The following is a 144,179-nucleotide window of genomic DNA, read 5'->3' on the forward strand; positions in this document are numbered from 1 at the left end:
TTTATAGGGTGTCGAACCCTGTCTTAGATTCTTTTTGTATTTTTTTTCATTTAAAACTCATGGCTTTATATTAATTTTCTTATAAGTATGACTTTAATAATAGAGTTCTTTATTCATCACAAAAAATATTGTAGATCCACAATTTTCTTTTTATCATACTTTAAAAATGTAAACTTTTGTACTTAAAATTCAAAAATACAAATATGAATTTAATAGTGTATGAAAAAAAATAACAAAACCTTCATAAGCACAAAATGATGCAGAGAATCTGAGCCTGGAATCCCAGGACCTTCTTCTTTTATGTAATTTCATAAAAAAATTTTCTTTTTTAAAAAGGAAAACACATTATGATGTACCCCGGAAAAATATTCCGAATTAAAAGAATTGGGAGTATAGAGAAAGAAATACATAGAGATGACAAAGGGATTTCGATTGGTAGCTCTGCATTGTAAACTTGTATAGGTTTAAAACCTTTAGTCTGCAGCAATGGACATATGTCATGATAAAGGGTCGAAACAAATTTACAGTAAAACTTTGATATACGGATGTCAAAACATATGAATTTTTATTATGACTAAAGATGTTTTTTTTTTTTTTTTTGAAAGAGTGCGAGGAGAAGGCGGGAGCGAGACATATGGTATTACTGAATTAAATGTCATTGTTAAAAGCAGCTCCCTGTTTTATGATTTTGGAGGCATAAAATGGATAACTGATATAAAAAGGAGAACCTTCTATATTTAACATAACATTTGTCCAGAGAAAATATTGTAGTTATATTTTAATTCATATATATTTATTTTATTAAACATTTTTAGATCAATTTACACCAAAGATAGGCAAGAATTCTTCTTTTAGAGGAAGGTGTTAACACAACCACGACCTATTTGATACTGAACATAGAGAAGAAAGAGCTCTCACATCAACCGTATTTAATTTTCTAACCGCTATACATACTTAGTTTTTATTTACACAGATCCCTTCTTGAATTATGACACGAGCTAGCCGAGAGTTGGCGATGGAACACGAGAACCACTTCAATTTTCGTAAAAATTATTTCTTTTGGGATAAATTGCTTTGACTTACGTGCTCCATCAAGGGAAGAATTAAACTAGGTTGTTAAGTTATTATATAATATTTCTAAAGATTCTATTTTTTTTAAATATAATTAGACTTTCTTTTTAATTTATATATTTAACATGCAGAATTATTAGTTTAATTTTCATTGAATTTCATATAATTACAGATAAACAAAGATGACAATACCAAGACAGTTTCCGAGGAATAATTCGTACACAAAGACAGATAAAAGCTTATTTTAAATTCAAGGAGAGATGATGAATTGCAAAGGTTTTCTATAAATACCTCCATTCAAAATAGGAGATACTTAAGAACACTTCTTATAAAGCATTGAAATAAAGCCAACAATAGGAAATTACTTTTTCCCAATCTAATATTTCTTTCTAGCCAGCAAGGTTCTTTCAAACAACCAAGTACACACGGCTCATATCCTATTGAAGTTGCGTATTTACAGAATAAACTCTATAACAAGGTTTTTATTCAATGACCTTACACAAAAAAAAAAAAAGTTAGACTATTTAATTTGTACTTCTGACGCTTTTCATTTGCATTTGATTAAAGTTAAATAAATAAACTTTCAAAGTGTGTTTGAAGCCATTGAAAGAAACTATTTCTTACGTAAGATGTATACTGATATAATTTTATTATATAAATGAAACAAGATCAAATATCATTAGATGAGATCGAACAAAGTTAATTTAGGAGGAGGTTTGTTCGATTGGATTATCTACAAAGCCAAAAAGCGCGTCTGTCTGTCTTTTTGTTTACCAAGGACACACTTTTGAATCTGCATTTAATATCTTAGAAATAAGTGAATACTTGATCCAAGAAATAACAATTTAGCAATGAACGCGTATCTAACGCTCAGTGTGTCAGAAAAGATCCTATATGTATAAAAGGTAATCATGAGTGTATGTCTTCCTGATTGATGTAGAGTATCGCCGATGTTTTGTTGATGAGTTAGAAGTGTAAGTCCCTGTTGGACTCAGAATATAATTGAGGAGTATTCTACTCTATGTCCTTGTTATATACGGAATGGGATTTGTGTTTATTTTCTTCCTCTTATAGCTGTAGCAGCTAATCTAATGAAACGTCATGACAGCCAAAGTACTCTCCTCTTAAACATTCTTCAAATTGTCATGGTTGCCATGTTGATTTTTTTTTTTTTTTACTAATGAAATTAATTACGACTAACAACCCTACAGGGTGTGGATAATGTCTATTACAATTTATTTCCTAAAATAATACAATTACACAAATCAAGTAAGGATCCATAATTAAGTCAATTACTCAAAACCTTGCCCTGAAAATGGAATCCCGTTAGGATTCAACAGTGTTATATGGACGTTTATTAGACTTTCTCTAAGACACATAAATCATAGTAGTCCAAGGGGTTCAGATCAAGTGAGCTAGGAGGCCACATTATATTTGCCCAAAACATAAACATCTTTAAAATATTGGGTTTTCCGGAATAAATTCACTTACAATTACCTAATTTTGACAAATTGTAGCAACTCAAAATTCTAGCGTGACACCAGATCTGTTAAAATCAATTTAAGCTATCGATAATAATTATCTATACAATTATTTGTATCCTTCGGAGTTTACCGCCACAGAACCACACAGTGTTCGTATTCGGAGGACATTTATAGGATTTGATGTTTTTCTAATACACACAAACATAAGGGCTGGTACGGTATGGGGCTGTACGGCGGTTCAGTTCAGTAAGAAACTTACGGATTGGCACGTTTTTATCTTCGGTTTGGAACGTATATATATGTAATCACATATTTAATATTTTGATGCTATACAATTTTGGTTATTTTTTTTTAATTAATAGATTTAGATAGTGAGATATAAATTTTATTCAAAAGCATCATATTATATAAGAAATAATTTATGTCTTTTTTATAAAAAGAGATAATGACTTAATTAATGATAAAATGCATCCATCCCAGTTGAAGAAAACCCAGTGGCATGGGGGAGGGATAATTTAAATAAATTTTCCAATTTTTCCAAGTTAGCTTGCCAATACTTTACAATAACAGGCACAACAGTATCAAATACAATAATATTTTCGCCAGCTGGCAATATTGTGACTGCTAATTGGTCTTGTTTATTACCGGAAAATGTTGACAAGCTCATCTGTTTGCAAAAAATAAAATAAAAAAAATAATTAATTCATGATTAATAGTATTGTATAAGCTATGTATATTTTATGTGAAGCTTTGTTTTTAGAGAAGTTAAGTATATCTGTATAGAAAAAAAATGATTAAATAATAAAATATGGAAAAAAAAAAGCTTGAAAAATATTTTTAAAATTCTATTTTAAAAACGGTATTTTCAAAATACCGTACCGAACCGTGTACCTTGAAGGGTTAGTTCCAAAGCGTGATTTAGCTTACAGTTTCAGCCTTAATAAATTTAGATCTCAGGATTGCCAAGTGATTGAGGTCTAAACTTGTTCTGGATTTAAAATCTCTATCCTGTATACATCTATAACATTAAGGCAAAGTTTGTTCGTATTTTTGTTTGTTCGTCGACCCCTAATAACTATCAGCAAACCCTGCGCTCCCGCTAGTATACTAATATGCAATGATGTAAATCCGGTGTGTTTTTAATTTGTAATTGGTAAAATAGATTAAATTATATTTTCCTTAGGAGTTGTCATTATTATTTAATTCCTGTTTAGTGAACATCCTTTTCCACATAAATTCAATTATATTCAAAACCTGTTTGAACGTTCGTGTGGACTCATAAAAGATGGAAAATTTGTTGCGGAGTTGTAGTTGTAAGTTCTTGTTGGACTTTGAGTATAATTGGGGATCAACATCAAAGTAATTGTAGCAAATGAACTTGATAATTTCCTTCTTTACTTCCTCCCTTGTCAAGACAGATTGTAGCTGATCTAATGAAATGTCATGAGCATGATTATTTTCTATCCTCTAAAACATTCTTCAAATTGTTAGGGTTACCATGTTGATATTCGATTTTTTTTTTAACATCCCCATTCCACACTGCATTTACACCTTTTGCTGATATGTAGTAATAGGATAACCTGAATGGGATATAGAAGTTCTCGAAAGCAGAGTATTATTTCAGATCAAAAATTACATAAGGAAAACTTGGAAGAAGAAATGGACAGAAAACACAACGTGTCGGAAGTACAAAATTCTTTCCAGGGGGAAAAAGTATATGAAGTGAGTATATTTTAATTAGTTATCTAACTAAACAAAATATTGATAGCATGCTAAAATCCCGAATAAATAGACTAGCCTAGTGGTATTTATTTAGTCGATTAGTGTATTATTTTAACATGCAATTAATATATTTTTTTAAAGAACTTATATAATCTATATGTGGCCTGTCAACACAAACGCCAGTTGGAAATTTTTTCTCAAATTGAGTCTGTATTACATTTGTATTTGTATTTTTCAACGAATAAGCGTCAATTTCTATCATTAAATTATTCTTATTAACCCTTTGGAGGAAGGAGAAGCAAATTTCATTTAAAGTAGCCAAAACGAAACATCCCCCCGCCCGCCTTAATCTCCCCAAATGAAAAATTTATATACTTTATTTGAAAGGGGCCATATTGTCACTAATGTTATATAACATTTTAAGTTTATAAAGTACAGTTTTAAGGTGATAAAAAGGTAAAATGCAACAAAAAGTTTTCCATTTTTTAGGGTGACTTGTTCATTTGATCTTCTGTTGTATTATAGCTAAAAATTATGTTTCTAAAATTTTAGTCTTCAAATGGGTGTTTTTTGACCTCTATAGCTACTTGTAAAGGAATTCAAAGTTTCAACTTTCAAGTTATCGTGCAGAATTTTAGAAGTTGGAATTTTAAATTTATATTGTTGAATTTCAAAAAATTTTATTAAAGCTCATTTTCTCAAGTATATAATCCTTATTTTTCATTTTGAAGAAAAACAAATTGTACCCTAACAAAGTACATAAAATTCTATATAACTATTGCTTTAAGCATAAAAAGGCCTTAATAATCACGACATTTGCGATTTTCTTGTTATTACTTTGAAAATACGCATTCATGGGTAAAAAAGTAATTTGGGTGTAGGGGAGGGGGGGCAGATTTTTTTTCAGAGTGTTTGAAAAATCATGTTGTATCCAAAAAGTTGGGCAAAAATTGAATTTGATTTTAACACCCCCCACTATAATTGACTTAAATATATCTTTAAAATATTGGGCTGTATGTGTACCCATGTTTCATATTTAAGTTTACACTTTACGAAATGCTCACAGCTGATGTTTTGATAGGAATTTTTACAAAAATGACGTTGCATTATATTCTAATAATAATTTGAAATTACGGACGGCCGTGTATGTCATTAAAAAACAATTTGAAACCGGGAAAACATTCGCAAGAAAGTCTAAGTAAGGTTGGAAACGAATAGCAAGAACAAAGGCAATGATTATGTGTGCCAAAAACTGCCTTGCTAGAAATCTAGGGAGGACGATTCACGGTATGCCCAAGAAAATGAATGTAGGTGAGATTACAGGATCATTGAAATGATTTGGGAGCAAAATCAAGATCAAGTAGGAAGAAACATCTCATTAGCTTATTTTAAATGTGTCCAAGAACATGTGGTCTCCCAGTTCCCCCAATCTCAATCCTTTGAGTTATTTTTTATGTAGGCAAAGGTCGAGAGAGCTGCAATTAACAAGCCTCACGGGTCTGTGAGATTGTGAAGACAGTTGTTCAGGACAAAGGAAGGCATATTAAATAAACAAAGATCAGTTTCGATTTCAGTTAATATAATGCACTGGAAATAAACTTAATTTTGTTCTTAGTGTCTTCACAATCTAGTTTTTAATTATGTTTGAAAAAATCCAAAAAATCTTCCGTTTAAACTTAAATACGGGGTATATACAATAAAAAACAAATTGGTATTTTCTCCTTTTCTTGATTTTTGTTCAAGATTGTTTTTACGTTCTCATACCGCATATAAGATTGATGTTGGGCGATTATATTTTGATTTTCTTTTAATGAATTACATTACAAGTTTTCTTAAAAATAGCAATATTTTTAAAGAAATATTATAAACTTCCATCAAATGAATTAAAAAAATATATTTTAGTTAATTTAATTTTTGCATTAGAATATATATGCAAATTGCATTCAAAAATATATAGAAAGGTATTTCTTTTGAGTAGGTGTCTAACATAGAAGAATAACATCTTCCTTTCTATTTTTTGTGTTTTTAAATTAATTGAAACCATCAATAATCGATTCCTAACGTTGAGGGAATGGGGAGAGACTGCTTTCTTGACAATTTGGACAAATAACTTTTCTTTTAGAAGAGAGAGAGAATACTATTTTTTAAAATTTTTGGAGTTCAAATTTTTCGAAGGGAATAAGTTTGAACTAATAACTTTTTCTAGAAAATATAATTTTATAGAAATTTCGACACGCCCCTGCTTTTATATTTATATATATTATAAGTATTATCTAATATGTAATTAATAGTAAAAAACAGGCAATTTGCCAGACAGGTGCGCCAGAATATATTTGCTGTGGTAGCCAAAAAAAAATAATTTTGACGTCATAGTAACCCAACCTTATAATTTATTATATAAATATTACGCTTAGTCTAAAATAAGTGGAGACGTTATATCTGCTTCTTTCCTGAGTAAGGACTGACTAGTCTATTTTAAAGAGCAAGGTACACAGAATATAAAAAAAAAAAAAAAAAAAAAAAAAAATAAAAACATAATTCAAGGACGCCAAGACAAGGGGTTTCTCGAAGGCGTAGAGCCTTATAGGATAGGCTTCAGGAATTTCCTGTTTCAAATGGCCTTCCTCCCACCAAGATCAATGTTGTAAGATCTTTTATGATTTCTTTGGAATTTGATCCCATCTTTTAGAATTGGGATCCTGAACGATGACTTTCGTTTCTGGGAAGAGTGCTGGTAGTTCTAGATGTAGTAATGTTTATGTTTTTCTCTTCACATGTTCCATCCCTTTTTTCCTTAGGGCCTCGGCTTCCTTAAACTTAGGATTATTTATGCTGAGTAAACGTTGGGGAGAGGGTCCTTTTACAGGACGGAAGAGCCATTCAGCAGGAGATAAACTGTCATTTCGAGGCATATTGTGCTACTCTAGTAAAGCTTCCAGGACCTCTGCCCAACTGTTTGTTTTCAGAAGGAGATGCTTTATCGCCTAAACTGCGGACTTGGCATATCCATTTGATCTTGAGTGGTATAGCGACAACATTTTGCAGGAAATCATGTTATTTTCACAAATGACTTAAATTTTTATCTGAATTGAGGGCCACCATCTTTTCTTAGGCTGATAGGTATTCCATAATAGTGGATACAATTACCAAGAATATTGACCACGGTTCGGCTATTCATTTTTCTATGGCAAGCCGTCAGTACTGAAACACCAAAACGAGCTATTTTTGGCCTGAGGCTTCAAATAGATCAATGGATACAGACCCTGACGATATAAATTGTTAGAAAGATCATTGCAGGTGAGAGGAGGACAAGTCGATGCTCTTTGAACAAAAAGATATAAGTTGAACTATTACGTCATTGGAAATACCTGGCCAGAAACATAGAGATCGTGCACGAGCTTTTGTATTCCAAATACCCTGATGGGAAACCTGGAGCTCAACCAAAACTTGTCGTCTGGCCCAATTTGTCACAGCAATGCGGTGTTCATGAAATAATATAATACATGAACGCTGAGGTTCATGTACTGTTTAGAAAAGATACGCGCTGGATGAGAGCCGGGTAACTTTTATATCACGTTCTAAAGCTAATGTAATTGATTGATAATCTTCATGACTTTCAGCTACATCGACAAAGGATTTCAATGTAGGGTCAGCTTCTACATGCATTTCTCGAATTTAGATATCTTTACTGTTCATGGATTCTTCTTCTCTTTCCGGATCTGAAACAGGTAACCTTGATAATGCATCTGATATTAGATTTTTCTTTCCATGTGCCCTACGATATTAAAGGAATTGCCTGCAATTTGTGGAGGAATACCTAGGATACGAATGTTCTCTATGGCGTCAAAATTTGTGCCCTTAAAAATTCCAATCGGAAATCTGTAATTATATGGAAATTGAATCCCATGCAAATATAATTTACAAATTTTAATGACCCATTTTATAGTAACGGAATGAAATTGCATGTAGCGTATCTAGACTCCGTCCCAGTAAGGAAAAAGCTGTCCTACTGGGTAAGATAAGGATTACCTGGGCTCAACATTTGTAAAAAGCAAATCTCAATCCCGTGACACTTAAGTGAGGAGAGTAGTGCTATCATGGGATTTAAGTGGGCTAATATTAGACCCTCAGGGTTAGTAAGTATTGATTTCAAATTGATGAAAACATTACCAACTGCGCCATATGAAGTTCAATATGTGGAGATGTGATGTCTGCTCCTCTCCTGAGTAAAGACTGAATAGTTAATTATACAAGAGTATGGTAGACAGAATGCATATATACAAACAAGTCAATCATATGTTGTGATTCAGTGAATATAAATCTCGGGATGAATCCTTTAGAGTATGCCGAACCCCCTTATCCCATCCCATAAGAAAAATCCAAGTAACGGCTCTGGGGGACCTTCACAAACTATGTGGCCACTTAGGGAAAGAGGTTAAAGTCTAAAACCCCGTCTATCCTCGTTGGAGAGTGATAGTCAAATTAAAAGAACATAGACCTAAATAATATTCTAAGATGGCATAAATGACATCACAGAGAAAATGGGACGCAAATTTTCAAGAAAGGGATTTTTTTTTCTTTTTTGAAAAAAAGAGTGTCTCTCAAAGGGACTACAAGATTTTTTTTAATTTTTTTTTGGGGTGGGGGGGGTTGGAGGGGTAAAGAATAGAAGTAATAATAATTATAAAAATTATTAACAATATTTTTTATGAAAGTTCCACCAATAACCATCCACAAGCTCAATTTAATTAGTTTTTATTTTATAAGCTATTCTTTCAAACAAATTTTTGTCAATATTTCTATTCGACGGTAAACGCACGTTTCTCACTGCAACTGACTGTATCTCTAATAAAACTTTAGAATCTTATCTCTAGAATGAAACTACATTCAACCCGTTACTTCTTTTAAATCCTTTTTGCCATGAATTATAAGAAGGGAAGCTCTGTTGCTGTACCCTGTTAATAGGTAGAAAACAGTTAAATATACTCGTACAGGGTTTTGTAGATAAATTGGAAATTATTCAAATTGCCACATCGCGGCTCCCACTTTGAATTTTGTGTTAAAAATGTTCCACTGTGATCGGCTGAATTATCTATTTCAGCCGAGTTTTGCTTCAATAATGTGGTACTTATGCAAGACCCTGTGCCATTCCTGAGGCAACTCAGCTGATAGGTCCCTATTTTGCTGAAAGCTGAAATCTGGTCTAACAATATTCCAGATTTGAATATTCTCGATTACTATCTGTGGTGCATCCTTCAACAACAGATCAACAAACGCTCATACAACAGTTTTAGGTCCCTAAAGACTTGCATCACCAAGAACTATAGATGGTCCCAGCTGATTTTTTAATAAGGGCTGCAGAACGATTCAAGGCAAGGATCACAAAGGTTATTGAAGCTGGAGTAGATCACATCGAATGAAAAATATTTAAGATCAAATTTTCATTAGATTTGATCAATAAATTACCATGCTATAAATATTATGATTTACCCATGTTTAATTCCCAATTATCTGCACATTTTTTGCACATGTACAAAACTAATGCTATAACCTTTCGAATTAGAAGAAACTTTTTACTTTTAAATAAATATGATTAAAACACCCCACTTTTCATAAGCCTAGCAGCTGTTTTTGTTTAATATGAGAAATACGTAAAACAAAAGCGCCCTCGGTCAGCCCAAGTAGATTTTGGGCGAGGAACCCTTTATAATCATCATTACTTTTAATTTTTCTGAAAGAGTTGGGATATTCATAGACTCATGAGAGAACTATACCTTTCTTCAAAATAATTATTATTTTCTATGAGTTCTACTTATCTACGTAGGTACCATACTTTTACAATATATATATATATTATTGATACTTAAAAGCCTGTTCTTTTCCATGTAAAGTTTGAAAAGAATGAGAAAGGAGGATAAACGTTTCTAACTACAGTCTTATCGGTAACATTAAGATGGAGGCAAATCTTCTTTAATCTATTTGCAAAGGTTCGTATTACCTCTCTAATAAAAGGAAACAAGTTTTTTTTTTTTCATAATTGGGAAGGATATAATTGATTAATTAATTGAATATAGTACCTATAATCAGAAGAGTGTTGATTGAATAAAATAATTAAACTACATACAATATATACTCGTACATGAAGCCTATTTAAGTTTTAAGTAAGTACGCAAGTCGTTGAATTAAAATCCCTCTAGAGAACTATAGGCATTAGGCAATGCTTTCAGAATAAGGGTTTTATGTATTTGTACATTGTACATATACCTATGTAGATAAATGGTTGTTATGGATATTTCCTTAATTCAATGAAGCCGTGGGGACTTTGAGCATAACATAAAATCCTTTTAATACCAAAGTATATACAACAATGTATAATTCTCTTAAAAATATTGTTTTTCAATATCCTACGTGTGACATAGATACTAATTACTAGTGTTGAGACACGGACCAAGACCGATTTTTTCCCTGTTTGGTATTGAGCTATTTTTAAACCAATTTGTACTGACATTTTAGTCCAGAATCAGGCAGTAGGCCGAAATTTAATCGTTTTCAAATCCTGAACAATTTTTTCCAATCTCCATTTATGGACCGATTTTTCCCCCATCCTGTCTCATTTATGATTTGTGCAAGGTTGATTTATATAATACATTTAACTTCATATGACGTTATTGTAGGTCGATATCTACAATTTTGGAACACAACTGACGTGCTCAACAATTCATCAACATAATCCTTCTAGAGCTGGGATAGGCAACCTTTTACAATCAAAGAGGGATTTGGACACATTTATTAGGGAAATTAATCTAAAATGAAGTTCATGCTGTACATGAATTCAAAAACTGCACTTGAATTCTAATTATAAATGTAGCAAACAAAATAATCGATTGGTTGTCATCCCAGTCATCCTTTGGGCATTTTGAGACATGCATCAGAGCCTTGACTTGAATATAAAAACAATAATACACTTAACTGAAATGATACTGTTTACTGATCCCCATTCAAGAGCCACAGCATCAGGATGAATAACTGCGTGTTGCAGCAATCTCTGGTCTAGACCGAATTATATATGAAACCGATCCGTATTTTTTTTTTCTTCGATATAGACTAATTTTTTTATTTGAGATCGGTCCTGACCGAACTTCTCTCAAGGACCGAATTAGTTCGATCTACCAAAAATAGTAACACTCTCAGACCGGTCTATGATTTTGAGACCGAGCCCAACACTAATAAGCTATGTATTCATTCGGATTATATATCTACTAACAATAATGAAGAGAATCAATTCAATTTGAAATGAAAGGAGTTGCATCTCCACATGCATAGACTGCAATGATCCTTCTATCATTAACAGTTATCCATGCTTCTTCTTTTCTATTTTTGTTCATTGGAGTGGCAGACTCTTGATTAATGAATTTCAAGAACAATTAGAAGCTCTGCTGCAACTTACAAGAATCAATCACATCTCGAAATCAATTATATGTATTGAAGTACCTATGCATGCACAAGTCTTGTTCAGTAACCCGGTACTATAGTGGTGCTGGGTTACTGACTCATTTAAATTAATATACTAAATTAGTATTACTACAGGTACATGCAGCTCCATTGTGTCGTAAAATCATTGGCAGAGTGATGAAGTAACACATTTTTGACAATTTTTCTTTATAAAAAAAGTAATTTAATTTCTGAGGTAGCCCATCTTACACCCTTAACGTACATACAACCATTCTGGCACCCCTGTCAGTGCATGTAAATTGACTTGATTGACGTTTGTGTTTTTTAAGCTTAGTCGAAATAGTATTGAAATGCCAGTACAAAAGTGGGGCCGTGCATACATTTCATAGAGGTTATTTTCAACTACTGTAATAAGAGCGATGATTTATTTGGGGAAGCTTCTTTTCAGTGAGTTGACTTTTAGCGACATTTTATTTACAAGATGAATAATATCGTCATTAGAAAAAAAAATCCCCTGAATCAAAGGTTTACGTTTAACTTTGAACACGAGAATGATCGGAGAATGTGCATCCTTTTTTGTAGATCGTACAATGAGTTTTTTTAAAGCTATCATACTTTAGACAAACTTAAAGAGTTTAGACGAAATCTGTCAAGAGCTTCAGTTGCTCCTGCTAGACTTATACCATTTGATTTTAAATGCAACTCTGGTGAGTAATGACGTCATTAGTCTGGTAATGTTTATTATATGAAAAGGTTGCTGAAATTAACCTCGCTGAAAATAATATCGCCCTAATAATAAATTCTCGCTCAAATGAATGTCGCTAAGATGAAACTCGCTGAAAATAGTCTTACTCAAATGCAAAAAAGTAACAAAACGAGTTTACACTTATAAATTCTTTTCTATCCTACGTAATACGTAGTTTTAAATTCCAAACAAAGTATGTTGAAGATTATTGTTTCCAACATCTTTGGCTTTCACATTTCGTTCCTATATTGTATCAAGACTTACATATATTTACAGGCTAATGCTATTTTGACTTTTAAATGAGTTTTTACATATAGTTTATACAATAGTAACATATAAAGTATGTCTTTTTTCCCCAAAATTGTTTTGCCTTTAATAGTAAATAACTTCCTCTGAATAAAGACGACTTTTAGATGGAAATTGTGTCATTTAATGCCTGTATATTGATTATAATTTAAACAAAATATAGGTAGATACACATGTTTATTTGTAAATTTAGATGTAAACAAATGGCGGTGTTTATAAGTAAGAATAATCAACATATGTGCCACAAATGGTCAACTTCATCCAAATTTTTATTTCAGCATGTGTAGTAGGGTAGAGGGTTTCAACAGTTTTTAGATGTTAGGCAAAATGAGATGAGGATATCCCTTTGCAGGCCACACTAATAAAATATTGGCTATAATTTTAAATTGTTCAGCGATTTCTGAATATTCCGCTATCCCCCAAAATAAAAGTATAAAAATAAAAGTGCTGCGAATATCTGCATTCTGTCAGAGGAGCGCCTGTGTGAGACATTCAAAGAAGAAAGCTTGAAAGAGGAAGACGCTGAGTTCTATTCAAGGAGCCGCCATTCATTCTTATTCTGCTCTATAGAACTTCATAATCATAGATGCAAATAGTATGATAATGGAAGAGGGAGTGGAATTTTGTAGTTGCTACCTGAAGAGATGTTTTTTTATTTTCCAAAGCTGTTATCAGTATTCTTTTATTTTTGAAGAGAGAATATATAATTATAATGTAACCACTAGTGCGTGAAAGACGAAGAGTAATTCTGATGATTTGTTGCGGAATGATACCTAAGTGAAATTCCTAGTTGAACTCGTAAATGAATTTGAGGATCGTTATTGGTGTAATTCCTGCCCATATATCATTGCTAGATATAGAGTGGGATTCAATGAAACGACATGCCAGCTAATCTAATCTTTTATCAAACATTCTTCAAATTGTCAGAGTGATCACGTTAATTCATGCTTTATTTTTTTTTAGCATACCGGTACTTTATATTTTTTTTAGGTATGTCCATAATTAAGTCAATGGATTGGAGCTTAGGGCGCCAGCATCCTTAATAAATATAAATATTTATCAAACCAGGTAACACGGAAATCGGTCATTGGATTAATTTTACTATTGAATAATTTAATGTGGAAGAAATATTGTTGGATTTAAAGACGTATGATGAAAAAATGAGGATATTATAAAACACCTGTAGAAATAATTGGTAGCCATTGATTCACCCTTTCTCAGGATTATTGGGTAGTGCATTTTAGTTTTGCTATATAAACACAATTTAGGCTAATTTTGTGAATCTTTTTATTTTTTAAATTTTATAATTGTCATTTTTTATTTGGCCACACGGTGTAACTTTATTCAGAAGCAAAATAAACTAAAGGCTTATCACATTGCTTTTAAGCTTAAAAAAAACAATGGTAAAAACAAGAAAAATTATCAAACTAAAGATAAAGATTTACCTGAAGAACTAGTCCATATCTTTAATTACTTATATATATATGTTGCTCCATAATTCTCCAGCAGTCCATATGGAATCCGCTCATAAGTTACTCTTAAAATCCTGCAGGTCTTGAAGAGATGGTCAGTAGTATCTTTTGCTTCATTAAAAAACGGGCAAATACTCCTCTGGTCATTAAAAAATTTGGCCCCAACCTCCAACCTTCCTGAGAGTATTCGATATTTGAACCATTTCTCAGAAGATGTTTATTATTACTTTGATGTTGTTATGTGCTCCTTTTTGATGTTTCTCCTTTCCAAATACTCACAAAAAGGAGCCCTAGTTGGTTTTTTGAAACATCTTCTGATCTCCGACGTAGAAACTATCAAGCCTTTCATCCTGAACAGCACCAGAGGCCTTTCGGGACCCTTAAAATGACCTAACCTTGATTTAAAGGACTGTTCAGCCATTTTATCAATTAGAGAGGTTGACCATCGAACGTCCGTAGCAATATCGGCGGAGAAAGTTCGCACTTCTGGTAAATTACAGAGTCCTCCTATGGGCAATTCCCAACCGAGAGACAACTCAAACTTCGTGGTAACATCTATCCACATTTTACACAGATACTGCATTCTTTTGGAGTATAATGCAAGATTTTCCAGAATCTTTTTAAAGCTAGCATAGGGGTTACCCATAAGAAAGACTTTTCTCTTTTTGAGGGAGAAAATAGAGCAGGGTCCTAATTTTCTAACCCAATAAAAGTTCAAAACCTTCCATATTTCCGAGACGCTCATCACAGACGCTCCTCCATTACTCCGTGGACCATGAAGCCTATCATAGGAGATGTTCCATCTTTTTTTCTTGTGGAGAAATGAGCTCTCTATGGCAGATATATTTTCAAGAGTGTCCTCATTGTATGGCGTTACTCTTAGAAGATGAATCACTTTTGGGACAACATAAGAGTTGTATAATTTTTGCGAGCGTCGATATAAACTCGGAGGTCGTTTTTTGTAAAACCAATTTAGCCTTTTGAAAAGGAATTTTTTGAGTGAAATTTTCTATTTGTATTGGGATCCAGAGGTTTTAACTTTAAAATTATGATGCTGAAGTTCAAAAGTTTCATTTTATGTCAAAACTTAGCTATACATTTGTAATTTCGTTCTACCCTGGCTATTTTAGAAACAGACCACAAACCCTTTCGATAAGTATCTGACTACCCCGAATATACCAACTTCTACAACATGTGTTATTTCTGTTTACTCATCCTCTTTCTGTTTCTACTTTTGAAGAGAATACATCTACATTTATTATAAGGAAAATTAAAGAAATATTAATAATGAGTGAGAAATCTATCGAAGTGATGTAGCAACACAATTTTTTTGCTTGTTGCATTTGCGACTTGCTTTTGTCTTCGGTGGAAGAGTTTGCCAGGCATGTGGCTTAGGATGCATCAGCTTTGGTGGTATAACAAAAATGTTCTATCTATAATAATGACAAGCCGTATAAAATATTTTTAAATTCGAATAATTTACTAGTATTAAGTATTTTAAAATGACAATAGTATAGTATATGGTTAGATTACTATGGATAGCAACGCTAAACATTACTTTTTTCCCAAGTATTATGTGTTTAATATTATTATTGTTAACTTGTACTCCCTCAAAAATGTATTGTTTTAATTTTAGTTTGTATGAAATACATGGCGGCTAATCTAAAATATTACTTTAATGGCTAAAGAGATCCCAGTGAAAGAAATTGCAGTTGGATTCAAAACTTATGTGTACTATGATATATCAAACCCCCTATGATTTAAAAAATGTGTTTATTTCGTTTTGGCGGTATAGTAAAAGTGTTTTACCGCATAAAAAATAATTTTTTTCATCAATTTTGGTTAACATTTAACGGCCCACATCTATTAGATATGCGCCTATGAAATGAGACATTCGGGTATTGGTTCTTAGTTAGACATTATAAACCGGTCCAAATATCTAAATAGTTATTTCTACATGTGTCAACAATACTTACTTCATTGTTTGTATAGTTTCATTCAACAATAAACTTTTTACACTCGGGAAAATGTCTAATTTTGTGCCTACAAACTACGATGTGCGGATATCATTGACTATCTGTTAACTATTGAAGAAAAATGCTTCTCACGCCCATCAAAGGCTTGTGAAAGCTTACGATGGACATACTCTAAGCAGAACACAGTGCTTCAGGTGGTTTGAAGAATTCCAAAGTGGTGATTTTAACGTGAGAAATGAAGAGCGCAGCCGGCTACCGCAAAAGTTTGTCATATGGTATGACCTTCTACAACCCGGTCAAACCGTTACCAACAACAATTGACCGATTTGAACCATGTTATATTCCAAAAAACGGCATGCCCATAGAGAAATAAATACATAGAGGCGACAAGATGTGCAAATGATTATGGACAGGTATAAGCTGACAAAGGGGTTATAATGTGACGCCGGATTTGTTTGTTTTCTTTCATGAATAATCAGCAATTCCAACTAGAGAAATGATATTCAACTATGATAGTAATGGTGTTATAAAAAGTTAACCCATGGGGTGGAAAAAAAGTCAAAATTATTTTAAATATCCCCATTATATGTAATACATATAAAGATAAAATACAAATGGAAGAAGTTCTAATCATATAGATATCCGTTATCAATTATAGTATCATTTGACATGATGGGCTGTTCAAGTTGGACAACTAAAAAATATACAGACAAATTGTATTCCTGTCTTTTTGGAAGTGGAGTAGAAGAAACTTATTATTTCCTTTCTTTATCCAAAAGAGTAAATAATAGATTAATCATGACGTACCAAGTGGGACGAGAGAATCGACAGCTGACAACAAAATATACAGAATATTTTTGTGTTAGTGTGGTAACACTGGTGGGAATGGTAACTGAGCAGTACGAAGACATTTATTCAATCTTGAATTAGTTATTAGGATTACCAATTTGCTTTTTTTCCATTATGTACCTAAGCTAAAAATTGAAAATATAATTTTTATTTTCTTTTCTGTTTCACCACAAAAAAATGAAAATGACCTAAAAAATGGTGTAGACAAAACTATAAAAAACAACTAATTTTTTATAATTATATCACTGCACTATTTCATTTTAAAGCCATAAAACTTATATTTTTGAGAATAGTTGAATATTAATTCAGCAAGTTATTCATATTTACTGAGAACTTAGTTTACTTAAGTCTACTTTTTCTGAAGAATATAAATAATTTACTAATTATAAACCCCTTTATCATTGGAATTATTCAAAAATTTATTCTAAATTCTCTGAATTATCACACATAATTTTTTTTTTACCCCCTGTAAAATAGCTATTTCTGAGATCTTTGGTTAATCCAGTGGACGTTATGGCGTGGAATAATTCAATAATGTTAACAATATATACTATAAACTTAGGATAAAGTTTAGAATGACTGTTGTTCGTTTTTTGCTAATTTAAGTGCAAATATCAACTCATCCAAAGGGTGATTAAGAATAATTCATTGATAGAAATTGATGATATTTCGTCGAATAGTACTAATGTTATCCACACGCAATTTTGAGAAAAATAATTCTAGCTTCAGGGGCGTCCCTAGGGTTATATAAATATATATATATATATTTTTTTTTTGGGGGGGGTGAATTGGTTTAGGATTTTTTTTGAAAAAATGCTAAAATTAAAATTTTTTGGAAAACATTTCCAATATTAAATTTCTTCGAAAAATAATTTCAAAAATCCACAGTTATTCACAAGAAATTGAAAAAATTAAATTATTTGGAGAAAAATTTTAAAAATCGATAGCCATTCTCAAAAAATTTTAATAATCTACAGCTGTTTAGAAAAAATATATTTTTTTTAAGAACTGAAATCACAAAAAAATTTTTTTTTTGGAAATAAATTTCAAAAATTTATTTTAAAATATTACACTTTTTGCAGAAATATTTCAAAATCCATAACTATTCAGAGAAAATTAAATGTTTTGGAAAAAAACTTCAAAAACCCAAAGGTATTCCCAAAAAAATATTTTATTTTATTTTATTTCAAATATAAAATTATTTGGATATGAAAATCAAAAATTGATATCTATTCTAAATACAGAAAATTAATGGTTACATGATTTATAAAGAATTCAAATCTAAAATTTTAAGAGTTGATATGGGACTATTCATCGTAGAAAGTCGAATTAAAACTAGGAAATATGAATTTAAATCCTTGGAAGTCAAGAGGGGGCAAGGTTGGAGGAGTTAGAGTTAACGGAAAAATCAAGATGTACTGGTTAAGATACTACAAATGACGTTATTTATAATTTTTTCCCATAACATATGCATTTTTCTTCTCTTTGTAGAATATACCTTGTTAGTTCAATTAATAGTGGGAATTCGTGTAGATTGCGTTGCTAAATATAGAGTAATTCATGGCACCCTCAGTGCCCTTAGTGAGAAAAAAGTATTCTCTTAGTTAAGCAAATTTGGAGACACAATTGACCTCGTGGTCATTCTTTGTCAACACATGGTAAAAGTCTTTGTTTATAGCTTTATATCCAATTCTAAATCAGTTTTGATGCCAGTTTTGCAGGGTCTCGTCCCTCACAAAAATTCAACGATATTTTTTTTAATAAGTCATTGGTCCTACTTCGATATAAATCTATAGTGTTATTATCTTTGATTGGCTGTTAGATTTTTGCTCTTCAAGACAGAAACTGCGCGGCCTGTTTTTTTTTTAAATGTCTAAACAATGAAAAGGGCATACACAAATCAGTATTAGTTCCCTTAGTAGTGGCTGAAATGTATTCGTCAACAAATTTTTTTGCATGACGATTCCGAACCAAAACTAAACCATTTTTACTAGTGTTTAATCTAACCATAAAAAATCTTTTATTTTCTTGACAAAATAAAGACAAGAATAAACGTGACGAATAAGTATCGAAATGTGACGAAATTAAAACTGAAGCAAACTAACATAACATTAATAGTCTCAAGATGGTGCAGGTGTTCTATGTAGAATTAGTAGATAAATACCCAATGTATGCCCCAAGTAACTCTACCTAAAGTGATAACACGGATTGTTAATTTGAGAAGGGAGAAACTTCTTTAAAATTTGAAATAAAAGTAGGACTCATCCTTTCGACAGTGATGCCATTTACATGTTTAATTGACTATAATTATAATAGCTTCATTGGAAAGTATTCCATAAGTTAAACATATGTACATTGACATGTAAGCATGCATGAATAAGAAATGCGCTCTAATGAAAAATTGATGGATTACACATTTGTTGAGACAGCTTATAAATTCATCATTCGTTCATAAACATTGAAATATTTCCACAACATTAATTTTTCATCTTAGTCTATCACAGAGGTTCTTAACCTTTATACCTCAGTTACCCGGTTTCAGAATCTCAAATGAGACAACCATTCCCTCTCCATATTTTATATGATAATTGCGATGGTTTATTTGTTAGTCTAAACGACTCTACGAGTAGGGTGTTATAAGTCATACACCATATATGCAAGAAACTATTCATTAAAAGGTGAGGGGACAATTTTATAAAAATGAGAAAAAAAAGAGAAAGAAAAAATAGTCCAAAATCAGTTGGTCGTTACTGGTTAGACAATTTTTACCACATCTAACATTATTTTTTTATTAAATGGCTGAGATTTTTATACAGCTTGGCAATAGCTGTAATGTATCTTCATCCTTTCCTCGAAAAAGGCAGATGGAAAAACATCCGCCAATGATTCACAGCTTCACGAGAGTTAATTCAAATTTAGCCAATCAACGTTCAGAACGCTAGTAAGGGAAGATTAATACAAAAATCGACAGCTGACAATGAAATAAATAATACATTTTTATGTTAATGAGATAATGTTGTGTTAGGTGAAGAATAATTGGGAATAGCTATGGCTCACTTCTTTCTTTCTTTTTGGAGAAAATAAGAAAGGTTGCGAGATTCATTGAAGATAACGTCGTGATGGAAAGAAGAGAGATCCTTTTTTAAACGAATAATTCTAGAGGGTAGAGAGTAAAAAAAAGAAGAAAAAAGAGAAGAAAGGCTCTCTTAATGAAATAGAGATTTTGAAATACAGAATATTTAGTCAATTCAAGGGCTCTCAGTGGAGAGGATAATGTTAGATTTACCTCTGAGTGTCATATACAGTACATAGCTTTAATCGGGGGAAGCATGACGTCCATGTAAGGTAAACAAATAAATCTGAATATGTAGGAAATTGAAGTCATTTATATAGAAAATGTGTCAAAAGGGAGGGATCCATGATTGAGACTCCTTGTTTGTAAATATGTTCAAATACATAGAAACTCAATTATTTTTAAATTAAATTTCGACCCATACGTATAAACCAAAAAAATAATTTAATGGCACATAAAACCTAACAAGGGAAAAAGATACACAAAATCGGATTTTGCAAAGTATATGTATGTGTAAAGAGTTTTTGTTTATATTTTTTTCCCCGCTAGTCTTGTATTATTTCTTTTGCACAAAATTATCCTATAAAAGAACCAAAATTGCAATTTCATTCATCCTTCCGCAAAAAATATATTTGAAAACTTACAGCTACATTTTAGTGATGTAAGTATATTTAGAAATTCTGAAATCTAAGCCTTTAGACTCGGCGTAAATTTATTTCCGGTTTGGTCTAACAGGATTTTTATGTCTATTTATACCTCATCCCTGTAACACTATTTGACCAATAAGAGAGACGGAAAATAATTTTTTATAGACCAATCTAAACTTATGCACTGCGCTCTAAAATTGCCAGGTGAGTCCGGGAGGAGGGGTGCTAGAGAGGCTGCCCTCGAAAAAAATGGCATTTACAAAGACAAAATTGACTATTTGGTATAACAAACTTTAATGGAAAAACAAAAATTGAAAATTGATAACGGGGAAGGATTTCTATTTAAAAACGAAGAGGACATTAAAATTTTTGAAGTTTAAAAATGGTCATTTCAACCAATCCTGTGATAGAGCAAAAATTTAAATTTTTGAAATTGAAAACACAAAAATTGAATTTTTTACCCCTCTCCCCCACCCCTCAAAAAAAAAAAAAAAATATATATATATAAATATACCCTTGCTGATGACCCTGATTGCAGTCTCAAACTTCCTTTTCAAAAGTTAATACATAATTATATTTTTTTCTTTCTGTCAAAAAAAAGTTTTTTTTTTTTGACCAATCAGCACCAAAATTTATTACAAAACCCCTCTGTACCTAACTAGTACCGAATTAATATTAGGATAAATGATGTAGACGTTTTTGGTCGATGAGGGGTCAAAGAGGGACTCACCCTATCTGAGCAATTGCTCAATTGTATTCATATTTTCGTTTGGTCTCACTCAGACCGATCTAGGACTGAAACCCAACACTATTTTTTTTAAATCTGAGTAACAAATTTCAAATAAAGAAAGAAACAAATTAACTCAAAAATGTTACAACATATAACTTTTAATATTAAAAATACTTTAAATAAAACTTGACATGCTACTTTCATCAAGCGATTGTAAAGCACCTTATGGGCCTTTCTATAATGTATACATATATATTGAGTTGCTCATTCTATTTTGACATTTTTGCGACGTACATGAAAATCCATAACTCTTGGGAAACGAATACAGTTTTAAAGAAGGCCTTAAACTAATTATTACTAATCGATTAACATAATTTTTAATAGGATATGCATCGAAGGCAATATTTTATTAAAGGTATTGTCACATGTAATTAATGGTACACCATTAGAGATACTTTATTTATTGCGGTAGTTTATCATATCTATCATCACAGCGTTATTTCACCAACACAAAAAAAAAAATCCCAGCGTATTTTGCTGTCAACTGTCAAGAATGACGCTGTCTTACGGTAAAATAATACAATTCCCTGAATGATTGTATTATTATATGCATTTATTATTTGCAAATTCAAATTTAAAATTGTATTTGGGACGAAAGAAAAATAAATTAAAGGGAAAACTCTTTTTAATTTAATTATGTTGAACTCCCAAACTACAAAAACGTCACACATCCTTTCAAATAAAATACATTGTTTAGCTTCCTCATGTTTTATTATTAAATAATAATTCCAAACTTTAGAAGAATTGGCTAAAAACAGATTTTGGTCACTCTTCAGTATATTTTTTTTTGTCCTGAGGAAATGTTGTAAGATAAATACAAGTATCGACGCGTTTATGCGTGTACATAATGTATAATTTTGGAACAAACCAATAGAAAATTTAATTTTCAAAAACTTTTCATATTATAATCTTCAAACTTCAATGAACGTCTCCCCAACAAAATGAAGAGGTTTCTGATATAAAAGATAAGTTTTTGGTGAAAATGCCATGATTTATTTAATTTTATAAGCATGCAAAAATATTAGCATGTTTACAAATACGGATCTTTTTAATTGTTGAAGGAAGAATTGTTGAGGTTTGAAGATTATAATATCCATAGCTTGTAGAAATAGATTGCTTATACACGGATGATGGATGACTAGTAACCCAAATTAACTGAACGAGGTTAATAATTTATAATATTTTTTGAGTATATATAAATATATATAATGCTAACTCAGGGAATTAAATATGAGTTTCGAAGCTATTAGAATGTCAAGATTTATGAGTATAAAAAGTATAAATATATACATATATAGGCCCCAATATCATATGAGAGTTAAAATATGTCTTTTTAAACCAATAAAGACATTAACTTTTAAACAAGTATCCAACCGATTTATTTAAGACTTATTTTAAAAGACATCATAATACCTCTTTATTTTAATGTATCATGCAACTTTTTTTCATCCAAAACAGAAAGAAAAAGGCCCTTAGTCAGTAGGTTGCAAGCCAATGATTCCTTACTGTTGGGATCTGTTTTACCATGAGTGGATTAGGACAAATATAAATGCGTGGGTCTCTTTTCTTTTTTAAATTTGAATATGATTTCATTGATAAACACGCTCAATTATGTCATCTAATGAGTATAATTTATACAAACATAGAAAAAGAGCACATGAACAACTGACCGTATCCTGCATTTTTCCATATTACGTTATCATTTTTTCATACTTTAACTATCTTCTTTTCGTCAGATTTGCGCGTTACGGTTGAATAAATAATGACTTATTTGGATTGTATAGTATAAGGTCACTTTTTATTTTTTCAAATGACCTTTCTTCTAGAAAAGAATTATCAATTTATGAAAATCTAGAATATGCAGGGCCCTATTTTTTATAATCAAGTGCGTGAATGACCCGCTTCCCTCCAACTGTAGAACTATTCTCCATTAAATAATAAATAATTGGACAAACAACCATTTCAAGCTCAGCCTATTGACGTTATAATAAAGATAATTTGAAAAATCTACAGCTGACAAAAAAACAGTGTAAACATATATTTATTTGTGTTGAAACTTGGTCCAACATCGATTTATTTTTTTCTGATTTGGCCTAAAATTATTTTTGTAGACCGATTTGTACCGATATTTCACTCGACACCGGAGTGTTACTTTGTGTCTTTATTTTTTTGGTCTCCTCTCTCTATAGATTGAACTTCTCCCCATCCCAATTATATGAGTTGTTTCGATGTTAACAATCTAAAAACATGTATGACGTCATTAGCAAATCATCTATAAAATTCTTCTAGACTGAATTTTAAATGAGGCCATCAATGATTTTGGTGCAACAAAAACTATAACGGCATCAACCAGTTTATAGCTTCCAAGCCTACCTATATACGTAGGGTAATGCTGTGATCATATCTAATTCTTAACTAACAAATCATCCCCCCCCCCTCGCCCCTAAAAATGGTTAATTAATTATATTGGTAATAAATCGTTAATAAAACGAAATAAATGTATATAGATTAATCCTTTTACACTTTTTCTATTGAATCAATATACATAAAATATTGGCATGAATGAAAAAATTCATTCTATATGCTACATAATAGGTACAATGCTGTACAAATGTGGCGCGTCAGCGTAAAAAACATTCTTAACAGAAATTGAGAGAAGGAGAACATCTTAATCTATTTTTTACATTATATTTTTATACTTGGGAATGAAGATCAAGGGAATCGTCATCCGCAGAGGAGGTGACAGGCGCTCAAATTATTGAAACGTGCGCTCAAAAATGTAGGATTTTCAGAAGCACCTTCGTCTGGGTCAGCCTCTTGGCAATTGTGGCCTCACTGAGAAGCTACCACTTCCTCAGGTCCTCACTGACCAACCCTACCTATAGTTTTTCAAACCACACCACGCTATTGATCCATCTTTCTCATAGAACGCTTCTTTTAATAGTTGATCTTGGACCTCGTTGTCACGATCAACCTGGGTGTCTTCATGGACTTCGAGCAACACCTCTTGGGGCTGTAATAGACACTCCCGATCTCCTTGTACTACTTGATTGTGTTGTAGACAGATGATTTCAACACATTGAGGACTTTCAGAGCCTTATCATTTATAAGGGAAGAACTGTAAGGCACTCTTTGGGTTCATGATGTCGCCATTAGAGGCTTAAGAACACATTTTACAAAAAGTTTGTTTTACAACAAACAAAGATGGAGGTTGTATAAATCATAAGCAAAAAACATAAATAAAAAATATATATCAAACTAGGATAAATATTAAGTTGAAGTTGCTGTCGATAAGACTTATAGGTCAACAACCTATATAAGCATACATACAACGTGATATTTCCAAAACATATTTTGGTCAATTATAGGCTTAGTATAAAAATTTCTGGGATGAGTTAAGATACTAAAGAGTTTTAGCCGCAGCTTAAAGCCTTTTTTTTGGAATTGAAGAGACAAATATTGGCCCCCATATGTCCCAATTAATAGCATATAATGAATTAATTTCTCCTGCTGGCTATTTTAAGAGGCATTTGCGGCACACACAAAGAGTTAATAACAATAATTTGTTCATCGAAATTGAGGATAATTTGTCTTTTAAGAATACAAAAGTAATCCACACATAATTTTGACATAATCTTTCCAGCTTACATTTGTGTTGACGTATTATATATATACCAAATATATTATATAATAATTTTTAAATTTATTTTAAAACATTTTAAATTACTTTTTTTATTTTGTGTATTGCATATGAGTACAGTACATACACCCCAATATTTCGTTGACATATTGCAGTCCATTATAGGCTTTGTATTTAAATTTGTGGGCTTACTTATGGTGCTACAGATTTATAAATATAGTTTAGATCCTCATTTTCCTTCAAGTGACCTATATTAGCCCCGATGTGGCCTTTAAAACAAAACCTATCAGAGGATCCTTATTTTATTGTGAACATGAATTTGAGCAACTTTAAGTGACAAAGGGCTAACAAGAATAATTTGATAATATAGATTGACGACGATAATTCGTCGTGGAAGAATACAAATGTAATACAGACTCCATTTGGAGAAATATCATTCTAACTTCAGGGGGTTCAGCAGAGAGAGGGCTGGAAATTAAGGAATTTTTATTCTTATTAGAAATTTTAATACTTGATTTTTTTTTTTTTCAAATTTAATTTTCAAATTTTTTTTTCCCAAAAAATTTAATATATGAAATATTTTTTCCAAAAAATTTAATATTTGCATTTTTTCTTAAATTTAATATTTGAAATTTAATTTAATTTTTTTTTTTCATTTACTTTTTTTTCCTAAGAATTTAATAAATTTGGATTAGTTAAATTTTCTTGAAAAAAATTTAATATTTGAATTTTTTTTTCCAGAAAAATTTAATTTTCAAATTTTTTTCCAAAAATCTGTTTTTTTTATTTAAAAAAAAATAAATTCAAAAACAAAGCCTCCCCCAAATATAATCTTTTGGTCGCCCTGAGCTTGTTTTAGTGTTTTGGGCCACATTTGTATATATTCCGAAGATGTTCCCCCCGCTCCCCACAAAAAAACATTAACTACAAACTTCTCATGTTTGAACTTTTTTGCAAATGGGATCTTTCGGATCTTTTTCCGGTTGTTTACAAATCTTTTTTGATGAATAAACAAATATTTGTTGTTCTTCGTATTTGTATATCTGTTACAGGAATAAAAAAGGTTCAAATATTTATTGAGAAAAATAATATATAAACATTATAATAACATAATTTATGGATTCGTTAATATAAAGAATCCCTCATTGAAACTTCACTCTTTACTCTGATAACATTGACTATTCACAAGACGAAGTAATGAACTAGCATGACTAGTGGCTTTGCTCTTCCCAACATAATAATTTAGACTTTAGAAATATTCGGGAATTGGGATTGTATAGACTACAAACCAAGTTTGAAATGTGTGAAGTAAACTTATAAATGATTTAACTTTCAAGTTTCAAAAATTAATAGTAATTAATACCAATAATTTATAACCATTTAGAAGAAAAACTTTACGAACACTCATTGTAATCCTTAGATAATAAATAAGTTTATTTGCATAAACTATAATATTTTTTTGTAGACAGAGTCGGTTCAAATTTTCCGACTCCGACTCCAACAAAAAAGGCATCGACACTGACTCCGCAGCCCTGGTAGAAAGGTACCTAGTTCACAGCGTTTCAAAAATATAAACTGTATTTTGTTTTCGCCTGTCGATGTTTCTTGTACTTCTCCATCCCCCTTATCAATCTTCTGAACGTGGCTTTGTTGAATTCTTCTTCAGCAGCTGGCCAAGTACCAACTGGTTGTGGGCCTCCTTTTTCAGTTTAAGTGATATTTTGGTCCAGACCAAAATTAAGTCTTGTGTCCCAAATTTCGTTTTTGGAATAAAAAGTTTGGACATAATTTTTTCATTGGTCAGAATGAATTACTCCAATTAAGTATTTAAGTAAACGTCATAGTATTACAATTACTCCATCTTACCGAGAAATTGTCATTGAAGTCCATATACATACGGGGTGTAGACAAAGTAATGAGACCTACAGTTTTGAATAGTTGTTGTTGATTAAATCTTAAAGTTCTGATTATTTTGGAATAACTTAGATCCTAACCCTTTCATTTATGTACTTGTTGTAAACAAAAATTATGTATATGTCGCGATGGAGGCAAGAAGAAGGCCTATTATAGGCAATTTAATCGGCGCCTGGAGGACCACTTCGGACATCATAAAGTACTTAAATGTCAGTAAGGCCACAGTCTGTCGAGTCAGAAATCATTTGTCTCATGTGGACAACCTTAAGAATAAATCCAAGAGTGGAAGACCCCCCAAAGTGAAATCTGAAGACATCATAGAGGCCTTTAAGGTCAACCCAACGGTGAAGATGTCAGAATACGCCAAGAAGAAGAAGGTGCGTCGGTCTACTGTGGGTAAAACCATCCGAAAGTCTGGATGAAGGTCACTTATAAGAATTTAGAGGCCACTCTTGTCCCAACGTCAAAAAGAACTCCGTCTTCAGTGATGTTAACAACTCTTCAATTATCTGAAGCACAATAGCAACCGGGTAATTTTTTTCTCTGATGAAAATTACTTTACTGTTGACCCCGTCTACAACAAGCCAAATGATCAGGTGATATGCATTGGTAAGAGTGACAACAGCATCAGGACAGTCACCAAGACCAAATATCTGGCCTCAGTGATGATGCTAGGGGCTGTGGCTTCAACTGGAGAAAAAATGGCTCCAATTTCGTTTCCTGTTGTATATTGGTTACGTGCAGCCGAATTCTTGATGGTGTTGATGCAAAGTCTGCCACCCAAATATTGATGTACCAAAGACCTGCGTTAACTAGCAGTGGAGGATCACGAAAAAGAACTACGTTGCCAATGTGTGCAAGGTGTTCCGGAGGTGATTGAAGGCTGTCATTGAGGCTGATTGTGGCCAGATTCATAATTAATGTGCATTGTTACAGTAAAAATATTATAAAATAAAACTTACTATGTACAACTTCCTGATCAATTATGAGTATTTTAATGACTAATTAGAGCAAGTTCTCAGTACTTTTTCTACACCCAGTAAATTATACTTGCTTCTCTAGGACACAATCTTACTTTCATAATACAAAATAACTCTAAGCATTTTGTTGTCAGCTGCCGATTCCCTTGTCTGACTTGATACTTCATGGCTATTTCATTATTTACTCTTTTTGATAAATAAACGAAGTAATAAGTTATATTATAATTATGCTCCATTTCCAAAAGAACAGGAATACAATTGCTGGCTGGTCCCTCCTCGTATATACAATATTGGCCATCTTATAATTTTGGCTATCACATACAAATACGTATGTATAGCTATGCTTTTAATAAAATATTATAAAATAGTATTGAATAAAATAGTATGTAGGATTTTAATATTATTAAATCCCTATATACATGTAATTCATTTTAAAAATTATGGAAAAATAATATAACAATGATAGTCTGGGAGTACTTGAGAAATAAATAGCAGTGAATATGATTGAATTATTTGGCTAATTACCAAATTATTTCTGGTCTTTTTTCTGTTTCTTTTTGACAAATAGTTGCGTGATACAATAAAGTTAACGACTTGAGGAGCGACTAAGTATTAAACCTATGCACATTGAGATCAAGAGAATAATATCTCCCAAGCCTTTTGTCTAATAAAACACGTCTTTTTCTCTCCTCAAATTTAAAATAGAAAAAAAGACTTGGGACCGGATCCAGACCAAATTTTCCTTCAAGAACGGTCCAAACAGAAGAAAAGGGAAATTGGTTAACATTTTAACGATCTTAGACAGGTATAATTTCCCGCGCGAAACATAACCCTAGTACTTATGTACATTAAGTAAATGAACAAAAGTTCTTTAAAAACTTTCTTTTTTTGTAAATTTTGATGGGAGGATTCTACATACATAATATTAACATCTATGTAAAGATATAGAGAGACCCTTTACATAGCTACAAAAGACATTAAAAGGCTTCCTCTGTCAATGTGCTTATTCAAAAGCAAGGGATAATGGAAGTACATATGGCATAATATTATTTGGTCTGATACAAATCATATCTGCAACATTTATTTTAGTATCTTTTTGTGCATTTCTAAATCTAATTTATGGTGGCATTTTTACTCCTAGAAACAAGAGAAATTTTAAGTCACCGAAGATCTTTATTTTGAAAGTAGAATGGTTGAGGTTTGAAGATTATAAAAAGCAAACTCCTTTAAAAGTCCATTCTAAATTATACAAATATTTACGGGTATACGCATTATACATGTAGAATCTAACCTTTAATGGATTTTTTTTCTAAACTAACCTCAACCATTTTACTTTCAAAATAAAGAAATGCCAGGTAGTACAATTAGTATGTTAATAAGAGAAAACTATCAATGCCCTTATTAATGAGTCTTCTCTATTTGAAAATTCTAACACATCAGCAAGCAAGGAGTACTTTTGTTTATAGTTTTCCTTAACGCCGTTCTGTCTGCCGTGGTTTTTACGCTAACTGTAGCCAATATGCAGATAGCCTAGTCATAAATAAGACATTTTACAACAAGAGCGGTCCAGGCCAAACTTGAACCGAATTATTTCGATCTTACAAAAAATTAAAACGGTCTCAGACATATTTTATATTCATAAAAAATCCTTTTTGTCATATTGCTAGAACTAATCAGATGAAAAAATGTGCATTTTTGTGGCAAAATGAGTTCTTTTCAGATGCCTTGTACCAAGACACAATTTTAAAGCTTGTAGACTTATTTTTTACTTTTATTGTTACATATATAGAGTTGCATAAATTATGACATAGAACGTGTGCAAAACTTTTTTGAGCAGAGTTTTAATTATTCTCAAAACTTCTTCTAATTAGTGTTCTGAATGGTCATTAGTTGATTTGGGCATTGTTCAAAACTATTATTGGATGAGGGTCTAACTTTTTGTAGTTGCTAACTAACTAACTAAAAAAATATTCTAAACCTGTTCTCATTATTCTTTCATTCTGTAGGAGAGAACATATTAAACGTATAAACAATAAAGTGTACCGGTGGATAGTATTATTTTATATATATAAGTCCATGTTGAACTCAAAGTAGAATTAATATCCAATAATTTCTGTATATGCCCTTGATATCATACATGGTGTAGAACTTGTGTTGATTTTCTTTCTCTCAAGCATCATGACAGCTAAGTTGTGCTTCTCACAAACATTCTTCAAAATGTCAGAATGTTAGTTCTCAGTTTTTTTTATTTTTACTTAGGGGCAGTTCATATTTAATACAACTAGATACACATACATATACATATTAATCTACCATAACAAAAGCTACATTGCAACTTTTTTAAATATATAATGTGTGTATGATGGATTCAACAAAAATATTTTCTCTCCTTTATTTAAAATTTTAAAGCTATCTATTTGATGAATATATATACAAGTTGCGATTTTGAACAAATTGTAACTTGTATAAGTCCATTGTACAAGTTGTAACCAAAAAAATGCGAGGAATAATTTGAAATGAAGGATTTACAGTAGATTGGATGAGGATAATCCAATTATTAAATATGTCATGGATGATCAATATATTAATGGTGTAATTTTTGGCTATTTAATGATTATTATTAAAATACAAGTACTTTGGCACATTATAAAGTTCCACTGCCTACAGTTATATTATTCATAAATACATCATGACTATGATTTATATATAATGATAGTATTAACTAATAGTTGGTTATTAGAATGATTAATGTATTAATTAAAAATCACATTTTAAAGCGAAGAAATTGCAACTTTTAGAGTGTGCTGATAGAAGTTGCAATTTGTACAGACATCGCAATTTGTAAACAACATATATTAAAAAGGTATAAAACATATGAAAATCTTAAATTAAAAGTCCTTTGAGTAACATATACATTGAACTTTTTTCAAGCACATTGGATTTTTGAAATAAAGGCACAAGTTATTTATTATTTTTGGTAGATTTAAACCTATGCAACAATAACATCTCAATATTTAATCTATTTTTATAAAATTGGAATGCTATAAGACGTTTGAAACACCCAATTTTGCCGCCAAAAATGTACAGTAAACATATTTAAGACTAAACTCAAAATTGCATGATGGACTTAAAATTTTTGTGTATTGCTCTTGCTCGATACCTTCAGCAGAAAATACCATTCAGAAGTGAAAAAAAAAAGTTACGAGGAACAACAAACTCTTAATCAATCAAAAACCTTTCTTGGCTCTCAATATATGAAAAGGATAAACCAGATTCTCTTTCGATTATTAGAAAAGTTGTAATTAATTATATAAGTTTAAATAGTATGAAAGTATTGGGAAAATATAATATATAATACACTAATGATAAAATAAGCTATACTTTGAATGCATTATAGTGCAAACTTTTCAAAAGTAGTTAGGGTATTCTCCATTATCTTAAGCCAAAAGGAATATACTTTAAAGCATCCAATCAAATTATGCAATAAAAGAATAATAATATATTGAGAGAAGATCATTGTTTTGATGAGTCTAAAATTATGAATGACACCTAATAATTTAGCCTTTTGTAACTTTTATTTGCCCAGGTGATATGCCAGGCATTATCGTTTTCCGTCGACGCTGGGCTGTTGGATCCGATGATCTCATAATCCCTGCTGGTTTCCTTATTATATTTCATTCAGTATGGCTCGTAGTCCTCTCCATCACTCTCTTCCAATTTCATGGCCCAAAGGATCCAATCACTAATCAGAACATCAACCCCATTAGTGACAATATTCCAATCGATGGAATCTTATCCAGTTTCATTCTGGATTGGAGCTGTGACCTCCTTATTGAAATATGCTTATCCGTAATATCGCTCCGAGGATCAGTTTTGAATGATAAGCCCAGATGGTCATCCGAAATACTTCTTTATCTTAAGATAAGTATGTTGTAATATGTCTGTCTCTAGACAAGGAATGTTCTATACATGGAGCAAGCACTCTTTTGTTCCATCCTTTTTGACCCTTTGTTGGTCCATGGAATTCTAGGTAAAAAATGCCGATTTTTTAGTGTAAAATAGTTATACAATGAAAAAGAAAATTGAATTTAAAAAAAATCATCTAATGAATTCATTATTTGGTTGATCTATTTATTTGATGTTATCAGATTAATAATTAATATGAAAAGTTATTTTAATTCTCCTAACTATACATTTCGTCATTTTTTAAATGGGCATTATACTTTTTACTTATATTAGTTTGGAAACTAAACGTCGTATTGTGGCAAAATAAAATGACTCCATGAATGATAATATTATTTACTGTAAAATATAGGCTTTTATAAAGTTCTTCACGCATGCACCATTTTTTTAAAACAACTAGTTTAAACAACAAGCGACAGACTGTCATACCACATTGCGGATAATGTAATTTTTTACTTCTATCATGTTCTATTCAATTTTCTCTTTTATTTAATAATATTAATCAAGAAAATATCGTTCTAAGTTGGTCAAAAAATAGCACAAAAAAAAAGAAGAGTACTTATTCTATGTATAGGTATTCAATTCCTCGCTCTAGATAATGTGTTGTAATGATGTAACTTTTTTTACGTCAGTTTTATGGATCTTTGAAATCATTTTAACCATCCTTTCTGGAAGATGGTTAATCACACAAAGAAAAATGGATGATGGACATTCCTCTAAGCTCCATGACTCTGTTTTTGCCATTCATAAAGTGGTTTTAGGTAAGTGATTTTAGAAATCTTTGTAAAAGTGTTTATTAAGATACCATATATTTAATCTATATTTGAAAGTCATAACGGTACAAAGAAGTAGGGTAGACCAGGGTCTATTTTATTTGAACATCAAAAAAGCAACAACAATAAAATTTACGGCCCTAGGTAATTTTGCCTAAAACTATTTTGGCTTAAAGAAATTTTGCCTCAATATAATATAAATAAATGAGATTTATGATTCGTTTTTGTTATTTTTGACTAAAATCGATGTTCCCTTGGAATTTTTAAATCGAAATATGTAATGTGTATTACTATAAAACGCATAAAATGTTTGTTTTCTATTGCAAAAATGATAGAATCATGCTCGAAAATTTCTAAGCATACAGTAACAAAATATCACTATTAGTGAATTCGTACCAGAGACAAAATAGGTAATAAAATTAGTATAATAAAAAAACACGGTAAAGATTCGAATAGAAGAATTGCTAATCACTTCTCCGTTAGTAATTATAATTAGACTTCACAAATTTTTCATACTAGAAAAGACTCAAGGATTGACGAACAAGCATAAAATGATAAAAGAGCATGCCTCCATAATTATTTCAACAGAAAACAAATATTTAATGCATTTTAGAGTAATAAATATTGCATATTTTCATTAAAAAAAGTAAAAGGGAACATCAATTAAAACCAAAAATAAAAAAAGAACGAAGTATAAACTTCATTTATTTGTATATCAAGAAGAAATATCCGTGAGACAAATTGCATTAAAGGCCAAATGTCCTGAAGGGAAATTATCAAACACTAAAGTTTACATCACAATTGTAAATTATACTACAGGTCATTGTGGAAATAATCAATATTTTTGACAGTAATTCTTTAAGATATTTGATAAAAGTGTAATTCCACACCAAATCGATCAAAAAAGGGACATTTTTTACGGTACCATCTCCAATTTTTTTTGAAATTTTGGATATAGTTTAATATTGAATAGATACTCAAAAATCAAAATTTTTAGTCTTTTTTAACCTCCATATCAGGAGTTAGAGGCTCCTAAAGTTCCTGTCTCGAGGCCAGTAGCCATGTTTTTAAACAGCTATATCTCTTGTGTTTTTAATGATATTGATCTACTTTAAACGTGATTAGATAGATATTTACATATCAATTATTCTATATGTTATACTTTTACCCGTTAAAATGTATTTTTGACCTTGTGGCCGCGAGGTCAAATCTTTAACCTTAATAATTTCACACATAGTATACTACTATTTTTCTCAAATTTTCATGAAATGGCTGTCAACTATATTAATTAATTTCAAAAAAGTTTTGGGACTGCTTTAAATTTGGATCAACGCTTTAAGCAAATACTATGAATGGGATGTACAAAACTTGTGTATAATATTAGAAAATATGATTAATTTAGAATTGTGGCGAGACAATTTACACTCATTTATATATTTTATTATATGTTATATACATTTAGTGTACTACAATTGCTTTAAGTGTTTGTAAATATATATAGTAGTTTATAAACCTAAACTACTACACATTTAACTAACTAGTTCAAAAAATAAAACTTCTTAACTTATATCTACCCAACCAAATTTACAATTTCAATCAAATACAGACCAATCAAAAGATCACGAGATAAATTTCTAACTTTATTTATGTTATCAAGAATTTACAAATAATTTATAATGGCACACAATAATATTTGTTTTTCTTACAGCTGCTTTGTTTTATATATCATTTCTAAATCAGTACTTAACTTTTTTTGGAGTAGTGATAATTCTTTTAACTATCGATACCTCAGAAGCAGTAAAATGTTTCACCTGTAAGGAAAATTTCGAGGCAGGGATAAATGAGTGAAACTTCTGAGTTACAGGTATAGTGGTGACCTTTTTTTGCCTATTACCTAAGAGTACCAATTTTTGATTATATTCACTACATTTGGAATATGCAAAATTTATATTCTATATATTTTCTTCACAAAATGTATAAAATTCCATAGGAGTTAAAATTGGTTCCGAGTTTTTTCCTTCTGAACAACGCTGTAGACTTGCTTTACTTACTAACTGTTTAATTGTATCTCCTAAACCATCACATGGTCCTTTTCTATGCCTTGTTGCAAAAAAAGTGCATTTTGCTGAGATTCCAAAATCTTCTTTGTGGTAACAAAGGTTTAAGAAGTTCTTGCAATTCTTATATTGTCCTGCACATCCGTCCAAAAAGTATTTGATAGAATTAATGTATGGCAAGGTTTCTTTAACAAATTGGATAAATTTTTTAAATATATAAATAGACGCTCACAGTATCGTGAGTGTTAAAATCAGATATCACTACAAAGTTAACATATTTTAAGCCCGTGTTGTGCTTGAAATATCCAACGAAAGGGTGTAGTGCTACCATAGAATTGCTCAAATGAAAACTTTGCGCCTTGTCCTGAATAACGAAATAAAAATTCTCAGAAAAATCACAAACCACTACCATTTCTCCATCTTCTAACTCTTTCTTCGCTCTTTTAAACCTGGAGGATTGCATTTTGGTTATAAAAGACTGCGGCTGATATTTTTGAAGACCTTTCGTAAAATCTTTGACGAAATTTTGACTAGATTTCACCAATGTTTCCAGTTGTGACCTATCTTCTATAAGTTATTTCATCAATCATATTTTCCTCCCAAATACGACACAATATATTTTTAATTTTAATTTCGAAACCCCACATTCCACACTGATGGAGACAGTACTATATGGAGGGAGGATTACATATGAAAATAATGAGGCAATCATCGAGTGATTGAAGTCTAAGATTACTATATTCTGAATTTTCCATCCAACAAAATTTATTAAAATTAGCTCCATATTTTCGTGAATTACGCAAACGCATACAGAATGTGTCCCAGAACTTCAGACTAACACACATTCCTTAGGTCTCTGCAAACTTCGAAAAACCAATTTTGTATTGTGGATATGTTTGTTTGAAGAGGTGATGATGAGCTTCTCGTAAGTTACATAATATGAGGTGATTTTGCTCTTTGATCTTGGCTCCATTCTTATAAATACTCACGGTATCTTTTTTGTCGTGGCATTATCCTGCTCACTTTTTCGGATTTGTAAATAATAAAAATTTCTTAACATACCTATTTCAATTAAATCAAGTAATTGTATTATTATAAGCTATTGCAAATAATGTATGGTTGTCAGAAATCGTGTGGTACACTTGAACTTGACACAATACACACTGTTTGTGAACTACTACCCATTAACACTTAATATTATCTTATTTTCATGTGGTAATGTGAATTTTATCAATTTAATAATTGTTATTCAAAGATATTTGAATATTTGGCAGAATTGCCGTTACATCTAATCAAGCCCAAATGTTACCTTCTGATTTATAGACTTATTACTTATACAATTAAGAGCATTGTAGTATACTAAATCTATATAACATATACATAATAAAATATATAAATGAGTGTAAATTTGCATTGCCACAATTCTAAGTTAATTATCTTTTCTAATATTGTACCCAAGTTTTGTATTAGTATTTCGCTTATAGCAGCATTGATCCAAATTTGAAAGCAGCCCCAAAAGTTTTTTGAAATAAATTAATGTATGTTGACAACCATTTCTTGAAAATTTGAGAAAAATTGATGGAGAACATGTTTGAAATTTTTAAGGTCAAAGATTTGACCTCTTTACCTCAAGATCAAAGATTCATTTTATTGGGTAAAATTATAAAATATAGAATAATCTATATGTAAATATCTATCCAATCACGTAGAAATTAGGTCGATATAATTAAAAACACAAGAGAAATAGCTGTTTAAAGACATGGGTGCTGGCCTCGAGGCTTGAACTTTAGGAGCCTCTAACTCCTGATATGGAGGTCAAAAAAGACTAAAATTTTTGATTTTTGAGTATCTATTCAATATTAAGCTATATGCAAAATTTCAAAAAAAATGGAGATGGTGCTTCTGACGAATGATCAATCTGACATGCAATGACCCAAAACTATTTATGAGGGGTAAAGCTAAAAGTAGTTTTTTGATTCGTCATTTTGTTCCTGTACTTAATATTCTTTGAATGATTGATTCTTTTGCTATCAGTGATATATTATTTTTATCAAAATTATAATCTCTCTCAGTGGGGAAAAATGTGAGATATTGTAATGGTCAGCAGATAAATGACATTTGGAGCTCGCATTGTCATTATTTTTTATTATTTTATATATAATTACACTTCACAGTAAGCATGTTTTTTAGCCAGAAAAGGGTGCTGAAAAGAATTTTGAGAGTTAATTTCTTCAATTGATAAAACTGATCGGATATTTGACACAGGGCCTTAAAATTCAAAGACTTCACATATTGATGGCACTACTTTTTTTTTTAATTCATCTCATTTTCAGTTAATACCAACCTTCAAAAGACAGTTGTCAAAATTTCATGACAATCTGTTCTTTAGTTTGTGAGTTACTGTGCTTTGTGTGATGCAACTTTAGTTATTTCCAAAACAATGGATCAAAATATTTTCGTATTTTAAGTTTACAATTGTTGTGTCTTTAAACTTGTTCAGACCCTTCTACTTTAAAGTTCTTTATACCTTATACGTATATATCTTCTGTTCCCGTAAATAATTAATGTTTTGGTCGACCTTTCTGCATCAAAACGGGCCATAAACTTCTGCACTCATTCTATACCTCTAGAAATAACTTCCTACTGTTGTCACTGCGTACCTCTCCCAATATGTTCTTCGCCTTGCCTTCGATTTCAAAATATCGCATGTCAAGGGATACCAGAACCTCCACACCGATGTTTTTTTCTTGCGATCCTTAGGGGAAATTACGTTGACAACAAGGATCCTGTGGATGAACTGATGTGTTTGTCAATCTCCTCCTCTGATGCTCCCGAAACCAATCATGGCTGATGAACCTCTCCGTCTCACTTTGGAGACTGCTATATCCAATGACTGGTACTGTTCATCATACAAAGCTTATCTCTCAAAACGTTTTGCATTTTCTCTTAAAAAAAAGATTGCTATTTTAGGGTATTCCTCTATTGGTACCCTTCTCACTTCGTGCAAAGTTCCTGGATAAGCTTTATTTGTCTCATCGGGGTGAAGTAAAAATGAAGGCTGTTCCACGTACCAGGATATGGGGCCTGGAATTGATGACGACATAAGCAAGTTCTTTCCCACATGTAGCACGTGCCAAACCACTGCTTCGTCTCCTCCTTCCAAATTCTTTTGTTTCCTCTTTGTGATGCATGGTAACGTGTACATATTGACTACCTTCAAATGGGATAACAAAATATTCTCATTTTTATGGGTTACGCATCCAAGTGGATCGAGACTGCATAAATGCCTATCACTTCAGCTGCCCAAACGCTTCAACAACTCTTGCAATGGTTTTTCAGGTTCGGATTTTCGGAGAAGCTTCATTCAGACAATGGTTCTCAGTTTTCCGGATAAGATTTCTCTTTGATTTTGCCCGAATGGGAGTAGACGTATCTTTCTCTCCTCCCCACCACCTGCAATCAAATGACCAGGAAGAAAAGGGAGTTAGAATAACCAAAGAGTTAATGAAGAAGAACTCCGGAATCTCTGTGGACGAATTGCTCTTCAACTACCACTCAACACTTTTGTTTTGCAGCAAAACTCCGGTTGAAATCTTTTTATCTCGTTCAATTCGTACCTGCTTGGACGGATTTATCAAGTCTAAACCTCGCTCTTCTAAAGACTCGATTTATAAGAGGTCTGACATAAATCTGAGATAAAATCTGCAGAGTCGGAACTTGTATTTGGTCAGTCCTGATTAATGGACTAAAGAGATCAAGCCATATTAATCAATTCCGGTCTCGCCTAGGAGATGATGGGGTGATGTTGTGTTTTTAAACCTGTTCCAACCCTTCCACATGATCTTCATGTTTATAAATCTTATGTTCCTGTTAATAATTGAGTACAATATGTTTCATTCTGTTATTATGCATGATCTTCATTTTAGTGTTATTCTTAATTATTACTAATCGTGAGCATCAATTAAATTGCTTAAATTATCAAGGTTAAGTGAAAGAATTTGAAATTTGGATTTTTTTTTTAAATCCATAAATAAAAATTTTTGTAAAAAAAATTTCAAAAACCTAAAACTATTCACAAAAAATTACATTTTTTGGAATAAAAATACTAAAACTAAATTTAAAATAAAGTAAATAAAGCGATCGGAGGAGTTCATGAGTACATTAGGAGACAGTATCAAGCCTAATTCTCAAACCTAAATGTGCAATCTTGCAAAAAAGTACGATGTTAGTCAAGAGACAATCAGGAATGAAAGACATGGGCCTCAAGTTATATGTACGTCTGCCAATAACACCAGCTCATAACAGTAACAGTAAAGGCCACCAGATTTAATAATGCAAAAAAACTTTTAAATAGGATGATGGGCGATTTCTAGACCTGGACATTGTGGCCTCCTTCCTCACCAGATATGAACCTACTTGACGATAAGATTTTGAACATAACTGAGGCCAAGGCTGTCCCCACAGAAATAATGTTGTGCTCAGTATGTCAATAGACTGTGCAAGTTCTTCCAACCTCGTGTAGGGCTGAAATTGAGACTAAAGATCGACATTTTGAATTTTAAGGAACAAAGATTAATTTTTTTACCATAACTTTTCCATTGAAATAATCTTTATATATTAAGTGTAACGGCCATTCATGATTATTAATGAATTTGACACAAATAATTCACAAACAGAACATAAAAATATATGCATTTTATCACAAAACAATCTCATCAGCTATGTTTTTCACAATATCAAAATGAAATGTACATCATTCAATGATGATATACAAAACCCATAGAGAAAAAAATACATAGATACACAAAAGATACTTCAATTGTCAGTAAGGCAGTAGTAGATTAAAATCTTAAGTCTACAGCAATCCACGTTGGCTCTGGTACAGGGTAGAAACAAAGATGGTAATTATACCTTGGGATACAAGTGTCACCACGTGCAAATTTTTATTACGATATGACAGAACACGAGAACCACTGAAAGCTTTATTTATTTATATTGATTTATTTGGGATAAATTGCTTTGACTTACAAACTCCGGTCCAGGAACGAACATAACTCGTATATTATCTCTGAGGTATAATAATTTCAACGTCAGCTAAAAGAATGAAGTTGATTCCTCACTTTTTATTAGACCGTCAGAGTCAATCAGAGTTGAATATCATTTTCTATTTGAAATTGTCGACTACTAATGTTTGGAAAAACAACAACAAATGTGACGTCATACTTTACCGTCAATTAATCAATCATTCACTCATTTTGTAGCCTCTCTCTATTTTTTTTTATGTTGTCATCAAACAAATAGCGTTTGATTTTGTTTTATTTCATAGTAAATATTTTTATAATTTAGTGAGATCGATTCGAGTCCAACTGTTCGATGATGAATATCTAGGATGATCATTAGAGGGAGAAGTATCGTCTAAACTGCGCCTGAGAGAATGTCATAAAAATATGGTAAATTCGAGAAACGACGAATCTGCTGACAGAGATACTAAAATCTACATATTTTTTTAAAAACTTACCTTCACTATAATTCAAACAATAATCATATCCCTATTAATGATATTTGGATTTCCCAAAAAGGGGGTATGAGGGCCAAAGTTTTTACTAAACTTTTTAACTTATTTCACAAGCTTCATAAACCAATTCAATTTCAAGCATGGAATTATTTACTACTGCAGTATATTAACAATTATAGACCTAGGAGATGATAATTTTGTATGGAGAAAACTTCAATCTGCCCCAAATATTTCTAACTAATTCAATACAGATTTGAGACAAGAAGTTTTTTAATGATCTTTTTTATAAAAACCTTGGTAGGTAAAAAAAAAAAAAAAAATTAACATTCCATATATTGTACAGATTATTTTCACTGACGTCCAAAATTGCATCTTAATTGAAGGGAACACCTTGTTGGGAGCTCATAGTTGGTATTTTTGCTACATATAATGGACAAACTTCCCATACATCTTGATGCAACTTTACTAAAAGGCTTTAAAAATAAAAACAGAATTAAAATTGAATATTATTAGGTACAAATGATTAACTATGATGTTGGAACTCAATCAAAGTGATATGTATAGAAAATCTCAAAAATGGCTAGATTTTAACAATTATTATTATTTGTTGGATTGATTAAGCACGTGAAAAGTAGGATAATTAGAGAAAAATATATTAGTATTTCCAGTGTTATAACTGATAGTTAATTTATTGTCTACACTACGGAAATAAAATTGTACAAACATGTTGTTACATATTCATAATCATACATGTAAATCCGTTGTGTGTTTAAGCTGACCTTTTAATTTGTAATTGGTAGTATAAAGAACGAATTTTATTTTCCTCAGCAGTTGTCACTTTTATTGCTTAATTCCTGAGTAGTGAACATCCTTTCCTAAATAGATTCAATTATATTCCAAAGCCTGATTGAAGGTTCGTGTGTCCTCATAAACGACTTAGCATAACCCTGTGAAATTGTTGTAAGGCTATAATTTTAAGTAATTGTTGTACTCAAAGTAGAATTGGGAATCGACATCGGAGTAATACTAGCAAATGTCATTGTTTATATCCTTTATTCCTTCCTCTCTTGTCACAGCTGATGGTAGCTGATCTAATGAAACGGCCTGAGCATTATTCTTTCTCTCTTCCAAAACATTATTCAAATTGTGAGGGTTACTTAAAGGGCTCTAGGCAAAGAGTGGACACTCAAGGCAAGGAAGGTAGGATTTAGTAGTTCTCAATTCTGATTGGCTTAAAATTATAAGCTGCTACATGTTCCTCCAGGGTTGCAGCCAGTTTGAACAGCCCCCCAAGTGAAAAGAAAAGAATAAGAGCGACTACGTCAGAACAATAACACGATATTATAGGCCAGTGTTCGGAACATAGTCTCACTTATTTTTAGATTAAATTGTTTATTTTTCCCTCAACTGCTCTTTCCCTAGAGTACTTTAGGGTTACTATATTGATTTTCGTTTTTTTTTAACATGCCCATTTCACAAAGGATTTTCCCCTTTGTCCATAAATCATAATACATATTAGGGCTGGGATATAATGAAGAGGGATGATGCACGGAGATTGAGATCACACAACCTCATTGTTCCTGAGGGGAAACCTTCAATAAATAAATCTTTGATATTTGGCATTATTTGGAGACAAGCAAAGGAACAAAGTGAAGTACCTTATAATTTTGATAATGATAAAAAGTAAGACTTTTGCTCTTAACACAATCTTAATTGGATGTCTGATAAACTATTGAGGTGATTGGAGGAGTGAAACGTGTCTATTTTTTCATTTAATAATTCCAATTATTTACTGCATCTTTCTTCAGAAGATGCAAATTTGTATTTCACCTTTCGTAAGATTACGGAGTGTGTTTTGGGTACAAAGATTGATGGAACTAAATCTTTTTTAGTTTGCTTCTTTTTAATAGGCCACGACATGTAAAACAGAGGATTTGTGATCCGATATAGGTCCTTATTCAAAAATGTAATAAGTCCACATTTGAATTCTAGTAGGTGTCTAATCCTTTCTACTGATATCTTTAATCAATAGCCTCCAAAGATTTAGGAGTGTCGGTTCCACTCCTGCTGCTTACAACACAGCATTAATCTAACTAGGCAAAACGTCATTATACAGTAAGTCCACGTTGAATCTCAAGTAATTTCCAAGTCCTTGAATATTTGATCGAGTCCTCAGATTTAATTAAAGCTCATTTACTATAATAAAGGGTCCATAGTGTTAACGATTTTCCTGAGTCCGCAAAATGGAGTCCAAGTCAAGTCTCGAGTATTTGATTGTGAAATCGTCTTCAAAATATGGACTCAAGCCCAACTCGAGTCCAAGTACCCACCTCTGACAATAATTGACCATCATATCTTAAATTAAACATTTATTATTATTATAACAATTAATAAATCCTAAGTCTATAATTGAAAACTCACCTTCTCATTGAAGGGAGAACCTATTCAAATAAGGAAAAATCAAAGAACAAAGTAATTTCTTCTTTCCCCACAGCAATTTTAGAGTGTGAGGCGTGCTTCATCCCTCTTTACTATTAGATCCCACATTAGAGACAGACATAGAAAATAAAACTACACAAAAGAGGGATGCATTTTAATAGACAGTAAGGGCTAAGTTCTTTTATTTCTTGGTCCTTCTTGCCATTAAATATTTATTAAAAAAATGTGTTTAGGACCTCAAAATAACCGACATTAATAGTACTGACGTTATTTTTGTATCTAAGTCTCCTTAATCTATATATTTCTATGAATAATTGTAATTACCATACCTAATGATTGTAATATATACCTACAAATTGCAATATTGATTAATATTCTAATTTGCCTCAAAAACAATTTTATTAGATTATTAATAATATATCCTTATCCTATAAGTATAAATATATTTATTACATATCCCATTATTTTCTACTTCTTTGCGATGTTTTATGCTTACATCCTTTTTGACATGAGGTTTTTTATTATGCATACGTACATAGTATGGATGCTCAATATAACTATTAATGGTCAATCTTTGTACTATTATATAATATTTATTTGCCTTTTCTATGTTCAATATATTTCTGCAATAAAAAATGGATTACTTTAACATTACTGATATTTTAAAACTATCTTTTTCGTACTAGATTTTAGTGGCAGGAGTCCATGCTCCCTACTGCGAGGAACATTTTTTTTTAAATGGGCACCAAATTTTCAAGAAATGATAAAATAGTTTTATTTGAAGAATAGAAAAAACAATATTCTTATAAAAAACATCATTTTAAATTTATTTTATATATAAAAGTATGGAAGATTGAAGTCAGTTTTGAAGTCAATTAATTACGCTTGATTAAATTAGCAACAATCATCTATGAATGGAAGGAAATAAACACAAATCCAACTCAGTATCTAGACAGGAAATAATCCGATGTCCATCGTCAATTCTACTACGACTCTAACAAGGACTTACACCAATGACCCTTCAACAATCTTCAGTGTCGATCTTTGTCTTTCATGGAACTCAGGCATAAGGAGTTACTTCATACTTATAGATAGGATGGACTTTTCGTATAGCTTGAGGAGAAGGTGGAGCGATATGTAGGGTACTACTAAATTAAAACCCTTGTTAATATCAGCTGCCTGTTATATGATTTTAGAGGTTATATTACTGCTATAGAGGGGATAATCTTCAATATTTTAAATAGTATTATTGTAGATAAAATATTGTCAAATTAAATTTAAAAATAAGGGAAACACTCAATTATCGTTAACAATTATTATAATGCCGCCAAATAAAATTACAATGCTTAACGTGCATGGATAAAAAAAAATTATGTAGAAATGAGATACTCGAGTCTTTAGCAATGATCATGAATTCTTATTATGACAATGGATCTGTTTAAACTAAATTCATTACGATTATAAAACAGTAATTGAGTATATAATTGACCCTATTTATTATAACTTTTATTTTGGGACATTAAATAATTAAAATTTATTTAGAATTCATCTCGCTGCATATTGGTATGTATCTTCGAAAACTTTTTTTGGTTTAGAGAAGGAAAAAAGTTCAAGTTGAACTCTCGTTCTCTCAACATTCAAAAATCCTTTGTCTTATTCTCTCTTCTTTTTTCTTTTTCTATAAACCTTATAATCTCCAATAAAAAAAAGTATGCAAAGCTAAATACCAATTTACAGCAAGAATAATTCTTAGAATTTTAAGTTCTTTGTTTTTTTATTCATATAAAGTGGTAGTTTGTTAGTCAAAAATAATTTTTTAGTAAGATGATAGTTTAAGGCCGTCATGGGCTTGAAGGCCAAAAAATTCTTACTAGAACCATCTCTTAAGCCTGAAAAGTCTACACGAAAATTTTCAGCGAAATATTCATTTCTTTAGCTGTGATTCCTGACACACCCACACCCACATACACGCAGACATTCACATTTAATATATACTAGATTACACCAAAACCAAAGTTAATAGAAATACAAGATTAAACAATCATGTAATCGGACTTGCTAGAATTTTCAATCTGATGTATTGTACCAACTGCTGGGCAACACAGGCAGATTTTGACAAAACACGGTACCACTCATAGTCTATGACGTCACTATTGCTGGAATTTTCAATTTAATGTATCAAAATAGTATTTAATAGTCAAACATCAGTCGTACACACAGTAAGGTGTAACCTTGTATTTCTATTCATCTTGACCAAAACTAGTGGGAAAGTCATCATTCAAAGAGAAATGTCAATACCACGACAATCTATTAAAAAATGAACAAAAAAGAAAAAAAAATACAATAGAACCAACCGCTTTTCCTTTTCTAATTATTAAACTGTTATTTTTTTCTACATTTTGCACTTCTAAACTTATCCTTACACTTCCAGAAAATAACAAATTAAATCATAACAGCTTTGAAAAATAAAAAAAAAGACTGCTCGAATTACCAACTACAAAAATTTTGCACGCGTTTAATAATCGGTAAAACTTGCCAATTAACATAAATTCAGAGTATTCCATGTTCGACAGGGAGTAACCTTTTTTCACATCTCTAATTCTTATAAATTGATATTTTTTTCCCCGAAGTAATTGCCTCTCTTCCATTTTCTAAAGAATGGCAAACTACTCATTTATATTTCATTTAAATATATAATCTTGCTCCAATGAACAAATGTTTTTGCAATGAATATTCTTTTTTCATGGTATTATACATATTTAAAAACTTTTACATTTGTTTCGGATATTCAAATTTAAATATATACTGTTTTTTAATTACATATTAGCATAAGAACTGGTTGTTTTAGAGACTTGAATGCTAGACAAACATATGTTATTTGCCTCAGTGCAGTTTCATCATCCATTCTCTCATAATTCATCAATAATCTTTATTGCATATACTTATGGATTTAATTAGATATTATAAATAACTAATAAGTATAAATTATATAGCAATCTACTGATGGACATATATATATTTGGGAAGCAAGCAAAGGTGGGATAAAATATCTGATTCTAGTTAATTTTCTCACAAAACATATTTTCAACCTTCTATGTTTTCTTATTATATGTTCTATCAATTGTCCAGATAGCTATAAAAAACTGGGCGGAAGCCATGTTAATAGGAATACAAGGCTAACTATCATGTAATCGGGTTTGCTAGAGCTTTCAATTTGATGTATCGTACCGACTGTTGGATAAGACAGATAGATTTTTGAGAAAGCACGCAACCAATCATATTCTATGACGTCACTATTAAAATTCGTGGTGGAAGTCAAACATCAGTTTTAAACTCGTTATGGTATAAGCTTGCATTTCCATTAACCGTGGGTGCATTGTGCATGGAGCATTGTGAGGGTGGAGAGGCCACTTTTAACACTGGCGATGAAAGAAACCCATCTCCTCCGTTGCAAAACTCATTAGAATGAGTCTTTCTCGTTCTTTCAAATTCTTTTTTTGCACTTTTGATCCCCTATAGCCCTGATGTCAATTCTCACGTCTACATCTTTTGGGTGCATGTCGAGGAGAAGGCCTGCAGTGTCCTTCATTCAACACCAATTCCCTCAAAGCCACTGTCAGCTAGCACTGGAACGCCATGATAGAGGACTATATCCACAATGAGTGCCAGCCCTTCCATCGCCGTCTAGAAACCATAATTGTCTCTAAGGGCAGCTACATTAATGATTGAGAGAGCTCATACACCCATCTATTTATAGTATTAATTTTGTTGAAATTCTATAGTTAATTACCAAATTACATCTTGTTGAAGTTTAAAATTCAAAGTCTTCAGATTTTAATGGACCACTTGGTAGTGTTGTTGAGTTTTACCCAAAATTTTAGGGCTTAATTTTTGGGTGATTTGTCTATACGAATTTGTGTTAGGTGTATGTAAGTAAATTATGAGCATTTTTTTGCCTCTCCTCTTCCCCAATGTTCCCATATAGGTATCACATACCGTAAAAAATGTATAATCGACCATACTTTTTGAACAAATGGAGATAGATAACTCATTTTTAACCGGAGGTTTTGTCCAATATCCATTCTAGTTCTATATATAGTTGAATTTGAGTTTTTGAGATTTTTCCATATATGCAATGTGGTTAAGTGTTATTAATCAAAGTTTATAAATAACTTATAATCCTATATACTTATTCAATCCAATTCTCTATTTAGAAAGATAATTAATTAATTTGTAAAAGTAATATTCGTGTAAATTCGATGAATTAATTTATTAATTGAATAAATGTATATACATTATACATATTTAATGACTAAAGAAACAGCTCAAAATAAATTATTCGACATTTCATGACATAATATAATTTGGTTAATTGCGGTACATATGGTTGGGGTCAACTCTATGGGAAAGGAGCTGCTCTTGCCTCATACAATTTTTGTTCATCAATCAATAAGAATAGCTTACCATGTCAAGAGAGAACTAATTGATAATGGAGATGTTTTCTATGCTCTCATTAGAGTTGCTGTAGTATTTGTGTATTATATAATTAATTTAAAGTGCTACAACGGTAAAGATTCGAACTAAATAATACTTTGTCGCGTTTATATTATGATCATAAATGAATATAATTAGTAAAAAATGTATTTTTCTTCGAAAAAACACTCATTAATTGACCTTATATCACATATACAACATATGAACATGTAGTTTCAAATTTATTACACTTATTATAGATTACTCTCTGTTTTTGGAAGATTTAAAAAACAAAACTAATTTTACACAAAGGACTTAAAGTCACTCAAAAGTCAAATAAGGCATGGATTGAATACAAACAGTTACTGATATTAAAACGTATGCTTCTAGTTCAATTCACAGAAGGAAAAGACTGTTTTGATAATAATGATTGTAATATTTGAGGTAGATCTTCGTTTCTTTAATTTTAATTTATAATCTTCTCACGAAATAAGAACGTCATTTTGAGCAATCTATTTGAGCTTTCAAGTTTGTAGTTCCTGGAAATTATAACGCTATAGAAATACTCCGGCTCAAAAGGAACAAACAAGATAAAAAGTAAATACTTCAAAGACTATAAATTTCAAAGTAATGATTTTTGGGGCAGTCATTTAGACAAATAAAATATTTTTTTTTTTGATATAGATGAAAGACATCATATAGTTTTTACTCTAATAAGCTTATACAAGTATGCACAATACTTTTATAAAAAAACGCTGTGTAGTGTAATCGTCGAAACCCACGAACTCTCCCAATCAAAATGAAGAGGCTTGGTGATTTTAAATGTGTCTTGCTTGTAAGAGTTGAAATACCATAATAAATTATTCTTTGAAAGCACAAAAATTACCTTACATGTCATTTTCTATCCCCAAACAAGAAATAATTACGGTCATAGAACCTCTTTATTTTTTAGAGGGAGAGTTGTTTAGGTTTGAAGATTGTAATCTACAAAGTTCTTATAAATAATAGATTGTGTGTAAACCCGTCTTTAATTCTTCAGTTTTCACATTTTTTCCACTCTTTACGTTTCATCATGTTAATATTTTAGTCAGTTAGAGAGACCATGTGTTCTGTTGATACAAAGAACGAGGAAAATAAATTTGTTCTACCTTGGAATTCTATACACAGGATATTCACATACCCTACATGGGGATAATATATTTTTTACTCCATCCTTTAGGAGGAAAAGAAAAAGAAAAAAGAGTTAAGCTGTGTGCGTAATTATTGCATATTTCTAAAATTCCATTTGTAAAAAGGACTTTGGATTCAACTTCTATATTCAACATATAGAAGGAAACAGTTTTTCTTTAATATATGAAGGGGTTGACAATCTTATATGAAAGAATATTCTGTATCTAGTTAAGAACAAGTGCAGGATTATATCTACATTATTATTTTTTTTTTTTGGAAAATGAGATACTTGAGCTTTCCTCTACAACTAAAAATTTGTGTATGTATTTCTGGGAAAGGATATTGAGTACATATTTTGGATATAATGTAAAATAAATCCTTATTTATAACTAAATCTTCTCTTCATAATATGATTGTAAGAACAATTTATTTGACGTTCCTTCACATACATTGTTTAGTTTATAGGACAGTCAGCCTTATAAACAAAATAGATAAATCATAATGTGTGGGTACATGTGTTGAATATTGTTGATCGTATTTAACCATATGACCTGTAAATATATATGGACCGTCAACAGAAAAGCAAGTTTCAATGATTTTCTCAAAATTGAGCCTGAATTAAATTTGAATCCTTCGATAAATTACACTATGCAACAAATATTAAGAATTGGAAAGGCCGCCGGCTAAAAACAAAAGTTATTATTGTTATTTAAGCCATAAAATAGATCAATGCCCTTTAAAATTTTCTATTACACATTACATTTGGCCTCTAATGCCCTTTTTTAAATCAAGTTTTTTGTATAAAGTTTCGATTCAGAGTCATATTCGAAACAAAATAACTATATAGATGAAAATGTAAGGGTACCAATTGATATAACGCATTTTAACATTCGAAAATTATTAAGTTATCTTGAATAAATTTCCTACAAAATGGTTCTAATCTAATAAAAATAAAGGGTCTTATTTTACAGCTATATTACCTTATATTACAACTCAAAAAGATTTGCTGTCAAAAATAAGTTTGATTATCATTTCTAAATATGTATTTCAATTGAAATTATAGTCGAACACGTGATTTAAAAAAAAAGGCATTGAAGGCCAAACCCTAATGTGATTGAAAATTTTAATGATCATTTTTGGATTCTATGGCTTAAATAACAATAATAAATGTGGTTTTTTAAATGTAAAACTCTAGCTAAAAAAATTATAATATTGTAGCTATTATCTTATATAATGCACACAACCTCATCAAAACTGATGTGTACTATTTTATATCTAGTTCACTAACTGCGTTATAAAAAGAATGTTCCCTAACAAAGGGTTAAATCAAATTATAAGTTTTAAACTGTAATTAAAATGCATGGGTAACTTAACGCCTCCCATTAGTTTGAGTAGAGAGGCTATAGCTGACTCAAATATGTCATTGAAATATGGTTGTATATATATGAATTAAAAAAATTAATTGGAATTTTCACCTTTTCTTATTTTTATTCAAGATTGTTTCTATGTTGACACACCGCATTTATTGAGTGAAAGTAATTTTAAAAGTCAACCCCTGCATAGTGTCTTTCAAGGCTGAAGCACAAATCTTGATTTATGTCATCAATTCCAATACTATATTTAGAAGGATAACAAAATATCAAAGGTTTCAAAATTCAAAAAAAAAAATCTCATTTACGATTTATGATCGTTCATTATTATACCTATTCTGTAAAGGATAAAAAAGTCATGATGCTTTTCATCTACTGTATGAGTATACATATATCATTTTAACATCTATGAAGACATAAACGTTTTAAGGATAGATGAAAGAAGGAATACAGTGTTCCCTCACTACTTCAGTAATATTAATGTAAAAATGAGTGACAAAATGTTAACCTTCACGTTGTTACCTATATTGTATCACGCAACCTTTCCTTTCAAAAGTAACTGGGGAAAACCCCCAAAATAATCTGGTAGTAGGCAAATAATTCAATCATACCACCTGCCCAATAACTAGTTAGTGGGCATAATAACTAGGTAATGTTCATAAAAACTAGGTAATATGTAAAATAACTGAAAAAGATGGTTAATGCGGAAAATCATTGAAACCATAAAATTCACATTATCCAAAATCTTAGCCTTTTCTTACTCCGGCTCAGGATTTAGAGGCTTTTAACGAATCTAATCAAATATCAAGATGACATCTAAGCTGCTCTACTCCCAAATATTATTCCAATTATCATTTTATTTGTCGGATTCTTTGTTTCCTTTACATGCCGTCAGTCATATTTTGTACAACTCTGCAGATTGGCCTCCTTTTTTTTGGAAATCTAAATATGATTACTCTAGGATAAAATATTTTAAATAATTTCATCTGTTCTTTGAGTTTTTGCGAATCTCAATTTTAAGTATTTTTAAAATATTTCGTAGTTATAATGGACAACCATAAAATTGTTTAAATTAACTTGTTAACTATTAACTCCAACATTAAAATATTATTAAATATAAATATGTTAGTGTGGTAGTATCTCACAATAAGTGAGGGAACAGAGTCAACAAATATATTAATCTCATATTAAATTAATTGATTCTAGGTCTAGTCGTATCCAACTCTGTCATATTTTTAACAGCCATCATGACGATTTGGTGCTCATGGGATACAGCAGGACGGAAATGGTTGAAACTCAAACGCTATCAACAGAGTCTTAGAGCTCAATCAGAGGACTCTAAAATACCATTTCGACGATCCGACGGTAGTAAAACAACACGGAACTGGAGACAAAGGTTCGTTTTATAGATAATATATATATAAAGTCGTGTTTCAAAATGTTGGCTTTTCTCTAATTATTATTAATTTTTTTACATAAAAATGGCGGCTCAAGCTGAAGCAAAAAGTGCCCGACAAATATGTTATAACATAATGTTTTCTTTACTAATATATGAATATAAAAATTACAGTGCTTATTATAAAATCGGGCCCTGTATTTGGTACTTGACTCCCTCAACACAAAATCAATCATGGGCGTCCGGACAGGGTGGGCTCGAGGAGCCCTACCCAAAAAAGGAATTTTTGGTATTCACTAGGAGATTTAATATTTTAAATTTAGTTTAATTTTTCAAAAAATTTAATTTTCTGTGAATAGCTATGGATTTTTGAAATTTTTCTCGAAAAAATTTAATTTTTGTTAGCAGCTGGGGATTTTTGAAATTTTTTGAGAACAGTTATGAATTTTTGTAATTTTTTTCCAAAAATTTTAATATTTGAAATTTTTTTCCATCAAAAATTACAATTTTGTGTGAACAGCATTGGATTAAAAAAAAAGAAAAGAAAGAATACCCATAAAATTAAATTTTTTGAGAATAGCTATAGATGTTTGAAACTTTTTTCAAAAAATTTCCAATGTTTACACAAAATTATAATATTTTGAAAAGAAGCTTGAATATTATTTCAAATTTAAATTTTTTGAAAATAGTTTCAAAAATCCATAGCTATTCTCACAAAAATAATTTTTATTGGAATTTTCTTTTTCAAAATCCAAATCTGTTTGCACAAAATTGTAATTTTTTTGGAAAAAAATTCAAATGTTATTTCAAATAGCTTTGAATTTTCGAAAAAAATCCAAATCATTTAATTTGTTTGGGAATTGTTATTGCTTTTTTAATCATTTTTCAAAAAATTTTAATATTTGAAAATGTTTTTTAATAAAATTAATATTTGATCCTTAATTTTTGATATTTTTTTTGGAAAAAATCTAATAACCAAGTACCCTCTTCCCCCCCAAAAAAAAAAAAAAAATACTAATTCTGCAGACGCCCCTTTTAATTGAATTAATTTAGTAAAATCTCAGTATTATATCTTACATGAAGAATAATACCTCACCACTACTTTTAATTAATAATCAATTATTAATCTTATGAGCAATGTATGTAAATAACTTTAAAATAGTGGAAGCAAATTGATGCTGACTTCACTTACTAATATCCATCATGCCGTCATTTAAGAAAGATTGTTCTCTAGGACGTATTTTGCGTCTGATTTGTACGCATTCTCAATATTTAGGACAGGATTGAAGAAAGCATCAACATTTTGGGATCCATACATGCCTAAAAATAACTTTGTCTGAAAAGAATTAAAAACTTTATTTTAAGATGTTTGGCTCGTCTACACAAAAGCAATCTAAAAGAGTTTTCTCAAAATTGAGTTGTAATTGTAACATGTTGACTTGTAATCTTCAGGGAAATACCATCAAATTTGATCTATCATTTATAATTATTAACCCTTTGAGTGTGTTACAAATTACTCTTACAGTAGCCAAAATTCATCGTCGCAGAAAAATTGATAGATTTTATTTGTGAGGCCACATACTGGCCAATATAAGTCTCTTAAATGAAATCAAGGTTATTTACTTTAAATAAAATTTTTAATTATTTTAACTCATCCCACAAGTTTGAATACAATTCCTAAAATTGACGTAAATTTGTCTATGAAATATTGGCCTGTATGTAAATATGAAGTGAAAAGTACATTGGGATTTTCTCCTTTCTTGATTTATTTTCGAGATTGTTTTTATATTGACACGCCCCATATATGTTAGCCTAACTACTGTAAAAATCCAAGAAAGAGTTGGAGTAAGAGGACTTTTCAAAAAAAACAACAAAAAAACCCACTTTTTACTCCAAAGTCTAAATCCAACATTACTATGGTTCCAAATGGAATCGTCATTAAGTGTCCTTTGAAGCCTTTTTGGGGATACACATTAGGTTGGAGCTTATTTTTTTAAATTGGAGAAATGTTGAGCTCTTAGGGTCGTAAATTTTTCCTTTTATGCTAAAGACATCGTATATAAATTTTGAACGTTTTAGAAAAATGTTTAGAGGTAACTCAACGGCTCTAAAGTTCAGCTACCACTAAATATTCTCCCAAACCGTTCAAAATTTATTTACGACATTATTAGCATAAAAGGAAAAGTTTACGACCCTCAGAGCTCAACATTTCTCAAATTTAAAAAATAAGTTCACCTTAATAAACATACATATTTTTTCATTTCCTAGACGAATTACATATTAACTTTCAGGCTCTATAAAGCTTAAGTGCCGTATATTCATCTATCATTAAAGAAAAAAAGTTTATGTTGTGCAAATAACATTTTTGTCTAAGCCTTTTTGTTTGAATAGAGCAAATGTGCTTTTTGAGGATTGTCAACACTTTAAATACTAAATATGTGTCCATTTACGTATAATTTAGATTCAAATCTTGTCTAAATGTCACCTGATTTAAGTGTGTCACCGTACTAAGCGGCTGTATCCAATGCTTACGCAATAATGTTATAAAATAAAAACTGTATTAAGTGTGTCTCTGCCGTTATGGTCAGTCCTTATTTATTTGGTCCAGTCCAGTCTTAGAACTGGTCTCATCAGTCCTAGGTACCGATCCTTCAGACTGTCTGTACTAGAACTAATTAAAAAAAACAAAAACTGAGTAATTTAATCAAGGACATAACTATATCAGTTTTAGAACTGATATGCATGACTAAAATGAACAAGACTCCAATCTTTTTACTAAATAAGGATCGACACAACACTACTGTTGAGTACAAAACAAAGAAGGTGTTACCATCTATCAACTTAGGTATATTTCCATTTTTCCAAGTTATTAAATAATATATGTATAAATTCATTAAATTAAAGTTAGACCCACTTTTCTATTTAAAAATTGAGCTTATTACTGCTCCGATGTAAATTTTATCGTTTATTGTATTCTTAACCCCACTATATTCAAATTTTGAATTGTTCCAAAAGACCAACCCTGGCTTAAGAGGTCAACTGCAGTAGGTGGTCCCATTTTCTGTTTTCCTTCTTTGATCGCTTAGTAGAGGTTTGACTCTATATGTATTATTAATGTGTGTTTTGTGTGCTGTTTGAATTTACATATTTTGAATCCTTGGGAATAGCATAGGATTCAAAAGGAAAAAAGTATATGATCTGGATAGTGAAAAACAATTGGACAGGTGTGTACGAGTATACTACCCATAATATTCAACACTTAGTGGCTCAAGGGAAAGAGCGGATAGTCGAAAAATCAACAATAACAACATAAATAAATAAGTTTCTCATCATCAACCTATTATACCGCCATATTGGTCCGTGACTTCCAATTGTTATTTTCTAATAAATATATTTTGTTTTATTACGATGTGTTAAGAATTCACATAAAAAGTTCATATTAAAAAATACATTTAAAGTGTAAAAAAAATAATAATTTATTCTTAAAATACTAAATACATTAGTGGACTCTTTAAAATAATAATTTAACAAAATAAATTTAAACAATTAATCATGATTGAGATCAATAATCAAATTGGTTGGAGTTGAATATATGTATTTGATGGCATTGATCATTTGTATGTTTCTCTTTTGAAAAGCTAAATATTTTCATGGATGATAAGCTTGGATTATTTTTATCTTTAGCTGATCGATTTTTACAATACACAGACATGCCCATTATAAAAAGTGTATTGCAATTGTTGCTTGACTATACTAAATAATTAAATAAAGTGGCATATTTAATAAATAGAACACCTCAAATACCTTTCAAATAGGAAGATACGGTAGTTGACCATTTTAAGACAATCAGAAACGAAAAGGAAGACACTTCCGCTCCACTGAGTGTCCATTCTATCCCTTGAGTGTTTTATCCAATTTTATAATAGTTTTTTTATATATATATATATATGCAAACGTTATTTAGTTGTTAAGGCACATTTTAGCTTGAGTATATATCGGGTGCAGATTTTCAATCCTTACAAAAAGTGAGCCTTCTTTCTTGATGTGTGCAGTTATATTTATTTCAAAAAAGTTCTTTTTCCATCATGAATCAGCTGCATTTTTTATTACTTGTACTTTTCTCTCCTGTCTAAGATGAGCATGAAAAGAGACAACATAATTAAGATATAGCCACTCCTTTGTGCGGGAATGAGTGTGGCAGAGGGAGCTTGCTAAGAGGGCCAACCCACTGAAAATGGTGTCCGGAGTAGGATTTAGGAGGACAACAGCATGGAAAAGCGTCCAAAAAGTGGCAGGGAGAAAATTATTGATCCAAAATTGACCAAGAACCTTTTGAAGGCCGACCCAACCAAGTTAATGAGAGCTCATACAACAGACATAGGTTTGGATGAAAAAACAGTAAGGAATATGGTGAATAATCTTGGAGGGAAGTCCAAATGGAAATGTGGTGCAGGACTGGGATATTGCACACACGGCACAAGTGATCCAAAATTTTCTTAAGAATGGGATTCTCTTCCATAGAGATGTGGCCGCCATACAGTCTAGACTTGAGCACGTTGCACTTTGCCTTCTGGCCGCACATTAAGTCCAAACCCTAAAAAAATCCTTACCCAATATATACGCATTGAGGGTCTTTGACGATCACCCTGGAGGTAAACTTCATTAATATTCCTTCAAGGGGAGCCCAACGACCATCATACAGGCTGAGATAGGTTACATTGAGTAAATAAATTATTTCACTTTATGAATATAAAATTTAAAAAAAAGTTGCATTAAATTAGGATATGTTGTCTCAGAAATACATTTGTTTGAAGTTATTGCATTCATATGTAAAGATTGAAAATCTGCACCCAGTAGACTAATAGTTAGTTGAAGTACAAATTTGTCACAATGCACAAGGCATAATGTCTCTATGTCTGAGAAATAAACAATAGCAATAAATCACAATTTGCATCGTTTAGAATTTGTGTCATTTCATACTTTGTTATTAATTCGTAAATTGATAAAAAAGTCCATTCAATGTATATAATAAGTATTATTTATCTAAATAATAATCAACAGTTGGCAACAAAAAAAGTACAGAATACATGTGTTATTTCAAATTTATCCTTATCCCTTTTGATAGTTGAGGTTCACAGTGGAAACCATTGCTCGACGTGAGTTTAGTTAAAACAATCGTGTAATGAATTTTTTAAGGTATTTTTTTGAGTTGACTTATTTATTTTATGTCCTTATAATAGTAATAAATTAATAAAGTTATATTTTCTTCCTTATTCGGTTGTTTCAAATCAATTCCCTCTTTCATTTCCTAACAATTCTTCTACTTGTAAAATATAAAAATAACTGTTCAAAAAAAGAAAGGGGCATAAAGCATAATTAATTAATCTATCAAATATGTATCTATTATTGACTGGTATGCTGTATACGTGCCTATGATGCTGAACGCTTTAGTCACCCAAAATCGGCATTAATTTTGAAAAAGATAAAAAATGTTTACAAGATAGTTATAAAAACTGTAAAATGAACTTGCATGAGATAGTTGACACCAAAAAAATATCAGAATGTAATACTTTTACAATTTGGCCTTGAGCAAGTTGATTTTGAAGTGGTTGCTCACACAGGGCCATAAACAACAAGGTATCAGCGATTAATAGGACCGTATGGGGTTGTTTATGTGAAAAAAAGATTATTTAGTTCGTCGTTTTATGACAATGGATGAAATATGGATCTACCACTACACGCCTCAATCTATAAGATTGCCAGTTGAGTGGTAAACAGCCAATGAAAGTTAATACAAAATTTTCTTCACTAAAAATACTGCAATCTTTAAACTACCTGTCAAAATGAAATGCAATATGGGCACATCCAACTTAAAGGTTAGTACAAATCGGAAATTGGGTCTACTAACATTGTTATTATATATGCCTCAGACCTGGGAATTATTGAGTGATGTGTTATAAGATCTTCTAAAAGACATGATATGCAACCCGTCATCCGTCAACACAAAAAAAAGATATATTGATTTTTCTCCAAATTTATTTTGTGTTCTTCAACAAAGTATAGTCAATTTCTATCAATAAATTATTCTTCTCATCCTATGCGGGTGTTGCAAATTGGACTTAAAGTAGCCAAAATTCAAATTTACAATTATAAAGTAATCAATTCATAACTTTCACATAAAAACCATATTGTATCGTAAATAAAATGAAAATAAAGGTTTTAATCTATACTATTGTATCTCTACTCATCCCAGAAATGTGAATACAAAGAGTAGAATTAAGATAAATAACTTTATCAAATGTGAAAATTAAGTTGGTTTGTTAACAATTTTATCATGTATTTGTTAGACTCATCAAATATTGTCCTGTATATTTGAGTTAATTTTTTCATAAATATATGTGAGTTACTTTCGCCTTAAACTATTTTGTTGCAAGACATTTCGCCTTAAACCCATTTTGCGTCAAGAATATTTAGCCTAAATATGTTAATAAATTAGATTTATACGTTTTATTGTTTATTAATAGTTGAAATTGATGTTTTTTTTAATTTAAAAAAAATTAAAACATGTAATTAATATTAATATAGAAACATTAAATGGCTGTTTTATGTAGGGATAATGGGAAAAAACTATCAACTGATTTTAGACCTTTTTTATGTTTCTTTTTGGAGGAAAGATTGTTTGATTTTGGCATAATTTCATCATTGCTCTAACAGAAAACAACCCTTTAATGCTTTTTATTGTAATGAACATGATATATTTTGAAATAAAATTCAAAGGGAACATCACTTTCAACCAAAAATAAATAATAACGATACATAAAAGGCTACTGAGGACAATGTTTTGCCAAAGTACCGGACACATAAAAACAACATTTTAGTGTAGTCTGTCCACTTTATTTATTCCAACCAAGGGGCAATATTTTAGAGATTTGAAATTTTACATGGAGAGTTATAATAGCCAAAAGATTGCTATCACTATAAGAGTATTTCTAATTTGCATGAATAATGAGAAAAAAACAAGTTTTTTTTAAATTTTGTAACCTGCCAAAAGGACAATGAAATAATTAAGAGAGATAAAAGAAAATAAACAAAAATATAATCATTATTCCTAGCTGTAGATGTGAAAATAACTCTTCCTTAAGTATTCTTAATATTTTCAATTGTCATTAATTTTTTATAAACTCTCATTGAAATCACATCTGTCGAATAAATTTAAATGAGCTAACAAAATGTCTAACTTTTATGCTTTGCAATAGAAATGTTATAAAAGACATGTTGTAAGGATACACGCTTTTTTCCTTGTTTTTGAGTGATGTGTTCAATTGGGGTACAAAATGTTAACAGTTTTTTTATTCAAAAAATCATTAGTTATTGTTTAAGGCTCCTAAAATCATAAGAAATCCCATTCCTATATCATGCTCAACAAGTTTTCTGTCAAAACTTGATGTCTTACAGGTTGAGCTTAAAACTAACATAACTTATCATTTAAAGATCCTCTAACATAGGGGGAGATATACAGAAGACAGTTGCAACAGTTTTTATTTTTAGCTCAATTACGAGGGTGATCTGAAAAGTTTCCAAACTAACATATATTTTTACTTTTTATTTTCAACAAAATCTCCTTGTTAGTCAACACACTTCTCCCAGTGATGCTCTCATGTCTGTAACCTGTCCAAACAGTACTTAGCGTTTTTCTAAGACAAATATTTGTTCAGAATACACTTTTTGTTTTTTCCTCAATTACTCTGAGTTGGATTGACTTAGACATGTCAAATTTTAACACAACAACACAAATATGTCTGCTATTGTTTGAATCTATTTAAAAGAAGTTACACTTGCAAAATCTGTAAGTAACTGTCACGGATGCTAGATGGATGGGACTAGCTTATATTTACGTGTCCTGCTATCTTCACATTGAGGTAAGAAACTTTTCAGACCACCACCGTACAAAGTGCTAGTTAAAATTAGACTCTCAAAATTTTGATACAAGATGTCTACAGTCTATATATGCCTATAAGTGTTGAGTTTTTCTTTGAAAGTCTGAGACCGTTATGATTTTTAGTGGACCAAATTAATTCGGTCCTTTAAAGAAGTTCGCTCTAGACGGGTCTCAAAGAAAAATTCGGTCTTACCAAAAAATCAGGATCGGTCTTATTTAAAATTCAGTCTTGGCTAATTCTCTTTATGAATTGTACAGGACGTCATGTGGGTTTAAAAATTGTGAAATTCGTTAAAATGGCATCATATGAAGTTGAATGAGTTACATAAATCATATTTGTTTAACTCATAAATCAGACTAGGGGGAAATCGTTTTTGAAAACTATCAAAATTCGGTTTATTTACTGTCTAAAATCGTGGCTTGAAACGAAATATCGGTCCAGAAAAAAACTCTTAAGACCAAACCGGGGGAAAAATCAAAATTGGACAGAGTCTTTATACTATCTATTGCTTAAATCTATTTAAATGTTATATTACTCAATAGCATTCCCACAAATTGTATTGGAATGCTATTCTTCATAATAGTCAAAAAATATCGATTTTGAGTCATAAATCAAGAAAGTTAGAGTAAAGAATAACATTTTCTTTCGAAATTCTATCATTAGTTATTGTTTAAGACTTATTTCACCATACAAAATGTATTTTTATAGGTAATAGCAGTACTTTAAGTATTTATTTTCATATCTTCGGCTTAAATAAATTTCCTTTATAATTTATCCAATGGGCATTAGGGAGTATTGGATCGTTCCTAGGCCTGATTTGCTAATCAGTCTTTTTTCTCCATTTTCAGTCTTTTTTTATCGGTTCGATCTTTTTTTTTCATTCAACAGTTTAAGGACCAATACATCAGTCTTTTTGTCCTAGAGTCCTACTATATTTTTATTTTCTTCACTCCTAGATAGAATGAAAGAATATAAGAACTAATCGAATCATGAATGATAGCTAAAACTTATAATAATACGTTTTAGTCCCATTCCTCTTACTTTAAAATACAGTCCTAGCTATCTTTTTGTTTTCTTCACAGAGTTTGACCAAAAAAAAAAAAAAAAAAAAGTGATCACTTATAACGTAAGTGTCTTTAGCACCAATAACAAAAAAAGATATCCCTGTATACACGCTCGATACTACATGCAAAACCCCTACGATATTTCATTAATACGACTACATGGTTATTTCTTAGATAAAAAATATGAATATGATATATATCAGGGAACATTATATACACGATAGATGCTACATGCTAAAAGACTGCGAGATCTACATTGAACACCACATTGTTATGCCTTTGATCAAAAATCCCTTCATTTTGATTATACAGGGTGGGGGGCGGTTTGAAGAGTTTCCAACCTAACAGTCTTATTTTTCAACATAGTTTCCCTTCTCCCAGCAATGACCCCATCTCTGTAATCCGTCCAAATAGTACATGACCTTTTTTTCAGCAAAATAATTGTTCAAGATACATTTTTATTTTTGACTCATTACTCCGAGTTGGATTGACTTAGACGAGTCAAATTTTAACACAACAAGTCTTATTATGTCTGCTATTGTTTTTCCTTAAATTTTAAATTGTAACATTTAAATAAATTCAAATATTAAATGAAAGCTCGATACTCGATTTTGTTCATTTTCATAAAAAATACTCATATTAACTCACTCATACAACTGTTATATAACAGCTGAAAGTTCAAAATGGCTGAAACTTTTGTGGGACTGTCAACAGATACTAAATAAACGTGGCTAGCTTTTATTGACAAGTGCTGCTATATTGACGTTGAGGTCGGAAACTTTATATTTTAAGAATGTAATGTTTAAGCTTTATTATTATCTATGAACAATTTACAATTTATGAACATTCATTTAATTCAAATAGTAAGAGCTATTATTGAATGAATAATACAATCTACCTACATAAAAAAGATAGACGATAATTTATCTGATCTATATTTGATAATATTGATAAAACACTATGATTTTAATAGATAATTACTTAACAAAGTGAGTACCTAATCAGGGGGTGGATTTTATTTTTTTTGAAAAAAGAATCCATACATTGAAATTTTCTTGAAAAAAAGATTAAAATATTAAAACTTTTTGGAAATTTTTTGAAGAGTTAAACTTTTTCGAAAAAAATTACAAAAATCAATATCTTTTTACAAAATACTATTACTTTATTTTTATTTTCAATAGTCCATAGCTGCTCACATAAAATTTAATTTTTTGTAAAAAAAATTTCAAATATTTCATTTTCTTAGAAAAAAAAATCAAAAATCTACAACTGCTCCCAAAATATTAAATTATATATATATAATTTTTTTTTAATTTCAAATATTAAATTTTTTCGAAAAAAATTCAAAAATCTACATTTATTCACAAAATATTAATTAAAAAAAAAAGAATCAAAAATCCACCGCTGTTAACAAAATATTAATTAAAAAATATATATATCAAAAATCTATTACTGTTCACAAAATATTCAATTTTGTGATAAAAAAATTTAATTATAAAACTTTGGTATTTGTGAGGTTATGCAGTAGGTACAATTGAGTTAAAAAACAATACACATGTTAAGTTTACCTGCCTGCTAATAATTCACAACACTATAACAAGGGATGTGAAAATCATTGAAATCTTCCTGAGCATGGAATTAATTATTTTTTTCAATATTTACTTACTACCAGACAATATTTACAATCATACAAAATCACATGGATAAAAGAGTTAAGACTTTCATCTATGCATTATTATAAATAAAAATATCATATGGGAGACAATAGTCCCTTTTATTCCAAGCTAATATTTACATATATTTTGCTTTTAAAAATATACATAATATACTTGAGTGACATAATTCAAATATTATCTCATTTTCCCAGCACGTTCTTCAAAAATTACTAATTTGCTTTTGATTTATTTATGAGGTGTGTTTGTACATACATGTTGTTGCTTATACAATTTGCAATTTATTTGCCTTCCATAATACCTTGATTTAATAATAACATCTACCATTTTAATTAAGTAACAACTACACGTATATATATGGATCCTATCATTTTGTTTTGATCTACAACGCGTCCCAGCGAAAAGTGATGAAATTTTAGAAAGGTTTCATAGCTGACTTAGTAAATATTTTACAGGTTTTTATTTTCGAATATTAACTGGTAGAACAAATTTCTTCAAAAGATGAATGAAATCTGAGATGGAGGCTAAAAAAATCTTTTTGCTGGAAGGAGTTATAACGAGGTTTCCTTCATTGTTCCCTACCCCAAGGGTCTCATTACTAAGATTAAAAAGTTGACAACAAGAGCCTTCAGAGAAAGCCTGGAAACCAAAAGCCAAAAAATAAATAAAATCAAAAGATGTTTGAAGACAACTTGGCGAATTTCTGTCCCAGAGTCAATGTGGCCTCCTTCCTCACCGGATTGCAACCCTTGTTACTATGGGATCTAGGGTGCCCTTAAGAGGAAGGCTTGTTCCATCTCCCATGTGAATGTGGATACCCAAACTATGTGTCGTCTGCAGGGGAGGGCTGGAGGGGCTGTAGCCCCCCGCCAATTAAATCATTTTTAATTCTTACTTGAATATGTCATTTTTGAAATTTATTTCAATTTTTTTGTTTGAAACGAAAAATATTTGGTATGTTGTCAATTGAATCGTCAATCTTGAGACTAGTGGTCATATTTGTCCTTACATATCAGGAAATCATTTAAAAAACCACACTGTATTTATATGAATTATTTACTCATTACCCAAAAGGTATTTTTTCCTTAATACGTTTAAAAAGCAATTCACCCTATGCGGACGCCATTACTTTTCTTTTTAAAGAAGGTAGAAAATGACAAAGGATAATAAAAAAAGAAGCACTAAAAAAATGAGAAAGAGAGAAAAAAAATGTGTGCTTCAATTAATATTTTAAGTTATTCAAGCAAGTACTTTCATGCTTCGTTAGTTATTTTTTATTTATCAAATAAATCTTGATAACTATGGATATAACATTAGAGATTATCAAATGTTCCTGCATGATAAATATCCAGGGAGGAAACTACCTCCTTTCCGAGGGATATGTTGACATATTTCAGGTTTGTTTCCCCAGGGCCGATTCATAGGGGATGAATGATGTCATTTCTACCGGCTTCGCACTTGGTTATATACATAATATTAGGGCCCCGAAAACAGTGAATTTCTTTGGAATTAATAATACTTTTCTAAAAACTATAGATTCACTTGAGATAACAATTAAAATAAAATAAAAAGTCGCCCACATTTAAAAAAAAACCTGCAAAATTATTTGCTTAAAAAAATTACAATTGAATTTTAGGAAATGAAAGGGCCCTGTACATTTATCTTTTGCCATGTACCCCACTTGTAGTAAAAATAGCCCTGCCTCACCATACCCAAGATACCTAGAGTTTAAGTATGTCAGAGTATTGGTATGCATGACTAGCTTTTTTATTTACTCTCAACTTCAACTTTAAAAAGGGAAAGGAATGATTTGAAAAAAAAAAACCAACATATGATATATTCTGTATTTTTCGTGTTGCCAGTTGTTAATTATTATTCAGAGCAAGGTTCTTCATTATTATATACTTTGAATTGATCATTTTATCACAAAATGGAAGTATCGATGACTGAGTATAAAATATCACAAATTATAAACGAAACCCATTAGTTTATATAATTAATATAAAATTCCTAGTTTATACCTTTTTGAGTTAATAATACGCAGAAATCATACAAAGTTCAACTTATAAAAATTAATTAAAACTGCTAAAACAAAAATACATAGGATCTTTGTTTATTTCAAAAAGTGAGCCTTGAGGGCTACGGTAGGATTCTATACTGGTTACGTCATAGGCCTCCAACCTCATAACTTTATTATAGAAACAGAGAAACTGTTTTCATCAACATTTAGTTTGAAAAGCACGCTCAGTTTTTTGCCAAATATAAGAGAAGGAATATATACTAGCCTGCCATCGGGAATTCAATGCAGTGATGAATATAAGCTAAATGTATCTTCCTTTCGTTAAATCTGCGTCGCGTGCTAGAAAAAAGGATGATTGATATACCTAGTCTCCAAGTATCTTGTCCTCATTTGCCTTCCATAATTTTTCATATCCTATTAATCATAACTTAAGATTAATATATTTAACATCATTTACATATTCCAAACACCTGATAAAAACAGAGAATTGATTTTTAAAATATTTTCCCACATTGCATTGGCGCCTTCCCTATTGTGGTGGCCATAAACGCCGCATAAACTGCTTACCAACATGTTGCACCAATTTATCTTATACTTAAGATTTTATTTCAAGTTTCATCTTGTTAAATACAGGCTTTTTGACTTCTTTTACATCATATTGTAATGTTTATTAACTATTATGTAACTTGCCAATTGATCTCAAATTAATGTGATCTTTCATGACAAGAGGGGATTTGAAATATATGTCTAATTTGGTTAAGTGAAATGTCACAGATAATTAGAAAATTATAGTAATTTATTTTATGGGTTAGCTAGAAAGCTACTAAGGCATGTAAATTGTTATTGGTTAATAAATAGGGAAAATAATAAAAATATAAATACGAAAATAGTTTACCCATTATATTTGATTTAGATACTTTCTTCAACAAAATAACTTTTAGCAAATAATAATTACACATAACTTAATAGATTAATCTTTTATAAATTGTTATCATGCCATTAAAACAAAGATTGTATTTAAAAAGACCTTTTAAATTATATAATTGCAGGACAAAAATTAGTAGGTACTTTAGGCATTCGGACTACATTGATAGTGAGGCTAATTTGCTCATTGTTTGCACTTATAGTAATGCCATTTGTATTTACATGGTGTGGGAATATAAATTCACTTTTTTATCACGCATGGGAATTAGGCTGTAGAAGTATTAACGGAGTGGCCGTGGTTTAATTCTAGAAGGGAGATTCCAATGCTGGAAATCCAGTCAGTTGTTATTATTGCTTTTTCAATACATTAGCATAATTTGATATTTGCAAAATTCTTTCTCTGATAATGATGATGAAGACCTAAAATAGATTTTATTAGATCTAGTGTTGTATAATAATTTTAAATTACTGTGATTTGTTCAAATAGGTAATTAAAACAGGATTTATTTTAAATGTCTTTGCAAAACAACCAATAACAAATTATCCTCAGTTATGAAATAAAATATGTTGCAAATTAAATGATGCATATTTTTGTAGAAAATAACCTTTTTGTAAAAAAGTTATTTAAAGGGTTAAGAGGGAAAAAAACGAACAAAATCTCCATGTATTGAAATGTCAGAGTTCGATTTATTCAGTGTATGGGAGTGTCACCTATCTGTTATGATTTTCAAACCTGTGTAAAACAAAACTTAAGAATGTGTACTTTCTTCGTGAAGCAAAACTAAAACCTTTCTAATTTAAGAAGCTTGTTATTACCTTTTGGAAAAAGGAAGTTATATTGCTCCTTCTTGTATACATATATATAAATATAAACAAATATATATCTAAATTATTATCAATAAACACTGATATAAATTTTAATGAAGTATAAAAGTCTGTCTGCTTAAAACAGATAACTTTTTCCCATAAACGTTTGGAAATATTGCTGGAGAATTAAAGAAAGATTATGAATGCTGTAATAATAATTAATAATGTATTAAAAAATTTCATTAACATGTTTTAAATATAATTTAACCATGTAGAAAACTTATAAAATGGAAAAAATAATATCTGGCTGCACTTGGAAGATAATTGAAAAGGAAGACAATTTTTCTTGTAAACTACATTAATTTTCAAAAGGCTGTTGGGTGACTTCTAAAAAATTTATTCTAGCAGAATGCATATTTTAAGCTTATTTATTTCAAGCATTGGCGATAGTAAAAGCCTATAATTGTCGACGTACATGGTAACAAGGTGAAATATAAAAATATTATTCTGAGTAAAAGTAATACTTACATATATGGAAAGAATATTAAGATTACAAAAAAGTGTAAATAAAGCAATTATAAAACGAAATTTTTTCAAATATATGTTGTGTACAAATTTGTTACAAATAAAAATTAATATGATTAATTTTAAATAAAGGATTTACATTACTATGGAGAAGTATCATGCAATCATTAAATATTCCATAGATGATAGATTATAAATGATGTAATCTTTGGCTATTAATACGAATTACTATAATATAAGTACATATATGCAACACATTATAAACTTCAAATGCCCACAGTTATATTACTCATAAATGCATAATAACCATGTATTTTAATAGATCAAAATGAAATGATCATGGAAATGTATAGTTGGTCATTAGAACCACCAATTTCGTGATAAAAATTTATGTGATCTCAATATTTCATAATGGACCATTCTAATAGACAGCCATTAAAGAAATCAATTTCCATCCAAAAGTCGTCTTCATTCATAGGAAGTGATTGACTAGTAGTCATTCAAATTTAAAAAAATATTCTGGTTTATAAAAGACATAAGAAATTTAAAAAGAGGTCAATTACATAGCCTTGGCCTTTAAATATATGCTTTGATACAACACATGAACAAAATATGAAAATGAAAGATCGTGACAACAATAGTTATCAAAAGACTTGCGTTTGAATGTCTACCTACTTTGGATGTAAAAGAACTCATTATGTACAAACATAGGTAATAGGTAGATCAATATATATAATTGATTTCAAGATGTGATTGATTCTTTCAAGTTTCAGCAGAGCATCTAATTGTTCACTTGAAACTCATTAATCAAGAGTCTGCCACTCCATTGAACAAAAATAGAAAAGAAGAAGCATGGATAACTGTTAATGATAGAAGGATCATTGCAGTCTATGCATGTGGAGATACAACTCCTTTCATTTCAAATTGAATTGATTCTCTTCATTATTGTTAGTAGATATATAATCCGAATGAATACATAGCTTATTAGTGTTGGGCTCGGTCTCAAAATCATAGACCGGTCTGAGAGTGTTATTATTTTTGGTAGATCGAACTAATTAGGTCCTTGAAAGAAGTTCGGTTTGGACCGGTCTCAAATAAAAGAATTAGTCTAAATCGGCACTAAACATAAAATAGATCTAGATTGGTCTCATATAAAATTCAGTCTAGACCAGGGATTAGCAGCATGAAACTATTCATCCTGATGCTACTGCTCTTGGATGGGGCTCAGTAAATAGTATCATTTCAGTCAAGTGTATTTATTATTTTTACTTTTATATTCAGGTCAAGGCTCTGATCATGTCTCAAAACGCCCTAAGGATCACTGGGATGACAGCTAACAGATTTTTTTTTTTGATACATTTATAATTAGAATTTAAGTAAAACTTTTTAATTCATTTGAAAGAGATCATAAACTTGATTTTTTTAAGTTGTTTTTTAAGAGTAAATCGTAAATTTAAAATAAAAAGAATAATTGACACAATATGTACAGTGTTAGCTTAATTTTAGATGTTGTAAAAAGTATTTGCGACTCTCAGTGTTTTCTTTTCCGTGCTAAACGTGTCAAATGTATCTTTGAGTGTAAAAGTTTGCGAACCCTGGTCTAGATGAAGTCTTGATGACATCAGTTGAGTTTCAAAATTGTGGACTTTGACCAATAATAACGTCATATGAAGTTAAATGTGTTTGATAAATCATACTTGTATAACACATAAATGAGACGGGATGGGAAGAAAATCGGTAAGTAAATTGAGGGCGAAAAAATTTGTTCAGGGTTTGAAAACGATTAAATTGTGGTCTAGTGTCTGAGTATAGACCAAAATATTGGTCCAAATCGGTCTTGAAAAAAAAAACAAAAAAACATAACCTAACGGAAAACAATTCCGTCTTTGTCCATGGCTCAACACTTGTGATTAGTATCCATGTTACACGTAGATTATTGAAAAACAATATTTTTGAGAGAGTTGCACATTGTAGTATATACTTTGGTACTAAAAGGATTATCTGTTCTGCTCAAAGTCCCCTCGGCTTATTTTAACTGTGGAAATGACTATGAACAAGTTATGGATGTAGGTTTATGCACATTGTACACTGTACAAATACCTAACAACCTTATTCTGAATGCCTAAAGCCTATAGTTCTCCAGAGGAATTCTTAGTTTTGTTAGTCACATGTATTTTACATTTATGCCTATGTAACATTATGTATGAACAAGGAATTTTTAATTATATTATTTAATCTGCACACAACACATACCCATAAGTAGTGTGTATCTTCAATTAATTAATTAATTGCATAATTCCCAAATATGATATGTATCTTTATGTAAATTAACTATTTGGTTTAATTATTAGAAAGGTACGGAGAGCCTATGAGAGTAGCTGGGATCACCGATGTCATCTCCTTTTTTGTTGCATGAGCTCATCCAAAAGTCCAAATAGCAGAGTAAGATCTCTCATTAAAATATACTCAAGTAATTATATTTAATTGTATGAAATGATAGACATCCTTTGCAGACATTGCTAAATTACTCTCCGAGTTTTTCCAAGATCTAGATGTTGTTCCAAGTGATGTGATTGTGGGACTCATACTTCTTCGTAAAAGACAGCAGCTTCGCCGACTCAAAACCCTTCATCAAAAAGAATACGTCTATTTGTTTCTCTCTGGAGTTAAAGTGACACCAGACACACGATTCCTGGATAAGAAGAAACCCTCAGATCTGAGTTTGCTGGCTGACATAACTCATTTTATGCACTATGCTGTGGGCGTCTATGGCTGGCCCATGTATGTTCGCAAGAAAACCGGACTTGCCGTTTGTAGACTCTGTTCTTCCATAAGAACTGAAGGGGACACTGGTTTGAAGAGGAGTGATAGTATCATTGTGGATGATAACTGCTGCGGTTGTAACTTTGCAGCCTATGCTCAAATGTGTGGAGATCGTTTGACAGAAACGACTCAAATCGTTTATATGACATATCATGTAGATGTGGGAGAAAGTCCCTTTCTTATTGCTTTGGATTTTTATAAAAAGGTGATTGTTATTTCAATTCGTGGAACGCTCTCATTAAAGGTAAGTACGGCTCATTGTATAATCATCACCATTTTTTTTGTTTTTCAAATACTGAACAGGATGTTTTAACTGACTTAAATGCAGAAGCGGAGCCCATTTCCAATGCATCATACCCGGAGGAAGATTGGGTGGGTCACAAGGTAAATAATATGCAGAACGACTATTATTATTATCCTATTAACTATATAACGACATCATATGTACCATTAAATAGAAAAAAATCCGACTTTCTTCTTATAACCTTCAAGTCTTCAAAATTTATTGCCTTATCAAAAAAGTGCAAAAAACTACGTGTTTTTGAGACATTGCAAATATAAGTTTAGATATGTAAAACAGACAAAATCATAAATCCGTACATATAACAAATAATACAGTTTGTGTGTGTGTTACTTTTATGGGTACTCACACCGTTGGCCTAGGAGGCTGAAACTTGCATGGGTGCCTCTCTTGAAACTGGTTAGGCTAAAATGGGGCTACCAATTTTCGGTGTGTATGTGTGGGAGGGACTCATATAAGGTGGGCTAATTCTATATCCAAAGCACAAAAATTATTTTTTTGCAGCTCAATGGGACAAGAAGGGGGGTTAAGTTATAAATCAAAAAGTGACTGACATCTAAAAAAAAACCCAACTATACGAATAAAAACATTTTCTAAATTTATTCAAAATAAAAAAAGTTAATGACGAAAAAATGAAACTGGTGAAAATTTCACTTTTGTTTTTTTTAGGTACAAAAAGAAAAGAAAAGAATTTCCCATGGAATATTGGATTCATACATAAAGTAAATTTTGTAAAAATTTGTCTCAAAATTTGTTTAGATATAAATTTGACTGATAAAAATGGATATTTAATTGAAGTATCTGTCATTTTCTGAATATTTTTTGTCATTTTTATTCAACCTGTTTTATTTATTATTATTTTTTTTTTTTTTGGTTCTTTTCATCAAACGTCAATTTTGGACAAGAAATATCATAAAACTATGTATTTTGCACATATATTTTATACCTTAATATTAAATAATAGTATTTTCAATTTCTTGAATATTTTAATTAATATTTTTTTCAATATTTACAAAAAATAAACCAGCTATCGAGGTTGTTTTTTTTGACTACATTGTTTTCCATAACTTTTTGATTCTGCAAGAAAAAAAATCTTGGTAGGTTTGTAAATGTTATAAATATATTTATATTAGGATAGTTTTTGACAGAAATAAAAGATAGACTCGTAGTCTTGACAATTATTTTCATCCCTATATGTTGGTATATTATTTGAAGTTTATAAAACTTTTTTTTTTTTCAAATTCATAATAAAACTTAGGTATATATATTATACAGGAGCTATATTATACTACTCAGTGGCATCAAAGGTGTCTAAATATTAGGATGAAATAACATTGACCATTGGCAATGCTATTTCCCGCTCCCTCCTTGGCCCCAATAATGCCGGGTAAGCCTTTGCTTGTTTTTTATAGATATAATTAAAAATTGTCAGTCTATTACTTTTTTTTTTTGTTGTTGTGATTTTTATTTAAGATCTCACACATGCCGATTTAAAAAAAAATCAAGAATGTTCAATATAAATTTTTGGTTTTATAGATGTGATTGGAAATCTTAAGCATTTCGGTATGTAAAAAATAAGTAGCCGAAAATTAACATGGTAAGCCGGACAACTTGAATTGTGTGTTGAGATGATAGCAGTTAAGCTGTAATTATATTTCATTACATTAGATGAAGGAAATATGTATAGTTCTCCAACCTATCTAACAATGATATATATTATATAGTCAGGAATTACTCCGTTTTCGATCCTTATATCTAATTAGTGTCCAATAGGGACCTAAAAATATCGATGAAAATCGAATGTATTTTAAGCATATTAAAAAAAAGAAACCGGACATTAAAATGGTAACTCTGAGAGTTTGAAAAATGTTTTAGAGGAAATCAGCTCAGCTGTCATGACGTTTTATTAGATCAGCTGTGGTGAAAGGGGGTGAGAAGGGCATGTACAAGAACTATTCCGATGTCGATCATCTGAGTAACTCAAGGATTTACAATTACAACTACGCAACAAATCTTAGTGTTGCTCCCCGTCTTTTATGAGCACACACGAATGTTCTATCAGGTTTTGAATATACATGAATGTAACATAAAAGGAAGTTCATTCCTCAAGATTGATATAATTATGACAACTGTTCAGTATAATAAAATTTACTCTTTAGTTTTCCCAAGGTTAATAATACAAAATAACGCGAGTACGACTGATGTTTGACTTCCACCACACGCTTTTAATATTGACGTCATAGTAGATGCGTGGTTGTGTGTTTCTTCAAAATCTGTTTTTCTTCCCAGTAGTCGGTACTATATATCAAATTGAAAATTCTAGCAATACTGACATCATATACTATGAGTAATTGTTTTTTTTTTGTCAAAAGCTGCCTATCTTGTACAATACATCAGATTGAAAATTCTAGCAAGCCCGATGATGGTCTAACCTTGTATTTCTATTAACATTGAGTTTTCCAACTAAGAAAAAACAAAAAAACAACAACAAAAAAACGGTCGTGCTAATGAATCCACCCCCTTTTCCCCACTACTTATAATTCCCCAACCCATCCTCAGTATTAATCTCCATCATTGATGAGTACAAACACTCGTGGTCACATTTGATATTAAGATTTTCTCTTCTCAACAATGAAAGAATAATTATAATAACTTGAGAAAAAAAAAAAAAAAATATATTCTTTAGATTGCCAACATCAACTAAAATTTCGCTCTCAAAATGCTCAGGACTTGCAAACTTATTGATAGGGCACATAATTTTACATCCATCCATTAATTAATAAAAAAATCCTTCAAATATGATTAATAATTAATAGAGGATCTCATTTTAAGCGTGATCTCTCATTCCTTTTGAATCAAAGGGTTTTTTTATTCCTATTTATAAACAAAAAAATATGTACTAAAGTTTTTTCAAAATAAATAATAAATCATTCTTAAAACGGAACATTATATAAAAATCGTGCAATGATTGTCTTCGAGGATTAAAATAACTTTATTATTTATTTTTTTATCTTTATTCATATCATACATGTAGATATATATACAAAACATAAATCACACACTAAACAATTCAATACATAATAATCAATCCATCCGTCTCCCTCAATGAAACAGTTCATCCCCCCGAACAATTGTTTTTCAACTAGTCATATATCTAGTTGAATCTGTCAGTTTGTATTTGATAATGTAAATAGCATGATCCCGGTCCTTGCTATTTCTTTTTAAAGCACCATATCTAGCTGCAGAGAGCAAAACTAATGCTCTCAAATTTTCTCTATTCAAATTTATTGACAATATGAGTTTTGTTAGTGTGTAAGGAGACTATATTTAATAAAAGCATAGATTTTTCTTTAAATTTAGTATTTTCTAAAGAAATGGATAGTGATTTAGATGCAAAAAATGACATTTGAAAATAGTGAGTAGAACTGACTTCATGAAAGACTTACTGAAGAGCATCTTTTTTTGCACAAATTAATTTGGTACTTTATTTTCATTTTGCAGTAGCTTTCTTGAAAAAGTTGTGATATTTCTTACATAATTTAAAAACTCTATTCAACTTCATTTCCAACACAAAAAACGATATGTAACTTGCATTTAGGGTTATTTACTGAAGTGTACCCCGAACAAATGGGCATTAGTTAGTTTTAAAATGGTACATATAGTTGGTTGGTTCCAAGAATGGGTACATTTAAGTTTGATTTTATGTAACCACAGATTATTATGGTCTTTTTAACACCTATCGTACTTATACTTTTTGTCCCCAATGAAGTCATAGATATATATTTGAATACAGTAGATTCTAATTGGAGACTTTTTGGCTAATTTTCCGAGAGAGGTTAGTGAGAATGGATCGTAAGTGTTTGATGTTCGAATTTAAACCACTCTTGGAATATTTTCCTACTCCTGAACACCCATTTCGTTTAATTAATTGGACTGAGGTGAATCCAACTATGATCACGAAAGTTAACCAGGTTTAGGTGATAAAGTTAAATGCAAAAGTGACAACTTCTTGTAGTATGGATCTTTTTTTTGTTTTTGTAGACTTTAAGAAGAGCTCACCGCCTCTTTAAACCCTCTTAGAATATATTCATGTGACTATCTAAATCTTAAAGATGTTGTTTATTGCATTTGATGCGCATAGGAGCTTGTGGTACAGTTGGTGAGTTATCTTCGAGTGTGTTATCTCCGAATGCACTGACTTAGGAAGTAAATGTTGGCTTGTCGGTCCCTATATATAAAAGGAAATGACTTTATTCGGACCTTTTCCTTGCCAAATGGATCTCTTACTTTTGCAATCGCTCGAAAAGATGGATAGTCCTCTTTCTGATCGAACGACAAACCAGGCTGTTCCCTTACCCACTCTATAAGCTCACTAACAGTCAATGTAGAAAAGTCTTATGAGTCTCATGAATCGAGGAGAAAGTCCTGCAGCTCAGTGAGTATGAAGTTATTTAGGTAACTTATTCTAGTTGAAACTACCACTAGAAGGCATTTGAGACTATCGAAACATGTATTGAATGATTTTGTGAGCCATTTCTAGCCTTTTGTAGTAATTTCCTATCAAACTATTCGAAAAAAGACACACATATCGTAAATATAGGCTCACGTAAATAAATTACCCACTGTGGTTTTGGCGCGCAAACGAACTTTATTTAAAAACTATGATTCTAATAGCATAAAATGTAGATAAAACAAAGTAAATATTTTAATTCCGTGAGACATTAATTACACGATTGATTTAATTCAATTCCTTCTTTCATTTCATAACTACTAGAGTAGATATCCCCGTCCTTACCCGGGACATAAAGATATTAATATTAATTATGAACTCTTCTGCTTCAAATAATAAAGCATTATTCTCAGTGCTTTTTGGTATGTATCTTTGCAGACTATATTTTAAAGGAAATTATAAGATTTAGAGAAGAAAAAATATTCAAATTTCCTCAACTTTCATATTATTGTGAAACTTCCTTTGCTGTATTCTCTCTTCTCTAAACCTTATAGTTTCATTTAAAAAAAAGTTTGCAAGGATACATACCAAGATGCAGCAAGAATAAGTCTTTGTATTTTACGGTCTTTATTTTTTCTGTTATATAAAGTAGTCGTTTTAAACACTTACACGCACTTACCCACACACACAGACATTTGCATTAAATATATAGATTTTACTACTATCTTTGATATACTATTCTAATAGCCCTTAGTTGGTCGAAAAAAAGGAAAAATAGGAATTGCGGTCTACCTAATTATTCCTTGATTAATTCTATAAATGATAAAAACAACGTACATGTTTTGACACCTCTTTTAATTTAATAAATTCAGTGGAACATTTACAAGAGTCCCAAATTAGTTGACATAAAGTATAAAATTAATTCGATAAGGCGGATTTCTGTTATAATGGACACATATTGTGAGTTACTTGAGGTTCTGCTTAAATGGGGTTTATTGTACGAGAGGGGTTTGAAAAGTTTCCAACCTCAACGTGTAGACCGGAGTACTCATAAAAATAAGCTAGTCATGTCTACTTAGAATTTGTCGACAGTTACTTAGCAAAGTTTCAGCCATTTTGAACGCACAATTAAATTTATTTCCAAAAAATTAATTTTTTAAATTTTTTTCAAACAAAATTTAATTTTTGATTTTTCTTTCAAAAAATCCAAAAACCAAGCCCCGCTAGCAGTATTACCTGGGATTTTTATATAAAGTGGGTATTTTAATTGACACGGATTTATGATTTTGGAACGAATTTTATGAACTATTCCACAGCCAACCTTTAGCAACTGCGTCACACTAGGCCCAGCACTTCCAATAGGCCTCACAATAGATTGAAAAGAAGGTTTGGCCTTCTAAAAAATGAAATATTCATTTTCTAAATAAGTGAAAAGATATAAATTAGGCAGTAAAAAAAGTCTAAAAAAATTAAGGGCCCGCATTTTAGGATTATTAAAAAAAAATTAAATTTTCAATTATCCTTATCCCTATCCTGATTTTGAGATTGAGGCCTTGTATAGTCAGATTTGCATAAAGAAATGCTGCCCTTAAGCTACACTTTTCCTCTGAATGCCTCTGCATAGAGTTCAAACACATTGATTAATTGATTCATTTCTTTGAATATGTGCAGGGAATGGTGATATCTGCATCTTACATTCATCAACAGTTAATCCAAGACAAATTGTTATCCAAGGCATTTAATTGGACTTCGGAAACATCTTCATATCCACTCATTTGTGTAGGGCATAGCCTTGGTGCAGGCATAGCAGCTATACTCTCAATTCTTCTGAAACAAGATTATCCTAATACTCATTGTTTTGCATATTCACCACCAGGAGGACTTCTTAGTCGAAATGTTGTGAACTATACAAAGAGTTTTATCACAAGCGTCGTTGTAGGAAAAGATGTGATACCCCGTGTTGGATTGCATCAGTTAGAAGCACTTCGACATGATCTGATGTATGCCATTCACAAAAATGAAGAACCAAAATACAAAATTCTTTCATCCGCTCTATCTTGTTGTGGTGGTGGAAATGAAAATTGGACGGAAGCAGATCTTTCTGCCACTCTTTCTCCTCGAGCATCCCGCAAAGCTCCTTCAAACAATATCGAGAACGAAGACAGTCAAATTACTAAACATCCCTTAGATTCTTCCATACATTTAAGTGTTCATGAACCACTTTTTCCTCCGGGACAGATCATACATCTAGTTCGATATCATCCAAGAAAAATTCGTGCCAAAAAGGAATCAAAGTAGAAATCAGCCTTATAATACATTAGAACCCAAAAACTTGATCGCACCCATACTCGATTTATTCGGAGTTCAAGACGCAAAAAAACAAGAAAACTTTCCTTTTAATGCTTGAATAAAACTCCAGAATACTCAAGTGACTTTTGTACATGCTTAGGCCACAAGCCACTATTTGGTGTTGATGTTTAGTGGGCTTTAAACCATTATAAGGCTGTGATCCAAAATTTTGCTGTATTTTTGTTCGTCAATATTAGAGCTAAAACTTTGCTGGATGAGAACGGATTAATATGTTTTCAGATAATTACTATATTCGATTCAGACCTCGACAGTATCGCGTCAAGTTCAAGGGTTCTAATGTATTACTGCTTTCTGAAAATATGTTGATCAATTTGTGCTTATTAAAAACCTTCTACTTTATCCCCCTTAGAGAAACCCCTGTGATGCCAGAACAGAGTCCTGTACGTACAAAGCCATGTGGGCAGATAACGAAACCTTTAATGAAGTTCTGATATCCAAAAGAATGGTGGTGGATCATATGCCTGATAATGTTTTGGCTGCACTGGAACAGGTAATTATTATTTTTATAAAAGATATAGTACAATATCTTTTATATGTTTATAAATATGACTCCTACATACTACATAGTTTATGGCACAAACAGAAGAAGAGGAGAAGGATACAAATAATCTGTTTGCTCATATACAAAAAGTGAGTCCGAAGCATGAAGAACGGATTGAAGTCCAAAGTCAACTCAATACGGAATCCCAGGAACAAAGGAAAATGGAATCCATGAAGTCAATGTATGTAAATTATGAACATCATAATTAAAGATTAAAAAAGATATTGTAAGAATTTATGGTTCAAATCCATTAAGTATATACATAATGAAAAGCCATAATTTATTACAATTTATTTTTATGCATCTAAATAGGCTGAAAACAACGCACTAATGATTATTTTATCGAACATTAATTTATATATTTACTAACTTGAGAAGTATTTTTTCAACATACATATCTTTTTATTAACTACATGAATAACTTTTCAACAAACATTTCAACTTTTTTTTAAAAGTAGTTTATTGATAGCATAAAAAAGATATAAACCAAGCGGGAAAACGCCCTTGTTAGCTTGAGTAGATGCCTAGACTACTTAAAACCTTTTCCCACGCTAGATGTCGCTTTTTATTGTGCCGAAAATTTCTTCCCTTCGGAGAATTCATTTTGTTACACGATCAGCTTTTTGCAATAAACAAAAATGCAGCGTATTTCCCTTTCAGCTATTCTCATTAATTTTTACAAGTTTACTCTTGTATGATTTAAAAACAAATTAATATGTGTCGAAAAGATAAATACGGAAAGCTTTTTTCAAATTTTTCCTTTCTTTTTTTCTACGTCGAGGTTGAGATTGAAAAAAAAGTTCGACTTAATAATTCAATTACATGTTTGAGTTCATAGAGTTACATACTCTATGCCCCAAGCGAAAAAAAATTTATCGTATAGACAAATACTTTGAGCATATATTAATCACATGGTATTCGTTTCGTCAATTGATTTATAGCTTTGATTCATTCTAGCTATTGTTAAAACACTCAGCAAAAAACTACTAACTGTGGAAAGTACTTTTATAAAGAAACCTAGATAGCATTTTTAAATGTAAAAAATAGAAGAGACGCACGCCTATAGGCTATTTTTTAATTAATGGCTAAATAACACAGAAAATATTTGCCAGATTATCCTTTAGAGAAATATCCAAACTTTGTCGCAATTTCTCTTTTTTTTAAGACGTAGATATTAATACATTATTGAAATTGCTTAATTTTATACATTTGAAACTTTTTTATTTTAGAGACTACTCGGAAGGATCTTTTTACGTTGGAGGTACGACACGATTCATTATTATATTTTTCCAATATCAAATCATATCAATTGTTTTCATTTCAGAGGATGAAATCCAAGTGGAACAGGAAAGGAATAACACACACTGCAGTGTCATTATTCAATCGGTATCATTTGACTTGGATCATTCAGAGACAGTTTGAGGTTACGACGTTGAATACTTTTACACAATATTTAAAGATATTTATGAAGAATCTATATATAAGTTCTTAAAAAAATGAAATACAATGTTTTTACATACTCTGCCTGACTCTTATCTTCATTTATTAATTTCGGATTTGTCTATTTATCTTTCTTTTATAAGTAGGCTATACGGCTTTTGTAAAAAAAAAAAGAAGTTTGTTATTAGAAAAGAAAAATGGTTGGCATTTATGTTCTTTTAAAAAATCAAATTTTTATTTTTGAGATCGTTGTCCTTGATGGAGTCTTATGGTGGGACTGGGAGGAAACAAGGTAGGATATTCATGAGAAGTTTCCCTAAAGTAACTTGAGTTAAGGATGAAGGAGGGAAGGGAAAAGGATTCCTTATTCTTGTGATTAATGAGTAAGGTGACCTCCTGATGTGACGTAGGTGAGGAAAACAGATCATGGAATAAAGATGGATACTCTCATCATTCACGGCTATCAATTATAATTTATCATACGAGAATTAAAGACCCGAAACTATCTAAGTGTTAAGATCATACATCAAGTTGCACTTAAAATGAGGTCAAGCAAGCAATAGCTAGTCCTCAAATAAAAAGCTGCCGGTTCAAATGTATCTATTATTGTTCAATGGTAGAACCTCTAAATGGTCAAATAGGTTCAACTAGTTTTCAACAATTAGAGTAAATTCAGTGGAAAACACTCAATGATTACTCCATGTTCTAAAAAAAGTAAGATTGAAATTATCATAAGACTTTGTTCTTTTTAGATTGAAGGCAGCACATAAATTAAACTTTAAAAAAAAACATGACTGAATGGAGGACATTTCTCAGATATTTCAATAAACAAACTCATCTACTTGATTCTGTCGTAAAATCAAAGCATTAGTGTGTGCTGCTCAAACTTCTTGAGTGAGAGCAGGAGTGCCCTCATCGTTTTGAATAACGAGCTGGAGCGCACTGGCTATTTTAGAAAAGTGATAAAATCGCTCGAATTGCCGCTCATTTATATAAATTTATATTACTTTAGTAAAAAGTGTTCAATACATATATGTATATAAAAATTATTTTCAATTAATTCTCTGAGGAAAAATCTTTAGTGCCCACTTTTTCGTGTTCATTGCTTCTGATTGCTTTTAAAAATATAAAGTATAATAAAAACCCATTAACTTAATTATAAAAAAATATAATCTTATTGACTATTATATTTTTACTTATTACAATGAATACTAAAACAAAAAAAAAAAAAAAAAAAAAAAGGAAGGCTTGCGAGAGGAGATGCGATATGTGATTCTTATCATATACTTCAGAAACTAAATTATGTGCCATGCAGTTGAAAATTCGACTCGCCATCAGTGGTGCTAAGCAGATCAAAACAATAATCTACATCGCATTCAACTTTAAGAATTTCCAAGAAGTAAAGTTTTCCGTAATTAGTTTTTAAAAAAATGGTGAATATATTCTATTGGATATAATTTTCTATATTACAGTCTTGTTGTTATTAATTTCTGAAAATGTTGAATAAGAAAATCCAACACAGAGCTAGTTTTTTTATACCTTGATGCCTTGCAACCACTAAAGCATACTGGAACAGTAAAATTATTTACAATAGCGATGGATTTTAATCCAATAATATCCAGGTGTTTACCTTTGCAATTAAGTTGAACGGAGCTTATGTCTTTACCTCTGTTTTGTTCGTTGTTTTTTGGTCACCAGAATTAAGAGAAAAGTAAGAGATTGATTACGATCAAACTTTGTGCGAAGATTATACACGGATACAGTAAGAAGCCATTAAATGTTGAAAAGTCAAGGTAGTACAAAACGTAGAAAATCCATAATCGATCATAACTTTGTAACAAATTGAGATACATAGCCAGGAGATTTTGCGCTCTATCGAGTGCCCATTCTAGTTTCAACTATCGAACTGTAAAATAAGTGTAGATTTTAGTAAATTATTAAATATACTATAAGGCTAAACAATTAAGACAAAATAGTAATAGAAGTTTAAATCAGTGATACGCATAACTAATAAAATTAGTAGTAGGGTGTGTTTCTTATTTTTTATTTTATTGAAATGTCCGGGTGATTGGGGCAACATATATTTCTTTTGATAAAAAAATACAATTGGCAAAGTTTGAGCAAAATTGAATAATAGTTAGAGGTAGCTCAACGGCCTCAAATTTTTGAAAATTGCCGATTCTTTCTGGATTATCGTGAAAACGGTGAAACGTGAATTACTCCTGAATACTCTTTTTGGCTCAAAATAATAATATAGGAGAAATCAAAAAGCATTTTCAGATGAAGTAAATTTATTTTCGGTCAATTACAAATATTACTCCTGAATACTCTTTTTGGCTCAAAATGATAATATAGGAGAAATCAAAAAGAATTTCCAGATGAAGTAAATTTATTTTCGGTCAATTACAAATATGCCATTAAGATATAACTTACTTTTAGATAGTGTCGATTTTCTAAAAGTGTTTGTATTTGTACTTTGATATTTACACTACTTTTGTTGAATAAACTATGATCCTACTTACGTTTTCCTTTATTTAAAGTATTCCAGTAATATATTTTCCTTAAAATCTTTGTTCAAATTAGCATCCAGGGTAATTACTAATTAACTTTAAAGAAACTACAAAGTATTTCATAGTATTATTTGTTACAAAATATTTTTAAACTATTATGATTAATACTTGTAGTACTATTATAGTTCTAAATTAGTAAACAAAGGTACTCCAAATATTCATATATAAGGAATGATGCTTCACGAAGGGAAATTTAAAATTTGGAACACCTATGAAAGACCCATGAACTTGGACTTATTTCATATCCCAAATTAAGGACTGACACAATAATAATAAAGCGTCTTTAAAACATTGTTTAATTTTGCTCAAATTCGGCATTGTTTTTGTACGGAAAAGTAGCTTTTGGCAAAGTGTCCGTGTACTGTTTAGAAGATGGAATCTTTTTAGGGGGACAACTTCAATTTTGCCAGAATATTAATAACTAATGGAATGTACATAGTGTTATGTCGACTCGAACAATTAATGAATCGACTAAAGTCGATAACTTTTTAACTTAACTCAAATGGTGAGTTGATTTTCACATTTAAAAAAAAACAAAGTCAACTTCATTCTTTTGTAAGTCGGTTTGATTTTTATCACCAAACCTCATCAAATACTTTATGTGTTGATTTGATATCCTTAAGTTATTTCCTAAAAAAATTTCTAGTATTGTAAAGCTTTAGTATTTTTGAGCGGTTCTAAAATAAAAACCTATCCAACACTACGCTCAATGTCTCATATAAAGAAAAAAATGGTGCATGTATTTGGTTGTAAACCCTAAGCATTTTTTTACCTGAACAATATTTTTATATTTATTCAGGCTGTCATTATTATTATTGCATTTGGGGGAGAAAAAATCTTAGTATTCAGTGTGAGTGTGCCCGTGAAAAACAAATATTAACCCCAAGAATTTATTTGGGAATTATCTTCTATATTAACCCTCCGTTAGTAGGTGTTCATTTTTATTACGCAGTTAGTGAATAAAACATATTTAATTACTTGATAAAGAGTAGAACGATTATAACAATTATGTCATTTAAAGTTTATATAATTTTCTTTAAATATTCAATTTATTTTTCACTTTAACTACATATCAATTAAAATACTAAATATACTTGTATAAATATAAGACATCGAAAAATAAAATCTAATTTTTAATATGCTTAAGAGCTTGCGGATGGGATTCTAACGAAGTATAATTTGTTATTCTTAAATAAAAGCAAAAAATATTTTATTTGAGGTTTAGTAAGTAGCGCTCTGAAAATTAATGTACTCCCTGGCTCATCACGTCCTATCATTATTTTTTTCTCAAGTTCTTATTATTTTTTCATTCTTAAGGAGAGAGCATCTAAGTATTGAGTAACTACATGTCAGTGTTCTTATGAAAAAAGAAGGAAAAAACAAAGTGTGTCTGTTCGTAGACGGCTAATAACTCAGGGCAATAACGGGCCCTACCGCTAGTTAATCCGATAATCAATAAATCCGATAGATTAATAAACTTCAATAAATGGATCATTAAATATATTAGAAATACACCGATAACCAATATGGCCGATTACTAATTAATCGGTCGATTATTTATTAATTTTCTAGTAAATACTAAATACAGTAAAATCAAGTCCAATGAATAGAAGTTATACTTATAAGACTATATAATCTCACTTGCAGTAATGCCATAGCATTGCATTGTGCCTCACTTAGTTACTTTCCTTCTTTCAGAAGAGGAGGATCATTGTACAATACACATACTGCCTTTCCCCTCTTTTTAAAAATAATTAAAGTCTCGATGTAAAAAATTACCCTTAGTGGCCAATTAGATCCACTACCGATTAACTGATGTATCCTTAAATATATTATTTACAATATTAACCGCACTCATCGTATGTAATTATGACTCCAATTTTTAAGGATCAAATGTGTAATTATTTGCCAGGAATTGAAGGGATAAATTGTTCATTAATTAAAACACGTCGTTCATCTTTGTCCAATGATACTTTCTTAAGATGGGGTTTCCCATCTATCATACGTGTATAATTTTGGAATAGACAAATATACCATTTATTCTAAGAATTTTGCAGTTCAAGGACATTTTTTCTGAAAAATATAATAAATATACATTTTATGATAATTCATGCTGCAATACTATGTTATTATGATTTTCATGGATATTATTATAATTTTAAAAGATCTAATGTTAAATTAATTATTTGTCAGGAATTGCTATAATTAAATTTTTATTAATTAATTATCGTCTCTGACTCCATAATTCTCAAGATAAGTTTGTCATTGGACAAGAAACTTGCCCTACTCAAGAATGGTAAGTCCCTTTGAAAAACAATACGAAAAATATTCACACAAGAAATCCAAACATTGATAGCGGACAACAAAATTAATTATATATTTTTGTGTTAACAAGGTGACGCCGTGATTTATTGGGCGATTGTCATTATTTTTGTCGCAACGGTTTTAATAGCGGTTTTAGACAAGGCTTGAAGCATCTTCATAAATAAATTAATGAATTGAATTAATAATAACTTAATAATCAAGTACCCGTTCGGCAAAGTGCTTGTCACGGAATTTTACAAATAATAATCTTCAAGCTACATAAAGTCTCCATTTCAAAATAAAGAGTTTCTTTGGTTTCAACATGTCTGCTTTTTTTTCTCTTAACAAACAAGAAACATTTGAACCACGGAATACCTAAATTTGGAAATGAGGAACTGTTGATGTTTGAAGAATATAATATGCATGTTCTTATAAATAATTTTAATTTACATGCATGATAGATTTGGTAACTGGCAACTCACCTTAAGGCTTTTCAACCAGGTATATTTTAAATGTTTTTATATTAAAAAATATTTTTATGAATAAAGTCACTTCTCTTTAATGAGTCTTATGATATTAGAAGAAACTGTAGCAATGCATTTTTATTTTTTATTTGACATACTTTTTTAATATATATAAATGTGAAACAATTTTTCGTCTGACAACTTCCTTAGTAGAAGAAAAAACCTAATTATTTTCAACAAAACGTTAATGAGAAAGGTAAATAAGACAAAAGCGTGACAAGTTGAAAAAAAACAAAAAACACAGGAGATATCAATAAAATATATAAATATATATTGATTGATGAGAACCTAACTTTTAAACACCATATAAATAATTATGCTGAATAACGATAGGATCTTGAATTGAATAAAGATAAAGAAAAGTAATCACATCTATCAAATCGTACATTAAAATATACTTCCCTGAAAATTCGAAATTGTTAAAAAGACCATGCTACTTTGGGCTTTCATTGTTTCGAGCCAAAAATAAGTGAAAAAGCCAATGAAGTCGAGCTTATGAATAGATTGCAAAAGTCTTCATCACATTTCTCAAAACTCCTTCACAATCAACTTGAGAAGACCAAAGCGTAGAGGATCAACATCATCCCAAAAGACGTCCACTTGCTGCAATACATGGCATACTCGTGAAACATCTGTGAGAGAAAATTAAAAGACATTTAATCTGGGTCACAATAAAACCCTATATATCTTAGAAGAGAACGAACTCCTCCATTAGTGATTGAGGCATGGGAGTTACCCCAACTGAGGCACTCTGGTAATCTCTAAATGTATCCTGGTTCAGACGTCTACGATTAAGTGAAGATTTTACTGCGTCACAAATAAAAATGTAACTCTATCAAGAAAAAGGTGTCATACATAGTGAAAGGGTCTTTATGGTCCCAGCAAAAATTATTCAAGCCCTCAAGAAAATAGAGGCCACATGGTCGAACATGGCTAGATCTTCGTCCTCTGTGATGTCTTCAGTCCTCCCTCTTCTTGGTACAAACGAATCTATAAATTTATTATATTTAATACAAATACACGTTTCATTAATGCAGAAGGTATATTCTATGAATCGACTAATTCATGGACTCTGGCAAAAAATTGTACCGGTATCGAACGTCCAACTCCTCATTATTTCTAAATAAGTAACTCCCAGATCCAAGAAAGAAGACTTGCTCTTTCTCTGGAGGAACGGGGTGGATAGAGAAAGAAAATATTATAAAATATGTCAGTTATGTTTAGGTTTTTTTACGTGAGAGTACAATTGGCCGAAAACATTTTTGTCCAAGAACATTTTGCCAAACGGGCAATTCGCCGAAAATACATTTCGGCAAAGGATTATTTGTAAAAAGTGATTCAAAACGAGCGGCTTTTGGATTGTAGAAATAAAACACATAAAATATTATATTATGGTCAAAATTTTATTATGAACCGAAAAAACAATCCTTTACAATTATTTCTAGAATATAATCCCCTTCATATGTTGGCCCCAACTGGCCTTTAAATGGTCCATTCTTTCGCACCAATTTTCGATGACGCGTTCGAACATTGTGAGTGGAATCTCACGAATAACTCGCTCAATATTTGCTTCCAATGCTTCAATCGTCGCTAGTTTATCCCCATACACTTTTGCTTTTACGTAGCCCCAAAGAAAAAAGTCCAAAGGTGTGATATCACATGATCTTGGTGGCCAATTCACCGGGCCCAAAACGTGAAATTAATTGCTCACCAAAATGATGTCCCAATAAGTCCATCGTTACGCCCGCTGATTTTCATAGTACAATTGAACAATTTGTACACGTTGTTGTGGCGTGTATCTTTCCATGAATAATTGTAAAACAATACTGAGTAAAAATGACGTATGAAATTGACAGAACTCGTGCGCACCTGTCAAAAAATCCCTACTGGAAAAAACCGCTCGTTTTGAATCACCCTTTACTATAGTTAATTAATAATATTTTGATATATGGGACTACATATTTCAGTTCAATTAAAAAAAATAGTGTATGACAAATTGCACGATTGTTATTGTTAATATGATATATATATGTCATACAAGTAAATTAATTATTATTCTTTTCCAAAAAATATTTTTTTTTAATTATTGATCATTATCACGGCGTTACCTCACTATCACAAGAATACCTTCTTTATTTTGTTATCAGCTGTCGATTCCATTTTCTCCCTTGATACGTCATGGCTTTTTCATAATATAATCTTTTTGATAAATAAACAAAGTAATAAATTATTCTGTACTTATGCTCCGCTTCCAAAAGAATAGAAAAGTAATTTCTTGTTGGTCCCTCGTCGCTTATATAATATATAAATTGGCCGTTTTATTATTTATATGAAGAAATTTAATCATAATATAGAAATAAAAATATATAGCTACGCATTTGATAGAATATTACAAAACAATATTCTAATACAGTATCGAACAAAATACTATGTAGAATTTATTATTACAAAAAATATATATATATACATATATTCGTAATTCATTTTTAAAAATGGTGAAGAAATAATATGAAGATTATATTCTGGGAGTACATAAGATATATATAGCAGTTGGTACGATTGACTTATAAGCCAAACAACCCTATAATTTCGGGCCTTTTTCAGTTTATTTTTAGACGAAAGGTAGCGTGATACAATGAAGGTAACACCGTGTTATATGAACACAACAGAGTAGCATGCAGTTCGAATCTTTTTTTTACCGTTGCAGTAATTTAAATAAATTAAATGATAAACAAACACCACAGTGATTCGATCGAATGGACAAAGTGCTAATGAGAAATAACTAGGGCTGGGCATCGAGCAAGTACGAGACTTATTGATTAAACTTATGGTTTTGGACGAAATAATATCACGTGATTCTTCTATAGAAATTATAATCTTCTAATTTTAAAATAACACTACAACAGTGAATATAAAAATTAGGTGAAATTTTCAAATTCAGGAATACTTGATTTACTTCGTAAAACTCATAAAAATAACGTTCATATTTCTATATTATAGATCTATTAACATTGAGATATCCTAAATTTCTTCCCTTAGAGTCGCTAATAAGATATGTTATAAAACAATGAGTAGTCAAAAACTAATGGCTAACACTTTAACCGTAGCAGTAGATTACTAGTAAATTCATAAGTTAAAGTATTTAACGTATATTTGTGATATTAAGTTAAAAAAGTATGAGTAAAATAAAATAAAATAAAACACCTGAAATAACGATTCACTTTTACAAAAAAATATCAATAGAAGTTATACATAGAAAATCACACAAATTAATAATTACAAATGATACGACATAGAAGTTATTAATATTAGATATTACAAATGGATTCAACAAATTATTAACATCAAATGTAAATTATATATACACAAAATATAATGAGGCATTTATATTCAGAAATAAATATACTAATTATTAATAGAAATAAAATCCGTCTTCATCCTATCATACTTCAAATACACTAAAAATACTTATCTCAAATAAATTCCATGGAGTATACCCAAAAAACAAAACCACATCTTGCACATTAAGATGATTAAACCCCTATGAGACTAATCAAGCAGTCGTTTTTCGTAAGTCACTTGTTGTGATTCGCATAACTTGGCTTGAGATCCATTAGAGGTATACATTTATTAGATATATATATAGTCCTAGATATACAACTCCGAGGATTCGAGTCCCTTGAGTGACTACGTAATACAGTCTGTTTCGTACTCTTTGTGTAATAAAAAAGGTTCATGAAGAGACAAAGAACCGTTGTTTTCATCTTTCTATTCAGATTCCAGATTGCTCCAAGTGTATTGAGTTTTACAGTTTTCCTCGTGCTCTCCTACAACCCGACCTTTGAGTGCCTCCCCAAATCTTCATAGTGGTTTGCTTCAACACAGCCAACCTTCTCTTCTTCCGAAATATCCTGGATCATAACAAAGTAAAAAACTGAGATCAATATTCTTCCCTGATCTGATGTTAAATGTTAGACTTGTTCGTCCATCCATGAGTCTTTTCAAGTACACATAATCCATCAGGTCGAATGATAATGGATAACGGATAAATTACGTTTATTACTTATTAGCACTTCTTCCATCCGATCGAAGAACTGTCGTATTTGTTTATTATTTAATTTATTTAGAGTACTACAACGGTAAAAGATTCGAACTACATGCTATCGTGTTGTGCTGATATATGTAATGAACAATAATTCATAAAAAAATATTGTCTGGAAAGGAACAATAATTAATTTATTTATATGATATATATAGCATATAAACAATAACAATCGGGCAATTTATCATACAATCTTTTTTTTAATTGAATTAAAAAATGCAATCCCACATATCAATATAGTATTTATTAAATACTATGTTTTGGACAAATGTCCCGAATAACCCTTTGACAAAATGTATGTTTCGGCAAATTTTCATTCGCCAAAATGTACATTCGGCAAAAATGTTTTTGGCTAATTGTGCTTGAACCATTTGGGTTAATTATTGGTATTTTAATTAGTTTTTCTTTTGTTGACATAGTCAATCTGCAATCAACGTCATTCTTAAAAGGAGGTGAAGGTTAAAAGGTTGAGGAGCACTCGCTCATCAACTCTTTCTCTTTTCATACTTCGTTTTTTTACATTAAGGGGGGGGGGGAGAATCAAAATAAAACAGTTTCATAGGTATTATGTATGTTCATGTAGTGTCTGTGTATTTTTTATTCTTGTCGTCATAATTGTCATTAAAAAAACATATACGCGAATAAATAAAAATATAATATTCGACATGATGAATTAATTATTCATATTGGAAAATACTCATGGATTGGCAAATAAGGATAATATCAGGCAAGTGTTTATGTTATGTCAGTATGAGTAATTATCATTAATGCCTATGATTAATAAAAAAATATTTTGAAGAAAAAAAAATATGCTGAAGAGAAATTGAAATCTTTGAATGACTCTTTATAAAAAATGAAAAGAAAAAAAATCATCAAAGGATCACAACTTTTTTTATTTACAATGTAAATCCATATTCTATATCTATATCAGCAAGTTTTGAACATCACACATTTTCACCTCCCAAATCATTTAATTAATGGTTTATTTTGAAAATATTAGCGCTGTACAGTATTTTGCAACCTTTCCGAAATTTAATTGTTTTCAAATCGTGAATCATTTTTTTGGGCTCAATGTATATATTTTTTTTAAATCATAATATAGATCGATTTTTTTCTGTATTCATCTATGGACCAATTTTCTTCCCTCCCCTGATTTATGAGTTGTACAAATATGGTCTAAGTAACATATTTAACATCATATGACGTGTCTGTAGTTCGTTGTTCATCATTTTAAAACCCACTTGAGGTCAACAACAATTGATCTATCGATTCGGTCTAGACCTAATTTTAAATGAGTCCGATCGAGACCTAACTTTTGTAGGACTTATCCAGAGAAATTTTTTATTTGGAGCTGATCTAAAGCGAATTTTTCTTCGAGAACTGTTCAAACCGAACTTTTAAAAAGAACAAAATTAGTTTGGTCCACTAAAAATCAATAGTTAGCCAATTCTTCCCACCTATGGAATTATCAATCAATAATTGTTAGGAATTGTTTCTAGCTTAACAAGAACTTATTCAATCCATAAACGTTCAGAACACTGATAAACAGAAAATAAGCATGTGCGATGAGCCAAAAAGTACTTTAGACTCTAAAGTCCTATATGGGTGAGCTTTAGCTACACACGCTCGTTGCTACAACTCATCTAAAATCGGATTAATTATTTTTTATTTTATATATTTACATACCTCCTCTTAATTTAATATAATGAAACCAACCGCAACAATTGTTTTATTTTCAACTTTTTTGGAATTTCGATTATAGGCAGTCTGGAAAAGTTGTCATATGGTATGATAATTACCAATGCCAAATTGCATCGTCTTACGTGGTCATCTTTAGGTGACATATCTCGATCAAATTATGAAAAAAGGCGAATTAGTCAATATAAATATAGATATGGAGTACACATTTTTAGTCATTCTGCAAAAAATGATTTTGATACACATTGTTTTTACCCTATAAAAAATAGGGTAAAAAGTTAGGAAAATTTGATTATCTACCTATAAGGCGCATCCTTCTTTTTTACATTTTCAGAAAGAAAGGATCAATTTATTTTCATGTTATTTGCTCTATTTCATCATCAAGGTATCTTTAAAAAAACACTTTATTAATATTTTTTATAGGTTAGAATAATATCTATCATAATTAATTAAGGTAAAATAATGATTAAAGCTGTATTTTAATCCTTATGGATAAATTAAAAAAAAAACTTTTGTATCCTTTCAAACTTTGAAAGAGATGTGCTACCTAAAGATGACATCGTAGGCCAATAAAATTTTGCATATGTTATTTTCTAACCATAAGACAACTTTTCTGCACTGTCCGTAATCTAAATTCAAAAAAAGTTGTAGATCAAGCCCGTCTACTCAACAATACTTCATAATGGTATCAAAAAATAATGTTTTTATATTTTTACATTCAGAAAATCAAATTATATTTTATTACAATCCCAAACATATGTTGTTAACCTTATTTTAAAATAAAGGTTTATTTTGTCTGGATGTGTTATACTTATAGAAGTAAATTTAACATTTTAGTTGATATTTACGAGAGGAAAATGGATGGAATCGTTAAAAAAATTATATAAAATTTAAATGACGTAATCATGCAAGTGTAGAAGTTGTGGCAATCTTAAGCATTTTGGACATGTGGAAAAAAGAAATGGAAAATCAACAAAGTAATCCGGACAATTTGAAAATTGTTTTAGAGGAAACTAGTTGAGACTGGATCTTCATTAGAATAGCTACAAACAGCTGTAGTGAGGGGGGGGGGGATACAATAAATAAGAACATAGGCAAGAATTACACCAATGTCGATCCCCAAATCTATTCTGAGTCCAACAAGGAATTTCAATTATAATTCTACAACATTCCTCAAGGTTAGTCTCCGTGTTTTAAAACCACACGCGAATGCTCAATCCATTTATGCATACATCATTGATATGGTTTCAATGTTTATTAAACGTTCAATTATGAGTAAAAAGTATCAAGTTATAGATCATGGATGTCTTGTCCTGAAATGGTAAGGCTCTCCACAAAGGGAAATCAATCTCATGAATCAACAAACTACTTCATATGAATTTGATTGCAAGTCATGGACAAGTTTTTATCGGTTAACCCATTAAAGGCGAGCGGCAGAATTTTTTGCCAGTCATTTCAAATTGACGTAGAAGAAGTTCCATCTAAAAAAAAATTCTTGTATTAGGTTTAAACATGTTCTAAATACATTTGGTTAACTACATAATAAGTTTCAATGTCATTGATATACTATTGTTTCGTCAGTACAGTTTTGAACAAAAGCTAGTGCAGTTTTGATTTATATGAGTAGTAAATATAGGTATGTATTTGCTTTGTTTAGACAAAAAAAAATCTTATACCATAGCTTTTTCTTTTCTTGAATACTATAAAAATGAGACTACATCAATTAATTACTTAATTTGTTTTTATTTTTGACTTATGATAAAGCAAACTTTTATGGCAGGATATCCTGCCACTTGTCTATAAATACACGAAATGAAATTTCAATTTCATAGCATAATCTTTACCTATTTTGATAAGTTCCCCTCAAGAATCCGGTAAAATTATTAAATATAGCACGTGTTCTCAATTTTTTCCTAAAGATGTACTAATGAAGAAATTTTACTTGCTAAGAATTACACCTACAAAAGAACAACCCGATGCTTTGACAGACTGTGACACGGATGAGTCAGATAATGAAGTTACCTGTAATCCCGACCATCTACCTCGATTAAAATTTTGTTAACAAATACACCAATACGTTTTGGATTTAAAGTATGGGCTGCTTGTTCATCTGACGGATCTCTATTACACGCTGAACCATATTGCGGTATCCATACAAAAATTGTTGAAAGGAACCTCGGACATGGTCCTAATGTTGTGATGGAAATGGTGAAACAGTTGGAATTACAGCTTGGGCAACATGTAGTCTTTGATAACCTATTTAACAACCATTTCCATTCTCAAAGAATTGACAAAAAAGGGAATCGGAGCTGCAGGCACTCTAAGAGAAGATAGGCAACAGAGAGCTCCATTCATCTCAAAAGAATCAGAATTAGATCCAAAAAAATGGTGGTGCCTAATTTGATCAGATAGTGTAAATGCTCAAACCGTTTGTGCATGGGGAATGTACCAAAGAGAAAAAGATATATCCCTTTTTGAATTTACAAGAATTATAGCAATTGGTATTCTAAAAAAGTTTGGAGTTTCAAAGAAAAAGCCATGTTCAAGAATACAGTCGAGTGGGCCTGCTACATTGACTGTTCGCTACAATGGAGGCCAGCATTGGACGTCCAAAGGAAATAAGCCGAATTCGAGATGACATGAGTGTTCCTCCAGAACAATGTATATTTGTAAAATGTGCAATGTACCTTTACCCCCAGAATGCATGGAATATTTCCACACAAAGTAAGTAAAGCTAGAAAAAATATAGAGAACACAGAAATTAATATTTAAATAAATATATTTGTTAGTTATTCAGAAATATAATAAATTTTAAATTATGTTGCATTTGCTTTATTATTAAAAAAATACGTTATATTTTAAAAATACAAAAACAAGATTTTATGGACGAGTGGCAGGAAGTCCTGCCATGAAAAAAAAAACCCGAATAATTTATATTTTGTACCAAAAAATTATTTACAAATATCTAGATACAACTGATATAAATTTATGCAAACCAAAGTTTAGTCTTTTTTTCAAAAAAATGATTCTCGTCCTTAATGGGTTAATTATCTTTGATTTTATTAATATTGAAAGCGTAAATTATGCTATCGTTGATATATTAAATATATTTTAGCAAGCCAACAAAATTTGACTTTTTCAAAAACATTTTAAATTCCAAAATCAACTCTACTGGTAGTACTTGGCGTACTAATAAAGAATCAGCTACAATTTTTTTCATATCAAGTCTAGTTTTGGAGAATTTTTAACCTTATTATAGGTTTGTGTAAACTTTTAAGAAAGAAAAAAAAACAATAATGTCCTTAAAATTAATGTATTATTTTCAAAATTGAATGCTTATATTTCAAATGCAATCATCCAAATTTGACAAAATGTCATTTAAAGGTAAAAAACCAACATATTTTAAGAGTTTTGTTTTAAAAGAAATAACACCGCAATTTATAAACTGTTTTTATATTTAAGGTCTTTATTTGAAGTATGAATAATTAGATTTTTATTTCCAAAAGAGTGGTTCTAATAGGTTTTATTCAGTAGCAATATTGATTTGAATTTTTCTTTTTATATAGAAGCAGAAATTTATCGAGGTTAAGTGTTGAATTTTTAAAAATTCCGTGTGAATCAATTATATTGTAAAAAGAGTAAATAAATCAATCTAATTATAAATAGGTTAAAAATTGAGTTTGTAAAGATTATTTCATCAACCTTTTTTGGATTATTTCCTCAATAAAATTGAAAACAAATCAATATTGCAACTCCATTATGTTAGACCTTCTAGAATGTAATATCCTTTTCTAAATGAAACCCTAATTATCCATGCTTAAAATAAATTCCTTTGAATTTGTAAATTTGAAATTTCTTTGAGACATACATATAGAATAAACATTGCTAAGATAAAATAAGAATTATTTTAAGATATTATTTAAAGTAAATGGTTCTCCAAGTAGATCTATTTTTAAGTTCATAGTTGTAGAAGTTATAGAAATACCTAGGAGTTGTAGCTAACTTTATTTTATTTTTTTCATCTCGTTTGTTTTATTGTTTAATTTGGCTATTTTAATAGGATATAAGTACTCTGTGGCACATAATAGAGTTCAAATGCCCACAGTTATATTAGTCGTAAATACATATCTCCATGTAATTTTAATTGATCAAAATGAAATGAGAGTATCAATTAATAGTTGGTAATTAGCATGACAAATATTGTAATTTAAGACGTAAAAATGGTGAGTTGTGCAATTTCCTTATACAAGTTGCAACTTGTACCGACATCCCAATTTGTACACAACAAATAAATTAATTTAATTATTTTATTTCACAAAATATCGGAAACGCCTGCTCTCACTCATGAATTTTGAGCAAGGTTGTGGATTAATCGGTCTAGTGGTTCAAGCAGTTCCGGTTCTTCAACAGCTAGAACGGGAACCGAGACTACAATACATGCCTTATCTGTCTCGGTTCTTGCTCTTTTGTTCCTATATAGAATATATAAAGATAATACAATACATATTATAAAAAATAAATTAACTTTAATCAATAAGTCAATTTTCTAACAATTTCTTTTGTGCAATTGCAGTGTTTTCGAATGTTTTTTTTTTTAACTTCGCCAGGGTGATACAGGTGTATTTGAGCTCCAAATAGCTAAGGGCTTCTTATGGATCTGGAAAAGTCTTTATAGGCACCAGACGGTGTGGGTAGATTATGGATCCAGGCCCGCTACTAAGCTTGTCTGGGCCTTATAATATAATAACTACAATATTACTTAAGCCAATGTTTCCCAAACTTTACTATATCCAGGCCATTCTACATTTATACATTTTTAGCTGAGGCCCCCTTTATACGAAAGATGTGTACTATGTATGTATAGAATGAACGCAATCCTCAATTATCCATCTTTTGGTGTTTTGTAATGACGTCATACCCCCTAATAAATTACATTAATTAATAAATATAATATTATCACGCTTTGTACAAATTCCAATAAAATAATTATTAATTATAGTTGAAATATCTAAATTCGCTTTAGTAATTGTCAAATTAAAGGTGCATTTAAATTTCAAATTGCTATATATTTTAGCTTTATAGTTATTTCATACTATTGTAGTACATAATTAACATATCTTTATTTTATATTTCACATCCAGAGCATTTTAAATGAATCTGAAAGTAAGTTCATCCCGTAACAGTTTCAACCCTTGAATATATTCAATGTTATAAATACCTATATGGATGGATAAACTCCCACCCAACTAAGGAGTCGACTCTACTCTCTTATGAAGCTTAGCTTGGAGTTTCTTCTTCGAATAAATTTTCATCCTGTCACTATCCCCGTAGATATTAGAATTCGATTATCTCTAGTTGATCATAAACTTTCTCGGATCCCTTCTTTTGCCCTATTTCTTATAGAAAATGGAAGTTTTTCCGTCTTTAATTAATGAAAATCGATCTAACAAAATGAATACCACTTTTAAGATAAACATTTGTCTGTCAATTTACTCAAATGTTTCGTATGTTATTTTAAACATACTTTAATATTATGATTATAGGTTATGTATCATATTCATGTTATAACATTAACCTGATGTGTTACTTTATTAATTATTATATTCATATATACCACGTGTAGTCCCTTATTTTATTCAATTATAATTGAAGTGGCTGGAAGAGGGTGTATGACTGAACTTTGTCCAAGTCAACATATGTAGTTTATCACTAATTAATATTAATGAAAAAGGGGTTTCCTTAATATTAAGGAAAATAGTAAGGTATTGGATCTCAAAATGGCACCCAAAATTAAAGGATTTAAGTATTACTCCCTATAAAATGTGTATTGCTCTATTACCTTGTTTTATGTAATATCTTACATTAAAATGTATTAATCATATGTTATTACATCGTGATACAATCTTATTACTATATTGTAACTATTAGAATTGACATAATTATCCTTCTTTTCTCGTCTTTAATCGTTAAAAAAAAATCTACAAATCTAGCTATTTTATAGGGATTTTCAAAATTTATTACTTTGATTTAATCCAAATATCCCTATTTATCATTGGCATGCCTAAAATAGTATTCGTTACAGGTATTGGGTTTTTGTTATTGCTAGAGCTCTTGGATAGGAGTTAACAGAGGTTTTTTGATTTTTTTTTTTCATTTTATGTAGTAAAGATGGCAATTTTGAGCCCCCAAAATGGTGTCTCCTTCACCTATGATGCAATTTAGGACGTCAGTGAAAATATTTCATTCCATACTCATAACTATATGCATTAAAGTATTGATAATTATTTGTAAAAACATATTGTTGTGATACGTGAAACATATAATTGATATACTCTTGAAAAGAAAATGATACTTCCTCTAGACAGTTTTCATGTTACGATTGACAATTCCTAATTTTTATCAAATTTGATTGATATTAATGGTATACTTATGTATATGTAAAGAATAGGTGGCGTTTAGTATATAGACTCTTCTATTTCTTGTAGTTTGCAATTTAAAATACATAAAAATATAGACTATCAATTATTATTATGATAATGTATCATACATTAGACAGAAACAGATGTTTCTATTTTAAAATAAAGCCTTGAATTTTTTATCAAAGTAAATCAATTCAATTAGCAGGATAAATATCGAAGTTTATCAAATGACTTGCATATCAGATAATATCAACAATATCTCGCAACTTTTCATCTAAACAGAAACATACAAATGAGTGACCAAACATGTTCAATAAGCTATTATAAAAGAGGACCCGGATTTTTTCAACTGCTACCTGATTCAGAGATTTAGTGCTCCCTACCTTAATATATGATTTTATTTACCATTGCTGTGAGACCTATTCTTTTATTGCCTTTTATCCTCACCACGCCATCACAAAATAAATTGAGTCCAAAAGTAAAATAGTATTGTCAAATATTAAGGAATAACTTGTGGGAAAGGATATCTTGCCTTAGACGAGACTACCGGTAGATCCAGACATTACTTACTTTTCAATGGACTGGGAACCAGAAAAACCCCAGAATGTGAGGACTGGACCAGAAAGACCTGGAGTCTAAGGACTAGGACTTGATCTGAACTCAGAAAAGTTGGACTCAAATACAACTCTGAGATTTGGATATTTACATTTTTATTTAATTATAATTAGTATTTACTATTTAGAATGAGTAATTAATAATTGTTCATGGAATATGAAGAGGATCTATAATGAAAATACAAAATAACTAATAAAAATTATGAATTTAGGTAGATATGAGTCTATTATTATATCTTAATATTCGGTTTATTAAATTGATTGTACTATATAGGTTTTATTGATGATAACCTCGACGAAAATGTGTTGCAGCCTCATTCATCAGTACACATTTGAGTTTTGCGTACAAATTTTACCATAACAGAGGTTTTATATGCCATCAATGGATAATGTTATCGTTATTGACTGCATCACTGTTTTGATCCATAGGATTGAGAGTGAATTTCAGTACACGGCGTAGTAATCAATCGTCAGAATTTATATACAATATTTTTACTTCAGAGATATGAGTGTTGCTATTTTCGAAGTAATTAGGAAAGAGTGTAGCTATTCTGTTCAGACCATGAGTGTGACAAGTGACTTTCAACATCATTGGAAAATGTTGCTTGAAGTTTTTGACTGCTTTTATATAATAAAATGCATCATCGCTAATGAAAACTTTAGTCTCTCGCCACAGAAATCGGAGCCCAAAACGTTAAGACTTTTTACTTCAATACCTGTCATTTTTCTATTTTCAGTCTTCTTAAAATCTTCCAAATTAATTAAATAAAGGCAACCTATATAATGCAGTCATGAATCATAGTTTCGTCTGAGACATGAAGATTATCATTTCCTACAACTTCTTTCTTAATCTTTGAGAACAATACTTTACTTTGGGACTCCATTGACTTTGTGATGGCGTAGCGAGAAGGAATGGTTTTGCCAATATAAAGTTCCATTAATTTTACAAGATTTGGATGATTATCAATATGGAATGGAACATTGAAGGATACATCCATCTTGTTCTTATCCAATATAAAATTAAAAGTGTCAGGACTTGATTCAATTATATTCTTCGAAGAAAACTTCAAATGAATATCGTGAATACGACTTTTATAATGCTGTTAAAATTCAATTTTCTAAAAGCTTAAAAAAAAGGAATTAAAATTTATATTTATATATGACAGTTATATAATGAAATTGAATGTTATTTAATGTTAAAAAATTAAGTTTAATTGTTATATTTATTTGTTCTTGTTACATGCATAATATTTTGTTAAAAGCATATTCAAATTCTTCAAAAGAAAAGTAAGTAATATTTGAAAGTCTTAGAACGAATACATTTAAAAAAAATTAACTACCTGTAATACATATACGCATTATATTTTATAATTTATTCTTATAATAAGGAAGACTACAACCTATAAAATTAAAATTATTTTTAATTTTTAAATTCTGCATCGTTTTTATTTAATTTTTAATCAAACTTTGGAAATTTCATTAACAATTATACATTTAAATAGTTTGGGGTGTCTATTTTTAGGCTTGATGATGATGAAGGAACTGTTCTTTGGCCACCTACATAACATTGAATGCGATGCATGGCAATGCCAATTTTGTAATTAAGAGGCTAATATGATTTCAATATTTACATGACAGGTAAATTTAATATTGTAATATCAAAGATCCATACTGTCAATTCTTTCCATGCCTTTTTGAGAACAATGCCATTTTAGGACACTAATGATCCAGAACTGGATCATTTTCTTCAAATTTGAATATTAGGTAAGTAATTCAATATTGATAAAAACTGAGTAAGATAATAGATTAATATTGTAAAAATAAAAAAATCTAGTTATTCACAAAAAAATTCAAAAATTTATAGCTGATCCCAAAAAATTAAATTTGTTGGGGAAAAATTTCAAAAATCTTCAGTTATTTAAGAAAAGTTAAAAGGGGGTTAGTTTTTGGATTTTTTTGAAAATAAATTTAAATTAAAAATCCAGAGCTATTCTCAAAAAAATAAATTATTTGGAAAAAAAAAATCAGAAATTGATAGCTATTATCAAAAAATTAAATTTTTTGGACAAAAATTTCAAAAGTCCTCAGCTATGTCCAAATTATTAAATTTTTTGGGAAAAAAAATGTTCAGTTATTTGCGAAAAATTAAAGGGAGTTAGTTTTTGGATTTTTTTGAATAGAAAAAGTAAAATGTTTTGAAAAAAATTTCATAAAATTAAAATTTATTAATTCACAACTATAGACAAAAGAACAAAAAAAAATTCTTCAAAAAATTTAAAAGCCCATCTCAAAAAATTCAAAAATCCATAATTACTCTCATAAATTAAGGTTTTTTGAAAAAAAAAATAATTCAAAATCCACCCCTGCTCACAAAACTTTTACAAAAAATTCAGAAAAATTTATAAATCCATAGCTATTCTCAGAAAATCAAATTTTATTTCAAAAATCAATCTTTAAATTTTCTTGTAGAAAATAGAAATTCGTTATTTTTTTAACGCCCCTGAGTTATTTATGTATCACTTGTAAAATATTCTTTCAAAATCTCAAGTACCCCCTGGAGTGCTTCCAAGTACTTCCAAGGGGTACACAAACCACGATTTGGGAACCACTTTTGTAGGAGATAAGAGGGCAATTTGGGAAATTATAGGATACATTCGCACATTTTATTTATTTTTAATGTAAAAAACAAAAAGAAATAATTAATGCTGCATCGACTTGAGTCGTTAAGGATCGATTCGAATAGTCTAGATAAATTAGAAAATGAAATTAAATACAAACTTCAGTGGCTCTTCATTTCCACTACTCCTTTATTGATTTATATTCAATAAAAATCTTTCAGTGTTTACACGTCCTTATGTTTATTGTTTCATGCAATTTTTTAACAAAAATTAATAGTAAAATGAAGTTTGTGTATTATTTATCTGTTTTTCACGAAGTTTTTTGAGCTATTTATTTTTGTCGTAAAAGCTTATATTATTTTAAAATATGGGATAATTTAATTTGTTACAAAAACATATTATATGTCTAGCATGTTTCTACAGGAATAAGAAGAACCTCATTAAAAATTGTGATTAATTAGGTTGTAAATGGTAAACATTTTCGCTATGTTAAAAAAAGAAAACCAAAATGGTAATCTTGACAATTTGAAGAATGTTTGAAAGGAGAGCTAATTAGCTGCCATGATGAGTGATTAGATTATTACAAGCAACTATCAGAGGAAGGAATTAAACACATGTAAAACTCCATATCAAGTGAGGACATAGACAGAATTACTCTGTTTTAGATCCTCAGTTCTACTTTGAGTACAAGAGAGGCTTAAACTTACATCTCCTCAACAAATCCACAGCATTATTCTCTGTCATTTATGAGCACACTGACACGTGGGTACACTTTATACTTAGATGTTCTCTCCTCAAGGATAATACAACAATTATAACAGCTGCAGTAAATTAAAAAAACCACTTTTCAGGTCACCAAAAACAGAAAAACCTCACACTCTAAAAAATAATTGAGATTTATAACTATAGTTGATAATATTGTAGAGAAAAACGCGTGCGAGGAGGAGGGGGGAAAAAAGACATATGGTATCATTGTTTAAAATACTGATGTGATTATCATCTGCCTGCTTTATTATGATTTTTGAGGGTATAACGAATGTATTTATTAGCAAAATGTTTAATGAAGATATACTACGTATAATTGACTTCGACGTTTTTATCCGTTACAGTAGATTTGAAAACGTCACACTCCATGAAATTGTAATTCATTATGAACCTTATTCTCAGAATAATAGCTAATGAAACGACAAAGTAGAGTATTTGAAATATATTTGAAGCTCAAAGTTTAAAAAAGAAGGCTTTAATGAAATATAATCTACATACTAAAAAATAAACCATTAAACATTTAAGTTAAATATACAAAATTAAACAATTAAAATCATATAACTATTAATAATAATAAATTATAAATAAAGAATATTGAAATAATAGATTGATCCAGATAATTTTTTCTTGTTCTAACATCGGAATTCAGTTAAATATGTCATAACTTTAGGTTGCAATACACAAGCGAGACGTGGAGTTTAATCAAAAAGATAATCACCCCTCTTCTTCATGTGGAAGTTGCTATATACAATTGTGCACAGAATAGATATATTTCTACCGATGAGATCTAACAAATTATTAATAATAAAGTAAATGTCAAAATCATAAAATTAGACAATAAATATACTAATAAAAAATTTTTATAAATAAATTCATCGTAAAGATTTAGAGCAAAAGCTAATTATGTAGTAATGTCCAGCGATATTACTCCCTATTAAGAGCATCAAAAAAGATTTCCCCCCGTTATTTAGGTATGCTTATATAACAACATACTATTATCATGATGGATATACACAATTGTTAATTATAATGCAACACCCAATGTAACTACCCTCGTTGTTGTGACCATTTAAACAGTTGTTTTTGGCTTTTATGAGTTTTCTGAATACCATTTCTTGGAGCCCATCAACCATAGCTAAGCCTTTAGTGATAAAAAAGTAATATTTATTGACTATGTAATATTGGAAAACCTAATTATCATACCCAAGTCTTAAAGCGAAGTAAGTAGTCTCAGACAAACTAGTTGCAAACCATCCAAAGCTACTACCCCCCTGTTGTGACCATTTAAGCAGTTGTTTTTACCCTTTACTGAGTTGTGTATCATAATTCTTGATATGTTTAGCTAAAATAGAATCATATTTTATGGTTAGATTTAAAAAAAATTGAATACTTACTGTGAGATAGTACAAAATTCAGAGTTCCATTTCGATATTCGTAAATACTTTTTACTGATAACTTGATCATCATTTGGTGTGGATGACTCAAAACAATTTTATATGTATTTCTATATATGTTATCAGTACCAACATCCTCCATTAATTTAATGATGGTTCCTCGGGAAGGGATATGTTTACCCTTGTATTTCTCCATAAATTTTTTGAACGTAGATGATTAGCAATGGATAAGGTTATATTACATGCAATAAGCATCGTTGTTAGATCAAAGTTAAAGTCTGACTTGATGTATTCATCGTCAAATTGATTTTATAGATGAATATCCATACTCTTGTTATGAGATGAGGATAATGAGTGGCGTGTAATTCTAGACAGGGGATTAAAGGCACATTTATATCGACAAATCCGACAAACCATCTGTTTCTCATCCGGTAAGTATTTTCCAAATTCCTGGGCCTCCATTTCCATAAATCCAGACAGAAGGCGACGTCATTTTGGGGATTTTATTCAGTTCTCTATCGACTATCACCATCTCATATTATATTAATATTGAATAATAAAGGCGGGAATGATAACGTTCATGATTGATAGAAGAGGATGTATATTATTTAATCAATGATGCCATAAGTAATTCTTCTTTTCTCCTCGCACGCTTTTGTATTCTTACCAAAATTATCACCCTTATTTATAACCCTTGTGATTGATAAGGGGAAAACTTTTGATGAGGTTTCGTGATAAAAATCTAGCAGTCTTAATAAATGCTGCAGTCGATTCGGTTTTTTTTCGATTATTATTTAATAATCAACTCACCATTTCAGTTAAGTAAAAAAATCATCGCGGGTACACTGTATAAATTTGCCCACACGTCATACTTTCTCTTTCTATCTCAAAATTGAAGCCAGCGACAGAGGATAGTTGAAATTCAATTCTCGCAACCTTTCAATAATAAGGAAATAACTTCGGTACGTCAAGTGTAGGGATCTCGAGTTTCCGAGTTGTTGGGTTAATTAGTACTTTGAAGGGTCACGGAAACAGATGGAAGGTCTCATTGTTTGGAAGGGCATACTTAAATAAAGAAAATAATGTATGCTATTATGAATTAAAAACATTGAGTATATATTCTAAATTTTTTAAATAAATTGAAAACAGAGTATATTAATAAATATATAAACATTTAATAACTAACAAATTTAGCAGTTAACAAAAAATATCGGAGTTACAAAAAATTAAACACAAATGAATCAACATGTAACAAAATAGAGCAATCATAAGAATATAACACAAATTAACAAATAACACTAAAGTTTATAGAAAACAACAGATAAAATCATTTATAAAGCAGTCCAAACTTCCAATTCGTTTAATTCGCAATCCTTGATAAAGAAAATGCTCTTGCTTTGATCCAAAGCTATCGAACAAGTCCAATTGGGGAATAATTTTCCGATATACTTCTTCTCCTTCTTGGATGAAAGTAATGGCTATCATTATGAGGAATACAATCCACTAAGTCAGGAAACAGAAAAAAAAGTGGAGCATAAATGAACTTTTAAAAAATAATTGAAAAATATGAAAGAACCTCATATTGGATATTGGCTCATAATGTCGTCAAGAATTCTATAAAAATGATTAATATCCTTGAGACGCTTCCTCCAGATAAACGCGTTGAAATATCTATGGAAAAACTCTCAAGAGGTATTCCTTACTCCTAACCGTCTGAGCATACCCTTAAGAAGACTCCTCAAAGACTCTATCGTCTGAGTATGAGCTCCAGTTAATGGATCAACAAAGTTACACTTTAAAAAAAAAAAACTTTATTCAGTCTGGAAAGATTACATATATAAATAAACATTTTAGTTTACAATTAGGTCTCTAAGGATAAGGATATTTGAATAAAATATACTAACGGCACCAAACTTTTTGAAATCATTTAAAAAAGATGACTTCAAATGCACTAAATGAATAAAATTGGGAAAATTGATTTAAGCAACTAAAAACTAATTTATAAAACATAATAAAAACAAACTAATTATTTGAAATCGATTCATTTTTAAACTTTCCAAAAATTCGAACCAATCGACAAAGGAACTTTAAACTTACAAATGAACAAGAAGGATAATTAATATCTTATTGGATCTCCAGTGTAAGTCCATGAAGTTAAAATAATATTAAGAAACTTGGTAAAAAAAAGGATGAATATCGTGCGGCAGCTCTAAGATTTTCTACTTTGATGGGCTCTACAATTGTTAATTTTTTTGTAATCAAGCTTTTGCAGCTTGTAATAGCATGTTCTATTGGTCGATTTTTTGCATTTCGGCTTTTCGAAGGGAGTCCAAATAACAATAAAGGGGAGAAAAACTTCTCCGTAATCTTTCAGTGTGACTAACTCCCGTACAATTTTGAGAGCCGGACAACTTGCAAAAGCGCGAACTGTTGAATTAAACATTTTACCTCAATCCTGTTAAAATAAATGCAACCCGATAAAATTTGAAATTGGGCTATAAATTTTTTCCCATCCTTTATGTTTGAGATTGAGACCATAATCCTGTTTGTCCATTTATAAGGTAACTCGAGTAAGTCCCGAAAATAATCACAAATTCTTGTAACTTCTGTTTGAGGGGAATAATTTCTTAACAGGTGCCACGGTATTGGTGGTAAATGATTTAATGCTGCTCTTTTAAGTGGGAAGATCAATTTTCCGTAACTAAACACCGAACCATAGAGAATATTGTGAATTGTAATGATTTTTCTTGATAAAGCCTCAAATTCTAGCATTTGCGGGTCTTCTTTATTAAAAAAATATTTTTTGTCACAATTCCGACCCACAATGTCAAATGTTGCGTAAGATGTGAAATTCGGAGTAACTTTCCAAATAATTCTCTGGCTAGCTGCCATGGATGGGGAATGCATCATAATCATATTATTACTCCAATCCGTACCTAGCATCAACCCATTATATATCGGGGTAGAGGAAATGGACGAACGCCATTTCGTCTCGGTATTCTTCTTAAGATCAATAAATTTTTTTTATATATTTTTGATATGATTCTCGATAGCAATGCCAACCCACCTCCTATTGTTTTTTAAAGTCTTTTCAGAGCAGGGATGTATCTCCAGTGAAAAAACTTCTCCAACCAACCAACAATTTTCTTTGTTTATGGCATTTTCCACCAACCACGGGATAGATGTTGCCTTATACAGAACCTTTGGAACAAATCCTCTTTTGGATATTGAAATTCTTTCACCCTGAAATAGACCTCATTATATAGTTATGAAGATGTGACCAGTTTGAAGTAGAAGCTCCTACACTACTCCAATCAATTTATAGTATTTCAATTACTACTTTGATTGAACAATCTGCAATCTCACAACCCCCACGGGGTTATACTTATGCATTACAGTAAAGTGTGCCTTATTTAGTTCATTCCCAAGGTTGCAATAGGCTGCCCAATCGGCGGAAATGACAGTTGTTCCGGGTAGAACATGCTCAGCAATGAGTGGTAACAATTTTGTCACTGAACGACCTTCAAGTTCAACAAGGAAGCATTCCCAACTGTCCTTATCGACACCTTCAAAGACCCAATGATCTTACAGGTACCTCCCTCTATTGTATTTAGTCTTACCAAATTTAGATTAATCTTTATATCCTACCAGGGCCCCCAATTTTAACAGGATTATTTAGAAAATATTGAGAAGAAATGTCTCTATGAAAATTTAACCAGTCAATAACTGTTTAAACAGAAGTACCAGTGTGTCTAACTGTTTTGGAGACAGGGAGTTTAGAAGCCTACCAGCAAGTAAGCTCTACTAATTTGCAGAGGCTTAAGTGGCTCTTGTCAAAGAAACTACCCTTCCGAATAGAAAATCTCTTACGGCACCCACTTCCCGTACAACGGAAAAATTGATTGCCATTTTGTGATCTTTCCTACATTACATCTGGCATTCCAATCAATCCATCCATATTTCTTCTTAACAATTCACAATTTTGGAGCCATTCGATGACGGTGTCCTCGTCAAAAACAATAATCTCTGCCGATTCTGTGACCTTCATCCTTTGAAATACAAATTCCAATTAACCAAGTGAATAGGAAATTTCTAATTAAAAATTTATTCGAACAATTGTGATCGATAAAATTATAACACAATTCAGTGATACTTAATTATATAATTACTTCATATAGTTAACAAATAAATAATTAAGTCTGAACAGGGGACATAATTATAGACTGTAAACCAAGCGTCAATATGATAAAATTTGATTTGTTTATTTCTTTTAAATAAGAAACTTAATTTAAATTATATTATTAATAATAAACGTGTTTATTTTATTATTATTGTTTATTTACTATTATTGTATAGTTGTTAGGTATAGAAATATACAGCAAATGCTCCTATGATTGAATAATCCTACCTGTAAACTTATTCCAACAATTATGATTGATAAAATCGTCTCAAAATCAAATGATAATTAATGTAATATAATATTAAGACTTATTATTAGATAAGAAATAACTAAGTTTGAATAAGGACCCTGATTATAGACTGTAAACTAAGGATTAAAATACTTCTATTAGGCTTTGAATTCACTCTTATCCGAGTTCATCGATGTCCAAGAATAAAAACGCCAGTACGAATTTGCACATTACGACTCCCGTGCAAAGTATTCCTGAAATTAATTCTACTATCATGATTCATGATAGATATTAAGAACTAGTCGTGCTTGCCTTACATAATTACATATGATCTCTTCGAGCCTCATCCCTCAGTCAACCGCAACGGATGGACTCCAAGAGAACTCCCCAGAACCATCCTTTGAGCCTTAAAAACCAACATGAAAAGTTTTAGTAAAATTCATTCCTTCCCCCCCCACCCTCCGAATACTCTATAAGAGCAACCTCACAACTTCTTCCACACAATGAGACCTTAAATCTGTTTCCGTGACCCTTCTAAGTGCTAATTAACCGAATAACTCGGAAAACTCGAGATCTTTCTGCTTCACTTCACGTTATTTCCTTATTATTGAAAGGTTGCGATAATTGAACTTCAACTATCCTCTGTCGCTAGTTCCAATTTCGAGATAGAAAGAGAAAGTATCACGTGTCAGCAAACTTATACAGTGTATACATACTTTAGTCGAGTCAATAATTATTTGATTCGACACAACAGTATGTATATTTAATTAGTTATTAATATTCAATGGCAAAATTGAAGTTATCCCCTTATAAAGTTATCATTGCCATTTCCCAAATGACCACTTTGTCTTGAAATCAGTAAATTTGTTATTAGATTTTTTCTTTAGAGTTGTTTTTAAAATGTATTCAATTTGCTATTCAATTAATCTCATTATTTCACTCGCGGAGAGGTTCAAAAACTTTGAATTAAAATTGCGACTTTGTAAACCCTATTTGCCAACAAGTGTTGACTTGAGGTAGTTCAATATTTTTTTGAAAAACATTTGTCAAAATAAACACTTGTTCTTGTTAAAATATGTTATATTATCTATAAATAATCGAAACTTTGTACTTTAATACTGACATGAAATATGCCCTTTGTCAACAAAAAAAACAATCTTGAAGAAAAATAAAGAAATGTAGAGAATCCCAATTAATTTTTTTTCTTCATTTTGTAGACATACATCCCATTACTATAGACATATTTGAGTCAATTAGTATAGGCTTTGTATTAAAATTTGTGGATGAGTTAAGATATGCAAGGTTTTTAAGTCAAGTTGATTACATTTATTTGATTTGAAATACTTTTATTGGCCCGATATGCCCATTCAAATAAAATCAATTTCTCATTCTTTTATTGTGTAATCAATTTTGGTTAATCAATGTGCAATTTGCGAAACTCAAAAAGAGTTAATAATAATGATTTGTTGATAGAAATTATCGATAATAATAATTCTAGCTTGCTTTTTGTATCGACGACCACATAAATTATTAGCCAGGATTTTTGTTTTAAAATAGATAATTTTGTTCATAGAGATGGTGATAATGTTTCATTTATGAATAGAAGGTCCTTTTGTATTTTGTTATTTCCAATTCAGAGCGAGACACCTTTTTAGTAGTGGTAATTATAATATTAACTTCAAAAAATATATTCTACGCAAAAAACTTAGAGGCCATGACGCTTCCTCCCTTTGTCAACGGCCCTACATTAAAAAAATAAGACCAATGGATCATTAATGATTAAACCAGATAAAACTTCCCATTTTTTTAAAATGATGAAACGGTCTGTGGCACAAAAAAGGTTTCACCCCTCTAATTTAAGGGCTTCAATAGTATATCCATTCTGTGTAAAGTCAGTCAATCACATTCTCTTCATCCCAACCCTAGACGTCATCTTTTGACAATGTTGATATAAACACATCTGTAATCAATTATTGACTTCATATGTAATTATTTAAAGATTCTAATGACAAATTAAGCCTCCTTTGAAAAGGATACCGAATCAATATAAAGTTAGACGGATAAAGAATACTAAATGTTTAGATTATAATCGTTGTCAAGTATAAATATGTATTTTGATAATTATTAGAATGGATGTAATATATAAAAATGATAATATGAATATTGTATTCATTAATTAGTTATGTATGTTTAAAACAAACAGAAAAATAGTAATTAAGAGTGAATATAAGTTTTGAGATGTACGTATGATATATGTAAGTGTCATTGAGTAAAACAAATCAAATTTCATGGTTTTTCTTATGGTTTGGATGAGGAGTGAAGAAGGGCATGATGCCTCACTACTAATTCACCTTCCTTTGGATGAGGTAGAATAGCATAACAGACAGAGCAAGATATAGGTTCTTTAAACGTCAGCGAATGGTACCTCTCTTCATGTTTATTCAAGTTCCCTTTTCGTAAAAATGATCGATGACAGTCAATGACATGACAGTCAAATACACCTTCACTGTGCTTATAATGTCGATGATTTAAGAAGTGAGTTTTTGTGGGATATAATTGACTACAGCAAATAAGAAATTGAGGCTCATGCATGGCTTCTATATGCCTCATAATATTGTATCGCCTTGCTGCTATAAATCCACAATGATTGAAATCACAGATAAAATTATTTTCTACATCTCTACTTACATGCGAAGAAGATCGTTTTTTACGTCTCTTAGACGTTTTAAGAGTCAGAGATCCTCTTTGAGTTTTCTTTGCAGTCATTTCTGTAATTGTTTTTTGAATACGCTTCCTTTCGTAATAGTCACGATTCGCATATTTGATGTTTACTTTTACTTTTTTTCGATTAGGACTACGATTACACCTCATAGTGTTTCTTTCAGAGTTCTCAGTTTTACCAATACTATTTTTTGATTCCATATTCGTGAAGGAAGAATGAGACTCAAGGCATCCATTCGAGGAAGGTCTTAGTTTTTTTGTTGAATGCTCCTCAGCTGAAGAGCCACTGTCGATAACTAAGCGGTCAGATTCATCCGATGAGACGGAACATGCAATGGAATTGGACTCTACTTGATTCGACTTGCTTCGATCACGTTTCATTGAGAGATCAATTGGCTCACAAATCTCGGAAAAAGAGCTGTCTGCAGTGCCTGGGAGAGATTGAAGGTACTCGTAGGGATGCATCGTTGAGACACAATGTCTTAACTATATATTATGATGAAGAATAAGGGATTGTTGTTTATCGTATTTATGCACAAAGTTTATTCCTTGATTATTATAGGACTCTCTGGATTCAAATAATACGCACCAGGGAAATATTCAGTATCACTCACTTACTTTTGATTCCTTATTTCCCTTTTCTAGCAACACCTGTTTACTAATCCTTTGAGAAGGATTATTATTGATGAGTGCATCGAACGTACACGACCAGCACGCAAATTTTCTACCGGCGAGAAATAATATTTAATCTATGTTCCACAGTGAACTCTCACTCTGCGTTTGACTCGCTCAATGAAACTATTGTATTTTGAAGTTTATACAAAACGAAAATAACTCAATCCACTTTTTTGACTCCTGAATTTGACAGTCAAAATACTTTAATAGTTAGGGTTGGACATCGTAAGCATTTTGAAAAATGTTTGAGAGGGGAGAAGCGTATCCGTCATGACTTTTCCTAAAATTTGCCGAAAACAGTTTTGAGATGAAGAAAAAAAACATAGTCCCACTCCGTATCAAAAAAATCCTAGGCGTTTCTCTGTCATTCATGAGAAAAAACACTTGTCGTTATACTTCATATTTAGACGTTCTCTCCTTAAGAATGAAGGAACAATGATAATAGCTTTATAAATTTAAAAAGATACTTCTCAGGTGCACACTAAAAAATATTTAAGATTAAGAAACCCTATTCATAGTTATAGTTGTACGGGAGTATAACTTTATTATTAAGGGACATTCAGATTTTGGTGAGCTAATATTGATTAACATTTCCAAAAATATATATTCTTGAAATTTATATTTTTAGTAAATAACTTTCTTGATTACCTTCTATTTTTTTAGAAAAGACATTATTAAGTCTAATATTTCCCGAATCTACTATTATGCTATATCTAAGGCCTTGTTTTTAAAAATACATACTGTAATAAAACTCTTGGGAAATTTTTATTCAGCGACTTTCTTTTTTAGAAAAATTTTTATATTTTATTTTTTCCAATTACCGTTTTTATTAAAAAGGGAAGCCCTTCTTTTGGTTATTTTTATAAATTGTTTCCATACATCACTTAATAACTTTTTTTTAGGAACGTATATTTATTTTTATTTTTAAAATGACCTCTTGTCCCAAGGATAATATTTTGGAGGGGGCTTGGGTTTGTAATTTTTCTATAATTTTTTTGTTGTAAGTTTTTACAAAATTACAAAAATGAGTAAAACATTATAAAAAAATTTCAAAAATTTATATGTACTCTCAAAAAATTAAGTTTTTATGGAAAAATATTCAAAATCCACAACTGATGACAAAAAATTTCATTTCTAAAATCTTTTAAAAAAAAATCATCCATGGCTATTATCAAAAAGTTGAATTTTTTGGAAAAATGCTATTCACGGAAAATTAAATTATATTTTTGAAAAAAATCCTTAATTTGAGGTGGGGCTACAACCCCTCCAGCCCACCCCTACGGACGCCTTTGAGTTACGTACAGCTTGTAAAATATTTTTTCACAATCTCAAGTACCCCCTGGAGTCCCTCTGTACCCCAAGGGGTACGCGTGCCCCCATTTGAGAACCACTTCTCTAAACATAAACTAAAAACTTGTGGAACATTTCCCAGATTTTTAACTAATACATTTTCTTTACAATTGATTCACATTCGGATAAAAGTGATTTGATTTCCATAATATTCAAATTGATAAACATCGACTTAAGACCTCAAACGAATTTTCTTTTTGCTTACTTGATTTTCTGGCCTATTGTGGGAGACTTGAGAGCCCTGGAATGGTGAGATACTTTTGTTGTAGTAAGAAAATTCACATTAAAAGTGTACAAAAAATTAATTACTAAGGGATGAACGAAGCCATCCTTGTTGGAATTGTAACTTGTAAATACACAGCCCGACCCGACCCACAGTTAACCCTTACATTGCTAGTATCTAAGAAGGTCACGTCGTTACCTATAGTGTATCACGCAAACTTTACTCCAAAAAGAAACAAAAAAAGGCCTGAAATCATCTGGCAGTCAGCCAAATAAGTGATGATATCAACTATTATTTATCGCTAATGTTCTCCCAGGCTATCATTGTTATATTATTTCTACACAATTTTTAAAATGAATTACCTATATAGGTATTTCATAATATTAAAATCCTATTTTATTCAATACTGTATTATAAAATTGTTTAATAATATAGTATAAAAAACATAGCTATACATGAGTATTTGTGTATGATAACCAATATTTCTTCGTAGAAATAATAAAATGGCCAATACATTCATATATTATATATGTATACGACGACAAGGAATCAACAATAGATTGAATTCCTGTCTTTTTGAAGGGGAGTAGAAGTATAGGATAACTTATTACTTCGTTTATTTATTAAAAAGAGTAAATTAAGATGCTATTGCGTATCAAGTGAGACGAGGGGATCGACTGTTGACAACAAATACATAGGGTATTTTTGTGTTAGTGAGGTAACGCCGTTAGGTATAAGTCAGTGGAGAAAAGGATTAAATAATATATGTATACCCTACAAGTATTATAAATTAGTAGCCTGGAAGGTTGTATTGAAGTCATTTATAAGTATTTTTATTATTAAATTAGGGGTATCATATATCCTTTTGTCAACTTTAAGTATATTTTCCTAATTAAAAAAACAAACCATTATTACACAACACATCAATAATAGAGGAGACCGGAAAGATTTGCTACAGTTGTTTTTTTAAAGCCAAAATCAAAAAAAAAAAATACAGTCATAAATTTACATTGCAATTATTAATAATATAATGCAGATTATTCTGTAAAAAAGTAAATAATTTTTGCTCATTTTTCTTTGAGATATTGAATCAAGCAATTATTTTTTGGTAATTGTACAGTAAACTTTTCTCTGTTTTTTCCGTAACTGATATCATTTGATTCCTTGATTATTTTGCTATCAGAGCTTATAATTTTATCAAAATTATAAGCTCACTCAGTGAGAAGAAATTTGAGATATTGTTACAGCAACAAGTGCACCCTTTTTCCTCGCTGTTGTGGCTAACACCCGTACAATTAAAATAATTAATGAAAATTCTATCCACGTCTCCCAAAGTGTAGGAAGAGGGGTCTCGATAACACGAGGGAGGAATCAAAGAGAAAGGATATGATACATGCGTAGGGTTGTAAATTGTTTGTAAGAAAAAATAAACCAGGAATTATCACAACAACCCTGACAACAAGAGGAGATCAGTTAGGCTATCATGCCGTTTTATTAGTGTTGGGTCTTGAGGAGGTTGAAAATACCCAAATGATTAAATAAAGGAATCCAGGACGACCGAGAGAAATGAGATGAGAAGAGACGTGAAGGAATAAGGCAACGGTGTAATTTAATAGGGGACACATATATATTCTTATTAATACATAGTCATTACTACTCTGACAAACATACATGATGCAGGGCTATTTATAAGAAGAATAATGAGGATAGTACTTTATACATATATTAAATAATAACAATCATTAAAAAGATGAGAATGAAGGAAAGGAGTCACGAATACATACCAATTAGATTAGTTGTGAAATACAGGGAATAAACATATGTAAGTTGCATGCAGTATCAAGCATGATCCTTAATTGTACTATGGGCCCAACAAAGATTTAACACTTATAACTTCTCAGTGTTACTCTCCGTCATTCATTCAATTTTGAAAAAATAATGATAAAAACTTAAGAAGAAGAAAACAAAAAAAAACACTCTTTCTTTGTCAACAACAATAAAAATTACTCGATAAAAAAATGTAGGAATGATAATATTATTAGCTAAATTGAGTTAATCGTAAAAACCACCCCTAAGAAAATGTGATACAAATTATGGTAGCTCTGAGAGAGAAAACATTGGCTGACAGAGATCACTTTAAACTTAAGTGGTTTTTGCTAGCTAACGTTAAAATGTTCTCAATAGGGAGAAATAATTATTAACAGCATTCATATTTTGCAGGTTACCAAGCTTATTTTTGGGAAGAGCTACGCCCCTCTAGCCTATTCCCTGCAGGTGCCCTGAATCCGGACCTTGGAATCGATCTTGACAGCTCATATAAGTTTACCAACCCTGTCAACCCTAACTCATATACCCACTTGGGACAAAAGATTTTTTAAAATATGTTAAACATAACTTTTGAAAGAAAAATAAAACTTTTATGATTTATGAAACTTGGTTTATTTCTTTTTGGGAAAAGGACGTTATGTTGCATCACCCTGTATAAGTAGGAAGGTATAAAAATATGTAGGGATAAGTAAGGTTTCGAGCCTAAGCCGTATTATTTCTTTTCATTTTCCTTCGAGTATATAAGTTTCTTTAATAAAATATTCTTCATAAAAAATGCTTGGAGCAATTGACATACTATTTTGATGACTTCTAACTTGATTCTTGATGTACTCTTCGAATTCATATTTCTTTTGTAGTGTTTTCATTTGTAAATTTATAAAACAATATTTTTCGCGAAGAATCATTTTTTCTTTAACTTCTTCATCTTGGATCAATGCAAATTTTCACCATTTTAGTTTTAAGATTTAGTTCTTTATCTAGAACCAAACAGTGGAAACAAAATGCTCACTTCTAATAAATGAGCAACTGTAGGGTTGTACTTGTCCTTGACATAGGACTTAAAATCAACCCAGTCCCACGTTTAAATTTTAAAGTGCCCTCTACAAGGTATTCGATTCACTAACACTATTGTAGAGTATCTCAGTTTGCCATTTGAATTCGTTTAGTGAAACTTTAAGTATCTTTAAACCCATGAATATTGCTTCATTATTATTCATTTAGGCCTAATTAATGTATTTATTAGCTTGTAAGTATTCCGTTCACTTTTTTTTCTTCGTTCAGCCATTATTTCCGTTCTGCATTCCGTTCCACGTTCCAAGCATAAGGTAGTTCATATACACTGTACGACAGCAAATCGCGACTTCTACTTTGATAGTGTTAGGGAGGGTTCATTTGAGAACTAGGTTTCCAAAATTTTAACACAATAATTTGGTGAATATAAACAATCAAATGAGCTAGAACTAACTAAAATTGGTTAATTCATTCTCAAGATGGAGGCCAAAAGGCAAAGTATATCCAATTTGATTCGCACCCAGCACAGGAACAAGTCAAGAAAAACTGGATCGTGGAATAGTTTAGAAACTCCAAGAACGATTGCTACCTCGCCTACCCGGTCAATGAGGTTCCGACGATTAACTAGACCAAGTTCCTAAGCTCTGTGATGATGTTGGGAATCGTGAAATCTGACGGGAAGATGATGCCCCCGTATTGGTATCCAAAAATCCTAAAAATCGGGGCTAAGGAGTATAAGAACCTCCTTAATGTGGGGATATTGCCCTGGGTGCAGCCCAAATACCTATTTGGAGACCATGTGTTCCAGTAGAACTATACTGCGGCCTAAGAACACAATAGAGCAGAATTTATTATTTTTAATGTCCCATTTGCTTACATTCACGGCCAAATGTTGAGCCTCTTCCCCAGGATCATACCCTTCAAAAAATGCCCACTCAGCACCCACTATAAAAATAAAGGTTTATCTTTTGCGTTATCAGCCCTTTCAATCATATTTAAAGAAACTAAAAAATATATATAAACTTTCATTTCTTGAATATTTTTTTTAATTACTATTGGACAAGAACACTAAAATCTCATTTTTATCGTTCACAAGCCTGATTATTCTTATAAGTGTTGGTGAAGATTGATAGCTAATGACATCATTCTCAAAAAAATTACTTGGAACGGTTTTGGACGCTGCCTTAAATTTTTGGAGCAGATACATATCTATTCAACGCTGTTTAAAAAGATCAAGAGAGTCTGATGAAACTACATTATCATCCTTTAGGCTGTTTTGTTCATACCATATATAACTCTAATAATTCCGAACTATGCCTCGTACTTCCACTTGTAATTAGATAAAGGAAAGTTATACCAGCGAAAATCCGATAAAATTATACGTCCTTTCCGATCATATTTATTGTACTGAATAAAAAATTTATTGAACAAATCCCTTTTTTCATTTTTTATTACTATCATCATTAAAGAGTGTTTTTTTTTAGAGATATTCATTATTTTTTAAATAATTTGGGATCTTATTATTGCACTAAGTTATTTTAGTACAATCCAACACTTGTTTACAAGAAAGAAAAATAATAATTTAAGTCGTAAAAAAATATCCATTACTAGAAATCGACTTTAAAAAAAAATACTATCCTTTTATTTTTAGAAGCGCCAAATATTGAGTATTTTGCGTTAAAATTATGATACTTTGAAAACTTTTCTAGAAATAAGTTCAATAATTAAGGATGATAACGATTTGTGACAGATAAGCAAAAGTAAAATTGATTCAACTTAAGAACCATCTATCAAGTAAAAAAATAATTTACAGATGTATGAATAGACGTCACCGGTGCATTGTATAAAATTAATAAAAAGACATTAAGTTCACCTCATGTTAAAAAAAAAGAAAGAAAAAAAAAAAGCGGGAAGCACTTTATATAAAATTTAAAAAAAATCAACTGGGACTTTAAATGAGATACTTAAAATGACGTGTGAGTGGGTTCATAAAAAAAAGGAGTGTACCACCAAGGATTTGGTAGGGTATTATCTTCTATATTATTAAAGCAAAATTTCAGGTACAAACGTTAGTACATAGTTCTTAAGTCTACGAAATTATTTCTTATTATTATTAGTAAGTCATAAGAGGAATTATCTCGATAATTAATATTAAAATTTATTTTTCTTGTTCCAACTTTCGTAGTAATTCTGAAGATATGTAATTCAGGGAGCACTCTACAGAAGGGACATTAACTCTTTTTGATATTTGACAAGTTTGAAGTTGTCATATAAAAATATCTTTGCAGGTATTTCAACTCCATGAGAATATGTTGATGCAATAAAATATCAAAAGCCTTAATGAAATCGATGGCCATAACTTAAGTGTAGGCGTCCAATTCTAAGGAAGTTTGCAGTGTAAATGGAACATAACCCATATTTTTTTTTCTCTAAAAAACCAAATTGTGAAGAATGTATGATTGTATTTAACACTGGATTGAGAAAATATATTAATAAATTTTATAAATGGAATTTTGAATCATAAGAGGACGTAAATTCTTAAGATAGCTTGGATCGGTGCTCTTTTTGGGAATTAAAACAATTTTGCCTTCTGAAGCGAAATAGGGAAAAATCCTAGAACCATTACCTTTTCATAAAACAGTAGTAAAATGGGAGCCAGATAAAATGAAAACTTTTGATAAAATTCAAAAATAAGCCCAGATTGACCAAGTGCCTTGTTCATTTTAACGTCCTTGATCGCTGACTTGATTTCGTTTATGGATATAAGAGTTTCAATTTGGTTTTCGTCCTCATAACCGATCACACGCTCGCAGTTCAATTCACATTTCAATTTTTCGCGAATCAAAATTGAATGTTTTGCATCTTATGCACAGAGTAGAATTTTCACAGTCAATACATCTGTAGAGTTTCGAATAGTTGGATAAAATTTCATTACATACAAATATAGGATCATTGTATACCACATCAGATTTTGTCTTTAATGACTAATCATTTTTTGAGTTTCTTTTAATCTCTTGTTTTAAACAATGCAACCTGGAGTTGGATAGATTATCTATATGCTCTATTTTGAGCTTGACAATATGAAGAAGATCAGCTTTGCGATACATTTGATCTATTTTAGAGTATTTTTCTTGAGGAGATATTTCATCCTCATTGATATTTTCAACTTGATTACGACTTTTTCGTCTAATTTCGTTTTTTTTTTTTTTTGCTCCATCTCTAGTGCAAACACATTTGATTAACTTAAGCATCTTCTAAACGCATGTAAAAACGTCATCAAAATTATGTTACTTCAGATATGGCAGTTTCAATTATTGAAATGATCCTATTATTAGCCTCAGGATCGTTAATTAAGGTAGGGTTGAGTTTCCAAGATGTTTTATATGTTGGTATTATTGAATTGTCTTTCAGATATACAATGAGGCGTCGGTGGTCAGATATCCTAGCCAATTTTCTTTTGGTAAATACAACCAAGTGGCCCATTTTTCCATAAATTTGAAAGAAAAAAATCAGATGCCGACATCCCTTTGCTAGCCATATTTGCTGGATTAGCATCTCCAGAGACGTGATTCCAACATAATGTTCGAATTTCTTTCTGAATTATTTGCAATCTGTTGGCCACATACGTCCTCCATCTGACTGACTCAGATTGCAGCCAGTACCAGACAATAGTAGAGTCTGTCCATGCATGAACTTTATCAACCTTATTTGGAGTTATTTTGGATAATAAATAATTACGACGATCTATGTTACTTTCGTAATATGAAGTTCATATCTATTTAAACTGAGTCGAGTATTGCTATAAGACGACGTATAATTCCAAATCACTAGACTATTTTGGTTATGTATCGATACAAATCGATTGGGTTAAGAGCCCGTTCAATGCTGGATACATCGTACCAGCAAAAGTCATTCAAAGGAATGCCAAAATAAAGAAACTTGAGGAATCAAAAATGGCCTTTTTTCCGTACAACCTTCTATCAATTTAGGAAAGGAAATTTCAGTCTACAATTTTTATTTCGTTTCATGGTATTAATTTCTGTCTTCAATGAACATTTTGCTCCATGGTTTGAATTTCGATCTGAACGAAAATAGCGCTCTAGAAGAAATCACTTAAGATCTAATGGACCAAGTGATTGAGTTTTGGTTTCTTTTCAATTTTAAGTTGCATCTTGTTCATAAATATTTTTCTTATTATTATACCGGCCCATATCAAGCAGAAATTAATTACATAACTGCAAAAATATAAGTTCTGTTATATCAATTTAGATGCACAAGAACACCATTGCATAATGATTTTACTGATATATTGAAGAATATTGTATTTAATATGTTAAAAAATGAAAACTAATGTTTTTATAAATTTATAACTTAAAATATAGTTGTACCAGGGTACAAAAAATAAAAATGTCAAGCTCTACGAACTTGTTCAGACACAACAGTTCTAAATGAATAATAATTTGAAAAAATATCTAATATATATAGTCTATAAAGGAATAAAATATACTGTCTATTAAATAAGTATTAAAAAACTCTGGGAAAAGAGTTTAAATAAATTCAATATGAAGAGAAAAACAAGGTGGAATGATTTTTCTTAGAAAATAGTGTGGGTTACATTTGTATTCTTTAACAAATTATTGTTCATTTCTATCAACAAATTATTATTTAACCTGTGGTGACGCCGCAAACTGCCTTAAAGTAACAAAAATTAATCGTCACAATAAAAGAATGAGAAATAGTTAGATTTCATTTTAAAGGGGCCGATATAAAATTCTTAAATCAAATCAAAGTTGTCAGCTATAGCTAAAATTCTATAGTATCTTAAATCATAACACAAATTTAAATAAAAAGCCTATATTTGACTCTAGTAGTTCTAACAAATATTGTGCTGAAACGACAAAAGTTAACAATTTGGTATCCCAGAATATTTCTTATTCTGCATTTTATTCATCTAAACAAGAAAATATTCTTAAATTGTCCGGGAAAAAAGGTCTTTCATGGGGGTGTGTTGATTTGAAAATTCGTAAATATCGAAAAAAATGTTTTTCCATGTTGTTCTTTTAAAAAAATTTAGTTGAATCGAGATCCAGGATTTATATTCAATTAGGTATTGTAGATTATATGTATATTTTTCAAACGATATTTGAACAACCTTGCTCTAATTTGCCTCAGGTTATGAGTATTTTGGCCTAAAGATGTTGCAAGTAATTAAATAAATTCTTTTGGTACAGCGTATTATCCACAAAATTAAAATTTTTATCTTTATTTTTACTATTTAAATCTACCTAGTCTCTTAAAATATTATTATCAAATGTACTTACATTTATACTAAATTGAATATATAACACATCGGCCAATACGTCCCGGGCCTATATAGGAAAACAATTTTTTTTTTATAAAACGATTTACAACGATTTATATAGACCTTCAAAATATGCTTCCGTTTCGACAATCACTTCCTCATCTCTTTCCAGGGAGCATTTTTTAGAGTTCTGCGAAGAGATAGTAGTTGCTGGGGGCCAGATCTGGAGAATATGGTGGGTGCAGTAGCAATTCAAAACCCAATTCGACCAATTTTGCAGCTGTTTTTATTGACTTGTGACTCGGTTTATTGTCTTGGTTAAAGAGCACCTTTTTCTTCTTCAAATGAGGTCTTTTCTGGGTAATTTCGGCCTTCAAACGATCCAACAAACCAACATAATAGTGTTTGGTGATTTTTTTCCATGTTCCAAGAAGTCCATGAATAAAATTCCATCCGAATCCCAAAATACAGAGGCCATGACCTTCCCAGCCGATGTTTGAGTGTTTGGATGGCTTTCTCTGTCTGTACACCACTCAGCAGACTGCTGTTTTGATTATGGAGTGAAGTGGTGAATCCATATTTTATCTATTGTGATGTACCGACACAAAAACTCCTTCGTATTTCGTGTAAACATCTCCAAACAGCTCTTTGAATCATCTTCTCGTTGTTACTTTTACTCTTGTGTGAGCAAACGCGGCATCCATATTAAAACAGCTTTTTCATACCCAAATGTTCGTTTATGATGGTGTAAACACTACCTTTTGACAACTTCAGAGTGTCAACTATCTCATACGGCTTCATTTTTGCGATTGCCCATTATAATTTTCAGGGTTTTCCAATGTTTTCCGGAATAACCACCTCATTTGGCCAACCAGGGCGTTCAGCATCATCGTTGTCCGTACGACCACGTTTGAAATCAGCTAACCGTCGTTTGAGGGTTGTATTCGATGGGACAGAGTCCGGATAACATTTTTTAAGCCAAGCTTGGGCTTGAACTGATAAATCAACACACAAAATTGCTTTGAATCCATCGTTATTAAGAATCACAAAAGTAGCATCACTTAACCCACTGTAACTCAATAAATAATAAACCAAACGTCATGAAAGTTTGACAGTAACCTTTTATATGTTTATACTTCCCAAAAATATTTTATTAGTACCGCCATCTGGTAGTTAGGCCGGGGACTTATTGACCGATGAGTTATATTCATCATTTTGAACCACAAAAATTGTTGTTTAAATTAATTTAAAAAAATATTAATTTCTAGGGTTGATTTCTTTGATTTTATATATATTTTTGTTTTTCAATCTTTCAAAAAAGAGATTAGATTTCAAAATATATTTTGACATCCTTGAAGTTAGACAATTAATTAAAAAAATAATTAAAGATTTTCGAAAAAAGAAAATTTGAATATTCTTTAATTTCAGAATATTTTAATTCCTGTAGTTTTATTAGGAAAACAGAATTTTTTTTTTGAGTAAATTAAATTTTAATTTTTTTTTTTAATTTGGTACCCCTCTAGACAAGGCGGGTTTTAACAAGACACTCAGCTAGATATAAGTTTCTAAATAATTGAATACTTACACTAAGAATAAATATATATATATAAAAATAGAAAAATCTAAAAAAAAAGTCATTTTTAATATCTAAATAAATATTATTTTCTTAAAAGATATCCTTAAATGAAATATGGACACAATTGATTAAAAAACACTGAAATAACGCCTGAGTTTTTCTAAGAAAAGTTCGTTTTAAAAAAAAAATCAAGAAGGTAAAATATTAAACAAATCCATTTTTAAAAGAAGAAAAAGGCCCTGAACATTTAATTTTACCTTGGTTCCAACTCACGGTTATACCACCCCCTGTCTCTATCTTTTGAGAGCCTATAAAATATCAATACCAGGGAAAGGCTCCGGTCCCTAGACACATTCCACAAATTGGTTTTTAATATCCTAAAGTATGTTGTAAAAATATATCTTAAATGTTCAGAAACAACGGAATAAAATATTAAATAATATCACACAACCTTTCACCCTTTTGCAAATACTAAACTGGATCGATGTTACTCCATTAATGTACACAAGTACTCTGCCTAAATTAATACAATTTGAAATGACTATTTTATGTTATAAACTTGCACGTTTGCATGGTTTTCTAATAGTGATGAAGGAAGGACAACCTAGATGATGGCATATACATAGACTTGAAATATATCAAGGAGGAGAGTTACTGAGGGTAATAAAATGTAGGGCCATTGATATTTAATTATACTCCACGAAACAATGGTTTCATGTGTATTCTTTTTGTACAAAATAAGTACGTTTGTCCAATAGAAAAACGCCCCAAAAAAATTGGAATCTGGAACATAGAGAAGGAGAGAAGCTAGAGAAAATGTAGAGAGGAGTGATTATTATATAACAATAATGATAACTGATGCAAGAAAATCAAACAACTGATGCAATAGGACATTATCAAGAGGGGATTTCCTCCCTCCTCTCTGTCCTTTTTCATCCTTTTGAGCCCTCTTATATGAAGCATAGTAATATATGTAAATGAATGGGGGATATTGCATCACTAGACTATCATCTTGATGATCCAGGGTTTTCCTGTCTGGAGAGGATCCTTAAAGCTCCCTGTGCCGTACTGGGTGTAGTAGAGATAAAAGAGAAGGAGCATCGTCCCTCCCTCCCTCCTTTTGCGTGCTCTCCGATAGCACCACCACTACAGCTAGGAGACGCGACAAGAAAAAGAGAGCGCTCTGGAATGTCTTCCCTTCCTCTTCTTCTTGGTCTAGGGCCCTGTGCTTGTTTAAATATATATATATATAGTGTTTTTTTGTAAAATAAAAAAGTGAGAAGAAGAGAGCTTCAAAAACCTCCTGGTTTCTATTACTGAATTTTCTCCCCCCCCTCTTCTGCTTCTTAAATATGATATTATTGTAGATTCTTTCTTTAGTGTATTTCGGACTTTTGGTTAAGAAAGAGGTAGTAAAAGACTCGCATAAATGCATAAATGATAATGAGTTGAAAAAGTTACGTATTACCACCATCACCACCTACCAAAACGAAGATAACATAATTTAACAAAAAAAAAAAAAAATCAATTTGACACAAAATAAAAAATAATAAATATGTGATTATTTTTCCGAATAAAAATATGTTTTTATACAAGTCCCAGCCACAAATGAACGACAATATTAATTTCCAGGCTTTCTTCATAAAACTGTTTCTTCATAGATTTTTATTTAACACATCTCCTCACGAACCTATTCTCAAATCCATATGCTCAAAATTATTTCTTTTATAAAGGAAAATTATTCATAGCTTTAAAGTTGTTATCAAGTCCAGGTAAGTTTTATTCCTTTTTTTATAATTTGACATATTTTTATTTATTATGCAACTAAATACCTACAAATCGGTACACACTAAAGCCTATAAGGTGGATGTTTCCCAAGTTAAATGAAGTCATCATATAAGTCTTTTATAGAGGGAGCCACGGTATTTGCCAAAAGTTAATTCTTTTTTTACATTCATATATATTATATTATTAATTATTATATATGATTCAATTTTCGTTTTTTTACTTATGAAGGAAAAAACTAAAAACTTTCCAAAATGAGTTTTTTCCCCGTTCATATTTTATGTTTGATAAATAAATCAATTTTTTTTATATGAAAAAAAAAAGAAAAAGATTTTTTGATCTCTTTTTGGGTAGGGCTTACTTTAAGTATTTGAGTAAAACTTCAGAAATATCCCATTATTTTAAGTTATTGCATGATTGCATTTCGTACATCTACCCTGTCATACCCCTTTGCAATGGGTCTTACATATGCCCCATTGTCCGTCGGAAAATTTGTAATATTTTGTACAAAAGACTGCATGTCATATTTTTAACTCTTTACTGCCTTTATTATTTAATATACAGAAATGTTATCTTTATTGCCTATTTCTCCAGGATTTTAGAAAAAAAAAAGCTTTTAAAATTTTTTTTATCTTTTTGGTTCTTATTTTGGTACACCAGGATTATATAAATAAATGTGTAATGCTTTTTTTTAAATTTGGATTTTTTTTCCAATTTGGTACACTAGGAATGTAAAGGATATTTAGGTTATACTCGATTTTACTGAAGGAAGAAGATAATACTTGATAAAAAATAAATAAAACATCGACAACTCAACAATTATAAGCTCCTAAAGAAACATGCATATATACAGGTCTTTAATATGAATCATATTGGTACTGAACTTATAAGAAGTGTTGGTTAGGTGTATTATTTTTTTTTTGTTACCATTTATTAAATGTACATTAAATTAATGTACCAAACTCAGTATATCTGGAAGTAAAGTGTACGCGAAAATAATGTATTTTATAAATAAAATGTCATCCATAAAATTTTCAACATACTTTAAAAAAAGTTTTTAAGCCTTCACCGTAAAGCCTTCCCAATACAAGGGGATCTATAACCTTTATGGGGATCTACTAATTCATGTCCACCTATTGTGAAATGCATACATGGATTGAAACTCTGTTCTGCGGATATCGATAGAAAATATATATTTATATTAATTTATTCAACAAGATACTCGTTAAAAGTTTTGCAACGCAATTCATCATTATTGAACCATAGATTTATATAATGTGAAATATCAAGGAGTGGAGTAAAGCTATTGCTTAGAACTATGGGCCGAAGTTATCTAAAATTAACATAGATTCACCCATCTTCCCCAGAAAAGTTCCTATCATTGAAAATTCCAGGAATTTTGTAACATTAATTTTGATACACAGCAGAGTGTAACACAATTGTCAAATTAAATTTAGAGTTCAGATAGCTCTGATAATAAGGTGCTATATATTTAAATTTAGATTCATTAATTTCATTTTATATATCAATAAAAATGTAACTTGCTTAATAATGAATTGAATGTATATATATATAGTTTTGAAGGGGTTTTAGACCAAAATATACAAAATGCCCTTGTTACAAATACATACATGAAATGCACGCATCAACTAATGTTTTTTGCATAACAATGACAAGAAGAAACAAACATTTTTTTTGTATGTTCTGTCTGACTAAAATACAACCTTTTCTTGCCTTGACTAAATAGGAATGAGAATAAATGTGATGAAGATGGAACGAAATGAGACGAAACAAAATGAAATGAACACTTTTCCACAAATACCGTCCCGTAGAACAATCTTTGCTAAATTACAGCATCAATCTTTTTTGATTATATTGGAGGTATATGTACCCTATTTTTTTTTTAAATATGATAATCATCGAGCACGAAAAATACTTCAGGTTTTACTTCACTAATTCAATTATTAGACTGAAGTACTTCACTCTAATCTCAGTACAAATATTGCCTCGTAAAGGGCATATTAAAATTTGAGATATTTTTATAGGTTTGATAAGAGAGACTGGGCCGATTTGATACAAAAATGGGTACTTTGACTCTAAACTATTTATTATTGAACTGAAGAAAAACCTTGGACTAAGAACTATATATTATAATTATTGGCTTGAAAAGAGTTCAATATAAATTTGAGTCTTCGATAAAAATATTCATGAACTTGGACTTACAGTCTAAGGACTTTTTCACATCTTTTGATTTTAGGGGCCATATTAATCAATGATATAAACATATCTCAAGGATTTGTACTTCAAAAAGTTAATAGGGCAATTGGAAAGCTGTTTAAATATGTATGACCAAAAGGGATTATTTTGTAATTTATATTTCATTATTGGATTTATGATACATAGAAAAAAAAACAAAAATGACTAATCATTTGGATGTCCTTATTCTGTTTATATCTTGTTACAAGAGTTTTTACGTTCAAATTAGATCATACTAATATACATAGTTATGTATATATAGGGGTAGCCAAATGTGCCGTGGAATAATTACATGACTCAAATTTACTCAATTTTGGACCAATTTCATTTTTGTATATTTACAAAAAAAGTCCTAACCCCTCCTAATTTTTAAAAAATCGCCCATAGGCCGAAACACATTTTCGAAAACGTTTCTTGGAAAATTGGCTCACACACCTTTTTCACAATATCAGGCCTCAAAATATATGTTAAAGGTGGCCACAATCTTCTCCTTTATACCATTAACAAGGTGTTGGGACAACTCGAGTGAAGGACAAAAATTCTACTGCAATCCTAAAAATTAATAATAAAAAACTAACAGTACTAAAAATGCACCATCAGTCTCAATTAAAAAAATTGTATCCTTTGAAGGCTGAAAAAATTAGCTATCGATACATGTACTTTTACCGGTCTTTTTCCAGTTTTGAACCTTATCGGACGTTTCCCCGTACACGTTGCACTTTTTGGTTTTGTTGACTTTTTTATCATGGTAGATTTGATAGACGGACAGGTTGTTTTATTAATAATTATGAATTGATATTTACACTTCAGAACAATTTTGAAGAAAATAGAGCTACCTTGACTGAACCAAGAAAATTCAAAGGAAATTTCCACTGTACATTTTACGCACCCTGTAGATTATACATATATATTTATATGCCACTACCCCACCTATGACTATACAATTTATTTAAGTGTTTTATGCTCCAACATCCAGGGTTTTTTCTTCCCATTTCCCCACTAGGGAAATCACTTGTGTAAAGTTACTTAACATGCAAATATGCTAAATATAAGACCTTTTTGTATAATAGCAAACCAACTAACACACGACTGTCTGAGTAACAGCAATTAAATAGGATTAAGTCGTCAGAACTGACTAACTCCTCATCATCATCATTTTACTCACATTGTTCTAAGTAGAAGAACGGTTGAGTCTTTCCATTTGTGGTAGGAGTGAAGTTATTTACGTGTAGAATTTTTTTTATCCCATGATAAAAGTGTAATTAGATATATCTACGTCGTTCATCCATAGGTTTATTTATATCTGTGATATCCATGATATGTATAGGTACTAAAATGTCCCGTTCTTGCGTTAATATTTTTTTTCCTCACCACAAAAAACATTTCTTCTAGGCAGTGTTAATTTTTTCACCTATGACGAGGGAAGGGTATTTGACTGAGTGTGATATAAGGGAGGAGCTACTCGTAGTTTTGCGTTGGTCTTTATCTATTCAGTCTAGACAAGTACAGTCCTATCAGTACGTAGGTCATGTCCTTAGGACTGTGAGTACTAGAACTGATTTAAAAAAAAATAGATAAAGTTTATTGACAGCCTCAAGGACCGAACTTTGTAACTTTTTCGGACTGAAATGCTGGACTGAACTAAACCAGGACAAAATTAAAGTATTCTACAGTCTTTAGTCGTAAATATGGGGCGATACAACCCTATTCCTCAATTAAGACGCTTGTAAATGTCCAACATTTATAGTTGCATTAGTGCAGGGAAAATATTGTAGAAATATATTTAAACATATATGTATTTTATTATTTTATGACGTACTTTCTTTCCGAAAAAATCCCCAAAATGATTCGAGTATTCATCATTCAGTGTGAGATATTAACTCCAGTATAATTTATTAAAGATTGAACAAAAAAGATAATATAACGAACCGTTTTTCCTTGACTAATATCAAAGCTGTTATATTTTTCTATCCTTGGACCACTCATAGCTAAAACTATCCGAAATGATTTCGTCAACGTATTTTTCTTTGCAAAATGATTACGAGACGAAAGTTAAGTTATGGAAATTTTTTTTTGCTCATTTTCACATTCTTAAATAATAATTTATATGATTCCCATTAGATACATGCACATTCTTAACCGGCTCGAATGAAGCAAATTTATTTTTCGTTGGGATGCGAAACTTTTTTGTATCCAAATAAAATAAATACAGCATCATTTTAAACTGGACACTGAAGACATTCAAAAAACTGATTATAGCAAAGTTTGAAGCCTCTTAGGACTGAGAATAGAATAGATAAAGAGGGACACAAATTAATAAAAGTATTTTTTACAGATAAACCAAATATTTTAATAAATACAATATGTAGATTTTGTGATTCAGAGCATCCCATTTGGGACGGTAAGATGCCTAAAATCTGCAAATTTTACCAAAAATACCCTATTTTCTAAAGTCAGTTCTTTGATTGTCCTTTACCAGAAAAGATCTACGTCCAGAAGGAAAAAATATTTAGCTTAAAAACGGACATTCTAAATTATATACCCACTTCCTGTAACAATACACTAATGAGTTTTTTTATAGTACAGTGGATAGTTTCTTAGCTTTTCTCTTGAATAGCAATAATGATCATACTTTATCAACGTTTTGATATGCCCTTTACTCCTATTCTTCTCCTGGGCCGATTTTGTTTGTAGCGTAGACCCTACAAAGAATTGTGATAGTTGTAAAGGAAAATAAGGGAATAAAAACTGTCATTTACAGAAAGTTTGTTTTTCATTGTAATTTTTTGAGCATTTTGGAACATCATTTTCAGAAAAAGAAATAATAGTAAGCAAGCAGTTAGATCGTTCTTAAATAAAAATCGTTTTTTTTTAAATTTAATGTCACAAAAATGATGATAACATATTTTTTTATAAAATAATAAATTTCATACTTTAAAGGAGGCAGAAAGTAATCTGACTATTCAAAATGAAATAGTCGTCCAGTTCATGGAGAAATGTACAACTTAAATTGAGAACAGACCAATACAAAATTAGAATATTTAAACTTATTGAGGGTAGTCAAAAAAATTTATATACATAATTGAAAGTAATAATGTAAAAGTCAAGGACTTGACCATATTTATATTTAGGACTTGAAAGGTATAGATGTCTATAATGTATTTTGTGAATGTGATTTATTAAATATTATATAAATAAAGTCACTGGGATTTTTCTTTTTAATCTTTGTAAATATTTGTTGACAGTATATATAAATAGTGCAATCAAATGCATAGTAACAATAATTTTTTTGCTGATTCTTTTAAAAAGTCATATTCTCAGTGGTGTTGACTTCAGTTTATATACTCAGTAACGATACATCTTGAACAGGTTTCTGTAGTAAATTTGTGTATTTTTGCTCTAATTCCAAAAGCCTATTTTCTTAAATGAATAAATTTCTTTTTTGAATTGGACTATTTTGTTTTCAAATTGACTCTTCTCATTTTTGTTTTTGATTGTTTTCATTTTAAGATGGACAAAAACCATTTTGAATTAGAAATGATATAATTTAATTCGAATACTCGGATTTCGTTCGAGCTCATTTTCAGTCCATAATTAATTATTTCAAGTATTTCTTGAGCCTTGTTTAAGTTATAAGTTATAAAAGTGTTGTCACGGTAGTGATATGTTTATGGCAGTTCCGGTAACAAAATGAGTATAGGCATCACGATACTCTTTCAATTAAAAATATCAAACAAAAATGTATTATAAGGAAATCACCTTCAGTTACTTGGCTGTCTGTAGGATTTTTGATTAGAATTGTGGGATGGGGAAAGCTCATAAATTTGATGACGTTATATAAGACCACTTTCATTCTTCCTTTGTATTATAAAAGACAACTTTCGAGCTCAGGAATTTGTGGGGGTGGTGGTGGGGGGTTATGATATCGAAACTGTGAGGAAGCAAATCATGGAAATTAGTTTGAAGGCCTTCTAGTGAGATTAATTAAAATGTTCCGAAGAATTACATGGAGTTATTAACTTAGCTGAAGTCAAACTATCTTAAGGGCAACTATTTTTGCCTGCAGGTCTCAGCACCCGAGTACAAGGCTAAGGCAACCTAGACATTGGTGTCTCATCAATTTTGCCTACTTTTGGCCTTAGGTATTGTGGCCACCCTCCGGCCCAGTCTGTAACTTCTTGGACTACAGCATCAGGAGCGCCGTTGAAAAGAAGGCATGTACGAGCTTGCAATGAAGTGTTAATAACTTGTAAGCCTCTGTTGAGATCCATGGACTGATTTGTCAGTGGACTTTGTGAAAAACACGTTCAAGACGTTCAGGTCCCTTATTTATGTATATTTGTTAGAAATTTCATATCTAAGTTCTGTGTACTTTTTGAGAAACTGGTTGAGGTTTCTCAGACTGAATTTTTTTTTTCCAATTTGCTTTCTTACACTATACTGGTTCAAATGACAATGTAGTGTAGTATTTTTTTAAATGCGTCATTATCCTGGTCCACTATATGTAGTACCGGTATACCAAACAACACTAAGTAATAACTAATTAATCACAAGTAGTCCTCTACTGTTAAATATCATAATATTTTGCTACTAATTCTGGCTCGAATTGAGTTTTTCACTTTAGCAAAAAGTATTTTGAAGAATATTTCTATTTATCCAGTGACAAAGTTGAAATGATTTTGAGAAAGCTTCTTAAAAATCGTATCTAGTCCAGTAATTTTTTATGTTCCTTTAATTGGTTAGATTGAGTTGCACTGATTAAGTATAAGTTAACATTATAGTATTACATTTACTCTATCTAACTCCAAGCGTTTTTTGAGTTAAGCGATTCCATATCATAAAGTCTTAGTCTTATTTCGAGTTCTCTAGGAATCACCTGTATGCAAACGTACATACATTGAATTCAAGAGAATAAATTTAAAAAAAATTTATGACCATAAAAGTGTGTGAATGTGACTCATTTTTTGATTAAAATAAAGCGAATGGATCTAGAGGGAGTCATATTAGTGCAAAAATATTGCAACTTTTTTTTAATGCAGATATATTACAAATTAACTTCGTAATTCTATTATTAAAATTATCATACATGCAATAAAGAAAATAAATATTTGATCCCTTGCCGATTTTGTAAGTTTGCTCACTGACAGAGAAAAGAAGGTCCATAATTTTAATAGTGAGAGACATCATAAAACACAAAAAGGGTGTTTGGAAGAAGAAAATGCTCTCTATAACCCTAAGAACACCATCCCCACCATCAAGCATTGGGGTGGAAACATTATTTTTTGGAGGTGCTTCTCTACTAAGGGGAAATGACGACTCCACCGAAGGTGAGATATACGAGGATCCACCTGGTGGGAAATGTTGGGGGACAACCTCCTTCCATCAAGGAAGGGCACTGAAAATGGATCTGGTAATAGATCTGCTAGCAATGATCTAAAATATACTGCCATGGCAACAAAAGAGTGGTTCAAAAAGAAGCCAATTATGGTCATGGAGTGGTCTAGCCATTCTCCAGACCTCCATCAGATAGAAAATCTTTATCTTTAACTTACAAAATCCGCAAGGAACCAATATTTATTCCCACCACAGTAAATGCAAGTTCAACACTCTAACTATTTATTAGTATAAACTTCATTACATCATATATTGATATGTTTTTATTTCAAGATAACATCATTTGATTATTATTGCGAGGCATATACATTAGGCTGCCAAATATTCTTACAATTAATTACACCCGTGAACAAATGTTTTCTCTAGGATTGAAACGGAGTGTTCATGATTGTTTTTATTTCTATAAATCTGAAAATGACATTTATAACCAATTTTTTTTTTTGCTTTTGTGACTTCTGTCGCTATTAGAGAGCAATATTTCATATTCTATCAATAAGTCTTGATGGATTAATGAAGTTACAAAAATATAAGATCTTAGTTGCATTACAATCAATTATATTTTTTTTTCCATATAAATTCCCCAGTAGTAGAAAAAACCCTCTTGCTTGTCACCAAAGCTCTTATAGAATGAATGGGTATTTCATTTCGAAACAAGTTTGGAAACCCCTTTTTCCTTTACATTTCAACCCCTTCAATGTATCAAGTGATTGTTCAATCCAGGATAGTTGTAAAAATTGATCCAACTCAATTTCTGTATTATTTGCTCGAATATTTTGAGTTGTGATCATTTGAGTTTAGTCGAGCGTTTTTTTTCAAAATAACATTTGGGTGAGTTTGAGTAACTTTCAGAGAATTGTCAGCTTTAGTAAAGTCCAGTTTTGTTTTGTCTTCAACACGGAATTACACATATGACTCCACAACAAATCCTCAGAATTACTTATCGTCTTTCACGCTCTAGCGATTACTTTATAATGAGATGTTTTCTCTTCAAGTTTAGGTAAATAATTTTTTTTTTTCAAGTTGTAATTACTAAAAGAACCCAGACTAAAAATTAGTATATTTTCTTAACTTCTGTTTATTATTATAAAAGCGGATCATTTTATTCCCGTATATATGTCTTTGCCACTAATCATAACAACATTAGATTTGGGCATCAACAAAATATGATTTGTGATTATTATAGTAAAATATTATAGTTTCAACTTTGAAGAGAAAGTTCTATGAAATAATAATTACTTTTAGCAAACTTTTGCTACTAAAATCTACTCCTTAACAATTATAAAATTGAGTGTGATACATGGAATAACAGTTGATACTACATTTGTAGTAATCAGTATACCTTAATTGAAAAAAAAAAAAAAAAAAAAAAAAATAGACAAATCAAAAGAACAACTTACAAGTAAACAAATTAATCAAATCTTGATAAAAAATGTAGAATTAGTCCAAGAAATTACATTTTTGCTAGAAAGAAAAAGTTGCATTTATTCTGAAAGATGTTTCAGGAACATATTAATGCTATTTTTAGTATTAAAATCATATATCAATAACGTAGGATTAAAGTATTTAAAAAAAATATTTAGAACAGGTTAACCTGCATGTAGTGGTCGCTTCTTCAATTTCCCTAACTTGACCACTTAATTGAGGTTTGACTGTATAATAATTAAATACATTAGGCCATAAAACAATTTCTTATTTAAAAATCTATTAACCATAATTTGAATAAACCATTTTTAGAAAATATAAATATTTGTAATATTTCTCTGTGTTTTTCATTTTGTGCAGATATTTTTTTTTTGCTCTTCCCTGTGTGTAGTTTGTGACATGCAATCCCCCAAAACCCACAAAACAACATACGTACATATCTACTTAGTTGGAATAAAATAAGACACACTAAGTATGAAAGAAAGCAAAAAAAATAAAATAAAAAACTTGAAGCAGAAATTTCAAGGTATACACAAAAGTCTATATAAAACGTATTTAAAGAAAAGTAAAAATAAAATAAAAAGTTTTTTAACGATAAAAAAATTGAAAGAGACATCTGTCATGGATGTAACCAATAAAGAGGGAGAGAGGATGAGCCACGCTATAGAAAAATATGCTAATGAAGTCCTGAATCATTTCAATTTTGAAGAATTTGTATATCTTAAACAAAACTGTGATTACTAGGAAGGCCGTGTGTGGTTAAGGGAGTACACTCCACTCATCCTTCACTCTTCAGCGGGTATTGGGTATTTTAATGTCCAATTTTTGATATTTTGTGAAATCGACTAAAATGAACGCACCCAAATCTATAGGATTTGTCTCATTTGACTGTTTTAGTTAGAGTTATAATAAAACAACATTTAATTGTGTATATATTTGTTAAATTTGTGAAACCTTTTAATGGAGTTTCTTCTCTCGCATTACCAATTACACTGTTCATCTGTATTTATAAAATAAATCCTTTATGCGTGTACACACTGTTTGACCAAGAAAGCTGAAATTTTGCGTAGGTGCCTCTTTGGAGCCAGGTCAGGTTAAATGCTCATCTTTATTTTTTTAGCCACGGAGATTAGTTAAAAATCAAAAAGTGCCTGGTGTCTCAACAAACAACTATACGAATAAGGACATTTCTTAAATTTATTCAAAATCAAAAAAAAATATATGGGCAAAATAAGAAATCGGCGAAAATTACACTTTTTTTTCAGGTGCAAAAAAAAAAATGAATTTCCACGGAAAATTGGATTTGTAGATAACATAAAGTTGAAAAAATTGTCTGGAAATTTGTTTGCATATGAGTTTGACGGATAAAAAGTGATGTTTAATTTATATATTTAACATTTTCTGAATAATTTTTCAATTTTTTCTTTTTGTTCACTTTGTTTCATCAAACGTCAATTTTTAATTTAAAAAAACAAACAAAAAAAAAACCGATAAAACGATTCATTTTGTACATAAAAATTTTAAACTTTAACGTTTCCAATACATTATTTTCAATTGTTGGAAAATTTTATCACATATTTTTTGCAGTATTTACAAAAATGAACGAGTTATCGATGGTTATTTTTTCGATGGTAGTATTTTTTTAACTTTTTTGGTTTTGCTAGTACGAAAAAAATATTTTGTTTCTCTTTAAAATGCCAATAAATGCAAAAAATTAATGCAAAACAGTTTTTTTCAATGGTTTTTTTGAATTCCGATTAGGCAATTTATTGAAAAATTAAAAGACGGACTTTAGACAAATTTTCTAATGCAAATATGTTAGTATGCTATTTGAAGTTTAAGTAGTAACTCCGGTTAATCTAACCCTTTCATTTTCATTCTGTACGTACTTTTCCTCGTATTTACGTACTTCCAATTTCTTCCTCAGCAATTTTCAAATCCAATTATTTATATATTCAACTATGCTTAATATTTGAGGTTTTGAGCATTAACTCAAGCCGAGGTTGAGTAAGGGTCTAAGGTATTTTTATTATTATTGAATTAATTAAGCACTAAGATCAATTACTTCAGTAAGGCAGTCATAAAACAAGGCACCAATTAAGTAAGGAAAACATATTCCACCAAAAATATGACAACGAAATTTAAAAGAATTGCTCTATAAAAATGTAGAAATAACAGAAGATGAGATTAATTTATACTCGAGTACTTCGAGTTCGGTGGAGTTTTTCAATTTATTTTCTAGGTGAGTTTGATTAATTTTCAGAAAATTATCGACTTTCGTAAGCTTAATTTGTTTTTTTTTTACTCGAATCCATCAATTAAGGCGTAAATAAAATTTCTTTATGATAAATCAAAAGTTGTTAAACTCATAATGGATATATTTTTTTTTAATTAACAACGAAAATGTGTTCATTTTTTATTTTGTTGCGATATTGTCAGACTTAGCTGACGAATTGTCTCGGGATATCATTTAATTCTTTGTTTTCTTTTTACAAAACGACAGAGCCAATTTTTAGAGCTCTAGTTATCAAGCTAAAAATGTTAAGAACCGCTGCTATAGAGAAATGATTATTAAATAATTATTATTTGCTTTTGGTGTAATTTTTTTTTAAATGCATAATAATATTAGAAAATACATATTGTATAAATAAAATTATGATATTCTCGTTGCATTAATGCTTATACAAATACGGAATATTTTCCTTTCTATAAAAGTAATACATTTTCTATCTCCCCCGCCACAAAAATACAAATACAAATGAATAGCTGATGTTATCAAGGGTCTTAATTTACATACTGTTAAGTAGTACCATAAGTTGGGCTCTTGAGACGCGAGAAATTGAACTCTGGACGTGGGAAACCAACAAAGGGTCATTGATAATTATATATGGCGTTTTTAAAGGAAACGATGTTATTGCAAAGAACTATGAACTGATTCATTTACCGTGTTATCCCATGGAGAGATGATTACTTACTCAAAAAGGGAAATACATTATCCGTCATTAGTTAATTAACAATCATTTACTCCCTAAAAAATTATTATCTTCTACGTCTATGACTATAGGTGTATAAAACTCGTCCTAGAATGAGGTTTTCGAAAGCTGTTGTCGTTATTATTTAATTCTTGAAGACATCACATCTAAGTATAAAGTAATAACTAGTGAGTCTGCTCGTGAAAGAAGAAGCTTATTGCGGATTTGCTCTTTAGTTAGAAGTGTACGTCTTTGTTGGACTTGGAGTAGAATTGAGGATCAACATCTGAGTAATATGTCTAATTGAGACTAATTGTCCTTAGTAAATAAAAAGTGGGATTTGTCTTTATTTATTTCCTCTCATAGCTGCTTGCAGATGGTCATTATTACGTCATGACAGCTAAGCTGCTCTCCTTCCAAATATTTCAAAAATTGTAAGGGCTACTGCGTGAGTATTATTGTTTCATAATATCAATTTATATGAAAATATTATTTGTTTTGTATATTGGTTAATATTTAGGAATAAGCAAAAATAATGATATTCAGAGCTTTTTTCCCCCAAACTTTTGTGTTCAGTACATACCGTAAAAAATTACTATATTTTAACCCAAGAAAAATATAATTTATGAAAGAAAAGTATAACTAAAACTATTTTGAACAATGTTGATAAAACTGTGGGATCACATATTTATAAAAGTTATGTTTTTCTTTTTTCTGTTAATATATTTCAAACCTGTTATCAAATAATTATATTTTAATTAATATACGTTGGGTTTTCCTATCCCTAAAGAACCATTGTCAATGAGGTAAATTAATGTCGTATATAAGTAAAACAACGTTTGTAAAACATTAATATAGGTAATGATGTCTTGATACTGCTTATTCGAATGCGCTAATTCAATATATAGGTATCTTTCTCTATAAATCAAATACATGTTCTGATTTAGGTATCCTATAATAAGAAAATAACATAAGTGTTTTGTCAACACACAGGCAAGCTATAAGGACTTTTCCCCTTCAAAATGGAGTGTGAATAACATTTGTATTTTCTAAAAACTGTCATCGATTTCTATCAACAAATTATTCTATTCAATCCTTTGCGTGGGCTGCAAATTAAAAAATGAAATTGTTTCATTTAATTTTGGATGTCATTTATTTTCTTGTTCTTTTAGAACAACCCAACCTTAAGCAAACTTTGTTCTAGACAAGAAAGAAGCAATGATGTTTGATATAAACGAAATTTTTCATTTGAACATCACTTACTCAAAGTACTGAGAGTTGAAAAAATTAAAGTAAGCAATTAACATTCTTACAATTTTGGTATTATTAGGTTAATCCTTAATTGTTTTCTATTAATTAGTGGATTAGTGATTAGCAGATGTTATTAGTATAATTGAGCAACGTATCTCAGTGGACAACACGCTATCTGGATAAATTATCCTCTGGAACTTAATGAGCGTAGGTTTGATACTCAATCGCTCTAAGAGAAGGGTTTATACATCAAAGATCCTTCCTAGGTCAGATAGATGTACTTATCCTAAATCAGTGCAAATCCATCAAACCAATTAAAGGAACATTAAAAAAAATACTAACTATAATTTGTGTGTAGTTTAATTTTAGGACCACCTTGTACATAATATATGTAATTATGTTAATTATGAAATTACTATTTTTTGAAATACGTACACCACCATATTTAGGCATATTTTCACATTTTAAAGTATTGAACAAATAGCTAATTAATTTTTTTACATAATTAAAATTTTATGTACTTACAATGATCTACTTAATTTATGTACATGGTGTGTCAACATAAAAACAATATTAAACAAAAATGAAAAAAAGGAGAAAATTCCGATACTTTCTCATATTTATACCATATTATATATACATATAGATCCCAATATTTCATTGACAAATTAAATCAATTATATGCCTATTATTCAAATTTGTAGTATGATTTAAGATAATTTGAGGTCATCGTATAGAAAGATTAAAACCTCTATGCATATAATATTAGAATGTACCTTTGTATTGAATGCATTTATAGCAGTATAAATAGAAACGTCGTAAATTGATAACTCAACATGGCGCAGTTCAAATTGAAGTGCCTTATCCACGAATTAATGCGAATGTAGCTCGTCAAATTATAGCACTGAAGAACTTTATGGGAGGAGTAAAGTCCCTTGATATTGGTGGAAAGAACCGAAGATATGATGAGGAAAGTTCCATTCATCATGTCCAAAACTGATGATGCCTTACAAGAAATAGAGAAGTAATTCAAGTCTGAGTTAGAATGGGAAGAAGAGGAAGCCATGACTGAGGAGATTCTTCTTGAAAAGGTCACTGAAACAGTCAAGAAATTAAGGCTATCCACCCAAAAACTCTCCCAAAATTCAATAAAACCAAAAGAAAGTAACCTCCTAGAAATCAAAACTGCAAAAAAAAAAATAACGATTTGAAGCCAGAAGACTCAAAATTAGTGGAACTCAGATCATGGCGGACAAATTACGAGCTCCAATATTCCACAAATAAGATGGGACAAATGAGCAAAGCTGAGTAACAGGGATATTTAAAAAGTTGTATAAATTTAATTTTACAAAGTATATTATCATTCAGAACAATTCCGGACACTCCAATAATGGGCATCGAAGGATATTTAGATAAAATATACAAAAAAAAAAAAATATATATATATCCAGGCAATTCCCCTCCTAATACGACAGTATGGTTTCTTTCAAAGTCATCAAAAGTAGGGAGGAAATTTCTATAAATAAGGGATAAAAACAAGCAAATGTTGCAGCTCTGTCTTCTTACAAAAACTGACAACGAGAATGACAAAATCAGATTACAAACAAGAAGCATCATCATCCACCAGAACTTATGCGTAAATTATATCGATGTGGCGAGTCAAATGTATCACATCGACCTTTTTAATATCCTGCTAAAATGAGACGTGTAAGAATGGCAAAAAGGAGAGCCATTTAGAGAAAATATGCTTACTTTATCCATCGATCACGTCACCCCATATCTGGAGGCTGAAGTTTATCGAAGGTCAGGCCAACCTTTTACCATGAAAGCTCTATCTGACACAAGAGTTAATGACTCACTTATTTCACACAACACAACTTGGTATTTGAGTACAACATCGAAATAGACTCAACTAAAAGATAAATAAGAAAAATTGACAATAATTTCGCGAAGAATAAAAATCTAATAAAGTCTCAAAAAACATTCTAGCTTGTTTTTTTGTTTTTCCAAGCCACATAGATGCATAAATTCAGAACCTAGTACTTGAATCATAATAGGTATATGTATTATTTTTCCTAATTGTGAGGAATGGTAGAGAAAATATTATGATATAAAATATACGTATATATATTTGGGTTTATTAATAATATGGTGGTAGATTATTATTATTAATAATAAACTTACAGCTGCTCCTCCTACCAATGAGAATAAAGAAACAAGAAGTGATAAGGAAACAAGGCTTTATTTCGATATGATACAAATACATTCATAAATGACCTTGCTTATAGTATAAATATTAATACGTATATTGCGATGATGAACTATCAAGTATCAAGCCTAGGACAACATATTGTGAAATTGAGTCAAAGGAAGAGATGTTTTTTTTTTTACAAAGAATATTATTAATAAAAATAATAACTAATACATGGAACATAACATAATAGCGTTAACAAAGGGCAACTGAATGCTTGGAATGTGGGAGGTAGTAGTAGGGCCTCTGTCCCTTCCCGTTCCTGATAGTCCGTCTACCACTTTTCTTTCGAAATTAAAGGTGTAGCGTGTCAAGTGGCTATGCGTATGAAGCTTTGTTATCGAATTTTTTAATTAATTTTATTGAAAATATTCTACAAGATCATGAAAGAGTGCAACAATAAGATCACCGATGCCTTTATATATTGCATTAAAAGATGTAAATAAACAAACAAATCACAGTAAAAGGGACAAAATCACCGATTCAGATTGTAAATTATCATATCTCCAAAAAAAAACGGTGAGTACCATCATTATCTTTCCAAATCAATTTACTACAACAAAGCAGAAGTGACTGAATTGCAACATCATTCCTCTTCATTAAAAAGTCGTGCACTAAAGGAAAAAGCAAAATTTGCTCCTTCTGGCCGAAGTGTAATGAAACCTAAGCACACTTACCGTATTACTGTCCTATAGTAACGCCAGTAGTAAGACTTTGTAGCTTAAAAGTAGAGAAAAAAACTTGAATGTCAGGATAACAGAAGTTTTCTGGGTCATAGGAATCAGTTCCAATTCTTATAATGCCTTCGAGGTTCTAAGCAAAATCAAAGAAATAATTTACTCTCTCAAATACCATCAGACTCTGATTCCAATACATATAGAAAAAGTCATAGAAAGAGAGCAGGGTGTTTGGGAAACTTTGCAGAAAATACACAACGTTTACTTCTTACCTAAGATTTTCAATATAGTTTTTACATTCATGTTCATGTCTGGATACTTATGATTATGTGTAGAATGTTATTTTTTTATACCTATTTGTAATATCACGTTAATTATGTTAAGTTTTAATTGGTTCATTTTTTGATCGAGGGTGTGTGAATAAGTGACCATAATTTACATACAAGTGTGTCTTTCTTTGATTATTATTTTAACCATCTTGTCTCCTCCTTTTCTTCCGGTTCCTTTTAATAGGTATGACACAGCTTGTAGAAGGTATATTGAGATATAAATATATGTATATTTGGAAACTTTAAAATAATATACAACTTTTGGTACTAATTTCATCCTAAACCTAAAAATATATTAGCTGTATGGGGTTGTATTCAAAGTATTGTATGTATAAAACATAGAAAAGGCATTTTATAAATGAGGAAAAAAACAAGGTCCAATGCACGTACATTATTATAAGTAGATGAGATTAAATAAATGTGTGTCAAATGTGAACGTGGAGAGAGCAAAAAATGTCAAAAACTTGCATACACACTTACTGCATCACCCTTGATATAAATTTTAATATGGGCAATTTTATGAATCAGCATATCCTATAGATACATCGAGTTGATCTATCTTTTGGGGTAGGAGCTGAGCGAAGTTAGTTAGTAAAAAATTCAGTTTTTACCATACATACTTATCCACTTGTTGAAGTGAAATAAACACAGATTGTGAACGAGTGTACTCAGCCATTCACAATGAACCGTAGCGTATGCGGCATTGATGGGTTGATATTCCTTGTGATGGAGTGATGGAACAAATCCCATAGTAAGTTGATATACTCCTCCTAAAAAAGGAATTAACATATCAAGTGATACTATCACCAGGGATGGGGATAGAATAAATAGATATTAAGACAATTGCACAATGCACATTATAATGCAAATTGGGATCAGTAATCAATTGTATTTAAAATATATGTCTGTATCGCGAGGAAAGTTTATGGATTTAAAAAAAAAATATTTAGAGAGAGTAATTTGAATTTTATGAGAGAAATTCCGACTTGCTTAACTCTATAGTATGATTTTTTTGCATACAATATCACATAGATGATTATTTTTCGTTTCACTAAATTTCCTCAAATCATAGCTTAAACATTTTATTAGGTGAGAAAAATTTCTAAAAATAAAATACTTTGAAAAATGATAAAAATATATACATAATATTATTTCAATCTTGAAAATTATAGACAAAACTTCCTTTTCCTTCAACAATACAAAATATTTGAAGCGCTTCTATGTTGTTATCTCTAAAAAAAGTCTTGAGCGACAATTGGAAAAACATTTTTATTTCAATTTAGGATAAATATGTTTTTTTTTTACATTTGGAGCTACAAAAAGTTATTTAGTGAATCAACAAAAAAGTCACTTAAGTCTGAAATTACTTTTTAAAAAAGGTTAATATTAAGCCTTGAATTGACTAAAAAAAATATTTTGAATTATGCAAATGGTATGCCACTTGAATACAGAGCATTTTAAGCTCTTTGATGAAATCTTTGATCCAATTTGTACAAAGACCCAAAACAGTAAATGATATTTTGAAACATAAATAATTTGTAAGGAAGTGATCCCCAATTTTTTCATCACAGCGAGCCCCAAAGTATTTTTAAATATCTTGCAAAATTCAGAAGATATTCAACAAAATGTTTATTCATTATTTGTGTAAACATTAGCTGGGCTCTGAACGATGCACTACAGAGAGCATTCCATCCAAGGAACACCAATTAGGAATCACTGATGTAGGTGATAGTTACCTTTATAAACAGATTATTAAAACTAGGGCACAAACTATCGTACTGTCGTACTATTTAAGCATTTTCAAATTGTAATTATACAACATATCAATGTGGCAAACACATATACTTTTCCACGGACAGAACCATGTTTCAAAAGAAAATCGTACCTTGGTTGTGCCTCCAACTTTTCAAAAAATGGACCCAAAATGAGTTGATCATTCTTCCCAAATATATAACTATTATTCAATATTTGTGGGAAATTGTTCACAGTTTAACAAAAGCCGATTTAATTTCAAAACACAGGGAGGGGAAATCAGAAAAATTGACACTTGACAACAAAATTTATAATACATTTTTATATTATTAGGAAATAATGGTAACATTAATTTGGAACATGTGAAAAGGGGATTTATTAGAGAATTTGACTTTACTCAACGTCTCTACGATTATGTGCGAGAAATTTGTCGATATATACTTTGATTTAGTTAGCGATTCTCCACATTTACTCTATTTTCAGGAGATTACGAATCCATATTCCTCTAATAAAATGAAGGGCATTCATTTCCTCCAACTTTCTCTCTTTCATCCAACAAATCCAAAAACTTGCCAAAGTTCACAATGCTCCTTTATTCCAAAAAATTGGAGTCCGGACTAACACTCCTACGGGTGTCTCTCTGGCTCTACATTCTTATTTCTAACATCATGACAATGTCAACATTCTGTTCACGACATTCAAACCAATTGAGTATGTTCCACTTCCTAGTGAAGCATATGAAGCTAAGTCGCAGTTGCTCGAGAGGATCACTTCTTTATTATTGACATCAGTGAGGAACCAAGGAGACACTGTCTGATTTCAATTTAATCAACTAATGAAATGTAAAGGCTAACTATGTGTTAGTTCTTTAACCTTGGCATCTTCTATTCAATCACAGACCAAATAATGTCAATCCATATTTATTGTAAGTTGAATGTCACTTGTTAGGTGACATTCAACTATCAAAAGACTTCTCTATGAAGTAGAAGACAAAAACTACTTGGCGAATGTGTCGAATTGAATCTTACAAAAAATTATGTTAATTTGTGTTTCCTGACATTAGAAAGAAGTCATTCTGATAATGTGGAACATAATTACATATAGTGATCAATGATCATGAATAATTAATTGTAAGCATGTTCTTTAGTTTCATTCTACTCTTAACATATACATAGTTAAGTGTTTTATGTGTAAAGGAGACATAAGGAAATTTAAAGAACAACTATCAAAAAAGTTTGCTTAAAGCAACGACTTTGAGGATCAAATGTAGTTTTAACATTTCATAGAATGTATTTTTATGACATGATTTTATTAAACTCAAGTATCTTAGAACTAATACTTTATTGAAATTTAACCGACAAAAAGTTAAAGATTATGAACTTAATTTAGCAATTGGACCACGCAATTTAAAAAAAATTAGGATTACGTTTGTATTTTAAATCTAAAGGAATGGAACATTCTGCAACCCTCAATAAATAAGTATACAAATAATTTTCCAAGGTTTGGAAAATGGACCAAAATATTTGTAGGTTGAGGTGAAAGAAAAAGAAAAAGATTTTGGAGATGATTTGCATGCAGTGTAGTTTAATAAAACAAATCTGACGATTTTGTAAGACCTTATCAACCAATGTGATCTTAAGAAATTTCAAAAATATATTTTTATCAAAAAACTCAATATTCGGGGTTGTTAACTAAATTGTTAGTTTAGAAATGGTTCAACTTGAACATTTTTAGAATTAGCGAAGCAAAATATCCGGACTCAGAGAAAAGAAGGTTGCTTTGTTATTTAATAATAATAAAATTAGAAGAAGAGTAACACTATAGGTCAAGAATCGATTCTATTTACACATTACCTTCTCAAAAGAATCTTTATCCCTTTTTCAGATAAGCGTTGATTAAAATTCTTTTAGGCTGATTTTTTTCTTTATATGGATTACTCAAGTAAAATGATCTACATTCTGGAGCAGAACATGTAGCAGGTATTGTAGTAAGTTACACTGAACACGGACTGAAGCCAAATCCAACAATAGTTAAATAAACAATTTTGATTCCTTTTAATACCAATTCTTCTTGACTACTAATTGCTTTTAGCTGGAAGATAGTAATATTTTCCGTCTCATAACAGTAGGCCGCAAATATCAGCAGTAAACCCCTCTTTATATATGTCTGAGCATTACTATGGATCAGAGTATTGTTGCCAGACGAATTGCCTCCCAGCTACAACTTCCTCACTCTGGGATAGACGTGAACTGGGCCTCATTGATTCGGATGGATTATCATCAATGTTTTTTTTTCATTGTAAATTGGCAATGAGATCCTCATCCCTCTGGAAGTCTGACCTCATCTTGTCATTAAAAACCTTACTGTTGATTCATAATATCCTCAAGACTCTTCCCGCTCCTTTCTGCCTCTCCCAGTAAAGGAATTGTACAGTGTACAGGTTTAAGGAGTTTGTAATCTAAACATTGTATCATACGGTGCGGATCGCAACAAGGACACTATGCCTTTTCCACGATCCTTGATCGTTGCCATTTTTTTAAATAACGCCAAATATTCCTGACTAAAACAAAGAGGCGCTGTTTGTGAATGCACTCAAAGTTCGTTGTTAAATAACAGCTTCATGCAGTAAATACACTAAGAATAAATTATTTATAAAATAGAAAAATATTGATTTTATAAAACAAAGATTACTTAAAAATTTTTCTCAAAAATTAAAAGGGATCCCTATTTCTATTTTTTAAGGGCTTAAAAAAGCCTGTTTTTAACAGAAAGGGAATTTATCAAAAGATAAGTATAGAAAAAGGGCTCGTACATTTATCTTTGCCCCAGGCCCTGCTCACTCTTAAATTGGCCCTGAATTTAAATATTAATATCAAATTTATCTTTTGATTTAAGAACGGCTTGTTTGTTGGTGGTGTGAGTCGACAACTTGATATTGAATAGAAGTTACATATAAATTTATATATATATATTTTAAATATTAAATTTTTTTATTCGGAATAGGCATATGACGAAAAAATGCCTGTCTTTGACATACCTATTTATATGTATAATATATACAGTATACTCATATGTATATATTTGGCAGTGTACAAAATAGATTATAAATATATCAGTATAAATGAAGGAAAAATTTGGAGGATTGTGAGTGTTCGTGTACCACACATAAGGACCTCTTTTTCTCTTCTCTTTTTCCAAGAACTTTACTATTTTTTCTTCACAGTAATTCTGGCTGACTTCAAGGTTATTAAAGACACATGTTTATTTTTTAAGAAGAAAAATACACGAATATATATAATATAAAGAAGTAGTAAGGAAAAGGTTTCAAAGTCCAATCGTGAAATGGGATAAGTTTCTGCATAGTAAATCTCCCGGTTCCCGGATGTTTTGGTCTATCTTCTGTCTTTGATATTATGACTAATTGCACGTCATTCTATAGCAAAAATAATGGCAAACACTTTGTCTGTATCAATCCTTAATAATATACATATAAAAGGTCTTCTAGGGCCTTTGAAAAATATTCCAAATTTCAATTAGCAACCACAAAAACTGTCCATTTCTTGTCAACCCTTTTGGACCAACAAGGGCAATTACTACATCATTTAAAAAATTTTAAATAGATCTTTCAAATGATTCCACCAAAAATATAATAAAAGTTTTTTCACCTTTAAACAATGTTTTTACCCACGTCTTTAGTTTTGCAACTGGTCTTTACTTTGTTGTCATTGGCTAAGAAAGCTGCTACATGGTTACATTTTATTTTCATTTTTGATCGTAATTAAACTAAGGAAATTCCGATTTTAAGATGAAGCATCGGTCTGATACCAACTAAT

At 30.5% G+C, this 144,179-nt stretch overlaps 2 protein-coding genes and 2 long non-coding RNA genes across 7 annotated transcripts; 2 read left to right on the plus strand and 2 right to left on the minus strand.

The window, feature by feature from the left end:
- Positions 1-10,011: 10,011 nt before the first annotated feature.
- Positions 10,012-78,244, plus strand: inaE (inactivation no afterpotential E). Of its 3 annotated transcripts, XM_040708278.2 has the most exons (13): positions 10,012-10,097; positions 10,169-10,264; positions 31,708-32,046; positions 32,717-32,845; positions 51,088-51,277; positions 68,582-68,672; positions 68,731-69,297; positions 69,357-69,437; positions 75,476-76,098; positions 76,524-76,664; positions 76,742-76,896; positions 77,945-77,976; positions 78,040-78,244. In XM_040708278.2, exons 3-10 carry the CDS (start codon positions 31,713-31,715, stop codon positions 76,603-76,605), a joined length of 2,097 nt encoding a protein of 698 aa, XP_040564212.1. In that variant the 5' UTR covers positions 10,012-10,097; positions 10,169-10,264; positions 31,708-31,712; the 3' UTR covers positions 76,606-76,664; positions 76,742-76,896; positions 77,945-77,976; positions 78,040-78,244. The 3 variants fall into 3 exon arrangements, with proteins under 3 accessions (XP_040564212.1, XP_040564209.1, XP_040564211.1); XM_040708275.2 differs by lacking the exons at positions 10,012-10,097; positions 10,169-10,264 and adding an exon at positions 20,316-20,422; XM_040708277.2 differs by lacking the exons at positions 10,012-10,097; positions 10,169-10,264 and adding an exon at positions 20,319-20,417.
- Positions 78,245-96,161: 17,917 nt separating this feature from the next.
- On the plus strand, positions 96,162-97,813 carry LOC139904894 (uncharacterized). The gene is made up of 2 exons (XR_011779154.1): positions 96,162-96,598; positions 96,661-97,813. It is a non-coding gene; the product is annotated as an uncharacterized lncRNA (long non-coding RNA).
- A 2,383-nt stretch (positions 97,814-100,196) lies between these two features.
- Positions 100,197-101,849, minus strand: LOC139904895 (uncharacterized). Its single transcript, XR_011779155.1, has 3 exons — positions 101,164-101,849; positions 100,973-101,111; positions 100,197-100,910 (listed from the first exon to the last, which is right to left on the minus strand). It is a non-coding gene; the product is annotated as an uncharacterized lncRNA (long non-coding RNA).
- Positions 101,850-107,649: 5,800 nt separating this feature from the next.
- LOC121114337 (uncharacterized) lies at positions 107,650-109,021 on the minus strand. 2 transcript variants are annotated; one of them, XM_040708273.2, is made up of 2 exons: positions 108,261-109,021; positions 107,650-108,202 (listed from the first exon to the last, which is right to left on the minus strand). In XM_040708273.2, the coding sequence occupies exons 1-2, from the start codon at positions 108,756-108,758 to the stop codon at positions 108,179-108,181; spliced, it is 522 nt and encodes a 173-aa protein (XP_040564207.1). In that variant the 5' UTR covers positions 108,759-109,021; the 3' UTR covers positions 107,650-108,178. The 2 variants fall into 2 exon arrangements, with proteins under 2 accessions (XP_040564207.1, XP_040564208.1); XM_040708274.2 differs by having other exon boundaries at positions 107,650-108,199; positions 108,261-108,946.
- Positions 109,022-144,179: the final 35,158 nt, after the last annotated feature.

Source organism: Lepeophtheirus salmonis, chromosome 3 (assembly GCF_016086655.4).
Source record: "Lepeophtheirus salmonis chromosome 3, UVic_Lsal_1.4, whole genome shotgun sequence".
Classification (NCBI taxonomy): domain Eukaryota; kingdom Metazoa; phylum Arthropoda; class Copepoda; order Siphonostomatoida; family Caligidae; genus Lepeophtheirus; species Lepeophtheirus salmonis.

Coding starts and splice junctions, on each gene's coding strand:
- LOC121114337 (XM_040708273.2), bottom strand. CDS start 108,758: ATGCATCCCTACGAGTACCTTCAATCTCTCCCAGGCACTGCAGACAGC. Junction 108,203..108,260: donor AAAAACGATCTTCTTCGCAT/GTAAGTAGAGAT, acceptor GTGGATTTATAG/CAGCAAGGCGATACAATATT.
- inaE (XM_040708278.2), top strand. CDS start 31,713: ATGCCAGGCATTATCGTTTTCCGTCGACGCTGGGCTGTTGGATCCGAT. Junction 68,673..68,730: donor CCAAAAGTCCAAATAGCAGA/GTAAGATCTCTC, acceptor ATGAAATGATAG/ACATCCTTTGCAGACATTGC. Junction 69,438..75,475: donor AAGATTGGGTGGGTCACAAG/GTAAATAATATG, acceptor GAATATGTGCAG/GGAATGGTGATATCTGCATC.